The 144,179-nt window shown below is 43.8% G+C and overlaps 1 protein-coding gene and 2 long non-coding RNA genes across 5 annotated transcripts; 2 read left to right on the top strand and 1 right to left on the bottom strand.

Annotated features, from left to right (window-relative positions):
* The first annotated feature begins 45,131 nt into the window (after nucleotides 1-45,131).
* LOC144289640 (uncharacterized) lies at nucleotides 45,132-60,744 on the top strand. The gene is made up of 3 exons (XR_013357458.1): nucleotides 45,132-45,200; nucleotides 45,498-45,617; nucleotides 58,041-60,744. It is a non-coding gene; the product is annotated as an uncharacterized LOC144289640 (long non-coding RNA).
* LOC144289642 (uncharacterized) lies at nucleotides 57,266-58,993 on the bottom strand. Of its 2 annotated transcripts, none has more exons than XR_013357460.1 (2): nucleotides 58,808-58,993; nucleotides 57,266-57,674 (listed from the first exon to the last, which is right to left on the bottom strand). It is a non-coding gene; the product is annotated as an uncharacterized LOC144289642 (long non-coding RNA). The 2 variants fall into 2 exon arrangements; XR_013357459.1 differs by having other exon boundaries at nucleotides 57,266-57,624; nucleotides 58,808-58,868.
* An 8,281-nt stretch (nucleotides 60,745-69,025) lies between the features above and the next one.
* LMCD1 (LIM and cysteine rich domains 1) lies at nucleotides 69,026-127,528 on the top strand. 2 transcript variants are annotated; one of them, XM_077857980.1, is made up of 6 exons: nucleotides 69,026-69,176; nucleotides 98,267-98,355; nucleotides 104,052-104,307; nucleotides 111,308-111,637; nucleotides 124,300-124,515; nucleotides 126,849-127,528. In XM_077857980.1, the coding sequence occupies exons 1-6, from the start codon at nucleotides 69,135-69,137 to the stop codon at nucleotides 127,005-127,007; spliced, it is 1,092 nt and encodes a 363-aa protein (XP_077714106.1). In that variant the 5' UTR covers nucleotides 69,026-69,134; the 3' UTR covers nucleotides 127,008-127,528. The 2 variants fall into 2 exon arrangements, with proteins under 2 accessions (XP_077714106.1, XP_077714107.1); XM_077857981.1 differs by lacking the exon at nucleotides 104,052-104,307 and having other exon boundaries at nucleotides 69,028-69,176.
* The last annotated feature ends 16,651 nt before the right edge of the window (nucleotides 127,529-144,179 follow it).

The raw sequence follows: 144,179 nt of genomic DNA, 5'->3' as shown, positions 1-144,179 counted from the left end.
GATTTAAAGTTCACTGTCCCACAACCGGACAGAAAACTTTTATGTGGGGATCAGCACCACCAATCTCATAGGGTTGTTGTGATGGTCAAAAGAGATGATGTCCAGAATAAACTTTGCATTACAGCCCTTGGTACCTCAGAATTTCCCCATAAATGATAGCCATTATTATTATTAATAATTAATTTGTAATATAATTAATATTGTCATTATTCATATCAATTGCTCCCCCCGATCCCCTCCCTTTGTCATCTTACCCCCACCCCTTTTGTGAACATTGTTAACCTCATGTCCTAGTGTTCAGTACATATAGATGCATCTTAGGTACACAGAGGTCAAGCAAGATTGATCCACAGGCCCTTGTACCTCAGTTTCCTTATCTAGAAAATAGAGATGATAAATCATTGGAAAGATTAGTCATGGGAGTGCCTAGCACAGCACTTAGAATAAGTTCACCATCAGCATCTTGACGATCCCTTTTAATAATTTCAACTCCTCCACCAGGTAATGCATCCCATTTTCACTCAAAGGCGAGCCCTCCTCTGTGGGCCTGTGAATCCTTCTATGATTCCCTGTTGCCCTTTATTTTGCCCTTCCATTACAAAAACAAGTCATGCTTGGTTGCCAAATAAAACCCAACCATCACACATGACCTATTGCAACCCTGGCAGGATCCAGGCCAGCCATGAAACAGGACAGAAGGTGCTGAGATCCATGGGGCCAGCTCTGGAGACAGCAACTACGGACCCATTCCAGGTGTCCCCGAGAGGCATCCTGAGTCAGGCCAGGAGCCACCTGGGAAGGCACATACCCAAGAAAAAGAAAACAGATGTACTAAATTGGAAATAGTCATTTCTGGAAAAGTCTCAGGCTGATGTGACTTCTCTATTTTGCCTGAAGCATCTTTCTGGCCTGGGGCAGTTTTGCAAGCCCTTGAAGGCATGTCTAAGCTTTCCTTTGCTTACAGCTTCTAATAGCGTTTCATTAGATTCTCTCAAGATCACCGGTGTGACTTTTCCTTTAACTCCAACTCCGATTTTTGTCTTCCAGGCTTGAGTATGAGTTATGCTCCCTTCTACACCTGAACTAATCAGCTCCTTGACTCCCCTCCCCCAAGTAGCCAGCCCTCGTTCTGAAGGACCCACTGAAGGTATAAGCGTGTCAATGGCCCTCTGCTAAGGGGGGAGCAGCTTTTCACAAGAACTAAATTAAGGTATAACATCCTTTTCCAAAATGAGAAAATCCTTATTAACCAAATACACACCCTAGGTTTTAATTTTCACTCTTAATTGTGAATTTGTTCATGTTAATTGCTCAATAAAATAAAGTACAATGGGTCACAGGATGTAGAATTCCTCTCTTCCTAGGCCTGCAACATCTAATTATTCCATTTGATATTAAAATCACAGCCTCCGCACTCAAGATTCCAAAACCCACCAGACTAAGCGAACATAAGACACTGGCATCCCCTAGATTCAGTTCCTGAAATTGCATGTTTATTTATGAAGGATAATTAAACATTTAACAATTACATTGTGCTTTTCCATATGCTTTAAACGCTTTACAAGCCCTGTAATCCTTGTAATAACCCTATGAGATAGGTATTATTAGCCACATTTTGCAGATGAGGATAGGAAAGCACATAGAGATGGGGTCACTTGTCCAAAGCCACACCACTACTCAGTGGTAGAACAGGATTCAAATGCAGGTCGGCTGGCTGGCTGGCTACAGTGTCTATCAGCATAGCCATGACACTATATTGAAACTAGAACTTGGGTAGAACTTGGGAAAATGTGAATTCCACCAGGACACAGAGTGAAATCCACCATCTCAAAACATCGAGTTTCATTGACCCCTGCTGGCCACCCTGACAGCACAATCTGAGTTAGGTTTAGCCTTGAACCTTGGCCGGTAGGTCCCACCGGTTCTTAATCTTGGCTGAGTTTCTTCACCTCTCTAAATCTCAGCTTGCTGCAATGAAGATTGAAAGGGTAATACTTGCAAAGCCTTAAAAGTAGTGCTTGGCACACTCTAAGAGTTCGATAAATATTAGCCCCCTGGTATTATTATCACTTTGCCGATGAGAACACTGAGAGAAGCAAAGGACTCCCCAGAGCAAAGCCACACTGCCGGCTGCATCAAGCAGGTTCTACTAGAGCAGGTGTGACTATATCTTGCCATGTGCCCTTCCTGCCCTACCAGCTGGGACATGTATGCATTCTAGTAGCACACACGTCAGGGCTCCCGGCCCCCAAGGAGCCCCTGAAACCCATCAGAAAACAAGAGATTTGGAATTCCAGCCGTGCCCCCCAAGCCCATTGCCAGGCAGCATGTCATGAAAGCACACAGGTTTGCGGTCACCCACCGTGCCGTGTGCTGAATCGGTGTTTGTTTATTTCGAGGCAGCTCTGGTGCTGTGATGGTTGGAGAAAGCAAATGCCAACCAACAAGGGAGCAATGGCCACGAAGGCAAACGAACAGCCAGCAATCGATATAATTAATCTGTTGGAAAGCCAGGCACCAAACTCAAGTGGGTTTGCTGCCAGTTTGAAGCATTTATCTTAAAGGCTGAGACGCACTGAGTCTGCTGAGAGAACAAGTTTGCATTTCAAAGATGCCTTGAGGAGAAGTGGTACCCCGGCCTGCAAACAAGGTCTTTGAAGGTTTGTAATTCCTCAGCATCTGGCAAAACAATCGCTCCATAAAGGCAGCTTAACTGTGTCAGAGGTATCCCCAGTGTGAGACGGGGCATCTTTTCACATTTGCCACCAGAGACCCTGGGAGTCTCCACCCACACGTTTGAGGCAGGCAAGTGGATCATCCCAACAGGAGATCAGTGTAAGGACCAGACAAGGCAGTTCCCTTTCCCTCCTGCGTATATTTCTCCAGGGCTAACATCCTTAGACACAAGAGCCAGTGCCTAGGGCCCACAGCAATGCATTTAGAAGACCTTGAACATGTTTTAAATCTTTTTAAAAGAAAGGGACACCTGGGTGGCTCAGTCGGTTAAGCATCTGCGTTTGGCTCAGGTCGTTGTCCAGGGGTCCTGGGATCAAGCTGGTGTCTGGCTCCCTGCTCAGCGGGGAGCCTGCTTCTCCCTACACCCCCCACCATTCACCCTGCTTTTGTGGGTTCCCTCTCTCTCTCTCTCTCTCAAATAAATAAAATCTTGAGAAAATATATAAAAATGAACTTTTAGGTTGTTGAAAATACTTAACTACATGATGTTAGTATATGTATGTATGTTAATATATTTGTCTTTAGACCAACATAGTTGGAATGTGTGTGTGTGTGTGTTTTCTCAATGGAGGAAGGTGCCAGTGAAGGCAAAAGTGCTAAGGTCCCATGACCCAAGTTTCTCCAAAGGCCAAATGGACATATAAGAAAGGATGGCTATAATGGAGAAAGTCTTCAGTTTTAAACTGTTAAAATGAACAGAAAACAGTAAAGTGGTAGAGAAATGGCCCTTGGCTACTCAGGCTCAGGGCACCTGCACTGTGTGATGCCCACAGCCACCCCCAGAGACTCTGGCCCCTAAGGTGCATATTCCTAAATGAGGAGAATTCAGGAAACTCATAACGTTTTGACCCCCATTCTTTTTGGGGTCTCCTAAAGCAGACGCTGTCAGGATACCATCCACAACCTTACACCTTTCTATGGGCTCCTGCTGGTCTCTAACTGCTAGATGCTGAGTCTCTGTGCTAGAGGACTTTCTTTTTCTAGAACTATGGACGGTCTAGTTGCCAGTGTACCCAGCAGGTCAGAAATGCAGAGGAATTAGCACTCCTGCAGTAGCTCTCCTACAGGGACTCTCAGAAGTCAGTGTATAAATCCCCCAAATCCCTTACCCTTCAGGTAGGATCATTGTAAGGTATGTGTTTGGCAGTAGTTCCCAACTGAGCTTAAATCATGCATTGCCATTGCGGGTTTTAAGAGTGCACCTGAGGGGTTAATATTAAAAATATATGAACAACTCATACAACTCAATAGCAAAAAACCAAACAAATTAAAAAATGGGCAGAGGATCTAAATAGACATCCCCCCCCCCAAAAAAAAGCTAACAGTTGGCCAACAGGTATATGAAAAGATGCTCAATATCACTAATCAGCAAGGAAATGCAAATCAAAACCACCGTGAGATATCACCTCACACTTTTAGAATGGCTATTATCAAAAAGACAAGAAATAATAGTGTTGGCTAAGGATGTGAAGAAAAGAGAACCCTAATTCACTGTTGGTGGGAATGTAAATTAGTGCAGCCACTACAGAAAACAGTACGGAGGTTCCTCAAAATATAAAAAATAGAATCACCATATTATCCAGCATTTTCACTTCTGGCTATTTATCCAAAGAAAATGAAGAATGTAACTTAAAAGATATCTGTATCCCCACGTTCATTATACATTATTTAAAATAGTCAAGAGGTGGAAGCAACTGAAGTGTCTATAGATGGGTGAATGGATAAAGAAAATGTGGTACACACATGTAATATTATTCAGTCATAAAAAATATATATGAATTATTGACATCTGTGACATGAATGGATCCTGAGGGCATTATGCTAAGTAAAGTAAGTCAGATAAAGACAAATACCATATAATCTCACTTGTAGTGGATTCTTTTTTTTTTTTTTTTGAGATTACTTATTTATTTATTTATTCATAAGAGACATAGGCAGAGTGAAAAGCAAGCTCTGTGCGGGGAGCCTGACTCGGGACTCGATCCCAGGACATGGGATCATGACCTGAGCCAAAGGCAGATGCCCAACCACTAAGCCATACAGGTGCCCCTCACTTATAGTGGATTCTAAAACAAAACAAAACAAAAAACAACTAAGTTCATAGAAACAGAGAACAGACTGGTGGTTGCCAGAGGTGAGGAGTTGGGGGGAGGGGTGGTGGGAGGAATGGGTGAAGAGAGTCCAAAGGTACAAACTTCGAGTTATAAAATACAGAAGTCATAGGAACATAACGTACAGCGTGGCAACTATAGTTAATAATGCTGTGGTTGCTTATTTGAAAGTCGTTGAGAGAACAGATTTTAAGTTGTCAGACAAGAAAAAACTTTTTTCGACAATATATGGTGACAGAGGTGAGCTAACCTCTTTTGGAGATTATTTTCCAACACATGCAAATGTCAGATCATGATGTTGTACGCCTGCAACTAATATAATGTTATGTGTCAATTACATAGTATAAAAAAGAAAATGGCACAATTAATTGGTTCACCCCTTCCCTGCATCATATCTCCACTGCTGCTACACTTCCTTCCTACATCCCAGATAAAAACTTGAACTCGAGTCCCCAGTTCAGTGTCTGCTTCTGAGAGAATCCAAAAACATCCCCCCTTAGCAATCAGCCAGTTTATGCTCAAGGCAATGTGACCCACAGGGAAGCCCACAGGAAGAAGACAGAGCTCACCCACTCATTCGGTTGTGGTTCACAGCCAGACCTAAATGTCTCTTGAAACAGCCTGTGGGGGGTTACCGCACCACCCATCCTCAACACTCAACTCAGGAGGATAACAGAGTTTGAGGTCTCAGGGAACAGAATGGCATTGTCTGAGGCCTGGGATCTTAGAATCATCAGCATGTTAGTAGGTCTCATGTCACCCTCATCTCATGTCAAAGATGACTTAGCAGGACACCTGATTGGCTCAGTCGGAAGAGCATGCAACTCTAGATCTTGGTGTCATTAAGTTCAAGCCCCACATTGGGTGTAAAGATTACTGAAAAAAAATAGTAAAAAAATATTACTTAGCACTAGTAAGATAAGCAACCCATTCTTTGCAAACACAAGCTTTCCAAGTACTCAACATCTAAACAAGAGGGCATTCAAATATCTTCCTGAGAAAAGTCACTGTCTCACATACAAGAAAGCCCACTTTCCTTCCTCCCTTATGACCGTGGTGGTCAGCTGACTCCTTGTGTGGCAGACTTCTAAACTGATTATATTTTCTTATTTTCTGTATTCTTGATGCTCTGACATTTGAAACCTTTATCCTAGCATTTTCCAGGGTTAGCTAGTTGCTGGGGAGAGAAAAACAACTCTCCATAAGTGTAAGTGCCTTAGTTACGCACTGTCAACTAATCCCAAGCCTATTCCCAACCATCTCCTTTATCAAATTCTCACACATCATGTCAATATTACCCCTGCCCCAAATCACCCAGGGCCAGGTACTCCATAACTGGGGACCACCACCATACTATCTAGTCCTCAGCTTACTCAGAGTACCTATCCTGCACCTCCCTATTTCTCCCAGTGAAAACCTCAGTAAAAGCTCCGAACCTTTCCCTCTCTGCTGCCTCCTGGCAGACCTGAGCATCTTCCCATGTGATGCTGCATGGCTTGCTGAGCCTCCTGTTCCCAGACATCTGTGACTATAAACTTCCTTCTCGACAATCATGCCTACATCTGTACCACACCTGATGAAAGCAAATCTCTAGTACAATTTTTAGAACAACCCCGTTCGATGTCAACCTTTAAAACGGTGAATTGGCACAAGCAGCTGACAGTGCTGAGCCAAGTTAGGAAAACTCCCACACTCAAGTGGATTTTTTTTTAAAGCTTATTTTCCAAAAACTTTCCCTGATTTAATATGACAGGACAATTTATTGAGATGGTATGGGTTTTTTCCTTCTTTTGCTTTTTCTCCTATCTACCCAATTCTCATGTGTATTTCCTTGACTTGGAGAAATTTGAAAGAAAGCAGACTCTGCTTAAAGTCAACAGCTTTTCCCCTACTTTGTAAGAATTTAATCAATCGTCATTATTATGCTAGATGTCCCCAAGGGGGAAGGAAGGAGCCAGAATTCTGTCTTGAGAGTAGCAAGAAAGATGAAAGAGAAGCTCCCAGATGTTACGAGAGTTGCAACACCCCAGAGGTGACAGGGCATCAGTAGCACCCAACCTCTAGACCCAGCCCCAAGCTTGACAGCAGAGTCCTCAGACCATTAGACCAGTGAGCTGAGATGCAGAACCACTGTAGAGTAACCAGCATGGACTTGTGTTTTGGAACTGCCCAAGACCCTCCTGTCACTCAGGACCTTAGAAAGACCTCATGGTAGAAGCCACAATAATCATGAGATAAAACACACCTGTACCCCATGCAGTGGAAGTTTGGAGGGTAATTTAGATTAACTAAATAAAAAAAGAAATTTGATAGGAGATGCCAGAAGGACCGAAGAGCTGTGGCAAGCAAAATAAAGGCCCCCACAAAGATATCCAGGCTATAATCTCCAGAACCTGTGAGTATGTCACATTACTGGCAAAGGGACTTTGCAGGTGTGATGGAGTTAGATCTTGAGATAGGGGGTATGACAGATTTAATTGTGCCCCTCCTCAAAATTCATATGTTGAAGCCTTAACCCTCAATGTGTCTCTATTTGGAGAAAGAGCCTATAAGGAGGAATTAAGGTTAAATTAGGTAATTAAAGTTAAATTAGGCAGGGCTCTGATGTGATAGGATTAATGCCCATAGAAAAGATACCAGGAGGGAGTTCCCATTCTCTCTCTCTCTGCCATGGGAGGATACAGCAAGAAGGTAGCCACCCACAAGCCAAGAAAGCACTCTCATCAGGAACCAAATCACCTAGCACCTTGACCTAACTTCTAGCTTCCAGAAGTGTTAGAAAATAAATATTCATTGTTTCAGCCACCAGTCTGGTATTTTACGATGGCAGCTGGAATAGACTAAATCAGAGAGGCTATCCCGGATTATCCAGATGGGCCCAATGCAACCCAAGGCTCCTTATACATGAAAGAGGAAGCTCTTGCTTCCTAGGTCAGAGCCAGGGAAAGAAGCAGAGGTCCAAGAAATGGGATTGCTGGCTTTGAAGATGGAAGGAGACTGTGAGCCAAGGGATGTGGGCAGTCTCTAGACTCTGCAAAAGGCAAGGCTAGGGATTTCCCCCACAGCTTCCAGAAAGGACTATAGGCAGCCAACTTGGTACTAGCCCAATTAGGCCCCCTTTGGACTTTTGACCTCTAGAACTATAAGATAATAATAACCTGTGTCATTTTAAGCCATCAAGTCTGTGGTAATTTGTTACAAAAGCCATAGGAAATTAATACAAGAGTCAACCTGAAAGAGCTCTTAATGGCCAAACACGAAACAATTTGAACAAAAAAATAAATTGCATGGTAATGGATTACAATTCAAAGAATAAAATAAATATATGAATTACAAGAGTCCATACTTGTATAAATAACTGAATAAATCAAATAAACGGGAAGAAGGGGTAAATCTTCCTTTACAGACTAATTCTAAATAATAGAAGTAGATAATTCTCTCTCCAGGTGGTGGACTTTAACCAAGTCCCTCTGGTAAGTTAGGACTCCATTCACTACTGGCTTCCAAAGAACATTGTACGGAAAGGGAAAAAATAGAGACCTGGCAATATTACCCTCACAACATTCAAGGTGATCATTCTTGTGACTTAATCATGAGAAATGTCAAACAAGCCCACATGGAGGGAAATCCTACAAAATATCTGACCAGTAGTACTCTTTGAAACTGTCAAAGTCGTGAAAAACAGGAAAGGCTGAGAAATTCAGAGCACAGGAGACTAAGGAGGCACCCGGCTGAATGCAATGTGATCATCTGGATTGGATCCTAGGACTCAAGAAGGCATTTGTGTAAAAGTGGGCAACATCTAAATAAGGTCTGTAGCTTCATGAATAGAAAGGGAAGGGAAGGGAAGGGAAGGGAAGGGAAGGGAAGGGAAGGGAAGGGAAGGGAAGGGAAGGGAAGGGAAGGGAAGGGGGAGATGTGTTACTTTGTCAAAACTGAGTTTGTGGTTACAAAGCTCTACCAGCCACATAAACAAGAGTGAGAATGAGGTGGATGTTATAGTTTACTTTAAAGTACCACTTACAGGGGATCCCTGGGTGGCTCAGCAGTTTAGCGCCTGCCTTTGGCCTGGGGCGTGATCCTGGAGTCCCGGGATCATGTCCCCGGATGGAGTCCTAAGTCCCCCATTGGGCTCCCTGCATGTAGCCTGCTTCTCCCTCTGCCTGTGTCTCTGCCTCTCTCTCTCTCTCTCTCTCATTAATAAATAAAATATTTAAAAAAATAAAGTACTACTTACAAACTAACAGAGAGAAAGCTTTAGACATAAGTATGCAAGTTATATTTTGTCTACCCTAGGGACAGTCTATTAGCATTTAAAATGACCTAATCAGGAATCCACACCCCAGGGTGGGTGGGGTGGTTAGCATCTGATGGACTCTAATCAGAGATCCGAACTCTAGAAGCTGCCAGCTCAAGTGCTTCAAACATTTCTATTTACATCTGCTCTAGAGGATCATTAATTAGCAGATGAGATGTGAGAAAAACTTCTTCACTGATTAAATGAGTAAAGCAGAGAGTATGTGGGAGGCTGGAAACACCATGAGACCCTCCACCCTTGGTAAACACAGGAGAAGCATCTGTTGAACCAGGCAGCTGAATGGTGTCTTGTGTCTGGAATCCCACTGGTCCTGTCTGTCTGTGTCCCACCTTTGCCTTCTGGTCTTTCTTGTTTGTTGCTGGATCTGATTAGAAAGTCTAGCTCCCCAATGGTCCTTTCGCACAGGGGCTTGTCAAAGCACCTAAAAGCACAGCAGGCTGCAGGAAGCTCCCAGGACAGTGGAAGGCTGGTTTCATGGCCTCTTGCTTAGTAACAAGTGTGGCAGAGTTTAGAGGGGACATAATTAACCACGCAGAATTGAGGCAGTGAGAGGGAGACCTAGAGCCTCCACTTGCCTCTAATAATTGGACGCTCCAGATGGTCACCAAAAAGAGCAGGACAAGTGACTGATGAAATCAGCTGTTTGCCCAGTAGGGATAGGAGGGAGAAAGCAAGGGAAGAGGGAGAGAGAAGAGAAAGGGAATGAAGCTGGAAATGGAGAAAAAAGAGAGAAAGAAAAGGGGGCATGGAGAGGAGAAGAGGAGAGGAAAGATGGAGGGAAGGAAGGAGGAAGAGGGCATGTGGAGGATGAGCCTGGGAGAGAAGCACGTTGAGGAGGGATACTGACATGGCTACAGACTGGCCTCAATTCTTGCCCAGCAAGGGGGGATGCATCATGTTTGCTGAGCAGCTTCTGCATCCCTGCTTACTGCTGCTTGCTCCAGCTTTCTGTTTCCCAGGCACTGCTGGCTGCAGGAGGGAAAATTCAGGCCCATGATAAATCACCCTAGGCAGGAGTGCTAAGACTGACCAATGTTAACAGAGAAGAGCTTAATGGGGCAAAAATAGCACACTCCTGTCCCTACCAAGACCTAGAGTAGGGAGGGAGATGGAGGGCCCAGCTGTTGCACAAGGGAGTCTTCAATCTTAGGGCCTGAGATATCCAGGCACTTGCCTCCTTAGGAGCACAACCAACCAAGGCCCCTTCCTGCCTAGGTCACTGAGCACCGAGAATCTTAACAGCAGAGAAGAAGACTTCCACCTCCTTCTAGTTTTTCAGAAAACAGCAGCTGGATTCTCTCCTCCTCCAGGAAGACCTCCTGGAATGTCCCTCCTTAGTAAATTTCCTCCAGCGGCCTCACACAATTTGCCTTCTATGCTGCTTACATAAAACACTTTCGGGCACTGAGAAAAGCAGGGATTTGGAAATAATAGCAAAATACTACTACTACTAACAACAATAATAGGTGATATGCTGCATATTAAGCACTCACTCTGTGCCACACTCCATGACAAGCCCTGTCCACATACTGTCCCAGTCAATTTTCCCAACTTAGGAACCTAAGTATTATGAAAATCCCCATATTAGAGCTAAGGAAAACTAAAGGAACTGAGGTACCACACATCAAGGATGTTTCCCAAGGTCATGACTATGGGTAATGAAGCCATGATTCACACTCTAAGTCAGATCCTAGTTGACCCACCCCCTCCCAGGGTCACCTGGGACAAGGGACTTCAGCTCTCTACACCTGGGTTTCCTCACTGGTCAAGTATGAGTAATCTATCCACCCAAGCTGACTATAAAGAATGACAAATAATAATAATAATAATAACATGTACAATGGGCCTGGTTGACCACCTGGGATGTGACAGCTCCTTAATAAAAAGTTGTCAAATAATGGGGATCCCTGGGTGGCTCAGCGGTTTAGCGCCTGCCTTCAGCCCAGGGTGTGATCCTGGAGACCCAGGGTCGAGTCCCTCATCAGGCTCCCTGCATGGAGCCTGCTTCTCCCTCTGCGTGTGTCTCTGCCGCTGTGTGTGTGTATGTGTGTGTGTGTCTTATGAATAAATAAATAAAATCTTTACAAACAAACAAATAAATTTAAAAAAATAAATAAATAAAAAGTTGTCAAATAAGTAAATACACATATAGTGGCCACTAGTTACCAGAATTGCCTTGTGACATCTCCTGAAGTCTTCTCACCACATTAATTTTTCCAATCCTCATCACTGTGGGTGGCATTAGTTGGGCTGCTGCTCAAGACACATTTCCTCAGTGGCCATCACCATGCTATGTCTTTGAGGCAAGTGATTCTTAACCTCCATGTCCAGGTGTTTTGAGGTAGAGGGAAGGGTGGTTTCTACCTAGCTCCCCCAGACCAACCAGAGCCCTCTCTTGAGATTTTTTGGGCAAAATCTAGAAAGGATAAGCTTTCTGCTCTGACTAGGGAATTCTCATGATGAGAGCAGAGGCCTGCTGACAGCCATTTCCCCACTGTGCAGAAGGAGCCTGCACTCAAAAGCGAATATAAAGCCCTCTTGCAGAGAGAGGCTTGGAGAAACCTGCCAGCCTGTCACTAAAGTCGTCACTAAAGCCAGCCCCAACCCACCCTCATTGTAGTTTGAGCCAACACAGACCCCTCTTGGACTAAAGTAATTTAAGTTGTATCCTTGTTATTTCCAAACAAAAGAAAATCAACTAATACAATCACTGAGCTCACTATTCATTCATTTATTCATTCATCCAACAGGTGTTCACTGAATGCTAAAAATAAGCCACACACTGTGGATGCCATGCAGGCCTTGGAAGAGACACAGTGAAAGAAGTAAAGGACACAGGCTGTTTCAGCTAAATGCAAGAACACACGCTGAGCACATGCATATGTAATGCCTCATTTACGTGTGACAAGAACTCTGCCAAGGAGGTACTTTTGTCCCAGTTTTACAGATAATAAAACTAAAGTACAAAGAACGTATTCACTCTTGTGATAACAATAATTTTTATCATTAGTTGAGTGTTTACTACATGGCAGGTGTTGTGCTAAATGCTCATATTTATTGATCCACTATATTTCACTGATTCTAAGGTGCCATCACTTATAAGAGACATTAATTGAAAAAAAATTTTTAAATGTTAGACACTTGTTACAGATAAATTGTGTTTCCAAAATTCACAATTCACAATGTACTGAAGCCCTAACCTCAAAATATGACCTCATTTGGAAACAGGGTGACTTCAGATGTAATCTGTGAAGTTAACATGAGGTCACACTGGGGTGTGCTGGGCCTCTGATCCAATATAACTGGTGTCCAAAGAAGAATGCCCCGTGAAGAGACAGACATACACACAGGGAGAACCCAGTGTGAAGGTTGGAGGTAGTTTGCTACAAGCCAAAGAACTCTCAGAAGCTAAGAGAGATTGTTGGAACAGCCCTTCCCTGTAGCCTTCAGAGGGAGCATGGCCTTGCCAGTACGTTGGTCTCAGATCTCTTAGCCTCCAGAACCATGACAGAATGAATTTCTGTTGTTTCAGCCACTCAATTTTTTGGACTTTGTTACAGCAGCCCCAACAAACTAATACCACAGTGTTGCTTAGAAGATGCCCTTGAATTATAAGATGTTAAAATGTCAGTCATCCAATCAGGAAATAAGGTAGTTTTGGTCTTCTCAACAAACCTACAACCTATCCCTGTTTTACAGATGGAGAAAATGAGGTACTAGATATCTTACCCAAGGTTCACAATATGCATTGGGGGAGCCAGGACTGAATGCAATGCTAGGTTTTTAAACAGTGCCCTGTGCTACCTATCAGAGGTTCCCATAACCACACATATGTGTACTAACACGTACATGTGCGCGCACGCACACACACACACAGCACCCCTTCCTTATATCTAGGTACTCAACTCATAGACTATTTAGAACTACTGACAAAGTTACATCTCCAAAGAAGGATGACCATTTTCCCAAGAGGACCGTTCACTAACTATTCTTTTTCTAAATTCTGTGGCCAAAACCAATCCAGACTTTGCTCTTTGCTCAGACCGGATCTGTGTCTGCCAGTGTACACTCTTCCTTGAGTTCCAGGCCACATGATGTATCAGATCAGCACGGAGGACTCCTCAAGGGACCCAGCAGGAATGCTGATAGAGGCCACAGCTTGCCCCCTCTGTACAATGAGTGGGACACAAAGTCCCCAAAAGGTTTCTAAAGGCTCCCAGATGGCTTAGGGGCCATTTGTGTCATAGTCTGGCAACCCCGTTAAATTCTGGCATGCCTTCCATCCCCTTCATCACATTTCCTGTGTTCTTTTAGTTCTCAAAGGCATCTTGTGGAAAAGGCATTTGTAACCCTTTTCAGAGATACTCTGTTTGGTGAGGAATGGAGAAAATGTAAGGACAAATTATGCCAGAATTTTTGTTTAAGAGTTCATTATAGGGACATCTGGGTGGCTCAGTGGTTGAGCGTCTGCCTTCAGCTCAGGGTGTGATCCCAGGGTCCTGGCATCGAGTCCCACATCAGGCTACCTGCAGGGAGTCTGCTTCTCCCTCTGCCTCTGTGTCTCATGAATAAATAAATAAAATCTTTTTTTTTAAAGAGTTCATTATAAAGTGCCATGGCTCCATGCAGACAAGTCAGGTCAGAAATTCGGTCACAGCAGGAAGGTGAGGTTGGCTTCCTTTGTTCCCCACCATATCCCTGGTGCCTGGTGTAAAGCTTTGCACACAGCAAGCACTCAATAAACCTCACAGAATTAACAAAAAAAGAAGGATCAAGGATATAAGAAAATAGAAGTCTAACCCGAGAAGCAGGACCCAAAAAAAGTATTCATGAAGCACCTACTACACGATAGGGACTTTCCAAGGAGCTTCCCTACTTTTAAGGTAACCAACCATTCTGGCTTTCCCTGGCCTGATTGGGTTCCCAGGATGTAGGACTTTCAGGGCTAAAATCAGGGAAGCCCCAGGCGGACAGGGGCAAGTTGGTCATTCTACTTACATCATTTCCTTTAAACCTCACAGTAGTCCTATGACATAGATACTAAAAGCCCTAATTTACAGATCAGGAAACTGAGACTCAGGAAGGTAAACTATTGTCTAAAGCTATATGGAAGGTTGGCCATTTCGGCAAGATTTAAATCAAGATAGGTCTGATTTCAGAGACCAAGCTTACCCAATCAAACCATGACACAGGATTCAACCGACTTCATGACTTATTCAAATATCACCCTAGGCTCCAACTATGACAAAGGCAGTAAGTCTTACCTTGCCAACCTTTAAGAACTTGCTAGAATAGGATAGAGCTGGGTTCCACACCTCACACTGTGCTAGTCTTCAATAAATACCTGTTGAATGAATGAACAATCAGTTGGGAAATCTGGGTCCATCTCCTCCCTCCCTGCACTCTACCACTGTACTGTAATCTGCTCTCAGGCCTCAGTTTCCCCAAGGCTTTCTGAAATGGAAAGATCTGGAGCCAGACTTTCAAAGGTGGTTGACTTCAGGCCAGAAGGAAAGAAGGAAACAGAGCTCCAAAAGGTTAGAATGTCATGAACCAAGGCAGGAAGAACAGACAGATGGAACATATTCAGGAAGTGTGAATAAAAAAAGAGAATTTGTATAAGAGCAATGGGCCCAAATGGCAGAAGATTCCAGGTGTCAGGAGGATGTAGATGATTCCCTGAAGCATAAGAGGACAGTGTTAGACTTTTCTCATTATTAAAATTTGTTTCTTGGGGCACCTGGATGGCTCAGTGGTTGGGCATGTGCCTTTGGCTCAGGTTGTGATCCTGGGGTCCCGGGATCAAGTCCCACATTGGGCTCCCCGTGGGAAGCCTGCTTCTCCCTCTGCCTATGTCTCTGTCTCTCGGTGTCTGTCACAAATAAATAAATAAAATCTTTTTAAAAAAATTTTTGTCTACTTTTTAATGAAAACAACATATTACTGAAGCAGGACACATACAATTTGTAAGTAACATATAAATACTGAAAGTCCTCAGGGCTTTTGCAGTTGAAGCACAGTTAAAAAAACTGGGAATCACTGATTTGCCTAAGGGGAGTTTATTATTTTTTAAAAGCAGGGAAAATGAAATGGTCAAAGTTTCTACTATACTTCCTATTATGTTAAGCTTTACACCCCCAAAATTCCATTGCACTTTTTCTCCAACTATCTAGTTACTCACTTTGCTATAATGTCTTAAGTTGAACTAGCCATAGATTTATGTTCATTCTGATTATGTACACAGTACAGTCAGTTGGGGTTTAATTTGAAAGGTGCTAGGCCGGTGGGGCCTGGCCTAGTACTGATCCCAAAATATTACCCAGCACCAAGGGCACTGACATTTTCTGCATTTACGATTCTTTTATGTTTGACCCTGGAAAATGATATTAAAATAAGCTGTTATTTAGAACATGCTGTGTGCCAGTTGTGTGTTAGCACCTGGAATACAAATGAGAAAGAGAGAATGAAGAGAAAGAAGAGGGTGGATGAAGGTAAGGAGGTAGACTTCACTGTTTATGGGAGACACAGGCATGTGAATCTATTACTTACAATTCAATGTAATGAGTGCCTGATATGTAGTGGGTTTTTAGAAAACAGGATTGACTGAATGAGTAGATGAAAAATTAGTTGAAATAAAGAGAAATAAGAAATCTCTTAAAAGCCCAGAGGAGCAGGGCCTGGCTTGGCCTGGGCAGAGCAGGAGTGATTCATGGAGCTGGTGGCTGAGGGTGATCCATGAAGAATGACTCTGCCCTTGGGACACCTGGGTGGCTCAGTGGTTAAGCGTCTGCCTTCAGCTCAGGGCATGATCCTGGAGTCCCAGGATCGAGTCCCATGTCAGGTTCTCTGCGTGGAGCCTGCTTCTCCCTCTGCCTATGTCTCTGCCTCTCCATTTCTTTCCATCTCTCTGTGTCTCTCATGAATAAATAAATAAAATCTTAAAAAAAAAAAAAAAGAATGACTCTGCCATGTAGAGGTGATCAGGGGACTTCAGGCAGAGGGAACTGTCACTCATCATCTGGCACTAAAAACTTAATTCCAGTCATCCCGGCAGGAGAAGGCCTGGGACAGGACCCATTAGGGTTGACTGCTGGGGCATGTTGAAGAACTGATGTTGCCTGACTCCAGAGAGATGGAGGAACAGAGACACTAAGGTGGCAGACCTTGGGGAGGGGTGCAGCTTTGGGGGAACGCAGAGGGAGGGACGGGGAAAGTAGATCCAGAAAGGAAGAACAAATCTGAGGCTTTGTTTTTTTTTTAAAAAGATTTATTTATTTATTTATTTATTTATTTATTTATTTATTTATTTATTTATTTCTGATGGACAGAGAGAGAGAGAGAGGCAGAGACACAGGAGGAGGGAGAAGCAGGCTCCATGTTAGGAGTCCAACATGGGACTCGGTCTCCAGGATCGCGCCCTGGGCCAAAGGCAGGTGCTAAACCGCTGAGCCATCCAGGGATCCCCCCCTCCCTTTTTTTTAAAGATTTATTTATTTATTTATTTATGATGGACAGAGAGAGAGAGAGAGAAATCTGAGGCTTTGCATTCAGCTTTGACAACTACCATCGAACCACTAGATGTCACCAAATGCAAAACCCACTGGAGACTCAAGAAGAACAAAGCCAGGAATCTTAATCCTTAAGAATTCCTCAGCTCAGCCCTGGGAAAGTCATAAAGCTAAGGAATGCTACACCCAGATCACTGTAGGTCAAGGATGACTAATTTTCATAAATGTCACCAAAGGAGATGCCACAACCTGGTGTCCCAGCATCTCTATCTCAGGCACACAGTATCTCAGAGAACCCCCAGGACGGCCCAGAGGGGCAGTACCACTACTCACCCCCAATTTACAGGTGAGAACACAGAGAGCCTGACAGTCTCCTACCTACTGAAGTTCACATAGCTAGGAAGTGGCTGAACTGGGACTGAACCCAAGTCTCTTGCATCTGAGCTTGTTCACCTATACTATGACATACTTCCCAAGACATGACAGGCTGTCACTAGCACAGTGATTCAGGCATGAGGCTCAAAAAGGCACACTGGAGCAATTCTTCAATTCATTGACTCCATGATTCTAATATATCTCTTCCCTTGATTTTACAACAGCTAATTAGAACCAGTAGAATGGAATGATAGCCTGAATTACCCCAAACAGAACTTTTTGTTGTTTTTTTTAACTTTTGACATATATTGTAATGTTGCACTTCATTTGTAGGAGGAGGGAGATGTTTTGTGTTTTTGAGCAGCCTATTTAGCGTCTCAATGCTGTTTGGTGTGGGATACCACTCATGTGAGGGTATATGTTGTTTGACACAGGAAATGTGTGAAAATGTAGATTGATAGAGAGAAGTAGCATATTAGGAAGCCTACCACCCAACCGTCAAAAGTCGAAGGACAAGAAGAGTTTGGAATGAAGTGTGGCCCGGCTTGTACCAGAAGAGAAACTGGAGCATCCCGACACCAAAGAAGTTTTCAGTGTGCTCGTTTCCTCATTCAAACATTTCCTGGGAGCTGCAAAAGTGGTCAAGGCATGCCATTGCCTTTATGGCCAGTCCCCACAGGGGAGAAGAACTTCAAGTGAATAATAACAATACAACACATCCAGTACTGTATTTGAGACACAAAGTGCTAGTGGAGGAGAAAAAGGACAGAGGAGAGAAAAGGCATAAAGGACAATGACTTTACAAACCACTTCATCTACAAAAGATGAAGAGAAATTCAGGTACAGAAGGGAATGCCAATCAACAAGAAGGGCAGGTGCAAAGGCACAGGGGCACAAAGATATAAAAAGTTCACAGGATGGCAAAAGTTCTGGTGTGCCTGGTGGACTGGCAAACTTGGGGAGAGTGGGAAGCTGGAATGGAAGGAGACTACAGGGGTATGTATGCAAGGGCTACATTTGGTGCCACTAGCCACTAAGCCCTTGAAGTGGGACTGGTCCAAATGGAAATGTGCCACAAGCATAAAATACATGGCAGATTTTGAAGATTTGGTCAAAACAAATAAAGTAAAATACCTTAATATTTTTACATTGTTTTCTTGTTGAAATGATAATATTTGGGATATATTGAGCTGAAACTGTATTAATATTAATATGCTCATTTTTAATTTTTTAATGTGGCTACTAGAAATTTTAAGACAGTATATGTGGCTGGCATCGTAACTCCACCAGTCAGTGCAGGGCTCATTCAAGCATGAGAGCATCGAGTGGCACCATAAGGAACATGGACCTCATCGTGCAGCAGGAGAGAGTCATCAGAGGTTTGCAGCAGAGAAACAACTCAGTTCCATGAGGGTTTAGAAACACCCTGGGTGGGCATAGACGGGAGGGGTAAAGCCAAAGCCGGGAGGGCACTCGGTGCCATTATAATTTGCTAAATCAAAAATGTTTAGGTCTGAATGAGACGGAGAAAGGAAACTTGGGAGAGCTATTTAAGAGGAAGAAAAATACCTGGCAGGTTCAATTTAGATTACTGCCCTGCAAAAAGACAGTCCTTTTCGGGGGAAATTCCTACTCCTCACCAAATCACAAAACCAAACTCCCTAGGGCACAAAGCTGAAAAGATAGCTTTCAGGGCACAGGAAAATACAGTGGGAATGCTTAAGAGAAAGACTTACTCCTCTTTCCTTGTTAGGGATCCAAGAGAAAAATCCAGCCTCATTAGGCTCCAGACAGCAATACTCAACAGTGTGTTCTTTTATGCATCCCTTCAAGGCTGCTGACAGGAAAGACTGTTGCCATGGAAACAGGCCCAGCCGGGAAGCATAGCGGGGCAAACACAGACAGTCTCATAGCCTGCTGTGTCCACAGAGCTGACCAGTTGGTAAATATTACACCAGGCACATACCGGAGACACAAAGCAAACAGTAAGTCATCCCAATGCTCTGCTGGAATCATTCCACGAGGAAATGTTGAACTTGGAAACTGTGTGGCTTGGTTCCCATGTTACACAAAGGACCATCTCCCAATGCAACAGGGCTGACAACGGGGCGTCTCAACATTTTGCCATGGCTATAATGAGTATCTTGCAGCATGTAGCCTTCCCAGGCCATAGGCACCAGCGGCAAGAAAGATGTCGAGTTATTCTGGGGAGAAGTAGAAAATCAGTGGGCAAGTTACTTCCCCCTTTCTAGGAGTCTCAATTATATTTACCTTTAAAATGGGTATTATCTACATGTTACAAGGTCATTGTGAACACTCAACGAGATCAAACAGGTTAACAAGTAACTGCGTAGGGATGCCTGGGTGCCTCAGTGGTTGAGCGTCTGCCTTTGGCTCAGAGCGTGATCCCGTGGTCCTCAGATTGAGTCTCGCCTCAGGCTCCCCACAGGGAACCTGCTTCTCCCTCTGCCTATGTCTCTGCCTCTCTGTGTGTCTCTCATGAATAAATAAATTTTTAAAAATAATAAAAAAATAAGTAACAGTGTAGCTGGTATACAGTAGGTGCTTAATAATGTTAGTTTCACTTCCCACTGAAATGTATCCATGTGTGACATCTAGAACTAAAGATATTCTAACCATGGCCTGAACGCCAAATATAACCATATATACTATCCATATATGGAACCATATAACTATCACCTCCTCGTTTTAGGCACATCAAGATTTCTGTCAAGTAAGCCTAAGCTGCCTTGACTTTCTCCGTACCTACCACTGAATAAAACTACACTGACTTTTTTTTCCCTTGTTTTTACATTAACTGCAGCTGAACCACATCTCCTACATTATTTACCAAATGTAACTGATGAACTGGATTCATGTTCTGGACTTGTCGACCACCCCAGTTAATCTCATTTTATTAGACTGATGCCATAGCTCTAGTCTAGCAAGATGATTTGAAAGCTGTCCTCTGTCCTTAGAGATCTTACCGTCTGGAACAGTGTTTTCCAAAATGTAATCTCTTAACCGCCTGAATTAGAATTTAAAATTCAGGTTCTAAGTGGTAAATGAATTTTATCTATACTAATAAAATTGGGTATTATCTTTAAAAATAATAAAATAAAATGTAGGTTCCTAGGCCCCATCTTAGATTTATTCAGTGTGAACATCTGGAAGTTCCCATTTTAGCAAACTTCTTAGGTGATATTCATGACCAATACGGCTTGAAAATCAATTCTCCTTCCATTCTTTTTGCATTCCTTAATCAGTTCTTGGACCACCTGTCTTGGAATCTTCTGGATGTCTGTTAAAAATGTGGTTTATGAACATCACCCACATGTAGGAGTCAATCTCTGGACCCAGGAACCAGCAGATGTAACAAGATCTCCAGGTGATTCTTATCAACACCAAGGGTTGAAAACCATTGGCCTGATGAATGATAAAGCAGCGTGCATAAGAACTGTCTGGAGAGCTTATTAAGTCTTGAGCCCACTTTTAGAGAATCTCAATTCAATAGGTCTGGAGAGGGACCCAAGAATTTATATTTCTAACTATCTCCTAGTGGTACAGATGCTGCCGATATACAGATCACACTTTGAATAACATTGTGTAAAACAGATATTATTCTATGTATTTAAAAATATACTTATCCATAGGGGCACCTGGGTGGCTTAGTCAGTTAAATATCTGAATTCAGCTCAGACCATGACCTCAGGGTCCTGAGACTGAGCCCTGCATTAGGCTTCCCACTCATCAAGGAGTCTGCTTGTCCCTCTCCCAATACCCCTCCCCCTGCTATTGCTCTCTCTCACATACATAAATTAAATTAAAAATATATATATACCTATTAAAAAATCTATAAAAATTCTATTGAAACAAAAGTGGCCAAGCCTTTGTTTTAAGTTGTTAGTTAATGTCTTTTAAATCTCTTTTAATCTAGAAAAATGGCCACCAACATGGATGTTTTGGGGTTGTGTGTTAAATACACATAACTTGACCATTTTAATCATTTTCAAGTACATAGTTCAATGGGTGTTTAGTACATTGACAATATTGTGCATTAGTCACCACTATCTAGTTCCAGAATGGTTTTATTTCCACAAAAGGAAACCCCTTACTTATTGAAGAATCACTTCCCATTCCCACGTCCTTTGAGTCCCTGATGACCACTAATCTACTTTTTGTCTCTATGGATTTGTCTATTGTGGACATTTAATATAAATGGAATCACACAATATGAGACATTTTGTGTTTGGCTTCTTTCATTTAGCAGAATATTTTCAAGCTTCATCCCATTATAGCATGTATCAGTACTTTATTCCTTATTTTGGCTGAGTAATATTGCATGGTATGGATATACCACATTTTATTTATCCATTCATCAGTGAGTGGATATTTCTATTGTTTCTACTTTGGGTTGGTATGAATAGTGCTGCTATAAATGCATATGTACAAGTTTTTGTTTGAATGTTTGTTATCAATTCTTTTGAGTTTATATATATAAGTGAAATTGCTGGATCATATGATAATTCTATGTTTAACTTTCTGAGGAACTGCGAAATTGTCTTCCATAGGATACATCATTCTCCATTCCAACCAGCAAGTGTAAGAGTTTCGATTTCTCCACATCCCACCAATACTTGTTTTCCTCTTTCTGTTTTGTTTTCTTATGGCCAGCCTATTGGGCACGAACTGTTCTCTCATTGTGGTTTTGATTTGATATTTCCCAAACAACTAATGACATTGAGCATCTTCTCACGTGCTTACAACCATTTGTGTATATTCTTTGGAAAAATGTCTATCCGAGTCCCTTGCCCATGTTTCAATCGGTTGTCTTTTTTTGTTGAGTTGTAAGAGTTATGTATTCTTGATATTAGATCCTAACCAAATACATGATTTTTTTTTTTTTTTAGAGAGAGAGAGAGGTCGGGACGGGGAGAGGGAAAGAGAATCTTAAGCAGACTCCACACCCAGTGCAGAGCCCAGTGCTGAGCCCAGTGCAGGGCTTGATTCCACAACCCTGAGATCATGATCTGAGCAGAAATCAAGAGTCATATAGTTAACTGACTGAGCCACTCAGATGCTCCCAGATAGATCATTATTTAATATTGTATCCTATTGTGTTGGTTGACTTTTTAATCTCTTGATAGGCCATACCCTTTCAAAGATTAATCAAATTTCAAGGTGATAGCAGTACTATAGAAGTTAATAACAGACAAGGGTTTGGAATGTATCTAATCAAAAGCTTTCCAAAGAAACCAAAGTAAGAGAGCTACAGTGGCTGTTCTAAGGTCTTGTAGAAACTTACCAGTACTGGAAATTACTTAAGGAATATTCAGTCCACTCTCCCAAATTCAAAATACACATGCAAACACATGCACACACATATGATACCATTTTACATCTAAGATATTAACATCCAACATGCACATGCAAACACATAGACACAAAAATGATATCATTTTATGACTGGGATATAAGGGGCATTACAATATGCCCATAACATATTACCTTTTCTCAAAAGTGAATTTCCCATTAAAATGGACAATTTTCCATTAAAATTCTGGGGAGAGCTTGTAAAGAGAAGTAAAATAAGCACTTATTCAATGGGAATCTAGGATGACTTTATATTGAACGCTTCTTATAATTTAGGAACTATTTTTGTTTTTATAAATGTGTTACCTACTGGGGAAATGTGTTAATAACCATAAAGCAGGTGTATCAACTGCAAATAGCCACAAGCACCAAACATGTAGTATGAAATTTTGAACCCAAAGGAGTAAAAGGCGAAAGAGCTAAGCTGCTTATTGTACAACCAAATGTAACTCCTGCCTTTTTGTGATGCCTCTTAAAACACCAGGCATATTGGGCACCTGGGTGGTTCAGTGGTTGAGCATCTGCCTTTGGCTCAGGTCATGATCCTGGGGTCCTGAGATCGAGTTCCACATCAGGCTCCCGACAGGGAGCCTGCTTCTCCCTGTCTATGTCCCAGACATATGTCTATGTCCCTGCCTATGTCTCTGCTTCTCTGTGTGGGTCTCTCATGAATAAATAAACAAAATCTTAAAAAAAAAAAAAAAACACTAGCCATACCAAACAAAAGGGCTCCATTGACTGTGACAACCCTCACCCAAGCCACTGGCTTATGATTCCTATGTAAAATATTCCTTCCTTCATTTTGAAATAAACTAAATATCTTGGTACCTAATCCTCTCAAATCCAAGAACCAAAGATGAAGAAAACAAAGGAAAACAACCAAGCACTAAATGAGTGTCTATTAGTGTCCAGAGCTGGTCCATTTACTAACTTCAATGGTGCAAAAGTGGGGAAAGGGTAGAATTAGAAAGTACAATGCTAAGATGCTTAGCACAGTATCATCAACCCCAGAGGAGCAACAACTAGCTAAAATTATGTATTCATTCATTTCCCACTTCTTTCTCAAAAGGATTTTGGGGAAGCCTCCAACAAAGAGTTTAACAAAGTTAGTAAAATAAGTACTTAAATAAGTACTAATAAGTACCATGGCAAATCTATATAAAGGAAAGGGGGAAAGAAGCAATATGAAACACAGTAGTTCAGATAACAAAAATCTATGAGCAGCATCGAATTTGGCTGTGAACTTCCTGGCAGACAGGGGGGTGGGTGAAGGAAACACTACATAATTTTTAGCAATTGGGACTAGTAATTTTTCATGAATCCTTAAGAAAGAAAAGGTTTTTCTTAGTGGCAAATCCCCAACATTCTTAAATAGTTAAAATGTTTCCTAAAGGTTTAAACATAAGGATTTGATAAGCGCTTCTAAAAACTTCCAGTCTACCGTTAGTGCTTTCCCCTAATACTTTGCGGTAGTGAAGCTGATGCAAAACAGACAAACACACACAATAGAAAACTGCATTTTGTAAGAGAAGACCACATCCTGGGAGTCTTGTGGGAGGACTTGCAGGGCTTACATGTTTAGTCACACATACCCATCCCCAGTAGGGCCAGCCTCAAATATCAAGAACAGTCTACACTATACATCTCTGGGAGTTAAGTAATTCCAGAGTCTTAGATAGCTTCCCAGGAAAACAGAATGGATAGTCTCCAAGTCAAAAAAAGAAAGAAGGAAGGAAAGGAAGAAAGGGAGAAAGGAGGGGAAAGGCAACTCCTTTTTTGGAGAGGCAGAGCTGTGGCTGAAACACAGAAAACATAAACCCTTGGAAACAATCCAGTTATATATGTTTCCTAATAAGATGATGTCCCTTGAAGAAATAGGCTATTCTGTAGCCAATGCTTGGTGAACTAGCAAAGGAAGAGGGATTCTTCAGAGGGAATTGCTGATTATGTTAGCTAATAAATCCAAGAAACCCTGGAAGATTGTCACACAAATGTATGCGAAAGTGGGAAAGGTTTAGCAGCAAGAAATGACCATGGTCAAGTGGAGTTCTCCATTCTGTGTCTGCCTTCTAATTTTTGGCTTAGAGTTATCAAGTCATCAACTCTAAGGGATTAACCACAATAATCATTGAGGGTTCTTTACCAGAGGCAGAAGAAAAAATTCAAGTTAGCTTAGCAGACAAGGAATTTCCTGATGAATAGAAATCAAAGGAAAATGGGGAGAAACCAAAAGGCCCCAGGAAGACAGAAACCAAGGCATCTATGATCATTCAGTCAGGCCCAGTCCCTGTGTGCCTTTGCCTCATCATCGCTCAGCTAGAGTGAAATTCCTGGGTGACAGAGTCTGGGTCAAACATCCATCCACTGGCCAGGGAAACCAGATCACTTTGACCCGTGGTTCTCTCTGTGTGACCGTAGGGGGGGATTTTCCCCTCCGTAGACATTTGGCACTGTCTAGAGATATTTTGGGGCATCCAGAGATTATCACAACTAGGGATACTGCTAAATATTGAACAATGCACAGGAAAGCCCCTTCTGACAAAGAATCCTCCTGTCCCAAATGCTAATAGTATCAAAGTGGAAAAGCCTTGATCTTGACTGATGGGCCCGAAAGGAATGCAAAAGGGATATTTTCTTAACAGAAAGTTGAGGTGTGTAGAGGACATGACCACTGACTGCTCCACCCAGATTCCCCTGAATCCCTTTGGCCATCTCCCTTTTCCCCTTCCCAAGCTTTGCTTTTCTAGCTCCTACCTGCATATTCCTTCATAGGACAGTCCTTGGGCTGCTGGAGCCACTTGTGAGCCAGACAGCTGGAGTGCCTGGGAATTTATATCTCATTTACTGGGGCTGGTGAGTAGGAAAACTCAGCTCTCTTGCTTCAAGTGCCATCTACAGTCCAGAACTCCCCTGGGACCAGGCTGAGGCTGGGACTTTGCTGAGATTGTACATTTGCTTGGCATGTCCTCCTGCTCCAGACCTACTTCCCACTTCCTTAATGAGTTCTCCTGGGAACACTTTCTTAATAACTCATTTGTACCCAAATCCCCTCTCAGGGTCTGCCAAAAGGGGAACCTATCCTAAGATAAGGTGCTATTACCAAAAGAAATGGGCGTAGCGGAGATTGCTAGACAGTCAAAAGCAAAAGAGACCCACCATAATGATGCAAACTTCTGGGTTTCCAGCTTTCCCCTCACTACAGAACAGATTACTGGGTGGCCCAAGTGCATGGGCTTTGCAGTCAAGCCTGGGCTTGAAACCGGGTTCTGCTTCCATGTGCCTTTGGGTGAATCATTTCCACAGTTTTCTCTCTTTTCATCTGTAAAATGCGCATAATGTTAGGACCTACCTCACAGGGTGGTCTTAAAGATTAACAGGAAAGAAGAAGTATTTATTCTGGCATGGAGTCCTTTATGAATACTCATCAAAGACAAAATTTGTAAAGTAGTGAGCACCTTCACTGTTTTTATTTTAAAAGCACATGGTAACCTTTTGAAAATCAATAATAATGAGTGAGAGAGAGAGTGCGAGCCCCAACTTAGATGGAATTCCATCTAGGGTGCTTTGTAGGCCACCTGTGATTAGAATTACATCTTCACAAGCAGAAGCAGAGATTTAAGGCTCCCAGGTACCTTCTAATCATTAACAGGTTGACGTGTTGTAATCATTACTAGTATCTATAGCAAAATGATCACTGCAGCAGAGCATCAGGCATAGTACACATGGATGGCTGGAGAAGCAGCCAACCCACCCAGGTAGGAAGAGAATATTATGTAGAGAGAGAATTATTATGCTTCACCACAAAAATAAGATGGAGAAAGGTACAGGATAAACCAAAATGTAGAACTCTGGGGAGCTGAATTGCCAGTTCTTTGTGTAAATTAAAGCAGCTATAGTGTAAGGTTTAGATGAATGCCTTATGAATGAAATATAAGAGATTACTAGTCTGCAAATAACAAAATTACTGGAGGGTATTATGCTGAGTGAAGTAAGTCAATCGGAGAAGGACAAACATTGTATGTTCTCATTCATTAGGGAAATATAAATAATAGTGAAAAGGAATATAAGGGAAGGGAGAAGAAATGTGTGGGAAATATCAGAAAGGGAGACAGAACATAAAGACTCCTAACTCTGGGAAATGAACTAGGGGTGGTGGAAGGGGAGGAGGGCGGGGGATGGGGGTGAATGGGTGACGGGCACTGAGGGGGGCCCTTGACGGGATGAGCACTGTGTGTTATTCTGTATGTTGGTAAATTGAACACCAATAAAAAATAAATTTATTATTTAAAAAAATAATTAAAAAATAAAGGGTTAAAAAAATGAAAAAAACAAATAACAAAATTAGATGTTTGCAAGCAGCATAGAAGAGCAGAGAAGAGTAAGCAGTCTTCACAGATCTGCAAGCAAAGTCTTTCCAGTGCATTGAAACCAAACAAAAGATATTAACAGCATCCTGGAATGGGGTCAGAAAACTGGTCTCAGGGTGGGCAGGGAAGAGGAGCTCAAACAACTTGTTTCTCTGCCTTCTCTGTGGTTTGTCTGGAAGTGACATTAAGGGCTCACAATGAGGTTAAGGAGATGCATTCTTCTAAGGTTATGGAACTGCCTGGTGCATAGCCACTAGCCACATGTAACTATTTAAATTTAAATGACCCAAAATTAAACAAAACTTTAAAATCAGATCTTCTGTTCTATTGGCTTCCTTTTTTTTATTTTTAAGTAATCCCTATGTGCAACATGGGGCTTAAACTCACAATCCCATGATCAAGAGTCGTATGTTCTACAGACTGAGCCAACCAGGTGCCATCCTCCCCACCCACCCACTCCCCTGCCCCAAATCTCCCCACTCCAATCATTGGCTTCTAATCCCAGCTCAATGACCTGTTTAGATAAATCACAACCCTCCCCCCACCACCTCAGAATCTCGTTAGGTAAATAAGAGGAGCTGACAAGGTTTGTGAGATCTCTCGTAGCAACTGTATTGTCTGTTCTTGCAGTCTGTCTTGGAAGAACAACTCAGAAGGAACTATCTTTTAAGTGATGGATAGAGCTTATATGTCTGAACATTTGAAAGCCATATCTGCCTTCAGAGTAGGATTTGTTGCCTCTCTTGGCTCTTGGGGCCCTGCCTCAGCTGTCTCAGCCAGTCTTCTGGGAGCAGCCCATATCCAGTGACTGAGGGAGGTGGGATAGAAAAGCCTAGCCATTTCTATACTACACAGGACAGCTCCAATAGGCAGTACTCACTCCTCAGCTCCCCTGGGTTGAGGAAACTTTCTGGAGCCTACAGGGCAGTTCAGCTTCTTTCTCTGTCCAATCCCATTGCTCCCCATCCTTTGGTGTTGACTTCTAACAAACATCGTGTACACCAATAAACGTCTCAGGGTCTGCTACCAGAAAACTTGCTCTGTATCAACATGGTATATCAGAAGGGTTAGGCCGATGGTCAATGTGGACAAGTAGAATGAACAGATTGTGTGGAGATTTTATGATATAATAATAGCAATTAATATCAATTGTAATAGCTGTCCAGAAATCACCCCACCCAAACCCACTTAAGTTTCTGTGTCTCTTTTTCTAGCATCAAAGATGTAAAAACATATAAAGAGACAGGATGTGTTAAGGTCTGTCTGTCTCTCCCTTATACACACACACACACACACACACACACACACACACAATGTGAAGTGGGACTTTCTCTGATTTAGCACTTAAAATGTACTAAGAGCTTTATATCTGTTCAATTTTAACCTTCACAACAAATGTGGAAACCAAGGCTCAGATAGGTGAAGTCACTTTCTCAAGGTCACAAAGTTCTTAAGTATCAGAGTGAGGATTTACACACAGGTAAACCCCAACATCTGTGCTCTTGGTCTCTGATGGCTCAGGGGCATCAAGGATCCTCACCACTGGTGCTTATTCAAAGTATGCCAAACTGTGGAAGGAGCCTCGGTGTCCAACAAAAGATGAATGGATAAAGAAGATGTGGTTTATGTATACAATGGAATATTACTCAGCTATTAGAAATGACAAATACCCACCATTTGCTTCAACGTGGATGGAACTGGAGGGTATTATGCTGAGTGAAGTAAGTCAGTCGGAGAAGGACAAACATTATATGTTCTCATTCATTTGGGGAATATAAATAATAGTGAAAGGGAATATAAGGGAAGGGAGAAGAAATGTGTGGGAAATATCAGAAAGGGAGACAGAACGTAAAGACTGCTAACTCTGGGAAACGAACTAGGGGTGGTAGAAGGGGAGGAGGGCGGGGGGTGGGAGTGAATGGGTGACGGGCACTGGGTGTTATTCTGTATGTTAGTAAATTGAACACCAATAAAAAATAAATTAAAAAAAAAAAAAAACAAAGTAAACACGTTCTCTCCAGTCAGCACCCCCACTCCCAGCCACACTGTAAAGACGCAAGAGATTAAAGGTGTTGTTGGAGAAGGAGAGAGGGGGAGGGAGAAAGGGAAAAGGAAAAAGACAAGTAGGGACAGTGATGGCTGGAGTTGCCAGTCAGTGGTGCCTACAAGTAAGGGGAGTACAACCTCTGGATTTCCAGGTTGACACCTGCTCAGGAAATGGCTAAGTCACTCCTTCCTTTGGCAGGGAGAACAGAGAATGGAAGAGGGAGACTAGGCTGGAAGACAAATGTAAGTGAGTTTCCTGCTGGTTAGGAGCACACCAGTCTCTGCTAGAAGCACTTTTGACCTGAACTAACTCATTTATGCCCTCAACAGTCGTATGAGATAGGCACTTTCTAATTCCCATTTTGCAGGTGAGAAAAAAAGTAAGGTACAGAAGGGTTAAATGATTCACCCACAGTCACACAGCAAGTCAGTGTTCCTTGAAGTTTCCTCCTGAACCAGTTAATTACCTTAAGTTCCCGTGACTAGGAAATACCATCGTAGCACATAGTGCAGTCATGCTAGTGCATGGAGGAATGAAAGGAGCATTGTATTAGGAGTTAGGAGACCTGGTTTTTTATCTCACCTCTGGCCCTAGCAAATTCTGATCTTGGGCAGGTTGTTTTTATCTCTCAGCCTACATTTCCCATTTATAAAGTGAAATAATTGCTATAAATGATGAGCTCATACAGCAGTTGTAAGAGTAGAAGTAGTAGTAGTAGTAGTAGTAGTAGTAGCAGTAGTAGCAATATTAAAGTAGAAATTGTAGTTGTGGTAACAGAAAAAGTAATAACAGATGCAGTGGTATTAGAAGTAGTAATAGTAATTGAAGTAATGGTGGTGGGACATCTGGGGGGCTCAGGGCATGATCCCAGGGTCCTGAGATCGAGTCCTGCATCAGGCTCCCCATGGGGAGCTTGATTATGCCTCTGCCTATGTCTCTGCCTCTCTTTCTGTGTCTCTCATGAATAATTTTTTAAAAAAAAATAAGTAATGGTGGTAATAAAAGTAGTAATAGTAGTAACGGTAGTAAAATAGTAGAAGTCATAGTAGTAATGGAAAGAGGAGGAAAAAAGGAGGAGGAAGAGGGAAAGAAAGAAATAGTAGTAGTAGTAATAAAAGAACTAATACTACTAAATAGCTACAATACTAACAGTAGTCTAAGGTAGTAAAGTAATAGAGTAAAAGAAAAAGAGGGGTAACAGAAGTCATAGTAATAGAAGTAGCAGTAGTAATGAAAGGAGTAATAATAGTTATAGAAATATTAGGCAGTAGTAATGGAATAGTCACTGAGGAAGAAGAGGAAGGGTGGAGGAGGAGGGATAAACCCTCAATGATGACCTCCCATATGCAAGGCACTGTGCCAGGTATGCCGTGTGCACTCACCCCTCACATCTCTCTCATTATATGGCTAAGTGTTGTGAAGCCCACACACAGATGGGAAAACTGAGATTTGGAGACATCAACCTGTGCAAAGTGGAAGAAGAGTCTAGACCGTGCTAAGTGCCCCCCATCAACCAGGCTGCCTCCGTAGGGTCTCCCATGTACTTCTCCAGAGATTTTCAGCTTTTACAGCCCTCATTCCCAAAGTCTTGTTACGTCTAACGATCTGAACCTCCTGTCCTCTGAATTAGAAGGAAACGTAGTGCTAACTTCCTTTAGATAAGGTTCTTTATAAATATTTTCCATGGAATGCCCTTTTTGCTTTGTTTGAAAGATCAGCATGAGACTGGTTGTCACCCAATATTCTGTTGACATTTCTTTTTTAAAGAACATAACATACATTCTTGGGCTGGACTCAAACATTCTTACATTTTAGGGTTTTTTTAATACTATTTATGGAAAAACATAATCATTGGAAATGCTAGGTGGAAGCCCTGAGTTCTTTCTTCCTCTACAATGAAGGGCATAAAATGTCAGCCCTCTACAATGCTAGAATTACTCATGTCTCCATCCCCAGCCCTCAGGACTGGCATAAAGCTCCATAATAATCACAATTGAGAATGTGATTGAGCACCTACTATATTATGGGTGCTGAGTAAAGCATTTTATCTGCATTTGTTTCTATTAATTCTCACCATAACCTCATGATATAGGGTGCTGCCATCAGCCCCATGTTGCAGATGATAAAACTAAAGCTCCCAAGCATTCAGAAAATCTCCCAAGGTCACAAGTAAGTGAAAGAGGAGAGATCTTAAACACAGATCTGTTTGAATCCAAACCAGGACTCCTAGGCTGACTAGGAATAACTAGAAATAACCAGCTAATGGGGACTTAAGTAACTACAGAGAAACTGAACACTCATTCAGCAAGTGACCCACAAAAAAACCATTCTGAAAGGCCATTGGCAGTACTCATCTAAGTAAGATGGGGGAAGAGGGCTCCATGAATATCTTCATAGTCATTCATTGTTTATTCAATAAACATATACTGACCATCTGGAACATAGAGCAAAACCCTAGGAACTGAGGATACAATGGGAATCAATATGGGACCCTCCTGGGAGCTCACAGTTGAGAAGGAGGCAGTAAGTCAATAGCCAATTATAATGGGAGAAATGAAATGCTTAGGCTAACACAAGGAACCTTAGTAATCTGCAAGGGTACCCTGATACAGCCTCCTAGGAGGAGGGAAAGTATAGTCAAGGATGGTTTTCTGGAGGAGATGACACTAAATTGATATTAAAAAGACAAACATGGGGTGCCTGAGTGGTTCAGTTGGTTAAGTGTCTGACTCTTGGTTTCTACTCAGGTCCTGATCTCCCGCTCATGAGATCAAGCCCCATGTCAGGCTCCATGCTGAGCATGGAGCATGCTTTAGATTTTTATTGTCCCTCTGCCCCTCCCCTCCACCATGCCCCTTATTCCTGCATGCATATACACTCACTGTCTAACAAAGAAAAAGAAGAAGAAGAACAAAACAAGTCAGCCAGGGGACTGAGGTTGGCTATGGAAACAGCAGAGAGAATAAGCAGAGAGAATGCATCAGTATTTACTGAGCAACTGCATCTGTTAAAATCCTTTTGATTGTGAACAACAGAAAACCCAATCCAAAGTCTTAACTAATAAGGGAATTTATTATTTCACTCATGAGGAAGTTCAGAGGACCCATACTGAGTTAATTCAGTAGCTCAATGATGTCACCAAGTACCAGATTTTTTTCCCGTTTTTGTTCTGCCATTTTCTTGCTACAGTTCCCGGTGTCTCATACAGAAATAATATCCATTAGAAGAAAAGGGGCTTTTCTAGTCCTGTTTTTATTCCTAAAAATGCCTCCTCCTCCAGAAGATTTCCCTTCACACATCACTGAACAGAAATTGGCGACATGCCCCTTATAATTAGGCTAAAATGTGGTTAAAAAAAAGAAAAGGAAAAGAGAATTGCTTGGACTAGATCCACCATGGGGAATGGAAAAAGTGTCACCATGCCTGACCCACAGCTCTATGGGGAAGGGCAAATGTAAACAATTAGGAGTTCTGCCTGCCAGGAAAAGTGGGGGTAGTGAGAAATGGATATGGGTCATTGGTACCATGGTGATATGTCTGGCACACAGTAGGGGCTCAATAAATGTCTTCTGAATGAGGAAAAGGAAAAACCAAGTTGGGATGGTTACAAGAGTTGGAGCAATAGAGTGGCTATGAATACATATTCAACACAACTCTTTCAGTTGCAAGAAATAGATATCCAGTTCAACCTAGTTTTAGAGAAGAAAATTATATTTACTGGTCACAGAACTGAGAAATCTGAGATTATACTGGCTTCAGGACATGGATGGATCTAGATATTCAAGTAATATTTTCAGGAATCTGTCTCAATTCCTCTCTTGACTAGGTTTTTAGCAGATAGACAACAGGAGCTGCAAGCACAAATGCTCCCAGCTCAATAGCCCCATGAGAAAGAGGGTTCCTTCCCGCCCCCCATCTTTCAACACCAGCCCCTGATTTGATGCTCAGTGACCTGGCCCAGATCTCATGTCCATCCCTGACCCAATTTCTGTGGCTGTGAGGGGGCTGATTGGTCAGTTCCAGGTCACATGACCACCCTATGGGAAAGGAGGAGGAGTGTGGGTAGTCAGAAGTAAGGAGCAGAAGAGGACATGGAGGCAGAGCAGACACAGGACAAGGGAGGGGATAGAGGCTGGGAAAAGGATATGACTTGGCTCCCTTTCTATTGTTCCCTCACAGCTTCTACCTGCTTTTTCTTGGATAAATAAGAAGCAAATGGACAGTCTGTACATTTCAATACTCTCCTCTTCCTGCTAAACAACAAAAATTACTTCCAAGAAACATTCCAAACCAAGAATGAGGTAGGTAGATAGGAAAAGAAGTTCATGTTTAATTAATGGGAACAGTCTTCAAATGATCTCAGTGGTAAAACCTCATTTCATGTAGGTTTAGAAAGGGAACATTCTGGAGATTATTAATGGAGTTTTGTTTTTCATGGCTACAGTGAAAATAAAGGGGAAGCATAATTGGTGCCATTCGGTTAAAATTTGGCAATTTACTCACTGGCAGATTTGTTCAGATGTGAAAGGGTGGGGCCAGGGCCAGGGCAGAACACGACAAACACAGCTTATCCATTTGGGAAGGACTTGGGTTGAACACGTGAGTGGTTTCTATGTAATTTGGAACCCACAATACATGCACTAATTTTAGGAAGATTTCCAACATGGGGCCCTCCTGCATGAGCCTCTAGAAAGCAAACATCACAGCCACCGGGAGTGATCACATGACAAACATAAGCACACAATGCAATGTAGGTTTGGTTGTGATATATTCTTTGGCCCAATTTTCTCACCATAGGCCTTTGTCCTTGCTTATCTCCCTACCTGGAATGCCCTTCCCTATGGCTCAAGGTTGGTCTTCAGATATCAACTTAAAGGTCACCTCATCAGAAGGATCTGATCTATGATCTTGTGGTACTCTTTAAATTTTCAGCATCTCACTACCTAATACACATGTGGTTTGTTGAAATATTCGTAGACTCATTTATGTTCTGGCTCAAGGATAGCCTCATATAGCTGGGGTCCCTGTCCAATTTTGGCTGCCAGTATATAGCTAGTGACTCCACCAGAGACTGGCACAACATTAACACTCAAATATTTGTTAAAAACATGAAATGGTTATCCCTGGCCCCTCCCTCCAACACTTAACCTAGATAAGGGCCATAGCAGACTCCCTGCTACTTTATCCTTGTATGCCTCCAAACCTTTGCAGAGTTTCCTTCTAGTGGAGTCATGCCCTTCTCCATTGTCATACCCTTGGACAACCTAATGAACTCCATTCATTCTTCGGGGCTTCAACCAGTGTTACCTTCTTTCTGTAGCTTGCCTCAGCCCCAACCTCAGCCCGTGACTAGAGTAGACTTTGCTCCTATCCCACCTGCACCATCGGTGCTCCTGCTCCCCTCTGGTCTTACTGAAAAAGGTGAGGTTATAGAAAGAGCACAGACTCAGAATCAGACAGTTTGAATACTGGCTCCAATACTTACTGGCTATGGATGCTTAGGAAAATGTTTAGCTTTTCTGGGCCTCAGTTTCCTCATGTGAAAAATAGAGATCATAATAGCATCAATTAACACAATATCTGAGAAAACTAAATGAGGTCACATACATAGACAATGTCCAGTCCGAGTACTTCACATCGTTTTAGAGTTCTAGAAGTAATCACAGCTATTTGTGGATCTGTGCATATCATAGGTTGTGAATTCATCAGAGGAGGGATGACATGCTGCTGTTCTTTGTAATTTTTTTTGTCCTTCATGTTGCCTTGAACATAGTAGATGCTCACTCAATGTTTGTCCAATTAAATTAGATGCCATTCCAACAGGACCAGACCCAGGTATTTGAGTGACTTCTGTACCCCTTTTCCTTGATCTGCAGCTATCCAGAGAAAGCAAACCCATATGCCTTATGTGTTAGGCAAAACTTTAAGAAAAAAATATCACCAACCATGAGAAAATAGTTGTACCCCACATTCCCACACCAAACAGAATTGTTTTCAATCAACTATCTAGTCTGCACTCTGCCCTTCTAACCCATGTTTATTAGTATGAGCAATCAAGAAGTTACTAAGAGAAATTGCACGGAACAAGCAGGAAGTAACATTTGGTTGTTATGAGTGTCTCTAAAATGGATGCCTCTTCACACTCACTTCTTGAGTGGAGGTTGTTTCCCTCCAAAAGTTCAGAAAACACGAGATTTACCATCCTAACTTTTTGCTGCCTAAAATTGCCAACCCTTCCCTTGTTCAACTTCAGGGACTATGTCAACTTTAAGATCCTGCCCACAGGGCCACAGAGGAGCCAGACATGCCAACAAAATATTATTTGCTTCCCTGGTTTCTGGTGCATTCGACAGGAGCCTTTAGCTCCCAGAGTCCCAAGACTGCAAATTCCTGTCCCAACCCATAACTTCACTACTTACCCTGGCACCAATCATTTTCTCAGACACGTAAGGTGGCTCCAGGACCTCATTCCAAGTTCTGACTATGCTTTCTTTTTTCCAATATTGTGAATGTGCTTCTTTTTTTAAAACATATTTTTCTTGGAAATATCTGTATGTCCTATTACCGTCTTTCATACTTTGCTGGAGCATAATACACCCCTTGGAAAGTCAACCACAACTGATTAAATGGTTTTAATATATATATTTAACAGGAAGGCAATTAGCTATGCTATATAGTTCAAAGATGGTAGCAGTGTTGGGAGGGAAAGGCAGTGATGTGTGTGAGGTCACAGATGTGCCATCTGGGACCATTCTTCATTCAGCAAGTTGTCATTTACTTGGAACATTTCCTCCATTCCATAGATTTTAGGCATGCTTTCTGTTCAATGGGAAAATGGAAGGAATAGGTCATTGAGACCTTTCATTTTTCTCATTCTTGTCATATAAACATGAAGAAACTGCCCTCTCTAAAAATGCTGCTAAGTTAGGGCAGCCCAAGGATATTTCAAGCCTGCATTCTGGCCATTTCTCTGTTTTATGTGGCTTCCTGCTCTCACATCTGATGAAAATAGTTCTTTCCATGGCAACACCACATAGAGAGATATGGTAGTGTCTTTTTTTAAAGCAATATTGTTTATCTTGAAACTGAACAGAATTCTCCTTTTTCTCTCACTCCACAATCACACCAGTGTTGGCAGACTCTCTTGAGGGCATGTGAGGACAGCTTAGCCATCTTTACCAAGGATTGCAGTTCTTTCTCTAGTCCTCCATAGGACATTAATCCTGTATACCTGTAAATAGTTTCTAACTTTGAGTGCTAAAGTCCAAGTTCTTAGTTTGATGTTCAAGGCCATTTTCACAACTGGCTCTGCCTGCTTCTACATTTTCATATCCTAACACTGCCTACATTTTATTTCACATACTAACAATACTGAGTGCTAACCTGGAACCCAAATGCACCTGAACTTTCATGGTCAGCCTGCCATTATATCACAATCAAGTACAACAACATATCACCTCCTCCCAACATGCACAAACTTACACGCACATATACATAAATACATAGACACTCAAATCTCTTCCCTACAACATTCAAACAGTAAAGCTGAATTATACTTAAGGTCTGTACAGAAATATTGAAAAGGAGATTACCCTGTATCATTTGGCCCTTAAAATTCCTTTCAAAATATTTCCTCAAAAAAAAAAATGTCCTTAAAATTCCTTTCCCCATTGTAACTATCAACAGTATCTCTACTTTATGCAAAAACTGAATTTTGAGAACAAAAACCTTTCTCCAACTGAAGTTAATTCTTTCTCCTTATCCTATACTCAGCTCGTATACCTACTGAATAAAACAAAAACCAGGCAGCTAGGTGAGAGGTTTCAGTGATGTCAGATCATTAGGCAAATCCTGATAACCCAGCATCCTGGGTGAGTCTCAGAATGGAAACACTGGGTGTGGGATCCCTGGGTGGCGCAGCGGTTTGGCGCCTGCCTTTGGCCCAGGGCGCGATCCTGGAGACCCGGGATCGAATCCCACATCGGGCTCCCGGTGCATGGAGCCTGCTTCTCCGGTGCATGGAGCCTGCTTCTCCCTCTGCCTATGTCTCTGCCTCTCTCTCTTTCTCTCTCTGTGACTATCATAAATAAATACAAATTTAAAAAAAAAGAAATACTGGGTGCTTGCTGATGCCTAATTCATTCACTGTATAGAGTTCACAAATGAACTGTGCATCTCTGAATCCCGGATTGCATATGCTGCTCACCTTTCTTCGAATGCCCTTCCCACATTGCCTATCTGATGAACTCCCTAAGGCCTTAAGACTCAAGTCAAGAATCTTCACTTATGAGAAATCTTGGTGATTCCAGACATGTTTCCTCATACAAAGGAAAAAATGGAAGTCCCAAACTGACCAACCTGACTTAGCACTGTTATATGATCCCTGGGTTTTGTACTTGCTGGCATATCTCTTTGTCCTATTATACCATAAATTCCTTAAAGGGGAAGTCTTCCTGTCTGAATCTCAGTTCAGCACAGTGCCTAGCACATAATATAAAAAGTACCAGTAAATGTTTGCCAGATGGAATTTTATTTTTATCATACACCTGAGATTGATGTGGAGTGGGTATATATATTAATAGGTATTACAGGAGAAACTCCTTTTGTTTTCTGAACCACTAGGTGTGTTGGATGTGTGTTCTAACAACTTTCTATGCATTAATTTGATCATCATAAGAATCCTATGAAGTAAATTTACTGTCATCATCTGCATTTTTCAGATACTGAAGTTTAAATTTCCCTTCAGTAGATTGTATTGTTCAAAATAATTGTCTTCCATACTAGAGTGCCCTTCCTGTAGGTGAATTGTATGCTCAGGCATGGCTATGTTGCTTGCTTTGTCCTATGAAACATAAGAAGTGATGTGTGTCATTTCCAAAGCTTTAAGAACTAGTACATTGTTTGCCTCATCTCTTTTCCCTCTGCCCTATGAATAGCTTCTGTTCCATCACCCTGAGTCCTAGAGTAAACATGATATGGAACAGAAATGCAGCTAACCTGTATGCTTATAGAGCACAAGCAATAAATAAAACTTTGTTCCTATAAGAGGCTGAGATTTGAGGGTCATTTGATTACCTCAGAATAACCTAGCCTAAGCTGACTAATGAAATCCCCAAACCTGGTCTTTTTTTGATGTTCTCATGGTAGTGAATGAGATTAACTTCCATCTATCTGCACAACCATGAATCTGGAATTCATCTCTGGCACCTCCTGTCTTTTCCACCAAAAGAGTAAAATTAAAATTTTTAAAAATCCCAAGTCCTGCCAATTGGCCTTCCTAAATCTCCCTGGAATGGCGTTGCCTCCAGTTCTCTCTTCATCTGCAATATCATCATCTTAGGTCAAGCCACCATCATCTCTCCCCTGACAGTTTAAATGATATACCTGAACTCAGTCCCACGTGCAACCTGCCTTTTCCTCCCTCCATTCTTTCCTCCACAGATGCTCTGTTACAATGACAACATCGATCACATTACTATGGTGCTTAAAAATCTTCAGTGCTTTCCTACTGTTCTCAGGAAACTGAGCAATATCTTAATTTGGCATCAAGTCCCTCCATGATCTCTTTCTTTCTCAGCTCTCCAGTCCCATTCTATTCTACCCTCACTTAAACTTAATGATCCAGCTACTCTGATCTTCTTTCCACTCCTTTTTTTAAAAATATTTTATTTATTTATTCATAGAGACAGAGAGAGAGAGAGAGAGAGACAAGCAGAGGGAGAAACAGGCTTCACGCAGGGAGCCCAATGTGGGACTTGATCCCAGGTATCCGGGATCACGCCCTGGACTGAAGGCGGCGCTAAGCTGCTGAGCCACCCGGGCTGCCCTCTTTCCACTCTTAAGCCATGTTATCTTCAACCTTAAGGCCTTACATATGCTGTTCCTTCTACCTTGAGTTCTCTCTCTACTACCCACCATCACTCTCCATCTCACTACTCAAATGCCACTTTCCTGGGGAAGCCTGCCATGACTCCAATAGTTTGAGTCAAGCCCCTTAATTAAATGCTTTCATTGGTCCCTGTACTTCCATAATATTTTTCACAGTTGCAATTTTAAATAGGATTGTTTTATGAAGCTGCCTCTCCAACTAGACCATAGGCTTTGCATTAATAAGAATCATGCCCACTGGATGTTTTAACCTGGACACTCAACAATTCCTGAAACATGGCAGATGACCCAACAATATTTGATGAATGAAGTGATGAATGAAATAATGAATGAATAAGTGAATAAAGCCCTTTTTCATTTGGATATTCTAGGGCTCCCAGTAATGCTTGAGAAATACATTGGTTTGCTATGCCCTCTAGCAGGAATTAAAAACAATCCTCCCCATTCAATTGGTTGGATCAGAAAACTCAAGGTAACAGAATAGTAATATTTTTGTCAGTGTTTACAAAGGTAACATATAATCTCATCACTTGGGCTCCCTGATCATGCAGATAAAAAGCTAAATTCAGAATTTCTCTGGATTCAGGCCCTGGACCTAAAGCAAATAAGATGAACATGAGTACTGACAAATAGGGTTAGGACTCTGCAGTCTCAAAGTTAAGTTGGTCATCAGCTAAAATGGACTGTTTGTCTTTTGGAATGTGTACAGATGGTGACCAGAATGGAGCACTGGCTGATATTTTCCCTTTACAACTGGCCAGGGCTTTGGGCATCCCAGGGGCATGGTCTGAGCAGTTTCATATAAACAGTACCAGAGGCCCATAGGAAGGCCCCTGTGTTTTTCTAGGCCACTGATCATGACACTGGCTGTGCCACTGCCTTACTGATGGTGGTCAGAGGGAGAAGGGCTGGGCCAGCTGACAAGAGATGCTCTGTGACCGGCTAGGCTCTGTTTGTTATTTCACAGAGTTCCAACCTGCGTTCTAGAAAACAGCCTTATTGACATTCACAGGACAGGGGAGTCCAGGTATGAGCAGCATGGTACAATGGAAAGGAACCAAGTGTGGCTCATTCTCTTGGTTTCAAATCCCAGCGGAGCTACTTACTAATGATTTAAAATTGGGCGAGCCACCACATTGCTCTGAGTCTTAACATCTTCATCTGTCAAATGAGGAGCAGAGGAGGGATAATTCTTTTGCATATGAAGCACCTAGCATATAGTAAGTACTCAACAAACATCCACATCTTCTCTTGATCACTAATCTTTCCTTCAAGTACGTTCAGAGTCATATCCTCAACTTTTATCTTAATAAACTAAGAGTGATTCTCTGAACCTCATAGTCCCATCCTTGCTTTAATGAAAAGGACAAAATATTTTACCTCCTTTAGAAGTATGACAATTGGGGGTAAACTGTGTGAAAACCAATGTAACATTATAACATTATTATATAACATTATATGTAAATACTAGGAAATATCTTTCTATTGCAGAAGCATTAATATCAATCTCTGCCTCTTCTTGGGTACCTCTTAGGAGCCAGGCACTGAACTGAGTGATTTGTAACCCTGCTAGTCATGTGAGCTTGGGCAAATTATCTAGCCATGCCTCAACTGTATCTACTGTAGAATAAGAATAATATTAACACCTCCATCATAGAAGATTAAGTAAAATACTCTATTCCACTTTGGATAACTTGTGACTGTGCATATTAAATGGTAAATACTGCTTTCATTCATGAGCCTGCTGGAGCCAATCATACTGTCTCTCAAGAGCAGATTGTGTGCATTTTCTTCCCAACTCTGTGCTTAGTGACATCACATAAATAGTTTGAATCAGTTATAGTGGACATATTTAAAATAAGGTCACTGGAAAACACTACAAATAACGGCTTTTTATTTTCAGTTTCAGTTATTATCTATCTACCAGCATGCCACTCCTATCATTCTTTCTATTTTACTCATGTAGGACATGATGCTCCTGGAGAGGTTAAGTGACTTACCCAAGGCCATGAAGCCATTAAATAGCAGAGTTAGGAGTTAAATCATGTCCATCTGACACCAAATCCCATGGTCTTTTCCACAATAAATATGTTGTCATTTAAAGTAAAGGAAAACAATGCTGACTTTTAATGGGTTCCTTACATATCATGAGGTCCTTAAAATAAAATTTTCTGACCTATTGTTTTTAAGTTATCAAACATCTTTTTTTTTAAGATTTTATTTATTTATTCATGAGAGACACACAGAGAGAGAGGCAGAGACACAGGGAGAAGGAGAAGCAGGCTCCATGCAGGGAGCCTGACGTGGGACTCGATCCCAGGTCTCCAGGATCAGGCCCTGGGCCGAAGGTGGCGCTAAACCTCTGAGCCACCCAGACTGCCCCAGTTATCAAACATCTTTATGGCATTTACTTTTATTCTCTAATAGCACTACACAACTGTTAATTCATTAAATCCTAGTAACAGCCTATTAGGTTGCTTTTATTGCCATCCTACTTTACATCTGAGGTAATAACTGAGGCAGAGGGGAGTTAAGCAACTTGCTCAGGGTCATGCAGCAAAATAGATTCAAATGCAAATATGCTACCTGTAATCTATGTCCTTCTCTATGATGCTAGACTGTACCTCTCTGTTAACAAGAAGCATTTACTTCATGCTTTAGCACAAAATCTGCTTCACTCCTTTGCCCTGGGAACTTGGTAGCATTTTTTTTTCCTCCTTGAATCACAGAGAAAATATTTATGGATGCCCTACAATCACACTATGGGGGCAGAAGTCATTTTGCACGAGTGGCCTAGCATGTGGAATTCTTCAGCTAGCAAAATTCTAACTATTTCATGAAGCTCCACTTTGGAGCAATCCTTTATGCTGCTGAGAGTTGTTGGCTAAAGGCCCTGAGAGAGGAGCCTGAGGTGGTACAACAGAAATACCTATATTACCTTTTTAATGTTTTACTATAGAAATTTTCAAACATTTGCAAAGCAAAAGAAATGGATCCTTTGACCCAAGGACTGATTTCTTTCCCTAGTGAACAACTAGAGACGGTTCGACTCCCATGTTTAGGAGGTAAATGAAGTAAGTCCATTTATGTTCCAATTCCAGTCACTTCTCCCCAAGCCCACTGCTGTGACCTTAGCTCAAACTGATGGCGTCATAGCCTAGAAAACTGTGGCAGACTCCTGATGGGTCTCCTCATTTCCATCTGTGCTGCCTTAAACTCTGTTCTCCATAAAGCAACCACAGTGAGCCTCATAAAGTATAAATTACACTATGTAACGTCCCTACTGAAGCCCTCCCACCACCCAATAGCTGCCCATCGTATAAAAATCAAACCCAAACTCCTTGCCATGACCCTGAAAACCCTGCAAGATCAGCCCTCAGCCTATTTCTTAACCTCATCTCCTACTATCTCTAGCCAATGAGCTTTCCTACAGTTGCTCAAATAGGCCAAATTCTTTTTAACCTCAGGGCCTTTGCATGTGCTGTTCCCCTACTTTGAGGTTTTTTTTCTTCCCAGATGATAATATGGTTGCCTCCTTGCCATCACTCCAGGCTCAACTCAATACCACTTCCTCAGAAAGGCTTCTTCGATTGCCCTGTTTGTTTATTTATTTAGTTAGTTAGTTATTTAGTTATTTATTTATTTTATGATAGTCACAGAGAGAGAGAGAGAGAGAGAGAGAGGCAGAGACACAGGCAGAGGGAGAAGCAGGCTCCATGCACCGGGAGCCCGACGTGGGATTTGATCCCGGGTCTCCAGGATCGCGCTCTGGGCCAAAGGCAGGCGCCAAACCGCTGCACCACCCAGGGATCCCCTGATTGCCCTGTTTAAACCACTGTTCTATCACTCTCTGTCCACATCTTATTTCCTTCATAGAATCTACCGCTAGCCTATGCATTTCTTTATTTCATTATTATTGTCTCTCTTTCAGCTAAAATGTAAATTGCATGAGAGCAAGGACTCTGTCAAGTCCACTACTGTCTCTCCAGTGCCTAAAACAGTGCCCATGACCTAAGAGGTGTTTGTTCGGCCAATATTTGTTGAGTGAACTAATAATAAGTGATGAAAATGAATTATGCAATGATGATGACCATCACTCAGTGTCAGACAGTTTTGGAGTTCCTTTCCCAAATGGGAAGATTGTTGGAAAAATACCTTGTGGTGACAGAAACAAATAGAGGAAGAAGTTTCCAGAACTGAATGACATCCCACCGGAGGTCCTCAGAAAAGCAAAGTGATTTCAAAGACCAAGAGGTACCTATCATTCTGTCCATACTATATCTTCAGATTGGAAAGAGAGTGTGAAAGAGAGATGCTCCTGCTCGTACTTGTGGTGGGACATGGAACTTGCTTCTAACCAACTGAATATGGCAAGGGCAAGGGGGTCTTTGATCCTCTTTCTGATGTGTCATCAGAAAGTTAATAGCAGCCTAATGCTACATCACCTACGCCATTCACTTTATCATGTAAGCATTTTACCAGCTCATATCATCACAAGAAGAAGAATAAATATAATACAAGATAATGTGAGAGAAAAAGAGACCACAGTCACATAGCTCTTATCAGAGTAGGTTGTTATAACTGCTCTACTGTATTATGAGTTATTGTTGCAAATCTCTTTCTGGGCCTAATTTATTAATTAAACTTTATCACAAGTATATATGTATAGGAAAAAACATAGTATTGAACCCTACATCTACTCTCTGCAGTTTCAGGCACCCACTGGGGGGTTTGGAACACATGCCAGGCAGATAAGGAAGGACTACTGTCTATTTAAGAGGGATCAGTTTGGGAGAGAGAGAGCTCTCCACTTCTCTCAAGCCAACTGTGAGCAGGACTGCCCTACAGTACTACAAAGATCAGACAATGAGAGAGACACAGAGGACAGGATGTTCCAAAACAAGATAGAAAGGACAGACTAGAACAAGTTTGAACGGACAAGAGACATCAAATTAGAAGAGAAGGAAGAAACTGGCAATAAGCATCATGTTGTATCCTCACTATCTCCGACTCCTAAGGCCCCCAGAGGGTATCTGCAAGTCTTGGCTCCAGGCAAACTATCTTCACTCACTCCTGCTTCTGATCCTGCTGCCCTGTTGTGTGCTTCTCACTTACAAGCCTGAGTGGCAGCAGGTCCAGGATGAGAAGCAGCATCCTCTCGGTGGGAGGCAGCTGGGGACTGTTTGTATTGAGTGAATCATTCACTCTAGAAGCTGAGTACTTCCCCCCTCCCCCGCCAGACTCTCAAACTGCAATTAATTATCCCTGGAGTGCTCTTCTAGGTGGGGTCACGGCAGTGAAATGCCACCCAGGCTCTGCCCTCAGACACTGAGAGAGGCAGCTTGTGTAACATGCTAGCTGCCATGGTGCAGCCCGGGCCACGCAGGGAAAGCTGAGGTTACCCTGGCCATTGGCACACAGCTTCCCTTTGTGGAGGATGACACTTGCTACAGGCATGACAGAAGCATTTGTTCTACATGTCAAATCTTGTCAAAAGGGGAAATAATGTAATGAGTGCTTTCTGGGTACTCAACAGTGGGGATCTGGCAGTTTTCAGCACTGAATGAGTGTCTGTTGTGAAATACCCTCTCTTCTCAACCCCAGTGAATTCAGCTGGCTTGCACCATAACAGCATCGGGCACCCCGGATGTAGGCTGGCCCGAGCTTCCGAGACAGAAAGGGAGGGAGAAGCTAGTGCCCTGACTGGGCACTTGCTTTATGCCAGATGTTGTACCAAGTGGTTTATAAAAATCACCTTAATTCACCTACTAACTCTGCAAGGTGGTCTCCTCATCCTCATTTTGCAGATAAGAATAGTAAACCCAGGGAGTCCGGTTCACATAGTTGTTAAGTAGACAGTCAGGGTTGGAATCCAGACTCAGAAACCAAGATTTGCATTCTTGCTGTAAACATTATGGAGGCTTGTTCATTTTATTAATTGTCACTTTATTATTAACCCCCTGAGGATAAAGACTAGGTCTGTTCTCTCCCTGGGTGAAGTTTACTTGCGTTGTATCATCTAGTCCTCTCAATGTTGTTATCCTCATTTTACAGATGAAAAAGTAGAGCTCAGAGAGGTTAAGGAACTTGCCTAAGATCACACAGCTAATAAGCAGTAGAGCCAAGTTTGAACACAAGTCTGATTCTAGAGTCTGACTCCCTAACCAGGTGCCCATTCCTTAGGTTATGGATATCTATATATCCAACCATGCCAGCTGAGAGGTGGTTACCAGTCAGGAAAAGAGCTCTCTAAAGAACATAGATTTCTCAAAGTCACAGGAGACACCCTGGATCTCTTTGAGACATATGACTTTGCTAGCATCTGTATCCATGGCAACCCCGAAGCCTTAAAAACACTTTGGTCATGAACTCTAACCCCTCACAGAACTGTCCTGACCCAGCTTTTGGAGCTCACCTTTGGAAACATCACAAATGAAAACCATGACAACAGTGGATTCTGAATGAGCGCCTATAAAAGTAAGTCACTTCTTGGATGAGACACAATATTAAAAATGTATTCCAAAGGGTCACATTTCCCCAGCCTGAAAATATCCAAAAATGGAGATAAGAGAGATAAATCGGAAGAAACAGAAAGATCGTATTCTATGATAGTTCTCCCTTCATTAATCCTAATTCTTCATGAGCTTGGAGAGATAGAGAAGTTTCCATGTGGATATATCAGGGGCTCCCTACCTTAACTCATATCCCAATAAGCCATTTTTTTTATTTCTAAAAACCTGTTTTTTTCTTTTTGGTTTGGTTTTGTATGCCTAGCATCTATTCTCTCTTCTGAGAGCACCATTCCAATGTTCTTGGAGGGGAACTACCATCTCTCACGTGTGTTCCAGGGTGCAGGAGAGGAGAACTCCAGTCCCAGTCCCAGGGGCATCTGATGTACGTAACCCCAGTCTCACCAATGGGCATGTTTTGTTGCCCTGGCCACAGGGAATTGATTCAGGACCTGCTCACAGCTCAGTCTTGGCCACAAAGAGAGCCTGCGGTTTCTGGGGGAACTACTGGGAAGGGCAGCTCTCCCTTCCCCTGTGTGTCCACAGCTGCAGGACACAGGGGCAGGCTGTGACAAGGACCCTGCCTGAGAGGGAAGCTCTAAGGTAGGATGGTGGGTGTGTGTGAGGGGGGGGGACTCCTGACTCTTTGAACCTCTTTTACCAGAGGAACAGGTGTAACCTCAGCTTTCCCTGTGTGGCCAGACTGGTGCCGTAAAAAAAAAAAAAAAAAAAAAAAAAAAAAAAAAAAAAAAACAGTTTGGTTCTTTGAAAATGGCTACCAAAAAATCCTAATCCTAGCATTAATATTAATGAGTAGAATCCAGGAGAGAGGCACAAATGGCCACTCCCTATCCTAGGGCACTGGACAAGGAGTCTAATACTAACCATGTTCCTCCTATGTCCTACACTCTGGGCCAACACTTCTCTTATTCTGAGGGCAACTATACTTGCTTCTACCCAAGGAGTCCTTCTTCCTGGAATAAATCTCTCTGCTCATTTCTATTAAGTGCCCTCCTACTCATCCTGCAAAACCCTCCTTCTCCTCCTCCTCTAGAGTTAGGAGTTGCCTCCTCTGGGCTCTAAGAGCACCAGCCCACATTTCTGCAGTCACCTCTACCATATTTCCTTGTTTTGTATCTGCCCATATGGTGATTTTTTTCTTTATTATCAAATTAAGAGATGTCCAATGTTTAAAAAAAGAATCCTAACAACACATGAGGGAATGAGATAAAAAGTGAGATAAATTCCAGTGTCTCTCCCTTGAGGTAAACATCATGAACACTCATGAATCCATTCAGACAATTCCAATTGCACTACAATAAAATGTTGGTCCCAGGACATGTGAACTCTCTCTCCTAGGACAGGGATTCGGCTCCACTCCTTCTGCAGTGGTACTGTGGAACCATTCAGTCTGCGTTCTAGCCCTGGCTCAAACATTTACTAGCCTGTGACTTGGGACAAATTAATTACACTCTCTGCACCTCACTTTCCTCATCTGTAAAATGAGATTTATAGTTGTCACCTATCTCACCAGGTTCTTGTGAGCATTAAGTGAGTTAATATATTTAAAGCACTTAGAACAGGGCCTGGCACATGGTGAGTGCTATGTAAATGTGTACCACTTCTACTGTTGATCTCTATCTGCAGTGTCTAGCTCTAAACAAAATGTTCTGAGTACAGATGCATTTCTCTGCAGTAGGCATGTAGTTAGATGGACTCCATTGCTCCTCAGGGAGACTTCTGGCACTTTCTCACTGATATTTCCTCCCCATCATAGGATCCACCCTCATCACCACCCCTATTTATTGAGTTTGCATCATGAGTCAGGGTGTATCTTATCGTATTTTACCCTCCCGATATTCCTATAAAAAAAGTACTCATAAGTATTCATAATAGCATTATTCACCATGGCCAAAAACATGGAAGCAACCCAAAATGTGGAAAAACTTGGTTGAAGTTCCCACAACTAGTAAAAGGCATTGAACTCAAGCATGTTTGACACCTCAGCACACTATCTGCCCAGTGTGCCTGGTGCATTGTAAGTGTTTAATAAATACATGTTGGGTGGACAAAATAATAGAAAGCTATTGTAACGATATCCTTAATTTTCCCTCTGCTATGTTTAATCATGGCTTCCTGGGACAGAGATGGCAAACGATGATTAAGGAAGAGTGAGAAAGATGTTAGTACTATCCTTGTTCACTCCTGGCCCCCCAAGCCCCAAAGCAAGCAAAATCCTTGGAGCTGCCAGTCAGACACAATGTTCTGAGACCACGCACACCACACTGTGGACTGTACAAAGTGGAGTGCAGGCAAGTAGGGGACAGTCCCTCCCCAGCACATCAGCCACATGGGTTCTTAAAAGCAATGGGAATAAAAAAAAAGATGGAGGAGTGTCTGGGTGGCTCAGCTGGTTGAATATCTGACTCTTGGCTTCAGCTCAGATCAAAATCCTGAGCTGGTCATGAGATGAAGGTCATGAGATGAAGCCCAGTGTCAGGCTCCACATTCAGCCGTGAGTCTGCTTGAGATTCTCTCTCCCTCTGCCTCTCCCCTCCCCTCAAACAAGCAAATCTTTTTTTAAAAAAATGATGGAGATGGTCTGACGAAAAGCTGCAAGATAAGCTGTCACTGTACAGATGAAAAAAGTGAAGCCCAAGACACAGGGACTAATTCAATGCCCTCCAGCCCACTGGTGGTATAGCAGGGACTAGAACCAGACCTTACATTTCAGGTCCACATACTCAGCAGCAGGAAGACAGTGTAGCCCTGGAACCCTCAATATATACAAGGTTAAATCAGTCCTCCATGAATAGCTGCGTGGTCTTGAGCAAGTCACTTACTCTCTAGGGCACTCAGTTTCTCCACTGATAAAATGCAGATATTAAGTCTTTTATTTGGATTAGTAACAAGAACATTAAAAAAATTTAGTAAGCAAAATACAGCTAATGCAATAGAAGAAGTAGGCAAAAGAAACAGTTCACAAAAGAGGAAACACAGAGCTAAAAAAGATACATGAATTGATATTCAGTATCATTGGTGATCAAGGAAATGCAAATCAGAGCCACAATGGGAGATAAGTTTTTATGTCTATTAGCTCAGAAAAAATTTTAAATCTGACAATTCCAAACATTGCATTGGACAGAATCTGAAGGTTCTCTTATACATTGCCAGGAAGTGTGCAAATTGGTGCAACCATTCAGAAAAACTGAGACACATAAGATTGTTCAAAGATGACACTGTTAACAAGAGTAGAAGTCTAGCAACCACCCAAAAACTCATGAGTAGAAAAGTGAATGAATAAACTATGGGATATTCCCACAGTGTGATCTTCCAGAGCCATCACTATGGATAAACTACACAGAAGTATTCAGTTTGATGGATCTCAGCAAGGTATCACATTGAAATTGTGTCTAGCCTGCTAAGTGGCCTTTTATATAAAGCTAAAACAATTAAAATGAAATGTATGCATGTATCTTTATAACACACATGGATAGAATTATATGGAGAAAAGCCAGAGGGTGATAGAAATGGGGTTCAGGAAAATGGTGGCCTCTGGGATGAAATGAGAGAGGAAGCTGTACACACACATGTGAGTCCGTGTTAATGTCTGAGCTTTCGTTCTAAGCCCAGGGTCATGGGTGTTCATGGCATTATTAAAATATGTGATTCTGAGCATGTGTCATGAATCCAGAGTCACTGTCCTTTTAATTCTGGGAAGCTAAAGAGCAATGGTGACAAGGATTCCTTCTTGGTGGAGCTGCTGTGAGGATTCAGAATGGATGGCCCGGCTTCTGGGCACCTGCACAGTAACATCCAGCTCCTAGGTGGTGGTGGTGGTTCTATGTACTTGTGGCTCAAAGCAGCTTCAAGTGAGCTAAAGAAAACAAAATTCCTTTCACTCCGACTCCCTCTGCCTCATGGCTCCCCTGATTTTGTGTATCAGTGCAATCTTTCCACCCTCTTGGGTGTCTTGCTTTTACAGATCACACAGCTCTTGTCTGGTAAATAATAACCACTTAACTTCCAAAATCTTCAGCCAATGTTCTTTGAAGAGTAACCTCTTCAGAGCGCTGGGACATGCTTGCACTACCTTCCCTTCAGAAGGAACTCTCATAGTTGGGTCTCTGACACTGGCGTCTTGAAGGATTTCACATGGCCTGGACTTAGGTTTAAAAGAAAAACTGGCTTTCAGTAGAGGTGGGGGGAGGTGGGTACCTTGTTGACACTGCTCCCTCACCCGGCTGTAGGTAAGAGTTTTCTTTTTCCTCCCACACAACACAAGGAACAGAGAAGTCATTTAAGCCTTATAAATACTGGCAGGCTCAAAAAGCAAGTCGCCAGTCTTAAAAACAAGTCTCTGTTTCCTTTGGCTAATCTGCAAATCCAGTCATATTTTCAGATAAGAAGGTAAACAGAGGGTGGAGGAGATTAAGGAGGCCTGTCTTAGGCTAGTATCTTTATAGAGAGACTGCGAGAAGAAATGTTACTGGAGTCTTTCCCTTTCAGGGAAAAGGTTAGTAGCCAAGCCCAGAATAACCCCCAAACCTAGGAGGGTGGTAGAAATAGGCACTTCTCTCTCTACCTTCAAGACAAAACCAGAACACCAATGAATAAGGTGCCAGACACACTGGTGCCAGAGCCCAGTCTCAGGGTTTAGAGGCAGGGAACAGGGTGGAAAAGAAAATTGGTGGAGTCTGTAGTCTGTAGAACTGCCTCTACCCACTATTTAGATGGAATGGCTGCCTGGAGGGGTAACAAGTCCCCCATCTCTTAAAAAAAAAAAAAGAAAAAGAAAATCCATGCCTTGTGGTAAGCCTCTCTTAGCAAGGATGCTGAGGAATGTTCTCCAGATGGTAGAACCAGATCAGAAGGTTGAAGCTGGAGAGGTAAGGAGGACAGGATGGAAACCCTCTGAAACTAAAGGCAGAAGCCAGCAGAACTCAGGAGGTGATAAGTTCATGGCTTTATGGCTTCTATAATATTCTCAAAGAAATATGTGACCCTAAGAAAAATAACGAACCAATAGATGAGGTGATCTTTAAGGTTTCTCCCCTAAACCCCAGGATCTAGGATCCCTTAGATCTCAGAATTCAGAGTAGGGTACAAAGATATTCTGTAAGATTTAAAGACGGATCCCTATGTGGCATGTGAGGTCCAGGATGGCAAGGATTTCTATGAGTTTCCTTCACTGTTTTGTACCACCAGCATGTACAGCAGTGGCTGCCATGTAGTTGGGAAATATTTGTTGATTAATGTGCATGAATGAACCCTAGTCAAAGCCTCTACTTCTTTTCCTTAGGGACCCCTGGACAAATGAGGTCTCATCTGGCTGGCAGTGGTGATCCCTGGGCCTCAGCAAATGCTCATCTTTGGACCTTATCTGTACAAATTCAAAGAGTCTCCCTCATAATTCTAGTGATAATCTCATCGGAAATCTAATGTCAGCTCCTGATTACTCAGTCTGATGGGGCCACCCTGAAAACCCCCACCCCCAGCTCCCGCTCCTAGACTAGAGATAGAGAGAAAGGTGTTCGCTGTGGCCCTGGATGCCAGCTTCATAAAAGGCTCTGCTGCCCTTGACTTCAAGCCTCCCCATGTTGCTGATACTGCAACCTCATTGTGTTGATATTGGTCTCTAAGGTAAAGAAAGCTTTACAGGGGAAATGTTTGGACCTGGAGATTCCTGTTTGCTCCAGGTGTGGGCTAATAGCCAGAATAATGAGCATTTTCATTCATTTCCTTTTAAAGTGCCACCGATAATGTAGCTAAGTGGACAGCTCCAAACCATTCCTACTGCTCAATTACCAAAACAAGTTTCTGAAATACAACTGATACTTCCTACCTCTGTGGAATTTCACCTAGAGGAAATGCCAAGAACTATATCCTTTTGAAGGCCCCAAGGTCTTGAGGGGAAGAGCAAGGAGAGAAGGAGAAGAGTAGGGTAGGAGAGAAGGGAAGAGAGTGACAAACAGCAGAGGCTAATCTGAATTGCTAATGTCCACTTTTATAATGGCCTGCCACAAAGTTAAGCCTGTTAGGTACATTAGTCCATTAAGCCCTTTTGACAGCCCTGTGCGAAAGATTTTATTTATCCCATTTTAATTTTTTCTAAAGATATTTTATGTATTTGAGAAAGAGTGAGAGAGAATGTGTGTGCAAGCACTGGGTGGGGTAGTGGGGAGGGGCAGAGTGACAGAGAATCTCAAGCAGACCCAGCACTGAGCACTAGCCCACTGCAGAACTCAATCCCACAACCCTGAGATCATGACCTGAGCCAAAATCAAGACTCAGATGCTTAAATGACTAAATCACCCAGGCACCCCTATTTACACCATTTTAAAGAGGAGAAAACTGAGGCCCAGAGACTTGTCCAAGGTCACCCAGCTGAGCTGTGACCGAGCTGGATTTATACTAAAGCCTGTGCTCTCTACCACCATTTTGCACTGCCTCTCTTTATGTCACAATTCTGCTCCTCCTTCTCTTTACCATATGTGTATCCTTCATCATTATGTGAGGATGGTTTGAGTTAAACTGTGACTCAGACCTGGAGAGAAGAGAAAGCAAGCCTAGGACACAAGGAACTCATGGTGGTTCTATATCAGTGGATTGTAGATTGTAAAAGTTAGAGATGGAGGTGGAACTTTGGGTAGGCCAGTGTGCTTGACCAGGGCCAGGGCAGGGTTTGAAGTGGGGGAAGACCATGCCATGACTATGTGTTGGAAACAGCATGCCAGTTGTGGCATGCCAACCCCCAAACAAGACGGACTCTGCTGTGTTAAGGAAGCCGTCTGGCCCATGGCATTCCCGGAAGGGGCAAGCCTGGCAAATCTCAACCTTGTAACCCAGTCTGGGAAGCTGGCCCCCGCTGGGTTTGGCAAGGAGGCATTTATGAGCTCAGCAGGAGAGAATGAAGAGTGTCACTGGTTTAGAGAGGAAGAATCTGTTGCACCAAGATGACAGCTGGGCCATCGCACAGAAGGGCTTGGCAGTGTGTCTGGGCTACCTTTGTTTCTGACACATGTGGTATAACCAAACTGGAGTCAGGCTCATCCATGGCATATTGGGGCTTAAAGCTCTGAAAATGATCCCTATAAATCTTATTACTCTAAGTGTGGTCCACAGACCTAGAAGCTCGTCATCCACCCGGATGGAATCTCAGATTCCACTTGAACCTGCTGAATTAGAATCTTTAAAGTCTGAGAAGCACTGTCTTAGAGTCTGCCCTGACCTAGGATCAGAATCTCTGGAGCCACATTTCTCAAATCTAACTGACATAGAAACTCCCCAGGTCAATCAGATTCAGGCTGAAGTCTGAGAACAAATACAGAAAACCTTTGAAATGTCATAAGGACATCAATGGGGCATTTTAAAAAATATTTTATTTACTTGAGAAAGAGAGAGAGCATGCACAGAGGGAGAAGCAGACTCCCTCCCCACTCAGCAGGGAGCCCGATGCAGGCTTGATCCCAGAACCCCAAGATCATGACGTGATCCGAAGGTAGATGTTTAACCAACTGAGCCACCCAGATGCCCCTCAAATGGAGTATTTAAACCACAGCTTTCAGGTGCTTCTCCAACCCAGTAAATTCCCTTTGAGACAGCATGGAAATTATCATCTGCTGATTTGTGGTCCACCTACTTCTAAAAAAGGATTCATGACTGATTATGAACGGAGCAGGTGGTCAGCAAAGCAGCGTAACAAAATGGATTGCAGGGAAACTCCATAAGCCGACAACCCACTAAACCCTTTTCTCCACATCTGGGGTATTATAGAGCCTAAAATCCCACTGCTGGGTTATCCTTGTGCTTCTTTTTAAAATTACAAGTTTCTCTTGGCGGAAAAGGCATATTTACATTAAATTGTTGATGACTTTTCAAAGCCTGCTTTCCTGATGGCAATCCGTCAGTAAGTCCTGGCATTCTATCTCCAAAGAAAATCTCAAGTGTGCTATTTCTTTCTACCTCTGCTGAGCCATTGTGTCTCATTTGCATGCCTGCCAAGAACTTCCCAGCTGGTCTCTCTATTCCTACTTCTGTCCCCTCTGATCTCTGTTCCACACAGCTCTCAAAGCGGTCACTGAAGGATGGAAATCTCATCATGTCATATCCCAGCCAAAAGCCAAAAACTGCCTGTATCAGTTTCCTTTGGCTTCTGTAACAAATTGCCACAAAAGTGGTGGCTTAAAATAACAAAATTTTTATCTCACAGTTCTGGACTGGAAGTCCAAAATCTGTATCACTGGGTTAAAATCAGCACATCAGCAGGACCATGCTCTCTCTGGAGGCTTTAGAGAACAATGTGTTCTTTGCCTCCTCCAGCTTGGGGAGGCTGCCAACCTTCTTCAGCTTGTGGCCACATCACTCCAGTCTCTGCCTCCATGGTCACAGTGCCTTGTCCTCTTCTGTCTGTCCACTATCCCGCCACCTCCTTTTTCATAGGGATACATGGGATGGCACCTCCCTATCTCAAGATCCTGAATTTAATCATATCTGTACAGTCTTTTTTGGTCATATTAGAAAACATGGATAGTTCCCACACTAGGATGGGCTATCTCTGGGGATCATCAATCCACTGCACCTAATAAAATCCAAAATCTGTACTGTGGCCACTAAAGTCCCATGTGACCTGGTCCTTGCCCAACTTTTAGAGCCTATTCTACTCCTCTTTCCTCATTTTTCTGGCCCACCCCTCCAGTCTGCTTTTAGATCTTCAAGTCTGTGCCTACCACGGAGACTTTGCTCTTGTTATTTCTTTTGCCTGCAGTGCTACCACTCTTGGCCTCATTTGCTGAATGAATGAATAGATGAATGAATGAATTGATGGATGAATGGATGGATGGATGGATGAATAAATGAGTAAGTGTCTTTTTCCTAAAAACTCAGGAAACAAGATGGTGGGGAAAGTAGAGACAGCAGCATGGGTAGAAATTAACTTCATCTACATCTCAATTTTGCCTAGAAAGTTGTTTGGCTAAAGATGCTTCCACCTACTCTTTTTTCAATTGCCAAATACCTCAAAATATCCACAGCTCTTAGGCACTTGGAAGCTTCCTAGAAAGGAGTAGCTTTAAATGGTTGTAGCCAAGTTAGAAAGTTGGAACTGGGTATTGATAGGAATAATGTCACATGGAAACATCCCCTCTCTCCTCGTTCTGAAGAAACAAGACAGTCCAAGGTATACAAAGCTATTTTGACTTCCAGCAATGATTTTGATGGTGTTTCTTCTTCTAGTGGTCAATGAATATTCATTGTTGATTTTAGTAGCAATTTTACAAAGGCCACCGCTAATGGCTGCATCCTGCCCTGGAGACAGTATGCCTGCCAGTGGTTAAATGACCTTTAATTATCTCCTGCCTCTGAGAGAAAGTCTATCATTAAATGGAATTTCTTGCACACTATTATGATGAAAATGTAAATAGAAGTTCTTTCTGCCTCAGAAAGAAGGAGTCTGAGTTCTGTATAGTTATATAAATTAACAACAGTCACTACATTATATGTAGTAGGTGGTCTAGAGTGATCAACACACTTTCTTCCAGTTTTCCTGGGTCTTTCTCCACTAGTACAGTAAATCTTGAATCACAGGAAACCCCTTAGTCTCAGATACACTAGGACTACTGGTTGCCCAAGTGGTAGCTAAAAAGCCTATCCCTAACACTTGAAGGAGCCAGGGTAAAAAGATACTAGAAGAGGCCCATGAGGTATGTATCTAAATATACAGAAGTTATAAATCAAACTAAAACACTGCCCAATAAAAATGTTCTATCCTCCTATCATGACAAATGTCCGCAAAACAACCCGGAAGGCTGGGTTTGAGTTCCAAGCTCTTAGACTCCCCTCTGGCTTCTGGTCTGTCTCCACCTTCCCTTCCTACTCCTAGCTCTCTACCCCACACCCCAAGAGGTCTTGCTCCATCCTATAAGCAACTACATCTTGGTTTCCCCCTGGGGCCTAGAAGTAAACTGTGACAAGGCCATTCTTGGAGGAGAATGGCCTTAGGGCAGAGGAACACCCAGTTCTAGAAATGGGATTGGAGCCATTTAAGAAGAGAATTCTGAGGTCATGGAACCTAAACCTAGCCTGGAAGGGATAGGTGGCCAGAAGAAGGAAAAGAGTGGAATCTACAGGACAGGAGTCACTCTTTCCGGAGTCTAAAAACCATACTGGAAGTCACCACTCTCTAGAGTGTCCATGAAATTAAAATATGTTAGATAATTTCCAATTTCCAATTACACCACCAGGTCCTTGTGGGCAGAAGGCTAGAGTTGTTCAACCCAGAGAAATAATGTCTGAACAAAATGTTATGGATGCCCTGAGACTGTTCCTAGAAAGAACTGAGGACCTCACTAGAGAAAACAAAATTACAGTACAGTACAGCAGAGAAAAGAAGTCACGTAGCAAAGAGAAAGAACTACTTAAATAACGGCTCTCTTACCTGGAGATTGATAAGAAAAGTGTCTGCCAGAGAGAAGAGACTGGGAGCTTGAATGTCATCCTTCTGAGACCACGCTAAGGCAAGATTTCTGTTTTCCTTCAGGGGATTTACTTTGATTGATGATGCAGATTGTGGTCCAAGTATCAGTAGGTAACAAGTATTGCAAGCTAAAAATGCCTCGTGTGCTCTTGTAGTTTTGTTCATATGAGCATAGTGAATAGCAGGCAGCCAATATTACATAATTAACAGCACAGAGGTGATATGAGGATATGAGATGGCAAAAAAGATCATGAAAGTAGAAAATACTGATGTCCTGTTTAAAAGTATCATGTCAGATAAGTTAGGTTTAGATAATCTCTCTGCAATTTACTAACAGTGAGACCATAGGTGAGTTACTTCACATATTTGAGCCTTGGTTTTAATTCCTAAGCAAAATTGGGATCAAATACTACATGCAGGAAGTCTGGGGGGCTCAGTCGGTTAAGCATCTGTTTTTGGCTCAGGTCATGATCCTAGGATCCTGGGGTCAAGCCCTGCATCAGGCTCCCTGCTCAGCAGGGAGTCTGCTTCTCCCTCTTTCTCTGCCCTTCCCCTTACTTGTGCTCTCTTTCTCTCTCAAATAAATAAATGAAATCTTTAAAAATAATAAATACTACATGTGACTAGTATGAGGAATAATTGAGATAAAGCAAATAAGGAACCCAACCAGTGTTTGTAACATTTTAAGCATTCCAAAATACTACTTCCTAAGGGGAAGAAAAAAGATGGTAGTGGTGGTGCTGATGGTAGTTGCAGTATTACACTAGTAGAGCACTACTACTTGATGTCAAGAAGAAGTAATACCATTGTATACCAATATGGGATATAGGCAGATTAGCTGGATTCTGAAGCTCCTGGTCCTTAAGTCTAAAAAGGAGATTCTTTGATGATAATTAAGACATCGGGCAAAAGAATCCCTTTGAATAAGGAGGTGATACATGGACTAGACCTGTGGTAATTGCAGAACACCAAAAGAACTGACAGGGAGACACATGGAAACATGACTCACTCGTGGCTTCATTGAGAATACATGGCAAAACTCAGCAAGTGCCAATGAGCACAGAATCATCTCCAACCACGTGGGAGACACCAAGAGAAGCTGCTGAGGGAGCTAACCATCGTACTCACAGTTGCACAGACTCAAGCTGAGTCATCACAGCAATTCAGTAATATCTCAAGTGATAGAAGACGGATCACTCACGGGCAAGCCTGAATCACCACCACTACAAGCAACTATTCTCATCCCCAGCCAAACTTAGGTACTACTCAATGCGTATATGAATCATTTCTAAATTAAGCATGAAGATTTCCAAATTATCTCAACATGATCTAACATCTGGACAGGAGATATTTATTATTGAGTTGGAGGAGGGGACATGAGGAGAGAGAAAAAATAGAGAGAAGGCTATGTTCTCTAAGAAAACTATTTTCTTTTGAAATATGGAACTATTTTTGCAAAAAAGACTGACTCACTTTATTTTTTTAATCACCAAAAAGGAAATAGAGTGTGTGTAATAGACTGCTTTACACTAAATAAAGACATCATGTGGACATGAGGCTTTCTAATTTGGTTTTATATTATTCTAACTGCATTAAAAATGTACACACGAATATAAGATTGATTCATTTCTGGGTTGGATTGCCTAAGGTCTTTCTGCTGTTACAAATAACTTCCCACAAAGCTTTCTCATGCCTTCTGGGATGTAGGAACGTAGTTCACCCCATGATGCTCTCTGACCTGGTCACCCCAAGTTCTTGTTCTTTTTCCCATGGGCTGTGAGGCTCACTGAAGAGCTCTTGATTCTTCGGGAGGACAGCAGGAAGATCCAAAGGCTCTCCTCACCCCAACTTCTCAATGTCTTTTGTTACAAGTTTTCTACTTCCTGGGCTCAAGAATGTTCTTGGTTATTACCGTGAGCTGTAGAATCAGACAGACCAGGATTCAACTCTTTGCTCTGCCACTTCACCCTATGTGACCACAGACAAGCTGTTTATCCTTTTTGAGCCTCAACTTCCTTGTCTGTGAAATGGGGATACTAAGTCCTTAACTCAGGAAAGATTAAGTGTGACCATCTTTGTAAAGGACTTGGCTCAGTGGCTGGCTACATGGCAAGAGCTCCCACAAATGTTAGTTCTTATTCTTTCTAACAGATGAGTGCTAGGAATTATGTATTTAGACATCCAGGACCTGGAATCTGATGCTTTAGGCAATAGAAAACTGTAATCTCCAGCCAAACTGAACTTCTTTTGCTTTGGGGCCCATGCTTTTCCTATCATAATTCCCCATTCATCACCTTTTGTTATAATTGCTTGTTTAAAATCTGTTTTTTCCAGGAGAGTAGATTCTGTGAATCTTTTTTCACTGCTACACGTATGATACCCAGCCCAGCTCTTGGTATAGAAAAAGATGTCCAAAAGATATTCATTGCATGACTGAAAGACTGAACAGCCAATGGACCAATGAAGTGACAGACCAAATAATTGCTAGAACCACAGACCAAACGATGAATGACCAACTGAGTGATTCAATGAATGAAGGAATGAACATATGAACGAATGATGGAGACTGGTCATGTAAATTCAACTGGATATGAAAATATTGTCCTAGCATGACAACAGATGAGACTATTAAATATAGGATTTTAACTTGGAAAATGTAAGGTCTTTAGGGGGATATATAATACTTGTTTTTTGAATATCTTAGAATTCAGTTCTTCCTCCACCCCCATCAATGATAGGATGGGTGATAATACACTACTGGAAAACATTACTCATTCCACACTCACATGGCCCTCAAATTGCACATCCCTCCCACTCTCCATCATGAACCAGAATCTGCTTGACAGTTTCTGGCCTCAGCGTGTCTATCTATGTCAGATGACATCATGGCCCAACCATGTGTCTTGGGCTGTGAGAACAACTTGGGGAAATCAACAAGAAGTCCCAGATCTTTTGATGCCTAATTTCTGATAACTAAGAATCTTTCCTGAAATCTCCCATCCACCCCTTTCTTCTTGGTGAGCTCATCTTGTCTTTCCAGAAAGGCTGATCAGTGGCAAGGCATTGCTGGACTTCGTCAGGGGGATTTGGTGTCTTCATACCTTGTTCATCAGCCACAGGACACACTCATCTTTCAAGAGTTCTGGAATTCTGCCCATGAATGTCTGAACATTCTGCTGCAATCCCAAAGGACCTCTTAGAATGTACATGTTTAGTCACAGAAGATCCAAGCTGTTTTTAAATTAAAACCTGCCTCGAATGAACATAAAATGACCAGTGAGCTGTATTTTGACTATCCTCCTAAGAATCTTGTGACTGTAACAACACAAATAGAACACTCGTTAATGCCATTTTCCTGGTGTAAGGGAAGGGGAGAGACTACCAAATGCAGGCTGATGAAAACCATAAAGGTCACTAGGAAGATTTTCTAAAAGAACCAAGTGTGATGGCTACTTGCCTGGAAATTAGTAAATAATAATTATGCAGTTATGACATCTTTTCTATGTCAGGCAAGAGACTGCATACTTTCTATACATCAGCACATTTAATCTGCCTGGAAGTACTATGATATTGGTATTAGTGCTTCTATTGTACAGGTAGGTAAGTTGAGTTTCCAAATAGGTGCCCATGCAGGGATGAGAACCAAATGTGCCTGACTTCAAACCTGATGTTCCTACCCCTCCAATAGGCTGCAACACAGCACCTGAGATAAGGGAAAGCATGACTGCTGACAAAGTGGAATGGAACTGTAGAATATAACTTAGGCAGGACAAAACAGTACCTGAAGTCTAGAGGGGAAAAGACCTTGTGAACACATGACCAACAGTTTTCCAATAGATCAACTGTCATCTTATAAGAAAGGGAGAGCCCTTCCAATAGATCACAAAGGCTGGAAAGAACAGGTAGGGTCTAGGAAGACAGATGGAAGCCAAGGTGACACAGAACTCTGTAACAGTGAGAGATGTTCACAACTGAGAGAATGAGTTCTTGAACACGGGAAGTGTCCAAGCAGAGGGTAGGTGCTAAAACAGTGGATGGTATACCTTTGAGGTCCTGGCCCTCTGTCTGAATTGGGTAGATGTCCACTAACCATCTGAGAAGCTTACCCCTATTTGTGCCCAATCACCATCTGCCACAAGCATGCAAGTAAAACCATGTCTGCAGAAACAGTCTAACACAAGTTTTATCTCCCTGAGGCTACAGGAGGGAATCGTGGGAACTGTTACTCTGAATCTCTTTGTGATAAACAAGGAAGAACTGGGGGACATTGGAAGGGAGAGAAATCTTGGGAGAGGAAGGAAACCATGGGTATTACTTTGTGCCAAGCCATGGGTTGGGTGCTTCACACATGCTTCCTCATAAAGCAGGGTGCTGCTGTTTGAAAGTAGGGCTGATCATTTCCATCCTACAGCTAAAATAGTCTAAGAGGAAAAAGTTAATTTGCCCATAGCCACATGGCTAATAAATAGGATATAACCAAGGCTCAAACTCAGATATGCCTGACTTCAAAACCCTCATTCTTTTCTCAATGGTTTGCTGCCAAACCCAGTGAGGGAGTTTGGGCAGGATATTGAGAGAAGGTGCTTAGGACAGGTGGATTTGGATGAGCAGAAGAAGAATAAGAAGGCTGCAGAATGCAGTAAAACACAAGAGAGTAGGTCAGAATTTGATGCTCAGACAGGCAATTTAATCACTGAGCAAAGGCAGGCAACAGAGAGGAAATGGATCAAGCCAGACATCATCTCTTTCACATAGCATTCTACTTTTGACCTTGAACCCAAGCCATAGAACTGGTTCCAAATTACGAGTGATACAAGTTCTTAAATAGAACCTCAGACATTTTAATCTGAACAAAACCCATATATGTCAACTTTGCCCCAAGGGTAATATACAGAAAAATATACATTTTTTTTCTCCAGAGTATCCCATGATTTCAATATCCCATAAAGAGATGTTACCAGGTAACATAGGTTCATAAGGCTTTGGAAAATTAAGATGCCAAGATGGTAAACAGAATGGAAAATGTGATAATGAGAAAAGATGATAATAATGGCTTTAACTGTATTGATTTTTATCTCCTGTCTCCTGGGAAACAGGGGTGCTACAATGCTCCCTTCAATCCCTGGCTGTTGGGGTTGAATAGACCTAATTTTCTTCCATTATCTAGCAAATACAAAGTTATTCCAAAATAGAATTTTATTCTAAATGGTCCCCGTTATTAGATTGTTGAGGGACACCTACAATTAGACCACAGGTGTTAAGTGTGTATGTGTGTATAGTCGAGGGGCATGGAGGGGAGGTTTATTTCTATCATAGGGATCCAGACCCTATCCTGTGGGAATTAAGTGTCCTTAGCATATCCTGGCATGTGGTGAAATGAGCCATTCCTAGGGCTCGGTCTGCTGTTCTATAAAATGGGAATAAGACCACTTGCCTCAGGAAGATGCCCAGAGGATGCAATAAAATTGCCCTCAGGCAGTCATGTTGGTGTTAGCTCAGAAATGGCACTTGGTACCACTCATCCTGAGCATGTCCCTTGAAGCTGGGGAATTCCTCCTTTGATAGGCCAGCATCAACCCACCACCTGACCTATCTAAGCTAGCCCACCTGTCCCCCAATCCTCCTCCCCGAAAGATCAAAATCATTCTTACACTGGGAATTTAGAGCTGCAATAATGCCCCTTTATCCTGTCCAAGAGATTTTCTCTTTAGTAAGTCATACCAACACCTCACTCCCAGTGGGCCACGTAGAACACAACAAGTATTCTGATATACCTTGGCTGCAAAGTACATGCAGGTCAGCAAATTATAATGATTCAAGAAGGCCCACATCAGCAAATTGCTCCAAATTCTCCAGTGTCTCACATTCAAGCCTCATACCCAAAGATGCAAAACTAGATCAATGTTAGCTGGAACCCTGGCATGGGAACAGAACATTTGGAAGGGCCGTCAGGCTTAAAACAAACTTTTGCATATGACCCCACATTCATTCCTCACAATGAGCCCTATTTTGACACAGGAGAATACCAAGGCACAAGGGAGTTATATACCTAAAGTCACTGTCAGTGGTCAAAGAATTCTATGGTCAGCTTTCTCCTCATGATACAAGAGCAGCCAGCAGACTTGCCCTAGTAAAGGTCCCCAAATTTCTGTCTTGTTTCTCCTAGCACCTCTAACTGATTTTCCTATTCTAATTAATTGCCAAAATCAAATCATTTTAACAACTTCACATGCAAGAAGCAGAAGAGACTACACGAGAACCCCACAGGGTGCTCTATATCTCAACAACCCAGCAAACACCACACTGAGATCATCTCTAAAACCCACCTTGCTTCTGTATGGGTCAGGGTGCTGGCTAGAAATACTTGAAGGGGTAACCACAGGAAGTTTAATCAAGGCACTATCAATGAAGAAGAAAACAGGGCCATGTGAGAAGATGCACCCTGAGGCCAGTGACAGCAAGAGGCGAGACCACCCCAAGGCCTAAAGAGGCCATGGGAGAGAGCTGTCCCCAGGTTCACAGAAGCTGTGACTAGAGGTAGAAGAACATGACCACCACCTCCAAAACCCAGGCCAATAGGGAGGAAGAGGAAAGATTAAATATGCTCCCCCCTGATCTCCTACCAGTCTCCTGCTCCCAGGAAGACAGCACAGATGCTTAAGCAGGAAGTCCGTGCATCAGCCTACCAGGAACAGAGCTGGAGGAAGAAAGTAAAGAGCAAATCTAGAGAGAAACATGGAAAACATCCAGAGAAATCCTGAAAGGTGAGGAGCCCTGTCTCCCCACCTTTGTCCAAGCTAAGCCCTATTGTAAAGCCAGGCATCTCATGAGTGATCCCAGTGATCCCTAACTAAGGAGCAGCTTAAATAACCCAGCAGAGGGGATGCCTGGGTGGCTCAGCAGTTTGGCGCCTGCCTTCAGCCCAGGGCATGATCCTGGAGTCCCGGGATTGAGTCCAATGTTGGGCTCCTTGTGCGGAGCCTACTTCTCCCTCTGCCTGTGTCTCTGCCTCTCTCTCTGTATCTCTCATTAGTAAATGATTTTTTAAAAATCTAAAAAAAAAAAAATAATAACCCAGTAGAGCTTCATTCTCTTATCTGCAAATATGCAAATAGGAATAATAATATCTACCACCTGGGGTTGTGCCAAGGCTTAAATACATAAAGTTACTGTCTGCAAATAGAAAATACCAGGTATTTTGTTCACTGCCTTCCTGGTACCCAGAACGAACACACACACACACACACACACACACACAATGGATAGGCTGAATATAGCATTTAATATTACACGTATGGAAATGAAATGTGTAATATGGCTCCTTGGTAAGAGTAGGTGCTGCTTTAAAAATGATACATGCAACACAGGTGACTTACTGCCCCAGGAAGGTTTAAGAATTGAAGGGAGCAAAAGTATTTCTTTTCAAAAAGGGAATCTTGATAGAATTCATTTCCTCACCAGTGTGAAACTTGGTAAGCTTCCTTCTTTAAAGCTAGTAGGACAGAGGCAGAGGCAGAGATTTCTTCTCTCTGATTTCTAGTCACTGTTGTAAAGAGCTCGCCAGACTGGGTCAGGCCCACTCAGGAATAGTCTATCTTTGGATTAACCTGTTAGAGACCTTAATGACATCAGCAAAATCCCTTCACTTTAAACATAAGACACAACATACTCATGGGAGCGAAGCCCCACCACCTTTGCGACGTCCTGTTGGCTAGAAGCAAGTTACAGGGACCTCTCATTCTCCTAGGGATTGTTACACGAGGGCCTGGGTCATTGAGGGGACATCTTAGAATTCTGTCCACCACAGATGAGCATGTGGATGTACTTTGAAAGGGAGAAGGAATAAAGATTATTATCCTGATTTTTCAGAAACTCAGGGACTCTTAAAGACAATGCCCAAATCCCTGAGCTCATCCCTGCGACAGAGCTGAAACACATGCAGAGATTTTTCTGGGTCTAAATCTTGTGCTCTTTACATTCTCTTGTTGACCTCGGAAAGAAGGGAATGGCTCCATTGCATCGTCAACTAGGATATATATCTGATACTCAGAGAAAATGTATCACTTGCTCCTACTAAATAATAATACATTTGAGTTGCAAGTGGCCTTAGAGATGATGGCCAGACACATCATTTTAGCAGAGCTAGGATCAAAATGTAGGGCTCTGGACTCCTGAATGGATAGATTCTCATTGTGTCCTTCATAGTCTCTGTCAAACCTGGGCTATAACGCAAGAGAATGCTTGAATTCAACAATCATGTTTTGTTTTTATCCAGATGTTTTGGTCTTATAAGCAAAGCCTTTCTTGATCTAGGAAGCCCACCCAAAAATCTGAAGAAAATTAGATAGTTATTCTAAAATTAAAGTCACTGTAAGAATGACAGGAAAGACAAAAATTTCAGTTGTGAACAGTTCACATATACATGGTATAAATGTTGGGTCAAATTGATACAAATCAAAACATATAAGCTTATCCGGGCATATTTAGGTCAATTAATATACATTAAAATATACTATATGGTCAAAGTAGACCAGACACGCAGTTAGTGGTTCTCAGACTCTCAGTCTTTCCACTTGATCATGAGAGGTTGTTAGTTATGAGCTAGGTCTCTGTTAATACCCCCTGGGTGTCCTTGCTGTGAATTAAACAGTAAATCAGATACTGTCATCCCCCGGTAGAACCCTACAACTGCTCTGTCCAATACTGTAGCCACTGGCCACAAGTGACTACTAAGCGTTTGCAATGTGGTTGATCTCAATGGAAGTGTACTGCAAGTGTAACTTGTACACCAGGTTTCAAAGATACAGCACCAAAAAAAGGATGTAAAACATATCAGAATGGGAATCAATCACAGACAGAAATGACATTTGGGATACATTGGGTTAGGTAAGATGTATTATAAATAGTTTACCTGTTTCCTTCTACTTTTTTAAAATGTGGCTATTAGAAATTTTTAAATTATATACTTGGCACACATTATGCCTCACTGGAAAGTACTGATCTATAATTCCCCACTGTTCTCAGAAAAGAATTTAGCCTCTGTAGCAGGGTGTGATCCAGTCACTGCCTACTTCTCTGGTCCCCTTATGCTTTCTCCCTGTCCCTCATTACCCTCCAGCCACAGAAACTTTATGATCTCTCATAAGGGGATCATAGAAAGGGACACAGAAAGCCTGTACCCACCTTAGGGTCTTTGCACTCAGGATTCCATTCTTGTGAAATGTTCTTTCCATGGCAACTCTACTCATAGCTGACTCATTCTCCCTCTTCAGGTCCTCAGCTCATATGACCTCTTTAGTCAGGCTTTCTGGACTACCTGATGTGAATGGACCACATATCCAGTGAATCTCTGCTCCCTTTACTTCCTCTAAGGCACTCACTTCCATCCTCCATATCCTGATCTAATTATCTGTTCACCTATTTAATGCCTGTCTCCCTCCACTAGAATCGAAGCTGTGTGAAGACAGGAAGCTTTCCAGTCTTATTCATGGTCTATCAGAGCCTCAGCTCAGGGTCTCCTAACCCACTGTAGTTCTCAGTTCAATGTTTGTTGAATGAGTGAATGAATGAATGAACAGTGAAAAGGGCATGAAAAGGAGTCAAAAGTCCCAGTTAGGACAAACCCATTGATAATGACAATGACAACAATACCATCTTCCTTCAAGTGCTTACTTTTCTCCCTATAGTCAATCCTTAAGATTCATTTGGGAGGTAGTATGGTATAATTGAAAGGGCCACTTACTGGCTGTGTGACCTTGGATAGAGCCCTAGACTGTTCTCAAATCTCCACCTTCTCCCAGAAAAATAATTAGAATTATTATGGAATAATTAGAATCATCCTTTGATGTCTTGACATTCAATTAAAAAAGAATAAGAAGAAGAAGAAGAAGAAGAAGAAGAAGAAGAAGAAGAAGAAGAAGAAGAAGAAGAAGAAGAAGAAGAAGAAGAGGAGGAGGAGGAGGAAGAGGAGGAGGAGGAGGAGGCGGCGGCGGTGGTGGCGGCGGCGGCCCAGAGGGCCCCAGTGACATTTATTAGACCAAGACATTCCTTAAGGGAAATGATTCCTTTATTTACCTGAGGGGGCCCCCAGCACCCAAGACTCTGACTACAGGTCCCCTGGAACATCTGGCTCAAGAGTAGGGTTCAAAGAGTCAGCATCTTTAGCCAGGAAAAGAATAAGTACTAGCAGGGACTGGGGGGTGCCTTTCTGCCCACAACAGGTTATTCTCCAGAAAAAAAGAGACTGGGCCACCCCAAGCAGTAGCTCCTGATTCTCACGTTCTGAAAAGAGTCACTATATCTGCCTCCTTAATTGACACTGGGGCCAAGGGTAACAACAAGGAGGGGAAGGAGGTCATGAGTTTCAAGCTATACGATGTTAAAGTTAATAAAATTAGAATTATTCCATGGAACCATAATTTCTCAAGATGGGGCAAGAAGGGTGGCTGGAAAAGGAGTGAGAAATGACTTCACTGGGAAGGCTTCTGCGCAGTTTGCAAGGGATAAAGCATGTCTTTGTTATTCTCCTGGCTTCTGTTCCTATACCTCTGAAATATGAAGGCTTCTGGCATGACATCCCAGTTCATCACCATTGTTCCAAGGGTTTGCTACTGAATGGGCTATTCACATGGAAACCTCTTCGAGGCCAGGCTTCTGTTGGCCACAGTTTATTTACACCCTGGTTTAATGTGCAGCACACCTTGGAAGTTTGGACAAACTAGACCACGGTACAGCATTGCACCATCTCTTCCTAGTCCTGCCTGCCTGCTCACTGCTGATTAAAAGCCAGAACCCCACCCTCATTCATTCAGCCCACACGTTCTAAGCGTCTATCACATGCGAGGTGTTGGGGCTACAGCTGGGAGCAAGCAAAACAAACGCCAATGACAGCAGATCCATGAAAGAAGAAAAGGGGAATCACAACTGGAAAGCCCTTTCCAGGAATGTGAAAAAAAGGAATCAAAATCTGGGTTCATTGATCAAGAGTTGGGATTGCTGGGGATGATGGTGTGTCAAGAACTGGGGATCTCTGGGTGACTCAGCAGTTGAGCGCCTGCCTTCAGCCTGGGGCGTGATCCTGGAGTCCCAGGATCGAGTCTCATGTTGGGCTCCCTACATGGAGCCTGCTTCTCCCTCTGCGTGTCTCTGCCTCTCTCTCTGTATGTGTCTCTCATGAATAAATAAACATAATTTTTTTAAAAATGGCGGAGGGTTTAAGAAGGAAAGTACCTCTGATAAGAGACGGAGTTCTAGAGGGACACCTGGGTGGTTCAGTGGTGGAGAGTCTGCCTTCACCTCAGGGAGTGATCCTGGAGTTCTGGGATTGAGTCCCACATCGGGCTCCCTGCAGGGAGCCTGCTTCTCCCTCTGCGTGTGTCTCTGTCTCCCTCTCTCTCTGTCTGTCTGTCTCTGTGTCTCTCATGAATAAGTAAATAAAATCTTTTAAAAAGAGAAAGGAAGGAAGCCCTAGAATGTGGCCAGCAGTTCCTCCATCCCCCCAAATCAGTCACATGAAGTAGTCTGGGACCCCTCCCCTCCTTCAGTCTCCCTGCAACCTAGTTTTATGGTAGGCCCCCTGAGCCCTGCTTTTCTGGCAGGGGGTGCTGCCAACATGAGTTTTAGGACCGAAAACCTCAGGAGAGAGCAATATTCCCCCAGGATAAAAAGTGGGGTTTGGTTCTCCGCCCAGGCAGGGAAAAGCACCCCCGGGGACCCCACGTCTGGCTCAATAGAGATGTGTCTGTGTAGGCACACAACACTGTGAAGGAAGATCTTGCTGAGACTGTCTTAGGGGACTTGTTATGTGAGATGTTGTCAGACCCTTCACCCCAAGGAGGTGAAAAATCCACAGATGGAATCCCGCTTGTCCAGATCTCGGCAGCCTCATCTATCGAGTTTAACCAGAATTTCCTGGCTTATGGCTTCTTGTAATGCTGTGCCTCTTCTCCCTGGGGAAGTTCTCACTCTCATCCACGAACTAAGATTGATTGATTAATTGATTGAAAGATTTTATTTATTTATTCATGAGAGACACACACACACACACAGAGGCAAAGACACAGGCAGAGAGAGAAGCAGGCTCCATGCAGAGAGCCTGACGTGGGACTTGATCCCGGGACCCCAGGATCATGCCCTGGGACAAAGGCAGATGCTCAACCGCTGAGCCACCCAGGCTGCCCCGAACGAAGATTCAAAGCCTTGCTGAAGAGCTCAACTTTGGACCAGTTACCCTCTCTTGAGCCTAAATCCTCATGTGCCAAATGCAATGGAGCATCATCATCATCATCATCAAAGGTCCTGGTAACACGGGAGGTCATTATGCAACTGGAGAGAAGATGCATATTTCACGCTTAAAAAACCAGGACTGGGGGATCCCTGGGTGGCGCAGCGGTTTGGCGCCTGCCTTTGGCCCAGGGCGCGATCCTGGAGACCCGGGATCGAATCCCACGTCGGGCTCCCGGTGCATGGAGCCTGCTTCTCCCTCTGCCTGTGTCTCTGCCTCTCTCTCTCTCTCTGTGACTATCATAAATAAATAAAAATTAAAAAAAAAAAAAAAAAAAAACCAGGACTGTGTTCTCCTCGCTGAATTGGGAGAATTCACACGAAAGCAAGGTATGCGAGGCAGATCAATAATCCACAAGTATTAATTAATTAAAAAAAAAAAAAAAGATCCTAAGTCAGTGGACTCTGCCCTCCCGGCTGGTGACCGGAGGACCTGGCCGGTGCGGGCTGCACAGCACCTGCCTCCCCCCGGCCCCCCCCCCTCCCCCGGACACGGCAGAAAGAGTGGGAAGGGGGACGCGGCTCAGCATTTATTTTTGGAGCCAGCTCACTAAAAATACCCCCGCCTTCGCGTCTGATCACTCTCCCTTTTGACCTGAATGGATGGCGGGAGCCGGCGGGCCTCCCCACCCTCTGCCCGATGTCCTTTAAAGGAGAAGGGCGGGGGCGCGGATTCCTGCGGCTCCCTCGACGGGCGCAGGCGAGCCGCCGCCGCGCGGGCCGCACCGGGCAGGGCAGGGCAGGGCAGGGCAGGGAGGGCAGGAGGGGCAGGAGGGGCAGGGAGGAGCTGGGAGGGCAGGAGGGGCAGGGAGGGCAGGGAGGGCAGGGAGGGCAGGGCGGGCAGGGCAGGGGCCGCTCTGACGTCAGGGCAGCGCTCGCGCCGCCGCGGCCGCCCGGCCCGGACCACGCCCCCGGGGCGGAGAGCCGCGCGCTGCCATTGGCCGGCCGAGCGCGAGCGCCCGCGACGATTGGCTGGCGCCGTTTGCGAGGGAGTCCCGCTCTCCAATTAAAGGGCCCCGCGGCGCCGGGCTGCGCGCAGAGCTCCCCTGGGCGCGCGAACTCGGCCCGAGCCCGCGCTGTGCCCGCGCTGTGCCCGCCGCGCCCCTGCCCGAGAAGCCGGCGCTCGCCGCTGCTGCCCCACGGGAGATGGCGAAGGTGGCCAAGGACCTCAACCCGGGAGTTCAGAAGGTGAGCTGCGCCCTGCCTGTGCTGCCCACGTCCTTGCTTTTCCCCGCGTCCCTCCCGCAGGCTCGGCCGCGACTTACCCAGACGTGAGGAGCAGCAAACGCGCTACATTCCAAGACTTCCCGAGAAAACGGAACAGTTGGGAGTACAGAGTTGAGCTGACAGGCGCACCCACCCCGAAACTTACTCTTAAAAGCCCTTGTGTGGAATTTGCAAAGAATCTTTAGTGCTGCCGTGATGCTGATCGCAATGTTATTTGAATTTTCTTTTTGCGCTCGTTTTTCTTGGAGTCCAGTCTGCCAGCAGATAGTATAACACCCCGTGCTCACCCCATCAAGTGCCCTCCTTCCTCGGTGCCAGTCACCCAGCTGCCCCTTTCCCCCTTCCCCACACCTCCCCTTTCCCAACCCTTTGTTTGTTTCCCAGAGTTAGGAGTCGCTCATGGTTTGTCTCCCTCTCTAATTACAATTTACATAAAGTAAAACTATTAAAGAAAATAGTAATCCTGTTGTCTGTAGGGAGAGAAAAAAAAAAAAAAAACAACTCCCTTCTCCTCTTCCTTCCCCCTCCCAGGATTGAGGTGGAGAGTAAATATTTACTCACAAGGAATCTCCCCTCTTGCTGTCATCCTGTTTTCTATTTTGCACTCATACACACACACTCTCTCTCTCTCACACACACACACACACACACGCACACACACGTGCACACACACCAGTTTCTTTAGTTGGTGATGTTGGCCATGGCAGCAGTTCCAGCACGAGGGAACTAATTTCTGTCTCCAGGGTCTGCACGTTTCCCTTTCAGGAAGGGCTGGCCAGGAGCCCAGAAGGTCATGGGTGAATTACCGCAGGAGGGGCCTGTGGCTTCAACACCCACCCGCTACTTACCTTGGTGCAGTCGGGAGAGGGCACAGGCCAGAGGCATAGAGGACAAGTGAGCTGGAAGGGAGCAGAGACACAGACAGTCTAAGCCAATGGAGAAACTGAAGCCCAGGGTTAGAAACTGAAGCCCAGGGTTAGAGAGCCCAGAAGACCGCAGAGATTATTAAGGGAAGCCTTGGGCACGGAAACCCTGGCCCTGCCACTTTTTAGCTGCACTGTTTTGACCAATTCACTTTTCTGTGCCTCAGTTTCCTTGTCTCCAGTTCTAGGGATGATAGATCTCTCTTTTCTCCAGCAGCACTAGCAACGATAGTAAGCTGGATTGGATTAATCTCCCAAAGCAGTCATTTTTAAACTCTTGCAGGGCAAAGTCCTCCTGAGACCTCTGCCATTACCTGTGGAGTAGAATGAGAGGAAAACAAACAAACAAAAAAGGAATAAAGAAAGAAAACAACAAAACCCAAACATATGTCAGAATCAAAATAAAAGTGCAAGCCATGTAACTTTGAGGCACGAGTTCATGCATCTGATTTATAGCTGCACGTTACACAGCTGACTTGCCCCAGACTCCCACACAGGGTCCAGTGTACCCTTCTGAATGTGTACACCAAGTCAGACTTAATCAGGGCATCTCTCTGGAATGTACCATGTCCCATCACATTTGCCAGACTATTTGGAGAGTCAAGTTCTCTCTCCTTCTATGGAATTCGTACACTTCAGACCTTGGTATGATACCTGTTAATTTCCACCTAGTGGCAAGTCATGCATGCACTGCTTTTGTTTCTCTACACATCTTTCTGAACCCCTTGTAGACAAACCTTTCTGGTTCATCTCTGTTCCAACACAGCAGGACTCAATAAACTACCAGTGAACCACTGAATATCCGTCCAGCTAAGACCTTAGTGTTCGCGGACAGTACATTTTGTACATGAATGTTTTTTAACTTGTCATAGCACGAGGATATTTGTGCGTCTGAACTGCCTCCCCAAATTAAACTGAGGTAAAAGAGTTTGGAGCTAAAGGGGCAAAGCCCCACTGTCCTCTAGAAAGTCAGATGATTTGGGGGTGGTTTTACTACAAATTGATTGATAGATAATGTGTGAAGTAAGACCCAGTACATGGAAACCCTCCTTCTTACTGAAAGCCAAAGCCACCACTTGGAGGAAGCCTTGTTTTTATTTTCCTTTGCATCGGAGACTGTGATTATCGGGATTAGAGGTGGAACATGTTCTCCTTCTTGTCACCCTCCAGTGCCAACTTCCTTGGCCTGCAAAAGGTTTATTTTCCATTTAGATCCAATTACAGGCTTAAAGAAAGAATGTAGTGGGTAGAGATGAAAGGGTGTAATTCTTTTTTTTTTTTTTTTTTTACTTCTTGGGACTGTGGCAGTGAGGAGGGCAGTCATCACTATGTAGATTAACCAATGTCTTCAACTCAAAAAGTCAAGGCAAAGGATGAGTGGGGGAGAAGCTCTCCTTGCTTAACATTATAATAGTGATTGAACACCGTGTCATACCCAACAACATTCTAAAAAGCTTTTATTCCATATTTACTATTTAAATCTACAGCAGGGGGGGGATTTTATAACATTTGGCTTCAGGATACATAATCACACTTAGGCATTTTGAAACAATTTCATAGACTCTTGGAGCGACAAGGGACCTATTTACAAAATGAGAAATGGTTTAAAATGGCATACAGACTGTCTCTACTGCCCTACCCCCAAGGGGAAGTGTGGTAGGGGGAATCCCTAGCAGCTGGAAGTTATAAAAGGTCTTCAAGAGAACATAAAATCCAAAACCTGGAGTAGCCTTAGAAATTGTCTAACCAATCCCAGACAGACTGAGATCACATACCTAGTTAGTGGCAGAGCTTAAAAACATTACCAGGCTCCTCTCATCTGTGCTAAGTTAAATGCTCCCAATGGCTGCTCTTAAGCCATCATTTGTTTTTCTATTGGGAAAGGCTTCCTAGCACAGAGAGTTCCCTGAGAATAGTCAACATTCCTTGGTAATAAAGGGCCTGAAAGGCCACATGCCATTTCTTTTGGTGGAATCAACTACTACTGCGTTGTGTTCTTCTGTAGTGTTTATTAAGCATATTTAAGAGTACTGGTACTACTATCAAAATAGTGTTTGAACCAGATAGAGGTTCATACCCTATCCTAGTAACTCTACCACCTACTACCTGTGTGCTCTTGTGTATTAGCTAATTAACTTTTGAGTCTCTCCTTATCTGAAAATTGGAGAGACAGTAGCAGCATCTACCTCCCAAGGTGTCTGTGATCATTAAATGAGATAGTACATATAAAGAGCTCAGCCCAGAAGCTCTCAAATAGTTAGTTGTTATTGTTGTTGCTGTTATTATTATTATTGGTGGCAATGGCAGTGGTATATATTATGATGGGTGTGTGAACGCTGAAAGGAGTCTTTTGGTAAATGAAGGACACACTTTTCTTTATGACTATCCTATCTGAAGAGCAACTAATTTCCATTCAGCTGAACCAAAGCCAGTTGCCCCGTCTTGATGAGCTGAACATTGGTCTTATCTTCATTCTACCCAAACAGATACAAAATCTGCTCACATGGAACAGAGATTACCAGTCATTTCACTCTGGAGTCAATTTTAGGCCTGGAGGGGGCATGGAGCTCTTGTCACTTTTTAAGCAAGGATACTGAGGCCCAGAGGGGTCAAGCTCCTCATCTGAGATTGCCAAGATGTGCTGAAGCCCATTAGGCTCTGCGACAATACAGCCCTGTTGGCTGCCAAAGAGCCACTTGCAGGAATTTAGAAAGGACTAGAACCAAGAGATCTAAGAGCATGTTCACTGTTGACTGCATGTGTGCCGGTGGCCTGGCTCCAAAAGGTCTGTTTTTCACCCCTCAACTCAGTGTCAAAGGAGCATTACATGATGGTTCTAAGTGCGTTGCCAGATTCAGCTGGGTGTCTCCCCACACCCTTCTCTGCCTACCCTCCCTCTTGGCTTTCCTGTCCTCAGCCCTTCCTGCCTTCACCTCCAGTTCCTGCAGCGTGCAAAACTGCTGGCACATTGCCTGAGAGAGCCGATCCAATGTAAACACGGCTCCTCGAGAACGTGGTTGGCTCCCTCAATCTTAAAAATATATTAAGCTGTCATTTAAAGGCCTTCATAGCCAATGCATTGGAGACATGCCCATAGGTGTAGAAGCACGTTGGCCCGAGAGAGCCTTATCGTAAAAGAAAGAAAGAAATTATCCAAGTTCTTAAAGGATCTCTGAAAACAGATGCTGAAGCCATTACTTTGTAAATTACAGATGCTTGTCGTGTTGTGCAGACGTGTGTGAATATGCGGGGTTAGGGGCTGATGAGTGGCTTTCACCAGTGCATCCACCTCCTGGGACGATAGGAGGCAGGGAAAGCCCTAATCACAGACCATCTCTAGGCTTTACTCTCGGCCATCTAGGCTCCGAGACCTTCTCCTAGCCAGGGTTTACACACCACTCTATAAGCCGGACAGTGGGAAAAGGACTTTGGTATTTTCCTCTGAAGATCCTATAGTTTGATCTTCTCAGTATATTAACTGGCCAAAGGTAACAAGGAAGAAAAAGAATAGGCTGAGTCCAGCAAAAGCTGGGGACCAGGAAGGAGGGACAGTGTCACAGGCTCACATGTGCATCTTACTTTCCTACCTCCATGTCCGCCACTCCTGGTGAGGAAAAGGTAAGGACCAGAGACGTAAGGGAATAATTCCTCCTTCAACCCACTGGAGTCAGCAGGGCTCCAGAAGAGGTATTTGATTTGACCTTGGAAAGGAGAATCATTTTTTCATTCCAGCTTGTACATTCAAAATAGTGTGTGAATAATAATGTGGAAATCTATCATGATGAGTATAGACCTTGGGAATTCTTATCTCCCCAGTGTTCATCCAACACCATTTAAACATTTATTATGAGAAAAGTTTTCTGGCAGTGGTTGAGTCATTATAATAACTGTTGGCATTTCTTTACCAGGTGGCTTTGAATAGGTCACTTTTCCTAGGAAGTAGCAGACCTTGACTGAGAACCTGTCTTCCTTTTCCCTCCAGTCCACTAACCTTTCCTATACAGCAGGCTATCTCCCAAATAACAAATGATTATGGATAAACAGGCCTAAAACTCTGTTCCACTGAAAGTAGAATTGTGGAACAGCTTTTCAGGACAACCAGAAGGGAGCCACAGCTGTTGTTCGTTAAGTGCCTTCCTTTGGAGGTACCCACCCCTCCAACACACACACATACCCTTTTCATTTGCTTATCGGGAAGAGGATTTGGCTGGCAGCTGCCATGACCTTAGCAGGTGCAAGGCCACCAACAACTTCTACAGGAGTCCTTCAAGATTATGATAGTTCCTTAACTTCACATGTAATCTTCAAGATGTCCTAAACCCATTCTTGGAGCTTTGTACATAACAATGGCATGGATCTGCAAAGGCTCTAGAAATGCTTTCTATGAAGCTTTTATAGAAAAGCATTGAACAAGAAGTTGGGTCTCATATGTGCACTGAGACTCTGTCAGTAGCCAAAACTTAAACTTTGTATCTAGGCTTAAATATTTGATGTGGAAATTTGGTGGTAGCTTCACAAAAACAGAAACAATCATACAATTACAAATCTTTGTCAGACTCCCAGATCAACTCTTCACTCACTGTCTGCTCTTTTATATGAGGAGCAAACCCTTTTAGGTTTTTTTCTCAGAAGGGACCTGTTTGGTCTTCCTTTTACGATTTGTTTGGACTCTTGTCACTGAAGGGCTTTGCAGGAAGAGTCGTCTGTTCTCTGCTAGCATAGACAAATTCAAGGAAAGACCAAAGAAAGGAAGGAAGGACTCTCTTGAGTACGTGCACAGTGCTTGGCCTTTCTCATATCCCATTTGGCCTTAAGGACTACCATACAAAAATATGAATATCCTTTCTACACATGAGTAAATGAAGACTAAGTTAAGTGATCATATGATGGCAGGTTAAGAACTCAAATCAGGTCTTCACTCCGATCCCAAAACTTAAGCTCTTTCCACTCTAAGGAAAAATAAGAAGGCTTTTCTCAGAAGTAGCAGTCTGGTAGAGAGAAGCTATGATTATCACTGTGAGCTATCTACACATTAGTAGTCTGATTCGGGAATTGCCCAGCATTTGCCAAATGTTACCAGGCATTTGTACCTCTCTGGTATCTATCGGTCACTACGAGGTATATACTGTCACTCACAATAAGTCCAAGCCATTTCCAGATACAGAACAAGGGCTTTCTAGATTTCTCCTAGTTCTGGCTTTCTTAGAAGTCTAATAGAACTCAAGGGAGGAGGCTGGTAGAGAGACAGTCTAAGGAAGCATACAAAAGTATCCTAAAATTACTGAAGAAGCAGTGACCCTTGACCAAAAAAATAAAAATAAAAATAAAAAAATCCTAGAGATCCTAGTCTGAGAGCTTCCAGGAAATTCTAGCCTGGGGATAAGCTTGGCCTTTGGAATGTATCTCTACATGCCTGGTCAGCCTGACTCATGGCCTACCCAATAACACGTGAATCAGGACCAAGCAAAACACAGCCAAGCCCCCACCAGGACACGCTTTAAAAGGAAATAAGATTGCTGAGGGGGAAAAAAGCAAAGGCTCCATTTGGCAAGTCACTCTTTGGAAGGACAAAGGAGTACTGGGGTCCAGCCCATGGCGGCTGTTTCAAATCCACATGATCTGTTTATGGATTTTTTTTTTTCTCCTTGCGTTTTAAAACATTAGATTCTTTATAAAATTAATCTTTGGAGAAAAATGCAAATGACTCGTTATTTAAAAGAACTGAGCAGAATCTAGGGATCTGCTTGGTCAGTCCCTTTGTGTTACTGTTGGGATATGGGGAGAAATGCCATATCCAAAATTTATATGAGACATAAATGAAAGATACACTGATTCACAGCATCTTTTATGAATGCAGGAGAAAAGGATATGTTCTATATTCTGTTGCTTCCATGCCCAGAGTACTCTAATTTCAGTCAACTTCATACCCTCAAACTTCAGAAGGTCAAGTGAACATTTTGGTGATGAACTTTACTTTGGCCACCAGATTTAGAGGCTAATTGAGAAGTGGTTAAACACATAGCCTTTGCAAGCATGGAGATCTAAATGTGACTCATGGTTCTGCCATTTGCTAGATCTGCAGCCTCTGCCAAGTTGCTTTTCCTCTCTGGACCTCTGGTTCCCCGTTTGAGAAAGAGAGTTAACAATAGTTCTACATCTAAACAATAGTTAGTGAGATAAAGCCTGTAATGTGCCTGGATGCCTAGTAAGTGCTCAGAAAATATTTCCTCTTGCTCTTACTGGCATCCCCTCTCCTCAGTACAGCACAGAAATCCCATAGGTAGTTAAGCACTGGGGTGTGGGAAACCAAGTTCAGCTTACCTACGTCACATCACATGTGGCTTCTAAGATATCAGATTGCAGGACCTTCTCTTTGTAGCTAAACTTAGACTTAGCCATAAATATACTCAGGCTGCATCATATGCAAAATTGTGACAATAGCAACAATTTGCTTTGGGTGGCTGGTTGCCACACTTCTAAAAAGCAGCCCTCCCTCTGCCTGAGACCAGTCCTTGGCCCCAACCGTTTGATCGTGGACAGGCTTACCCTCACCAAGCCTCAGACATCCTGCTTATTAATCAGGATAATGGTCACTCATTTCTTCATTTAGCAAATATTTATTTAGCATATATCATGTGCCAAGCATTGTGCTGAGTGCTAAATACAAGACAATGAATAAGAAAGTTTTGGTCCCTGCCTTGTAAACTTGAGTCAGGTGAAATTAATTTCTCATAAAAGTAGGATAAAGGCCAAATAATGTCAGTGTTCTATGAGTCTGTGTATTCCTTGACCATCTGCAGCACATGTGCACACACCCTCACATCTACACACCTACTAATTCTCCTTTGCTACCCACCTCATATTCCCCAGGACTGCATACATCTGAGCCATACCCAACCCCAGTAATTTGTACAGTGTAACAGAGGAATGAGTTCACACTGTTCTCCCAGTTTTTACATTTTTTTAAAGATTTATTTTTTTGAGAGAAAGAGCACATGAGCGAGAGAAAGGGTGGAGGGAGAAGGAGAAGCAGACTTTCTGCTGAGCAGGGAGCCCTGATGTGGGGCTAGATGTGGGGCTCCATCCCAGGACCCTGGGATCATGATCTGAGCCAAAGGCAGACGCTTAACCAACTGACCACCCAGGCGCCCCCTAGTTACTGCATTTTAAACAGGATATTTAGTGACAGAGTCTGAGGCTGGAGGGACTATTGGCAGCTCTCAGGTACTATGGTAACCAGCAGCCCCTTCAGCTGCCTTGCAGATACGGTGGTAGACAAACTGTGCTCAGCCTGTGTCCTCAGCGGCAGCCTAATGCCCCAGGCTCTGTCCTTAGTGGTGTTGATGGCAGGGGCACCAAAGGACAGGGACACAGGGAAAGGGTTCTTGGATGGCTAACACCCCTATAACCTGCCCTCAAGAAGATAGCATCTATTTGGGCCGTATGACTAAGTGGCATGTCCAGGTACTGATTCATGAGGCTGACTACCAAGGTGACTGGCCTGGCTGATCCACTGGCTGCAAAAAGTGGAGGGAAAGTGGATCCCAGCCCTGCCCTCATCCTGGAGGAGAGCCACCCACCTGCCAAGGCATTCCTTTGCTCCCCACCCCGCCCTGGCACTGTGACCAGCCAGTCTCCTTGCTGAGTGGATCTGGTCTGAACTGGGCTGGGGGGGGGTGGGGGTGGGAATCAGCATTTGGGGGCTTAGCTCAGAGGAAGTCGAGGGAATTTTTTACATATTCTTAGCAGATAGAAGAGAAGTTTTTAACTAGGAATCTGTGGATAGAATTGAAGGTATCAAGGACTGTAAATAAAGAAAAATTACACCCTCACACTCCCAGCCTCTAATGGATTCAGCATTTCTTTCAATTGTGAATGAAGGCAAAGCCCTGACAACTTAGCAACCCCTTGACTCGTTTTCTTTTTTAACTAAATAAAGCTATTGTGCAAGACATTTACGTTAGAAAAAGATAGCTGAGTATGAGCCCTCTGCCCTTGATACCAATGGAATTCTGATACTTTCTTGTCCTATTCCCGCTGAGATAGATGTCAAATGTACCATTTATATTTGTCCATATTCTGAAATCACAGTAAATGCACTGCTAAGTCCTGTTAATTAACTTAATAAAGGCATGTATGTTACTAAATTATAGATCTGTTTTTACATAGTGGTACTATTTCAGTAATAGTGGTTTCCTCTGTAATCCTACCTATTTTATGCACTTAAAACACTGTTCTGAGAAGGGAGGCTTTCATGTCAGACAAGAAAAAGAGCCCAAATATATAAAGACGTCTGTCAAAGCCTCAGCAGTACTCTATACACATATACACAAATATGTACATATATAAACACACATACAGCTGTAGTGGGTTGAGATCTGAGGCTCTTGGAGCAATCTGGGTTTAAATCCCAATTTGGCTACTCATTTCCTGTTATCTTGGACAAGTCACATTACCTCTCAGCCTCAGTTTCTTCATCAGTAACATAGGCCTAAAAGTTGTCCTCAACAATAACCTGTTAAATTCTTAGCACAGTACTTGACAAATAATGTTGTATTTTATTTTTTTAAGATTTTATTTATTTATTCATGAGAGACAGAAAGAGGCAGAGACACGGGCAGAGGGAGAAGCAGGCTCCATGCAGGGAGCCCGACGTGGGACTTGATCCCAGGTCCCCAGGATCAGGCCCTGGGCCGAAGGCAGTGCTAAACTGCTGAGCCATCCGGGCTGCCCTAATACTGTGTTCTAAACACGAGTTACCATCACTATGAATAGAGCTAACAAGAACGAAATGGTAAAGAGAATAAAAACATTACTTAGACGAAAATTCTTCACCTCGAATTTGGCACACACAAGAATTTAGCTCATGCAAACATTTATTATGTGCAATTTTTATATGCCAGGGACTAAGGGACTAAGCTGATAAGTGGAAAAAGGAAAAGAGTCTCAGAAGCTGATGGTTTCAGAGAAAGAACAGCCAGTGTGGCCATCAGAAAATGAACAGTTCCTAAAGACCTTGATCAGAGGTCCCAGTATAGAACTGAAAGAGGTTAGAAGAGGCAGTACTTAACCCTACCTGGGAGGTCAGAGGAGGCTTGCCCAGGAGGCGACATCTGAGCTGAGTGTTGAGAGACAAGGATAAATGAGCTGTTCGGATCAGGTCATGGTCCAGTTTTATGCTTTCCAAGTCTGGCACGTATATTCTCCATCCTACCTGACTTCTAACTTGGGGAATATCATCCATCTTAGACTGTGGAGAAATACATTTCCATGTATACATCTATCCCCACATATGTATCTTTTATTTTCTGATCTGAGGACTGGCTCCTCTTGCTTTTCAACCAAAACACTTTAGAGTGATGAGGATAGCAGGCCCTGCAAAACTGGCACACAGAAAGCTTCATGGCAGTGTCTTGAGACTCTTCTAGTTCCAGCAAAGGAAATCCAACAAATTCACTCCCATTGAGCTTGAATTTTTGCAGGAAGATTTAGACTCAGGTAACTGAGAATACGCAATATAAATGGTAAGAAAGGAACACACACACACACACACACACACACACCCTGTGAAATTCAGCACACCACATGTGTGAGCAGAACATGAAAACAAACAAAAAAAAAAGAACATGAAAACAATCCAGAACAAGACAGGGTATGTATTTATGTGCCCCCAAGTTTTATTCACCTTTAAACTCTGAAGCCATAAATGATATTAAGAGCAAAAGAAATCTCAAGTAGGAATCTTTAATGAAATAAGAGAAAAAAATCAACTTTTGAAATATGGAACTTGTTTAACAAGATCCAGAATCTTACATTGAAACAATTCCTTTTGAACAGCGCTTCAGATTTCTCACTTGGTCAGACAGTGTGAGTTCCTTGTTGCCATGTGTTAAAGCAGGTGAGGCTTCAAAATGAAAAACACATGGTTTGGGTGTCAAAATGCCACTGGGATGATTGTTTTTGATTGTTCAGTTATAGATGGTGTATTAAAAAAAAAAAAGAAAGAAAGAAAAAGAAAAAAATCCCAGATAATTCCCTGTCAGTTATCTGGAAAATAAAGTTGTAAGAATCATGCCTGTGTTTGCAAGGACCTGAGAAGAGGCAAAGTTTGATAGAAAAGCTGTGTTTCCTTGAGTCTGTCCTCCTACACAGCCAACATGCCTAAACAGCTCATGGGGAGAGACACCCTGTAATAAGATTCACAGTAACTTGAATGACTGTCGTCACCTGCCTCTACTTTTCTTGGATCCAGCCCAGGGTTGGGGCCACCACAAGAGAAATCATCATATACGTATTTGAATAATGCTTGTACTGTATATTTCAGCAACTACAATTAATTTTTAAGAGGTAGGAAGGGCTTTAGTTCCCTGGATCCACCTCCTTATTTAACAAAGAAGGAAACAGATCTATCTTGACCTTGTGACTTGCTCAAGAGCTGGGGTAAGAATTTGAGGTATCATAGTATTTCAGGTTCAAAAAGGCTTTTCAAACTCTATTTTGTTCAGCTATCCCATCCATAAACATGAGATGAACTAGACAGGACAGCCAGATCCTCTGAGAATGCCACTGACCAGCACTCGCAGCTCCCGAAGAGATCTATTTTTTGAAGTCCTCTAAATATTAGTTCTTTGTTATTGTGAGCTAAAATCTCTCTCTCTCTCTCCAACTCTTCCCATTGCTTCTATTTCCCTAGCTCCTCAGTTCAAGGATACAGTGACCACTTTTTTCTAATGTTCCAGTTCTGGTAACTGACCAAGTCCTCTGTATTGTTCAGGATTAAGGTCAAAGCACCTGTTTCCTGGGTTAGTTCCTGCCTTCTGGGAGACCTAGTGTCAGCTTTTAGCTGAGTGAGATAGCCAACAGACAGCCCCTAGTTTTTGTTTTGACATAAGTTCGGTGACTCATGCCACCTTCTCCATCAGAGCATATTTACCTCTCCTAATCTCACCCAGTTGGGAAGGCCACTTCTTTGCCACCGAACTATCCTATTTCTTGGAGAAGAGCTTTTAAAGTACAAAAACCTGGCCAAAGAGAAGGGGATAGGCATCTCAAAAGCACTAAGAACTCCAAACCCATGTCATAAATACTCATGAAAAATCAGCACTGATCCACAAGCGAAATACTTGATTTATAAAGAATTGGAGGCAGGGGGAGATGATAAGAAATCAGAGAAGGCTAAGAAGGTAAAGAAGAAAACTTTGATAAACAGAGGTAATATACTTTTTAAAAGCTTTTTAAATTATTTACAAACTTGTCATAGTTTATTGCTATATGGAATGCTAGAGCAGTAAGAGAGCAATGTAAATCGTATATCCTGCTGATTTTTCCATCTGGAAGGGATGTTCCGAAAATAAATATGAAGGCTGGTCACCAAAAACAACTTGCTTTCATTAAATGATGCCACTAAAGAAAAGACAATCCACAAAGAAAATATTCACAGTACATATATCAGACAAAAGATTATATCGAGAATATATAAATAACTCCTTTAAATCAATTTTTAAAAAGCAGTCCAATTTTTTAAAAAATAGGTGGGGATTTGAACAGGCATGTCACGGAAGAAGATGTCTAGATGGCTACTAAGTGTAAGGAAAGGTATTCAATGTTATTACTCATCAGAAAAACACAAAAGCACCGGGAGACAGCATTACACAACCAGAGGACTAATAAAATTAAATACTGACAATAGCAAGTATTAACAAGGACATGGTGCAGCTAGAATTCATATGCTGCCAGGAAAAATGTAAAATGATACAACCACTTTGCTGGGGCACCTGGGTGGCTCAGTTGGTTAAGCATCTGAGTCTTGATTTTGGCTCAGGTCATGATTTCCCACATCGTGAGCTTGAGCCCCCTGTGGAGCTCTGCACTCAGTGGGGAGTCTGCTTAAGGATTCTCTCCCTCTGCTCTTCCTCCATGTATGCATTCTCTCTCTGGCTCTCGCTCTCTGTCTCTCAAATAAATATTTAAAAAACAAAAAGATACAACCACTTTGGGAAACTGGTAGAGACAAAGAATCCCGAGGAGGTGGAAGTAGAGAGAACATGAGGGCAAAGAACACAAGACAGACATGGAATAGAGTACATGAGACCAGCACCCCTCAGTGGGATCCCTACCCATGCAGCTTAATCTAAAACCTTCTCACCCATGGACCAAGAGCAAAACCAGCATGGTAGGAGTGGGGCCAGAGACATGGGAGGGAGACTCTTTGGCAAATTTAGGAAGAATCTGGAGATGAAAAGGAAATGAAAGTGAGAGAGTTGGGGGAAGGCACCATTCCAAACCAGACTCTGAATTTTTAATGCCTGGTCCCAAGTTTAATTATCTTCCTGCAGACTCGCCTACGAAAGGATTGGCTTTAGGATGGTGGCTGAGCCAAGCCTTGATTTGTTTCCTTCCTTCAAACAATTGACTTAAACCTTCATCTGACCCCAGAGGCCCCCCTCTTTCTGGCTGGAAGTTTCTTGAGAACAAACTGCAGTGATTTCCATGGTCTAGGGCGGCAGTTGGCTCAGGTCTCTGACAACAGCAGCCACATCTCAGGAGAGTTGGCCCTCCTGAGAGACGACAGCCAGCGGGACAACTGAGAATTGGCTGAAGTTTAGTCCAAACCACTCATAGCTCAGACCGATATCGACTTTAAGTTTCTAGTCTCTGATGAATATTTATACCAAAATAGGGCCAGTGGAGAAGTTCCATCTGTGTGGATTTTAAGAGTTTTGCCTTCCCTCAGCCACGTTGACCAAACTCAGGAAAGTAGCAGAATCATTGCCAAGTACATACTCTTTGAAGTACAAGAAATTCTGAGAAGGCCCTGGACCCATCATATTTCTTCTCATCCTGAAGACTTAGATTTGGCACTCCTTTTTTAAAAAGTGCTTAATATCACCACCTCTCAGTGCTTTATAATTTTAGACTAGCCCTGAACACTATGAACACTCTTTTGAAAGAGTGGATAGTCTCTTCAAAGTTTTGCTGAGTGAAATTGCTTTGCTGGTTGATATTTTCCCCATCTTTCTAAAGTCTGGATCGTCCAGTTAATCACTTTAAGTCACCTCTTTACTTTGCTAGTTGACAAATAGCCCCGAATTTTCTCTTCAGTTTTATTAGTCACTCTATACTCCTTGGAAGCAAAAACACCAAAAATTTTATTAAGTTCTGCCCTTGATATGAGGGATTAAAATAGAAGCTCTGCTCTTGTACTGGGTATATTAACTCCACTTATCAAGCACAGGCCATGTGCCAGGCACTGTGCTACATAGTTTTTTCCTAATGTTTACAGAAATTTCATTTTACAGATGAGTAAGACTCAGATTAAATAAATTGCCTTGGTGACATAGCTAAATGATGAACATGAAATAAATGTGGGAAATTCAATCCACAGCTCTCCCTCTTCCCTCTATGCCATTTCTTATCTATATGTAACATGTTTGCAGGGTTCCAGAAAGATGGGCCATGATAGAGAGTAGCCCTCAGGCTCAGACCTTTTAAAAGACAATAGTATTAGCTGGAATGTAATGATGTTTCATATTTGTCGTATTTTTTATGGTTACCTTCTGTTTTAATACATTTATGGTAAAGGGTTTTTTTTTTTTTTTCAAGAAATAAGTTGTTTTTCTTTTTTTTTTTTAATTTACTCTAAGGGAAATAAACAATCACACAGATGGTGTATTGAGGACAGAATTCATGAAGGAGCAACATAGGTTTTCCTGAACATCTATTACTTGTTTATCCCTAATCTGTATAGCACTTTTCAGTTTTCTCAACATCTCATATGCAGTGTCATATTTGATTCTCACAGCAGCCCCGTGAAGCTGGTAGGAATTATGATCCATTTTAAAGGTGAAAAGAAATCGAAGTTCAGAGAGCAGAAACTACTCACCAGGGTCACATGGGTAGTGATAAAGTAGCCAGGGCATGGGTTCAACTCCTCAAGCTCCAACATGAACGGTGCTCCTCCAGTGCTCTGCCAGCAAATCATTTCAAGGGCAGGAGTGGATAAAGGGATATTCCAAAGCAATGAGCCAAGACCAGAAATGCCATGGAAAGTCCACAGAGCTTAACGACTCTCACAGGCTGGCCTAAGTTTTCACAATTTCCCAGTGCTTGTATATATTCTGTTTCATGGAGAAGCCTGTGGTTGCTACATTCTGAGTTGCTCTAGAGAAGTCTGATTTTCTCTATCTGGTGAGTCACCTTCCAGAAGGTTCAGAAAATGGCTCTCCCATCAGAGGAGCATCTCCTACCTTCTGGGATACACCCCAGAAGGGATGGTACAAACTAGAAATGGGCCCCTCAAAGAGGAACTGCTGGATCCTGCCCAAGAAAAAGAGCATTTCTTTCCATGTCTACTTGCCTTGAACAACTGACCAGAATGCAGACCACAGGTCTTGGTGACTGGATGGGCAGGAATACCATAAACAGAAGAGAACCAGTGGGTTTGGTGGCAAAGAAGGTAAGATAGCACTTCTGTCATACGAAAAGATTCCAGGAACTGAAAGAATTCCTGGAGATAACAATGAGAGTCAGAGGGAATAGCTGAAGCTATTTGCATACATTGATGCATAAAGGAGAAGCATCTTGAGAATCAAGAGGAGGTAAGAACCAGTTCTAGAACCTTACAGGGGAGGAGAGAGCCATTGAGGAGGGCCGAGAAGGGTTGGGCAACCAGGGAAGACTTGAATTCCAGAAACTGCAGGAAATCAGGGTGATCCTTATTTTTCCAATTCTTCCTGTCGGCATCAGCCTCAGATGAAGGACATCTATTATACTTTAGCTTTTAATGTAGCACTGAAGAGGCATTGGTTGAAGGCAAAAATGAAAGTTACAAAAGAAGCTAGTCAAACACATGTTCACTGAGGAGCTACTACTATGTGCAAGGCAATATGTGAGGCACTGCTGATAGAGTAAACTAGATACATAGGGACCCTGCCCCCATTGAGCTTACAGTCTAGCAGGAAAGAATGTCACTAAGGAGTTATATTCAGGATTAAATAATAATTAAATAATTACAATCATGATGGGTACTACAAAGCAGTACAAAATACAGGGTTTCATAAGACAATGTGATGGGGTACCTGAATGACAAATAAGAGTCGAGTATAGGGAGAGAGAAATGTTCAAAGCAAAAAGAACTGCATATGGGCAGACTCAGAGGTATACAGGAAAGTGGCATCTTTTCTGGGGCATATGGTTAAAAGAATAATCCTAAAATTATTCAAGAGATAATTTTCTGGAAAGTGACTTGGCTTCTATAGTTCTGATTTTAATTGTGTCAGGTGAGCTGCAAAGGTGAGACCTTGAAAACAAATTATTTGCAAAGTGACCATCTGCTAATTGCAGTTTCATAAAACTAGGCTTAGAAAAATTTGACCTAAATACTCTGTAAGGTGTTTTCGTTTAAGAATCTGTGATTTCCTTGTGTCAGATTTTCTTAAACATAGAATTCCACTGTATAAAGTATGTGCAACTAGTTCATTATGGAGAAAGCTCATTGGGGGGAAAATCAAGGAAAGGATGAAATATTTGAAAATATATTTAATGTTAGTTTGAAAAACATATGATAGTGAAGAAGACGAAGAGGAAAAATAAGAAGGGTACTTTTGTTTTAAACTAAGAAACCATCTTGCTAAAGACATTCAAAACACAGTAGTTTCTTAACATCAAGGCACCAAAGTTGGCTGAAGGAAATGTATGTGTGTCTCAAAGCTTCTACTCCCATAAATTCACCTAAGAATTTATGTGTGAGATTCCCAGCAGGAATCATTTGCATAAGCAAAGCCTGCATGCTTTCAGTAATAGTGCCGTACTTTTACATGGCACACTTCCTATTACCATATCAAGATTCAGATAAGCAAGATTAAAAAAACTTCCAACTTGGTTTGCTATGTCTCTCCATTTCCAAAACTAACTCCAGTAAAAGTGTGTTATCCTTAGATCAGTAATGCTGCAAGAATTCAGACACATGCATACACACACACACACACACACCAAATTAATATCCTTATAGGAAGACATTCTTAAGACATTCAGCCGCTAAAATCAGGAGTCATATAAAACCGGGGAGGTATAATAAGTTAAGTATTGCCAGCCTCAGGCCCGCAGTCTTCTAACTTGAGGAGGAGTCTACTAAGGGCTGAAACCTAAGAACCGTGAAGCCAATTAGATTTTAATTTCCAAGTATGGCCTGAAGGTATTAGGCCTGGGGACACCGACAGCCTGTTCTCATTTAGGAAATGGGGGAGGGGAGAATAAAGAAACCCTAGAAGGACTTTATTTTCTTTTATCTTAACTTCCCTCAAACCACTTGGTAAATCTCCGATAAAATTCCCAAGAGGGCTGGATAACTTCTGGCTCTGAGTGAGCCTAGTGGCTTTACTTACATCTTCCCAAGAACTGGCAGGGCTGATCCATGAAAGAAAAAAGACAAGTTTAAAAAAGATAGCATTGGAGCCTCTGGAAACATTTTGGCAAGAAATGCCAGGTCCATTCTTGCTCTATGGAAATCCCTTTCAGTGAAAACAATGCCCATACTTTGGGAACCTGGTGGTCTCAAAAGAGATCCATAAAAAGTCTGGATGTGGGGGGAGGTAGAAGGACCCTCTCCCCAGTGACTTTTTTTAAAGAAGCAATGCACCCCTCAAATAATGGGCTGACTTGTCTAAAAACAGGCAATTCTCAAAAACAGGAAAGAATGGTTTTGTCAGTCTGTTTGTGCAATTCGCTATTCATGTTAGCCTGGGCAGCATCTGTAGCTAGTTCAAAGGGAGCTGGTGTCAAAGAAAAATATCAGTTCAATCCTAAAAATCCTACCACTTCAGCCAGCAGGGTCCCTTATACAAAAAATGTGTGGACCTGCTTTGTACTCAGCCATGGGTACCCATCAGCTGTCAGCAAGAAGCTGGCGGCATAGAGGCTGATTTCCTCTCTTTCTCAGTCACCATCATTTTTGCTCTACCAAAGGAAAGTTAAAGGAGTCAGAGTCCGAGCAGGGCCTGAAAACCTCCTGCATTTTCCATGCACTGCCATTACACAGATGCAGTCATCCAGCCATTAATCGCTCAATTTTGGATTTGGAACTTTCTGCCTCGTTCCATATTTCTCCCATTTCAAAGTGACCCCAGCCTTATCACCTTGCGAAGATAAGAGATATTCTACGAATATTTCAAGGCTGCCCACCTTCAAGGGCTCTGGCCAGTGCTGAGCAGGGAAGGAGCCCAGCCCTGTGAATTGTCACATGGAATCTCTATAGCTCCTCCATCCAAGTGTCCCTCACGTCAGGCCTTTCCAAGAGCCACAAACCCTTGGAAAATGTACTGATTTGAGTCGTATTGCTTCTTTGCCTATTTTTGATGAAGTGCTAAAAATACAAGAGTAAAATTACCAAAACACAGACAGAAGGGAAGAAAAGTGGGCAGTAATCCCCTATCTTGGCTAGCGAGCACTCACTGCGTCTGCTCCATTATGCCAAGTAATGATGTGGTAGGAGGTAGACATTACTAGCAGACTTAGCCAACCAGGCCTGACAACAGGGAGGAGTATGATTGCAATATCTCGCTCTAATCGGGAGGAGATAATACAGGATGTGGCCAGTAAGCATGGGTCAGCTGTTGCCCACAGGCAGGCTTCCATGTGCCTGCTCTGTTCATGGCTCTGGGTCTGGGCATTCCTGCTTTTTTGGAACCAGCCTGAAATCAGTGAAGGTTGGATGAAAGAGACAGGAGGGGGGATAGAGAGAAGGAGGCAAGAGCACGGTCTTAAACAGAGAAACCTTTCATTTCATATTTCCCTTTCCACATATGGATTTGCTTTTCTACTCAGTTTTCATAGCTGGATTAACCCTTTTCATTCACACATGATGTGAATCTCAGGAATCTCCAATAATTTCCTTACCTGGAGGGGAAGACAGAACCAAACAAATGATTGCAAGTATAGAATCGTTCCAAAGAAGGCTGCATGTGCATGCATATGTGTGGATGTGTGCACATGTGTGTGTGCATACAGGTGGATGGGTGTGTAACAGGTCATACATGGTGGTTAGGAACTTAAAGGGGAAAGCTTCCTGAAGAAGTGGTAGGAGGAACTGGCTAGTGGTTTCTAGAACTTCCCCAGGGGCATTATTCATCAAGAAACCTGAAGAGAAGGATTAGGATCTATTTCAGAGACAGTGGGTTGGGGAGACACAGGAGCAATAGGCCTCTTTCACCACGCTTAAGGGGCCGGGCCGACCAAGCATTCTGCTAACTTTCCACACACTCTAGAGAAGCATGTACTGGGATTCTGTGAATTTGTTTCTCCTTGCTGGCAGCTCTGATTTCAACTTAATTCTATGTATTAAACATGATGTTTAGAGGAAGAATAGTAAGAGGAAGAATAGTAAGAAGAACATGGTGTTTTTTGCCCCAAACACGAATTCTCCTACAGTCATGCCTGGACAGACTATCTTGACATAAGAGAGAGAGAGAAAAAAACACACATTTCTTATAGAGAGTAAGAAGTACTCTTTTGTTGGGCATTTGTTCAAAACTTTGTTTGGGACACCAGACACTCCTAACTAACATCATGGGCTAAATCCATCAGACTAATTCTTCCAACCACAGCTGGTCCGTGGAATCAATTTAATACACACAAACCATTTAATAAGAAAGATCATTGAATCTTTACCCCGAAATACTGACAACTCAAGCATTTCTGCCATCAGCTCATCACCCACCAAATGTTTTCCTTTTCCGTTGCTTTAAATAGGATTGGTCTTTAAAAACAAAAAGGAAAAATAACAAGTTTTCCATCCATAGAATTCTGAATACGAGATCAGTTGAGCTAATTTCAATTTGTTTAGTCTGTGCATTTTTATCCTTATTACACAATTCAGGAAAAGGGTATCTAAGTTGAAGTGATTTCCTTATATCTATGCTTGTCCAGACAGAAGACTAGAAATGCCCAAGAAGCAACCTTGGGGGTAAAAACAGTAGATTTGGACACATACCCACATACGTGTATGCATGTACATCTGCACACACATCCATGTACACACACAGTCCCCTGAAGAATACTTGTGCCCCCAGATATGACCTCTGATGTTGACATGGTTTTTGTTGCTGGCTTTGTGAGACTTGCTATGGTTTTACGAGGCGCTTTATCCTAATTTGTTTCCCTGGCTAATTTGCATGGCATTATAGAAAACATAGATTAGCCAGTGCAGAATAGAAATTTGAACAAGAACGCCAACAGCCAGTTCTGCTCACTCCTCTGACTGGTGTACTGTATTCCAAGCCAGCCATCTTAAGGCCGGGTGGGAAAAAGAACCCCCCAGGATTGAAGCTACAAGCCCCACTTTTCAACTCCTATTTGGGGAAACGGTTTTCTTGGCCACAGACTGAAGCCCTGGCTTGAGGCTTCCCCACCCAGAGTACAAGCATCAATAGGCGGGGAGAGTGAGCCAGAAGCCAGAAGATAAACACAGAGCAGTAGTTGTACCTAAGATTGGAGGGAGCAAGATTGGGAACACCCATTTTACATGAAAAGAACATAAATATACATTATGGAATAGGATGCCAAAAGTCCCCCTAATGTAAGAGCAAACAGATTAGAAAGAGTCCGTGTTGTTCACCCAGCATCCCTGGGTTTCTGGGCCCCCGTCCCTACCTCTGGTAGCATACAGGACCTGTCACAGGGGGGGCTTATGTTCAGGAAGGGCAGCAAATATCACTTTGACGTTAAGGATGGACAGTTATTGTACTGGTTAATGTACTGATTTCATTACTCTATTAAGATTTTTTTCTTTTAAGATTTTATTTATTCATGAGAGACACAGAGAGAAAAAGAGAGAGAGAGGCAGAGACATAGACAGAGGGAGAAGCAGACCCCATGCAGGGAGCCTGATGTGGGACTCGATCCCAGGACTCTAGGATTACGCTCTGGGCTGAAGGCAGGCGCTAAACCGCCGAGCCACCCAGGTGTCCCTGTTAAGATTTTGTAAAGCTGTTTGGCAGCTCATTCTTTCAGTCATTGAAGATCTTCAAAAAATGGAAGAAGTAGTCCAGACTTTGTCAAGACCATAGGGTTTTTGAGTGGGAAAGTGAATGTAAGGCCTTTCATTATACTTCCCAGCAAGGTCATTCTCCAAAAGGATCACACTTCTTAAAGTGGCGGGGAAGAGGAGAGACAACTTTCCATGATGCAGCTTGTGACCTTCTGGTCCTTCGGTGTCCAAGTTGGGCTCTTCTGTCTGGCAGGACTTCTCAGTCCATACCTGGGCCCCAGGGTTGGGGAGGACCACCCTTGACCTCAGGCCTGGCAAAGGATCTCAGCATCAGTGTTGAGTCCCTCAGGGAGTCAGCCGGCCAGTGAAATTTAGAAGCAGAGGGAGGGCTGTTGTCTCCCTTCTGTCTGACTATTAAGAGAGTTTCTCCTGCCTTTGGCATGAAAGCCTGTGATGTGGTTTTGTGCCAGCGAAGAAGGGACCAAAATGAAATAACAAAAGTCAGTCGTGTTGTAGAAACTCACCTTGTAGGGAACAGTGGCCTGGAGGCAGAATGCGGGAGGAGACATCAAACCGATGCACTGAGACCCTGAGTCCAGGTTGTGGTGACTGAAAGTACAATGGGGAAACCCAGTTGTTCCCAAATTCGTCCATACACTAGAATCCTTCAGAGAACTTCCAGAATGACCGCAGCCCTGCGGCTCCTCCCCAGAGATTGTGGCTAAATTGCTCCAGTGCAGCCAGGACTTTGATAGTGTTGAATCTCCCCAGGTAATTCTAATGTGCAGACCAGTTTGGGAACCGCTAATGTGGCCCCTTGCTCCTTAAAGTGTGGTTTGTGGACCAGCGGCAGCAGCTTTCACTGGGAGGTCTGTAGAACTATGGCCTATCAGGCTCATCCCAGGCTTGAGACCAGAACCTTCATATTAGTTAGATCCAGGCTGATCTTTATGCTAATTAGAGTGTCTGATTCATTTGAGCAACGCTGCCTCCAAACACACACAGACCAGGCCAAATCCCTCTACTAAACTACAAACTCAAGGCAAGTCTTATTCTAATTCCTGGCACTGACTGCATTTGTAATTCTACAGTGGTAGGAGCTCTTTGAAAAATAAGTGTCAGGACCCCAAACTATCAGGGAAAGGGTTCTCAGCATCACTGATTGTGCAGTGGTTTAATTAAAATGGAGATTGTGGGTCCAAATCTAAGCACCAGCACTTTAATTTGACCTCTTTGACTAGTTCTTAATTAGGGAGACCAACTCATCATGGTTGGTCATCATGGTTTGTCCAGAGCTTTCCCGGTTTCAGCACTAAATCAGCCTGACATTTGGGCTCTGATTCAGTCTCAGGCAAACCAAGACAGTCCGTTTCCCTTCACTTACTTCACACACAGCCTGGGGATTCCAACAAAGATCAGGGGGGTTCTCAGACTTCACTTGTGCATCCACATCACCTGAAGGACTAGAACAGCAAATGGCAGGGCCCCACACTGAGTATCTATCTGTGTTAGTGAGTCTGGGGTGAGAACTAAGGATTTGCACTACTCACCAGTTCGGAGGTACTTCTCAGGGACTACACTTTGAGAACCACCACAAGACCCCCTACCTGAGGAGGTATAGTATTTGGCTGAGCTCAGGCATAGCCCAGTGACTAGAGAACCGTAACTCCTAGTACTGGTTGCAGCTGTGACTAATTGTTTTTATTATGGAAAAAAGATGGGACTTCCTGAGCTGGTCCCTAAAGAGTGGGTGGAGTTGAAGCTCTCTGAGGTTTACATGAATGTGAGCAAAAACCCCAGTGTATATTTAGGAGAAGTGCAGGAGGCTCAGGTGATTGGAAAGAGAATCTGCATAGAAGTAGTAGAGGATATGGAAATAGAAACAGATAAATTTGGACCACATCATGGGAGCCCTGTGACATCTAACACTCAAAAACGTTTATCCCTTTGAAAGTAGCTCAATACAACTTCAAAATGAGATGGGTGCTAGTATCCTTGATATAAACAAACTATTAAGAGTTGGGAATAAACCCAGATATGACTCGCTTCTTGGTTATGATGGTTTTGTTCTTTTTTAAAGTGTTAAGAGTTTCTAGAAGACAGTTCTCAACATCTTGTCCCCAAGCCACTGTGTATCCAGTCATCTGGAGGCCTGGGGTTGGAGTGGGAGCTCCAGCTCCCTGGTCTGGTACTAAGTGTACGTGACCACTTGCCCTTCACTTGGGCTTCCAGTGAGAGAAGCCAATGTCCTGGTGCTTTTCTCCCACAAGCATTGCTTGTGGTTCTGATTCACTTTCTCCTCTGGCTACTGCCTCTCCAGCTGCCCCTGAGGCTTGTCCATTGCCTTGAACATCCGTACTTTAGTTTATTCAGCAGAACAGAGTTGGATGGTAGAAATATTAGGACCAAGGTGATCACGGCCTTGTACTGCTGCCCCCAACCCTAACCTGAACCTCCCACTCCTATAGACACACTGTCCCGTCTGTTTGAGCCCAACTGGCCTAATGCCCAGAGTCAAGGCTAGACTTGTAGGAGGCAGTCTGAGGTCTGGAGACTCCCAGTGTGGTAGGAAATCATAGGATCTGGATTCCAAAGACATGAGTGTGAATTATGTCCTGAGCATTAGCAAATCCCATCAGTTCTATGAGCTTGTTTTTTTTTTTCATGAGCCAAATGCAGAGTGTCTACATCCTAAAGTTGTTGTGAAAACCAAGTGAGATAAGGAATGTAAATACACTTTGTAAACTGTCAAGTGCTATACCCTCCATGGAAAGCACCATAGCAGATGAGATGAGAGCACAACTCTGAAGTAAGACACACCTGGTTTCACTTCCTGGCTCCATCACTTACTAGCTATTGGATCCTGAAAAAGAGGCTTAACCTCTCTGGGCCTCCCTCCTCATCTGAAAATGAAGTCACTAAAAGTACCTCTCTCCCACAGGGTCATCAACCATAAATCTTATGAAATGCTTGGCATATGCACGGCACATAAAGTGTACTCAATAAATGTTAGCTACAGTCAGAATCATTAAGAAAGCTATAACATTTTTGCTTAAAGGCCAGTATAGATGAGGGTAGAGTTAGGAGACACCCCCCCCCACACACACACACCTTCCCCATAGGAGCTCCAGTCTAGACCATTCAGAATAGACAAGTTGCTTCTCCTCTGTCTGTCATGCATCCTTTGTTGATTGGAAATAATGATGATACTTCACAGGTTGTCATAAGTGTTCTGAAAGAGAATGCTTAAGTAAGTAAAATCACTCCACAGATTGTCAAACTGTTAACATTTTGGAGTTGTTGCTAGCAGTAGAGTAGTTTCTGGCAGCATTGTTTTCTGTTTATGATGGCAGTTCTTTTCCAAACCTTCTCATAAATTTCACCTCATTCCACCCTTAACTACTTCCACTCCACCTTCTCTCCTTGGTGAGGAGGAAAGGGTTTGTTTTCAAGTAATAAAGCATGTTGGCTAATAACCTTTAATAACACATATGCTTATAGAGCTTACCTGTAGAGGACAAGACAGAGTGATTGGCTTGGAATAGAATTTAGTGGCAATATTCAGAACACCCTAGCTCAGAAAGCAAACCCATGGATGATCAGGAGGGCATGTGATGGCGTGAAGATATAATTTTCAAAAATGTAAGATCATGACTCTTATGCAAATATAAAATAAAACTTAGCAAAAGGTTTATCTAATTCATTAGTTAATGAAGTAAGATACTTAGACCAGTTCAAAAATTATTTTAGGGGCTGGGTATTTATAGGCAATTTAATGTTAGGACAAGATTTATGGGCTAGGTACATAACTAGCTAATGTCCAACAGGACAAGAAACCATAACCTTTATCTGTTTCAAAAAGACAAAAACTCCTTATATTTGTATGTTTACCAGACAAAAATCTGGTAACATGTAGCCTCACCAAGTCTTGGAGTAAAGCAAAGTAAATTTGCCTAGATAGTCCTTGCAGGGGGTGCAGAGCAGGGGCCAATGTCATTGCCACCATATGATACTGAGAGGACATGCCACCCACTTTTCTGCCTTACACTCGAGTTTTGGATAATTTTTTTAACAATGGTAAATATTTTACACTAAGAACAACCTTTTAATCTGACTTGCTGCTTACAACAGCCTGTGGAGGCAAAAAAGGGGCAGGGAAAACCCATTTTGCAGAAGAGGAAACCAAGTTACATATGGGAGAACTCTCACGGTCTAATCCCAAGTCTCACATTCATTCCTAAACTCCATATTGCATCTCTTTTCCCTTCATCTCTGTCCTACCTTGTTCTTGGTGACATTTCCCCCCATTAGACTTCCCCTGGGGGTTCACCTAGAAGAAATGCTCAAAGTGGGAAGGAGGCCTGTTGCCCCTGGCCCATGTGTCCCCAGGGTTCCTGGCCTGAGCTGAGTCCTTTTAAGTCCCTGACACAATTCAGTTCCACAATATCCCACTCTCCCGAGCCAAAGAAAATTGTCAAAACATGTTATCTCCCCTCAGGAAAAATGATAGAATAGATGTTACATTCCAGGAACCCATTTTTTAAAGTGATGACTCCTTTTAAGCTCTTCTGTTTTCAGCTACTGTGAGCCACTGTGAGCAGCCACTGCACCATCTTTCTTTTGAGACGGTGTCAACATCAGAGAAACCTACTGTTTATAAACCAGAATATCTTGTTTGAAGCACTGTTTCTGGTTGATGTTTTCCTCTCCTTAATAAACAGGATCATCATTTTCTGTGTCCAACATAGCTGGGTCTGTCTGGCTCCTGGATGAATGACATGCAGGGGACAAATGGCTATTTATTGTGTTAAGCAGTCAGCCAGGAAACTGGCTGCAAGTGTGGCCTGATGGCCCAAATCTGCTTCTTCCTTGCAAGGCCATTTATTTTTCTCTCCCACGGACTTCTATCGCCATGGAAACTGTCCCACTAGCAGGATGGAGACTAAGGCCAACTCTCTGCTTCCTGCACTTAGTCAGAGAGGCAACACGTAAACACATGAAGCAAAGGAGACAGTAAGAAAGTATATGAGGTGTGGAGTTAGAAAGTAGTTCCTCTAAAATTCCCCAGAATTCTCAAGCTGGAGAATGAATTTTTTTTTTTTTTTTGAATGTCTGAGTCAGGGCCTCCCAGACCACTTACACAAGGTGTGCTGACAAGAAGAGTAGACACTCAGTGCATAATACATGCATGCTAAGCCCTATCACTGCGGCAACCCATTTAAGCCTCACGGTAGCTCCACGAGACAGGTTGGTTCTTATTATCCCCACAACCCAGAGGGAGAAATGGAGACTCTGCAAGTCTGTCACTTGCCCAAGTCCAGCAGAAGAAAGGAACAAATTTAGGACTAATATCCAGGCCTTCTGACCCCAAAGCCTGGACCTCCTCACTTGAAATAGCTGCCTGTTCTCTACCTCTTTTCTTCTTCTTCTTTTTTTTTTTTTTAAGAGTTTATTTATTTATTCACGAGAGATACAGAGAGAGAAGCAGGCTCCCCTCAGGGGCCTGATACGGAACTTGATCCCTGGGCCAGGATCATGCCCTGAGCCAAAGGCAGATGCTCAACCATTGAGCCACCCCGGCGTCCCTCCACCTCTCTTCTTGCTCTTCACATAGGCTGGCCCCTGAGAGGCTCTGAAAGCCACTTCACATCCCGTGTCCACCATTTTTATTTGATCATGTAATCCTTCCCACTCCCAGCCATCAACAACCACTTTGCGACATCTCACAGAACAAGGATTCTGTGGAACAGGATTACAGCAACCTCAGTCCAGGCCAGTTTTCTCATCTTACAGAGGAGCAACTTAGGCCAGGGGAGGAAATGAGTTGCCTCTAGCTGCACAGCTAATAAATGTCAGAGCTGGCACCATGGAGCCAGCCCCCTGCCCCACAGGCCTGTGCTCTGCTGTGCTGTGCCGCCTTACATCACTATTTCTAGCCAGACCCTGAGCCAGCAGTTCAGCTCTCCGGCCAAGCATCAGAACTAATCCCCTTATAGGATGACTGTTAAATCAGCCACTCGTTAGAAGAACAGCGATGCTCGCATGCAGGGTGCTTTGGCCTTTATGAAACGCTTCCACACAGCTCTTCTGTTTCCAGGCTTTGCTCCCTCTAGGTCCTTCTGAAATGATCCAACAATGAAGCCTTATTCATAAGTTGTATACCTTCCCAAATAACTGTTGAATCGCTCAAACATTAAGTGTGAAAGGATCACTGTGTTTCAACTAGTAGAATCCAAGGTGACAAGAGGCAGAAGCAGAACAAGAGGTGGAAGCTTGCGAGGTTTCATATGCCAGGGTTCTAGAGAACAGAGTTCTACCTGTGAATGAAAGCTCCTCAGCTTAGGGTGATGAGTTTTGACGGGGAGCATCCTCTCGTTTTTCATTTTTAACAAGAACCTAGCACTGACCAGGCACAAATGTGAACATGCTCTCTTTCAAATATGTGCAGCATGGTGCTTACTCTCCAGAGTTGCGAATGTGTGTTTGAACAGTGAAGCCCGGGAGGACATGGCATAGACAGCAGCTGTCAAGTGGGAGATGGGAGCTAGAGTCATTGTGGGAAGATCTGAGGTACAGAAGAGAAACATTGTGAGGAATAAGTGTGTCTTTTCATGTACTTCTTTGGATTCTAACAGTAGCGATGAGGATGGTCTCACAAGTTCCACTGCTGGCTTTTTCCCCATTTAAAAGCAAAGGGAGTAAAGGAGTAATGCTCAGATTGCAACATCCCACCCATCATGCCCTTCTGCATCTTTTTCCTGTGCACATTTTCTCCCTTCTAGAAATCCCTTCTCTGTTTCTGTCTGCTCTTTTTGTATAACCCCCATCCAGAGTCACCTCCTCTAGGAAGCCTCCCTGGACTTCCCATACGGGTTTCTTCACCCCTTCCTCTGTGCACCTACAGTCTTTGTGCAAAATTACACCAGCTCCCATTTTTTCAGTACCCAGTGTGAATAAGCACTTTACATATATCATCTTCATACCCATTTGACAAGGAGACTGAAGCCCGGTTAGTCCAAGGCCAGTATGGCTATTAAGTCATGAAGCTGGGCTTGGAATCCTGGTCTCCCAGGCTCCAAAGTCCATGCCTTTCTGCTACAACGGGCAGTTTCCTTTGCCTCAAACTTACCCTTTCAGGAGCAAGTGATAAGTACGTGTTTCTCGCTCGGTCTCCCCCTTGTCTGTGAGTACATCTAGGGTACACCCAAGTCCTATGATGTATCCCTATGCCTGACACATGCTAAATAAATAGTTAAATGAATCAATAGTCTGTTCAGTGAGGAGCTTATGCCTTGTTCTTGATAAAACCATAATACATGTACGTAACTGGAGCAAGTCATCCCCACCCCCAGTGGAGAGATAGGTAAGTTTCTTAGCCAGCAGATCCACTGGCTCTCCAATTTTAATGTAATACGAATCTCCTGGAATTTTGTTGAACTGCAGATTCTGAATCAGAAGGGCTGGGGTGGGACCTGAGGGGCTGTGTTTCTGGCAAGCTTCCTGTGATGCTGCTGATTTGAGAGCCATTCGGGCATTTGGGTCTCAACACAGCAGCGGCAGCAGCTGGTGACAAAGAGTAAAACCTGTCCCATGTGTTGTTCTCCTTTCAGAAGACAACCAGTCTTGAAATGCTCCTGATTTTCCATGTTTTAGCAAAATATTTGTTATGCTTTGAGCTATAAACATTTGGCAGCATGAACATTTGTGTCTGCCTATAGCTTTGGTTTAATCCCACCCTATCAATAAATCACAAATAAATGAGGGAGAGGAGTCACTCACTGGAAGATTCCATTCCAGTGACAAGTGGATCAGGGGAGCTGGTGAATTGGAGGAAGGAGCAGATGATCCCTCGCAGCAGGGGGTTTCCAAGGGAACCCTATGGGCCGGCTGGCAACAGCTCTGAAAGACCCCGCCTCGGTCCATTTTTATTGGGAAGGGCCCCACCCTTCCACATTTGCCTGCTCTATGGCTACTTTCCCAGCTGGTCTTCTCCATTCTTGGTAAACAGTAACTGATGGCTTATTCATCTTGAGCCCTTTGAACCCCACACAATCCCTTTGCTGGCATGCCAAGTCTTTTAGAGGTCAAGCATCCCCGGTCCAAGACATTTGGAAGGAAAACACCCTCTTTTCTGTCTTCTTTTCCAGATGTCCCTGGGCCAGCAGCAGTCAGCAAGAGGTGTGCCTTGTTTGAAATGCAAGGGGACGTGTTCAGGCTTCGAGCCACATCCATGGAGGTAACAGAGTTTGTCAGGAGAGGCTATGCCTGCCTTCATTTCTTGGCTGTCCTTTCTGGGAACCCCTAGTCATTCTTCTCTGCTGCGACTGCTTACAATGCATGCGTTTCAGGGAGGACTGGCTCCAGAGGGAATGTACTCCTGCATGGCCCAATTCAGAAATGACTGAGAAGTCCTTGGGAGCCAAGATGAGAAAGGAGTGCTTCACTCACCATTTCAAAGTGGAGGCCTCCAAGCTCAGCCCACCAAGGACCACACTGGGAAGATGTGGGTACCTCTTAATTGGTGCCTGGTCCTCTCCAGATTGCTCTATCCTGGGGTTTGGTGCATGTGCTTGATCCCCCTGTACTATGTTGTTGCCCCTGTTGTGACCTCAGAGGGCCCCAGGGCCAGAAATAAAAGTCACTGTGTCCCTAGTACTTTAAAACCAGGCTGCAGTATACTCATACCCACAAAGGAGGGCCATAAGATACAGCTAGACTTGGATCTGCAGTTTTTTTCTTGTTCTTCATTGAGGACTCTGAAAGCCAGAAGTAGGGTTGCCATACTGCGAAGCTCCCAGGCACTGTTCCCATCAGCATCTGTGTGGGTATCGCCCGCTGGATTTGTGCAGGGCACAGCCTGTGTGACTATCCCAGCAGCCCTGGGAGAGACAGCCTAACCTCTGTAGGGCAAGAGAGCAAAGAGGGAGTTTTATCTCCCCTGCCAGAGGGTTTCCTTGGACATTCAGTGGGGGAGCACAATTTGGGAGGTAATTGTCTCAGAGTTGTTGACTTCCATAGTGAGATGGCAATTGCAAAAACATTTGTTGAGCTGAACCAAGTCTTTTACATTTAAACGTTGAAGTAACCTTGAGCAGTAGGGAAAAGTTTCTCCATTTTTCAAGTCAGGAAACCAAGAGTGGGTAGCAGGGAAACATCCAATACGTGGCAGGATTCAAACTTGGGTCTTCTTGAACCCCACACCATGTTCTCAAACACTCACCAGTCCTATGTTTGTTCAAAGCACGAGATTATTCCTTGACTCCGTTCCCTGACAGTCCTCAACCTCACAGGAGCTCATGTGGTCTTCTGGATGCAAGGGACCTTCAAGGTCATCCAAACCCCACTCCATCCCCCACACAAATTCCTCCCACAGCGAACACACTCCCCTTTGGGGGAATGCCCCACACATCTATTCTGGCCACTGGAGCCCTTTCTGGTCTTGAGGAGAGACAGCTTCCCTATCATTTCACCCCCTGGTCCTGAATCTGCCATCAGGGTGTCACAGAACAATGCTGACTCCTCATCAGCTCTCCAAAGACAGCTGGGATACCTCCTTTTAGACTCTTTAAGGCAGGGGATAATGTTCCCCAAATACACCCACTGACTCAGTTCAATGTTTCCCCCTCTAAAGGATCAGTCCTTTGCTGCCTGTTGTCTGACATCTGAAAAGGGTCATTTAACATATTTTGTCTGGTTTTCTAGCTGTTTATGGCAGGAGGGCAATTCTGAGCCTGTAACCAGGAGTTGGTTACCAATTGGGGCTGTAACCAGGAGTCTCAGCATTGTTTTAATCTCTACATTCCCCTACCATTCTGCAAAGGACTTGAACATCAAGTGAATTGATCCTTGAGAAGTGCAGATTGTAGCCTCGGGTCCCACATACCAAGTGTTGTCTTAGTTTGAATAACTTTAATGGAGACCTGAATTCAAGCCACATTGGAACAGTGAGGTCCCAGAATGGGAAACCACGTGAAACCATTTTTATGCTCCAGTTCTCATACTTTTAGTAGTCTGAAAGATATTTGAATAACCAAAGTGACAGCCAGCCTGGTTTAATGAGCAAGTCCCTCGACTGATAATCACAGGACAAGTTAACCTCCTGACTCTGCTTGAAACAAACACTTCCCTTCTATAAGCCTCGCCTTTCCCTTCTGAAAAATGGGGATGCTGGAGCCAATATGCTCTAGGCTCCACTCTGGCTTCGCAATCCATACTTTGAAGCAAGCTGTCTGTCATCAAATTAGTGATTGACACAGCAGAATTAGAATGATATTAGTATTAGTGGCACAGATGGTAGAATTACTTCGAAGTGTACAGAGTGAAGGCAAGAGCAGACGTTCATGAAACAGCAAATCATGAAAACAGAAGGGGAGGCTCCCCTAGCAGCCTGCAGCCTCCTGCTTCCCAGATGGACATGCCAGGTTCCCTGGCCTTCTGAGCCAACCTCAAGGTGCTGAACTGCTCCTCAGGGCAGAGGGAAACACATGTCCAGGACTCCAGGCTTTTCAGAGAGAGCCCAAAAGAAAGTCTCTTCCTTGCATGCAGAGATTCTTTATATATATATATATATATTATCATAATCCTAATAGCTTTATTTTTTTTTAAATGCTCACTGGCTTCAGTAAATAGAGAAAAACCCTGCTTTGAGGGAAGGAGGGGACATAGTATGAAAAAACTGAGATGATAGTATGAAAAATGGCTCTTGAGATTACAAAATTTTACATTCTTCAGGGGTCATTCTTTGGATTACCCCAGTGTCCTCATTATGGCACCCCTTCTGATGAGGTCCTGTCTCCATGCCAGCTTAGGCTGCTGCCCCAGGAATTACATGTTAACTCTGAATCTTCTCCCAGGGGCAGTGGATCTTCACTGATAACTCTGCCCTCAGAGCTAGGCTTCCTCTGCTTTCTGAGAGACGATCTAGAGAAAGTCAACCAGAGCTGCTTAAATTTCTGAAAGGAACCAACTAGGGACTCTGGCACTTTGATGCGCATCCAAATCACCTCTGAACAGGATTGCAAGTATCCCTGTCCAGATCCCACTCCAGACCCATGGAATCTGACTTGCTGGGGCCAAGGTAGGGCATCTCCAAGTTTACCAAGCTCCCCAGGTGATTTAGGTGTGCAGCAAAGTTTGAAACTCGTCAAATAGACCAAGGGTCAGCTAACGTCCTGTAAACAGTCTCTTCATAAACATTTTAGGTTTCACAGGCCATTTGGTCCTTAACACAACTAGTTAACATGGTGACCCTTGTAGCATGAAAGCATCCATAGGCAATATGTAAATGAATTAATGTGTGTATGTTCCCATAAATCTCTATTTCAGGAGTGAAATTCAAATTTCATATCATTTTCTTGTGTCATAAGATAGTAATAACCTTTTGAATTTTTTTCAACCCTATAATATAGAAACTATTCTTGCTTCACAGGTTGTGCAGAAATAGGTGATGGGCCACATTCTGCTAATGGAATGTAGTTTGCCAACTCCTGATACCCACCAGCCCTCTCGCTGTCAGATGACAAACTTGACCATGGGCCTGTGTTGGGCTAGTGTTCAGGATGGGATAAGAGTCCAAGGCTTTGCCTTTTCCTCCATTGCTGGTAGCCTAGGAAGAATAAATAGCTGTTTTAATACTATTGAGGATCTTTCAGGGTTGTGTCTGTGTCCCCTTCAGTCTGAGTGCCCGGAAAGAGTAGAGTAGGGCTAGGGAGGTGTCTTCCTCATCCATGGAATCCCAGCAACAGTGCCTTGCAACATGACAATATGAATAAAAGGAGAAATAACACTGACACAATTTCAAAGAATATCTCGTATCCGTTAACATTTTCCATTTTGAAGTGTTTTGCATTTGCCACATCTCTAATAGCATCCTGAGAGTCTTATTTAATAAAAAAAAGCAAATGGCAGCTCCTCCACCCAGCTCCATGCATGGTAGGCAGTGGGGCTCAGAGGATCTGATGGGACACCAGGCTTTCCCTCACTTCCTTCCTCTTCCTCCTACCACTTGTCTACTGTCTACTCCTCTACTGTTGTCACTCCCCACATGTAAACCAGTGGTGTCTCCCCTATGTTGGAGAAACCGTCTCCTTCATGCCTGGCTCATAAAAAGGAGAGGAAAGGGAATGTTTATTATTAATAAAATGCCCCAATTCTATAAAATGAGCAACCCCTTCTTATGAGGACCAGAAGAAAAGACTGCTTATTTTTGCCCCACATCATCTTTAGGGTCATATTGTTTTGGAGTACCGGCATTATCCTTGAGATCATCGATTTTACCATTTCTCAAATTGTAACCCGCTGAATGTGAAACTGGACTACAAGCTTCTTGCATTAAAAACAAGAATCAGCCTTGCACTGCAGAAATGTAACCTGCTGTGTCCCACACTTACCACACTGAGCCTCTTTCCATGTGCCACATACATACATGCTGGGGGAACTGGTCCACATCAACAGAGCCACCCCAGAGCATATGAAACCCTCCTATGGCCCAGCCTTACAGTTACAGTTCTGTCTGATTTTCTCTCCCTCCCCGATCCCAACTGTGCACTCCTGGAAGGTTGCAGTGGGGCCTCCCTCCCTTTATATTAGACAGGGGTTTCTCAACCTCAGCACTGTTGACATTTTGGACAGGCTAATTCTTTGGTGTGGAGGGGGGGCTATCCTATATATTATGGGATATTTAGCAGCACCCCTGGCCTCTACCCCACAGAAGCCAGTAGCTACCCCATTGTGACAACCAAAAATGTCTTCAGACATTGCCACATGCCTCCTCGGGGTCAGAACTGACCTGCGTTTAGAACTACTGGTGAAGAAAAGGAGGATTCCTTCAGGCATCCCTGGCTGTGACGCACTCGTGCTACTGCCCTGACCTCTCTCTTGCTCGGGCCTGCCTCATCCGTGTCGCAGGGCTTGACGTTGCTCACTTCACTTATTAACAAGTTCTTAAATCTCATGCGTGAGAGCAGCCACGATACAGCACGCCTCAGGTGTCAGGCCAGAAAGGGAGGGAAGTGGTTTTCCTCTATACCTTGAACCCTCTGGATTTCAAAACCTCAACAGCATGGGCACGAAGCAGCCAGATGCTGTAGTCTGTAATTGTCAGAGAGAAGCATCAGGCTTTCGAGTGAATTTGACGCTTCCCCCAGGATGCTTTTCCTTCTCTCAGCCTCGCAGCAGAGCCTTGCCAGCAAACATCAATCTCTCCAGCCTAAGGGGTTTCCTGAGCTCATTCCCTTCCCCCTGGGTCCTATCCACCCATTTTCCGAAGAAAATTTCCAGCTGTGTTCTAACTTCAGTTTGAGTGCTAAAGAGTGAAAGTTGTTGAAGCTCCAAGGCTCATGAATCTTGGGAGACCATTTCAAGATTTCCTTAAAGCGGGGGTCAGCAAACTTTTTTTTTTTACAAAGGACCAGATCATGGATACTTTAGGCTCTGTGGGCTACATGGTCTCTGTTGCAATTATTCGAGTCTGCCTGTTTAGCCCAAATGCATCCACAGACAATATGTAAATGAATTGAACATGGCTATGTTCCAATAAAACTTTATTTACAAAACCAGGTTGTGGGCCAGGTTCAGCCCACAGATCATATAGACTCCTGCTTTCAAGCATCTCTAATGAATGAACCAAACTTTGCTGTCATAATCACTGTGAGTAAAAATGTGTTGTTCTTTTTACCAGCAAAAGTCATATCCCTCATTCCCCATAGACCGACTGATGGACAGTCTCCTAAACTCAGTTCCCAACTCCTAAACTCAGTTCCCAATCCCAAGGCCTTTTGGTCTCATGTTACCATTCATCTGCTGCAAACCTTTCCAAGTTACTAAAGTTAAACCTTGAACTTGCTTTCAAAAAGGCAGATGCTACCAGCAGGAGACTCTGCTCCTCTTCTCTGGAGGTTGATCTCATTTGTCCCAATTAACCTCCCACCCCAGGAAAATATGCAAGTCATGCAAATGCAGCCATGAGGATCACTGCTTGAGCTCTGAGCTGGAAGATGATCGGAAAATTGGCCGCTTGCTGATGGACTCCAAGTATTCCACCCTCACAGCCCGGGTGAAAGGTGGGGACGGCATCCGGATTTACAAGAGGAATCGGATGATCATGACCAATCCCATTGCCACTGGGAAAGATCCCACCTTTGACACCATCACCTATGAATGGGCCCCCCCTGGAGTCACCCAGAAACTGGTAAGACAGCATCCTCCAACCAAAGGGTTGTTCTCCTATCCATGTAAATGTTAGCTATGCCTGAATTTCAAAGACAAGGTAGGAAGAGGGCGAGATGATAGAAATGATAGGAATAGATATGATTCTAAGCTCATTCCTGCCTCACTATGTGATCTTGAAGTGAAAACTGTCTGGCCCTTGGTTTTCCTCATCCAGGAAATGGATAGAAGTGTTTCTGAGAATTATAAAGGGCCCTTCCAGCTCTGGTACAGGGTCATTCATGGTTCCCTTTGGGCTCCCCATTTCTGAACAAAGGATGGTTTGTGATTCTAGACTCTCAGAGTGCTTGTCTTCATGTGTGAGATGTTCATTTTTCCTCAGAGTGGCCTGGGATATGCCCATTGCAGGCCTGCCGTGGAGCACAGAAACAGTCCCCTCTTTTCTCTAACCACTGAGACTTCTTGGGCTTGAAGGGAGAACTGAACTAGCTTTACACAACCCTGGGGAAGAAGCACCCAGAGAAGGACAAGGTCCAGAAAGAGAAATGACTTGCATAAAGTCACATCCTGGCTGCCCACTACAAAAACCCATAACAAGTCCCCATGCACAGGCCTCACCCCAGACCATTAAATCAGAAGCTCTAGATTACAGGATCAGAATCAACAGATATGGGTATTTGACTCCTCAGGTAATGCCGAACGCAGCCACCTTCAAGACCCAGGGGACCAGACCAGTGCCCCTCAAATTTCAACAGCCTTATACATTATCTGGACAGCTTGCAGAAATACATCTAATGAGCTTGGGGCTGGTCTGAGACTCCACACTCCCAACATGCTCCCAGGTGATGCTGATTCTGCTGGCTCCCAGACCATACCTGCAATAGCAAAGGCCAAGGTGATTTCCACAAGTTAATGAGAGTAAAAAATGCCAGGATGCAAGCCTGGCATTTAATTAAATGTCTTCTGGGAAAAAAAGGAGAGGCTTCAGAGTCCTGCATGGTCATATCCCCACCACAGGCTCCCCAACAGCTGTGACCCCTTACTCATGACCTTACGGTGCCCTGACCTTCCTCTTCCCTGCTCTTGAATGCTCTAGGCTTTTGCCCTCCTCAGGGACTTTGCACTTGCTGTTCCCTCCCCTTGAAATGTCCTTTTCCTGCTCTTTGCATGGCTAGGTCTTTCTGACAGGTCCAAGGCAGGCCTTCCCTAACCACCCAGTCTACAGCAGATGCCACCTATCCTCTAGCTACATTTTTTTTTTAAGATTTTATTTATTTACTCAGAGACACAGAGAGAGAGAGGCAGAGACACAGGCAGAGAGAGAAGCAGACTCCACGCAGGAAGCCCGACATGGGACTCGATCCCGAGTCTCCAGGATCATGCCCTGGACTGAAGGCAGTGCTAAATCGCTGAGCCACCCAGGCTGCCCTCATTTTTTTTTTCTCTCAGTTCTCTAGTGTTTCTTTAGAAGCTTTGATTGCAAGCTATGGTTGTCTTATGTATGTCTTTGCTTAGTTATCATCTCTCTCACTGGAGTGAAGCAAGGCCCCAAAAGGGCAGATGCCATGCCTATCCTGTGCCCCATCCTATCCAACAACTTGCACCACGCAGGGCACATAGTAGGCTTGATGAGTATTTGTGCTACGTCATCCTCCTGGCCAGTGACATTCCACATGTGGTCTATGGACCAACACTGTGCCATAAAAATCCTGTGACTGGCCCACAACGAGAGGTACAGAAATTGAGCATAAATGTTGGGGAGATTTAGTAGCAATTGACATCCATGCCTGTGATCAGAGAACTCCTCTCACTGAACAGAATTCCACTATGCTCAGACTCATGTGGGAATCTCATGTGGCATGAGCTACATTCTCATCTCATGCAGCGAGCCCACAAATCATTCTGCAATAGATGGAAAAATCAAACAAAAAAACCCTGATCCTTCACCATAGAGAGTCTGAGCAGCACAGCTCTAAGCTATAGCTTAAGTGAGGGAAAGATGGGGAAATCCCTTCTAGATCAAGTGGAGACTGGCAAAGTTACTTTTTTAAAAGCTGTACTTTTTAAAAAAACATTTTAAAAGAATAGGTCAGCATTTGTGAGCTCAGCCACCATGTGAAGTAGGAATTATTTTACGTGTAGGGAAACACAGCGTGGTCAGTTGGCCTTTACCAGTTGCAGGGGCTAGACAGGGGCAGATCCGGGCCAGAGGGTGGCATCCAACAACAGCAGTACCAGGACATGGTGGGTGGCTCCAAACGCAGGTCTGCCTCCAGCGCCCAGGTCTGGGTAAGCCATCACCCAGGTCTACAACATGTCAGTGGAAAGTAAAGCAGGCGGCTTGTTAAAGAGCTGGCTGTGGACGTCAGGAACTGGCTGGTGAAAACCCCAAATGCTTTGGCCCCAGACTAATCAGAGGAAGGCATCGTCAGGCTATGATTAATGCTGGCTCGTAAAACCACATGGTATAAAGGCCCCTCTGTCTGCCCTGCATCTGGCCTGCCTGAGCAAGTTGCCTTTCTGAGATTGGACAGTTGTCCCTTCCCATTCACCCTCCTGATGTTTGTTTAATTACCAAGTGATCAGGACTGATTATATTTTGGAAATGGGACTGAATCTTCCTGTCATCCTTCCCAACCAGAATGAAAAACGGAGAAATTCTTAAGCCTTTAAGGCTAGTAACAATAAACCTAATGCCTAATATTTACTGAGCATTTACATGTACTGGGCCCTATGCTAAGAGCTGTACTTGCATGGTCTCATCTAAAAAATTCTAACTGTTAAGGATATATACTATTACTATACTTATTCACAGAGAGGGCAACTGAGGTTGAGAGAAGTGACACAGCTAGCTAAATGTCCCATCACTGGTTTAAATGGCAGAGCCATTCTTGGACTCAGGCCTCCCTGACTCCAAAGCTTAGGCTCTTGGCTACCAAGCCAGGCCAGGAGAACCAGACATATAGGAAGAGAGGCAGGAAAAAAGCAGGTACCTTGGATTAGCACTTTTAAGGAAGGCTCCTAAGAATAGGGAGGAACTTGGGCAGATCTTTGAAGGCTATCCAGGATCTGGGGGGAGGCAAGGAGGAAAAGATGAAGGGAACCAGCACCCATTGAACATTCTGTAGATGACAGATAAATAGATCATCAACACCTTACCACTCCCTATATGCATCGTAACCCCATTTTAATTTTCTTTTTTTAATTTATCTATGATAGTCACAGAGAGAGAGAGAGGCAGAGACATAGGCAGAGGGAGAAGCAGGCTCCATGCACCGGGAGCCCGACGTGGGATTCGATCCCGGGTCTCCAGGATCGCACCCTGGGCCAAAGGCAGGCGCTAAACCACTGCGCCACCCAGGGATCCCCGTAACCCCATTTTACAGGGGAAAGTCTTTGAGGAGCCTACGCAAGTGTGGCACTCATACCTCATCCTCTACTCTCATGCCTAAGGCAAACATGGCTGGTCAATCAGGGCACTGTCTCTCGTAGTGCCTTCATTGGCCTCAGAATCCTCGACACAACACTCCAAGTGGCCACTGTTGACTAGGATTGACATGTAACACGAAGCCCATTTACCATCCTTGCCTGACAGCTGGAGAAGCAGAAAGAACAGGCGGGATCGGGTCTTCCGATTCCAGAAATCCTTGTGTGTCCTACTGCCCAACCCTTAGAATAAAGCACCTTTTCCACTTTTCTCTCTGCCCTTTGATTCCTCTCCTGATGAAGCCCGATTCTGGGAACCACTTCACCCAAGATGTCCCAGCCAGACAGCAAAACACCAAATGACTCAGAAAGGTCCTCATGAAAACCTTGAAACCTAAACCAACCTTTCCTAACTGCTCCAAGAAAAGGTCTCTTGCTAAAGGTTTTGGAAACATGACCTTAATCAGCTTCCTGGAGAGATTCCTGAGAGATTCTGTTACAAGCTCTGAGAGGCGCAGGCAGCTGACTCTGACCCAAACCTCTGTCCCCATCATCTCCTTCCCAAGCCCATGCCAAACCAACAGTAGTTGTCTGAATGGTGTATCGAGATGGACTCTGATACCCTCTCCTGGGTCAATGAACAGCATCTGCCACAGGTGTGTGTGACTAGGATTCTCGGGCCAGCCAGGCAAGGCATGCCATCACAGAACACATGCCAGTGGCAGCAGGATGCTATGGTACCCAGCTGGGTCTTTGAGCTGCCACAGGAACACTAGGTTCCTGGGAAGGAACACTCACTGTCTCCAGGGCCCTGGCCAGGAATCCTTGAGCTCTGTGGGCTATAGACACCTGTAGCCCAGACAGAGCCATGAGAGGACATTGAATGTAGGGAATCAACAAGCAGGTGGCTGACACTTGCAGAAGGCCACTGCTGCGGGACTTGTACCGCAGTGTTTATTTGTAAAGCTAAGCAGGAAGGGATACCTCCTGTTACAGACCAGAGTCATAGCCATATCCAGGGACTGGAGAATCATGGCACAAGGCAGTGTTTACACAGCCTCTTCACTGTGACAAAGACCAAAGGAAACCTCCCTAGAGATTGAAGGAAATTTTTTTCTCTTTGCAAATCATTCATCTCCTAAAGAAGTAGTACACACATGGATGAGACCCAAGCTCTGCTGAGTACAAAGCTGTCTCTATCACAGATGCATTGTGGGAGCTTCAGGAGGTTCCTTTTCCATGCCTCAGTTTCTTGAGGGGTAATATTAGTTCCTTACTCCTAGAGGTTCTGTGAGAATTAAATGGGTTAGCTTGTGTCAGGTACCTAGAAGGGTGCCCAGATCATAGGAAGCACCATGTAAGTGTGAGCTACTCCTCCCATGCCTTCGACCACTCGTCCTGCAGGAGTCGGTAGCCTTCCTAGGAGAAGAAATTGTGTTCCCATGAACTCAATCAGCCATGCAACTAGATCTGCTTCAGCACTTGGAATGAGTGAGATGTTGGCCATCTGAGTGCCCATTCTGGCACAGTGAGCATCGCTCTTGTTTCTACTTCTCCAAAATCCTTCCATAGATCCTGGGAGCAGGGCAGTCCCCACACACGAAATAAGAATGACTGGGGTAGTTATTTGTCCCCCACACTGTCCCTAACCACATCCCCAGGGCCCTGTGCCCTGCCCCGGCCTGTAGGCTGCTGGTCCACTGCTTTCCCTGTCCTCTGATGGTCACATCCTGTCCCACCACCACCCTCTATCTCCAGATAGGCCCCAATCCTCAGATGTCCTGCTTCACACACACCCAGGAGGACCTACTAAAGTGCTCACTTCTAGGCCTTTTACAGACTCCTAAATCACAGTCCAGGATGGGCCCAGGAAGGTTTTTCACAAGGCCATCAAGTGATTCTTATGCACCCCAAAGTTTGAGACTAGATTCTTAAGACCTACTTGCTTGGCATGTTTGTGCTAGCAGCTACCTGCAGTTTTATACTGAGCCAGGGAAAAACAGCACCCCGTTTTCCCAAGACAGAGTCAGGACTCAGCCCTTCCCAAACATGTAGTCAGCTGTGTGGCTCCCTGGCACTTTCATCTGTTGGGGTTCAGCATCTTGGCCTCTTTGGCCAACCCGAATCCATGTGCTCCTTGAGCCACTTTCCTGAGCTGTAGACTCGGGTCAGTGCTACTGCTTCTCTCTCATAATAATGGTAAGGACTGAGTAAGGACACCACAGACTTCTCACGGTGGTCAGGACCCTGAAGATCATGCAGTCTACCTCGAACTTTGTAGATGATGAAACAGTCCACGGGCACTGGGTACTTTTTCAGTCTTACACAGAGAGCAGCAGCAGGACAAGAGCTAGAAACACAAATTTCCTGGTACCCCAGAATTCTGTCCATGTCCCACCCCAGGCTATCTCCTGTGTCTGGCGAAAGCACCTAGAAAAGTATTGGGGACTATGTGGATGAAGGGATAGTAAGAGGGTGTACCGTGAGCCCACAGAGCCAGGAGGCGGCTCAGCCAGGTGATCCAGGATCCAGGACAGAGCCTCCTAGGGACCATCCACAGCCACCTCTCACTTCATGAGTCCCACAGGAACCCGGGTCACCTGTGTCTCCCTTCTCTAAAATTGGTCTTATCCAGAATTCATTTATTATGAAACTCAGCAAACCAGGCTCTGGACTCATATACTCCTCCCTTACCCCTGCTCCTTATAACATCAGGCAACCAATATGGTTGTTCATTATGAATTATTGTATGACTTTCCATGTTGAGTAACACAATTCAATTCCAAAATAAGTCCAGCCCCAAGCAATGTGATATGGGGCAGGCAAGTTCCAGGAGGTAAATATGGCAACGGCCACCTGGGCAGTAGGAATCACGCAACCTGGTGGGGGTGTCAGGGTCATAGGCAGGGACAGGCATGGAAGTGGAGAATAGTTGTCAAGGATAAACAGTTCTCCTTTCACACTTTCTCGTGCTCTGTGGCTTTGACCTTTATCTTCCCCAATTGTCCTCATCCCTGGTACCCACCCAAGTATAAGGTTACTGTTCATTTAAAAAAAAAAGCCAAAATTGGACAGTTATCTATAGACATATTACTATTCATGTGATTACCAGTTACAATTGATGTGGAAATGTTATGACCTTGATACCTTATCAATTCATTCTATTAGAAGGTGCCTTGGCCTGTTTTTAAATTAATAAATGATGAAATACCTTATGCCTATCATTATTTAATTATACTTTTCTAAGAAAAGCAATTTTAAACTAGATTGACTCTTTTGTTTTTAATTAGGAACATTGCCATTAGGTGAATGAAGTAAAAATGTTTGGTGTTGAAGGAAACCAAACCTGTATTGCAAAGCCAACAAATCTAAAATGAACACTGACTTCAGGTACACCATTCTCTTCCAGAATGTGAATCTGTGACAATGTAGAGGAGAGTGAAACTTATTTAGGCCTCTCTTGGGTGTTGCCAAATTCACCGCATTCCTGCCTTGACTGTCCTCGGTTCTGCAGAAAACCTGAAGAGGCTGGAAGCTGTTCACCAATTCCACATGTCTACCTGAGAATCACAGTAGCTTTATCTCCTCCCCACCAGGGTCTGCAGTACATGGAGCTCATCCCAAAAGAGAAGCAGCCAGTGACAGGCACCGAGGGTGCCTATTACCGCCGACGCCAGCTCATGCACCAGCTCCCCATCTACGACCAGGACCCTTCTCGCTGCCGTGGACTTCTGGAGAATGAGTTGAAAGTGATGGAAGAATTTGTCAAGCAATACAAGAGCGAAGCACTGGGCGTGGGAGAGGTGGCCCTCCCAGGGCAGGGTGGTTTGCCCAAGGAGGAGGGGAAGCAGCAGGAGAAGCCAGAGGTCACAGAGACCACCGCCCCAACCACCAACGGCAGCATCGGTGACCCATCCAAAGAATACGTAAGTCTCTCCCATGCCTCCTGGTGTGGCTGAAACCACCAGGCCCAGGGCTTGCAGGGTCAGGGTGCCAGCTCCAGGCTTTTTCCTGTTGGTCATGCATTCTTTCATACATTCAGACCGCCAGCAGCTATTTGGTGCTTCTTTACTCTGTGCCTGGCACTATCCTGCAGAAAATAACATAAGATCACTGTGCTTGAGAGGCTGATCATCCAGGGCAGGTCCAGACTACCAAACTGTCACAGCTTAGAGAAAGGGCATCTAACCTTGGTTGGGGTGAGTGTAGGCTTGGAGGAGGACCTGAGGCCCATCCTGGCCTGGGAAGAATAACCAGGACACATCCAGATCTTCAGGCTTTGCAGGGAAGACCTGTACCACCTTAAAGAGGTAAGCAGGTAAAAAAACAAAAACAAAAACAAAAACAAAAACAAAAAAAACACCTGAGTTCCAGAGAGTGCTGCGGAGCCAGAGGCCTGAACTGAGTCCCATGTGATTGAAAGCACGGTATGCTGGTGGTGTGGGGACACGAGGCTGGCAAGGTCAGGAGGGGCACGCTTCCTGAAGAGGCAGGCCATCCATTCATCACTCAAGTATTGACGAGGCTGTACTGCCCACCAGGCCTCAGGAAATCAAACAAGCAGAGGACACCGTCCCCACATTGGAGAATACTGTGGATGTAGGACTTCCCTCTGAGGGCCATGGGAGGCTATGGCAGGCTTTCAGTGGGAGATGTCATGGGGTCTGAGCTGGGCTTGGGAAAGTGTCCTCAAGCAGCGTGTGGGAGATGTGCTGTAAGAGAGTGAACTACTGGGGGCTGTTTGAGAAAAAATGAAGAATCCAGAGTGTCTGGTGAAAGCCTCATGAACTGTTTTGTCTTAATCTGTCCCACAGGAGGTAAAAGGACTAGCTTGAGACAGTGCCACAGATGGCTGATGTTTGCTGTTTCCTGGCCTCTGGCCCCCTTTTGTCCTCTGCCTCTATCAGCCAACTGGCGTCGACTGCCTGTATTTGATATTTAGACATAAATGTCCCAATATGTGAAGCCCTCGAGCAAATTACCTGCCTTTCAAATTACGTGACAGGCTGGCAGTCACCTGTGTGAGCCAGACATCCCAGAGAAATGGCAGCCCCAATGGTCCTATCACTACATTCGGAGAGGACCAGTCTTGTCATCCAAAACCTGCATCCTGCAACTCTAACCCCCATTTGTTGGCACATTCATTTGGGATTGCCATCCAGTAAACTATGGCCTCATACTGTTAATCTGAGAACTTTTTTTTTCTGAAAGATTTTATTTATTTGAGAGACAGCACAGATGGGGGGAGGGTGAGAGGGAGAGGCAAAAGCAGACTCCCCACTGAGCAGAGAGCCCAACACGGGACTCGATCCCAGGACCCCAAGATCACTACCTCAATCAGACACTTAACTGACTGAGCCACCCCGGGCCTCTAAGCTGAAAACTTGAAGACAAAAGAACAAAACTTATTTTCCCTACCACAAATTTGGCAATGATGTTGAAAAGACCCATTTCTCAAGAAGAATGCATGTATCAGCAACTTAAAAATTTAGATTCAGTTACCATGTTTCATAAACGAGTCTCCTCCCCATCCAGCCCTCTATCCAAATAGTCATTTGTCCTTAAAGCATAAATACGACATAATTCCAAATTGGACGGCAATCTCTTTAAGTCGTTGTGACATTTCCCAATTGCCATTCCCAGGAGAGAGAGGCTGATCTGAGATCGTATTTTATCCTTGACTCAGCCCCACATATTTGTACAACATGGAAGTGGGGCAAAGGTGGCCTGAGACCCAGGTCTCTGCCTACCGTCAAGTTTAAGAAGTAGTTATGACAGTTTGGAAGTACATAAACAACAAGATCAGACAATAAACAGAATCAAAGGAAACCCGTATTGGTTGGGCTGGGCTGGCTGGGGAAGACAGCCTTCTCCTTCCTTACCCTAACCCCAGTCTTGTTTAGATAACACGTTATGTAATTAGTGGCTTCATGTCTGTATGCCGTGTATTTATGTCACCTCTAGGTGCTGCGGGCTTGTCTTTTTCCTCTCTGTATCTTCAGCAGGTGCCATTGATAGAAGTAGTGGGTGCTCAATAAATGTGTGAACCATGAATGAGTGAACAAATGGATGAATAAGTGAGTGTTCTAACTAAATAGAGCCTCGAATGATGGGGACAATTTAGATGGTTAGGATGATGATGGGATCCAAGTTCACATTTATTCATTAAGCACCTGCTCTGAGCCAGAAACACTGCCCACTCTTTCAGGGTCTTTGTTTATTAATTCACACAATTGCCAAGAGGGTGAATTTCACCAACCCCATCTTATGGGTGTGGAATCAGAGATTCAGAGAGGGTAGGTAACTTTTTCCAAGGTTCCCACAGTTTCTAAGGAGGAGAACCTGGATCTGATACTTTTCGTACTACGTGATGCAGAGTTATAAAACCCTGCTTATGATCTGTTCCAGGAAGAAAGAAGCCTGGGTGCTCTCATTTAATGCCCTATTTATCTCCTTGAAGCCAGGGAGTAAATCCTATGAAAGTAGCTAGATAGACATAGACCATAGGCAATGTGTCCCCAGCAAACCCAAACTTAGTTGTGGATGTGTGTTCCCTGGACTGCTTTGCCTTACCCCAGTGAGTGGCCAAGTTAAGTAGACATGGGTGCTGGCCATTCTGTGTGCCGTGCCTTCTGTTTCTCATAAAAGGGCAGTGTAGGACAGTTTACCAGAGCTAAGCATCAAGCAGGAAGCCTGATTTCTGCTCCCCTGATGTGGACAATAAACTTCGCCAGAAGTGGCCGAGGCATTCAATTTGAGAACCCAGATATGGGGAGGAAATTGTACAGCGCAGACTGACACCCCAGATCCAAGCAGTGATTTAGGGGGGAAAATGGAGGCAAAAGGAAGGACATGGGAGACCTATTTTCCTAGAACTACACTGGTGACATAGCCGCCCTAAGAATGATCATTATTGCTATCATTAGCAGCTACCACTTGGCAGGCTTTCTCTGACCTAAGGGTAGCGCCAAGTATTAGAGTATCTGATTTAAAGCTCCCAAACCCACCCCCCAATGACTGGAAGAAAAGCTGTAGGATTTGAACCACCATCCGTCAGACCCCAAGTCCATCTTTCCTGTTGCCCAAAGCTGGTTCCTTGAAAAGCTAATGGATATTAGGTCATAAAGGGGTTACATGGCCATGTAAGTTCGGGAGACAGAGTGACCAAAACTAAATGGGTTTCTTTGTGGTAGGACCTCCGAGAGCCTCCAGTGAGCTGTGGCAGTGGTTCTCAAACTAAAATCACCTGAAAGGCTAGTTAAAATCCAGAGGGCAAAAAATAAATAAATAAATAAATAAATAAATAAATAAATAAATAAATAAAATCCAGAGGGCTGGGCCCCACCCCAGCTTAGTAGGTGCAGGTAGGGCCAGAGAATCAGCTTTTCTACTGAGCACCCAGGCTGATGCTGGCACGGGTCTGGGGGCCACACTTCTGAGAACCACTGCTAAAGAAGTCAAAAATAATCTTACATATAGGCTCAGGAAAAATGACCTCACCAAATTCGTATATGGTGAGGATCGAAGAGATGACAACACAGGCATTTTCTAGATGTATTTGGCCTCCTGGCTTAGGGAGTCCAGCTTTGAGGGCATTGCGCGGCGCTCTCCCATTCCTTGAAAGGTCCACGAGGAGTTCTGGAAACACAGAACTGATTTATACACTGCCTTACACCCCACCCAATCACACTGCTCAGCAACCTACGGCCACAGGCTGCCTCTCCTCTCTGCTACACTGCAGGATGGCTCTCCAGCCTCTGTCAGCCTGTTACAGTGATGTCCTTCCTCAGAGACCTTGGGAGGGGCCCGAAGCCGGCAATGGCCAAGTCAGGCTGTCCAGTCCTCCTCACCAGGCTGCTCCACCAAAATGTGCTCAGAGGAAAGGGTTATCCAGACCAGAGGAGCACTATTGCCAGAAGCCTTTTCCAAATCGCCCATGTGGAAATGCCCCCACGGACTGAGTTAGGGGTGAGGCCAGGTAACAGTGGGTGGGCCAGCCCGCTTGTGGGAACTGCACCCTCTGAGCCCAACTTACCGGCACCTGGGCTGTGCAGCTACTCATATCTGAGTACAGATATGCACCCAGCTTTCCAACTCCAGGTCTGTATACAGGCCTCCCCACCCCCAACAGGATGGTTTGTTCGATGAGTTAGTTGGATGAGCAGTAGTGTTTGGAGACACCCACAGCCTCGGCCAATGAAAAATCTGGGGACCGCAGGTCTGCATGCCAAGAACAATGAGTGGAAGGACTTGCCCATCACACCCCGATCCCACCCACCATGAGTTCTTATGGGTTTGGAGGGCTTCATAGGGCTCCATGGCCAGAGAACTGCCAGCTCCAGCAACCTGGAACGTTCATTCCAGAATGGCAAAGCCCCACGTGGCTTTCCAGCCCTCTGCTCCCCACCACTCCCACCTGGATGGAACCTATGAGCGCCTGGGCCGCAAGGGCAATGACCTCAATGCTCTGATTGTTAACAGCCCCACCAAACCATTTCCCCCTTTAGAATGCTTACTTGGTATTTTCTCAGAAATGAAATAGACGGATTTCCTGGGCATGGAATTTCCGCCTCTCCCGACACCCCAAACTTGTAACTGAAGAAAGGGGAAAGAAAGCCAAAACCTAACACTCAGTGTAATCTCCACCCTTAGGATTTATCATCCTTGCAGGGTGCCCCCCACCCAGCCCCTTCCCCGCAGCACCCCTCCCACCGAGGTCCGCCTTTCAGATGGAAACTTACAGCAGCTGGCTTGCGCAGCCTGCCTCCTGCCCCAACAAGGGACATATTTGTGGGCAAGGCACTTCCAAATCTTTGTGCAGCAGATGTTTGGCTTGTGGGCTAGGCAGGCTGGCTCTCCTGCCAGCCCCTCTCTGGGAATTTGAAACCGGGGCCCCACCCCCACATCCTGAGACCTGCCTGAGCTAGGGGACCCAGGCCAAAAGACCCAGAAAATCACCATAGTTACCAAGCTTCTCAACATCTGCCTCCCTCCTTTACAGCGGAGATATTTTAACGACATTAAAGGAATTTCTTTCCACAGAAAATTCCCTTTATCCCACTTTTTTATGCTATAAATACTTTTCCATGTTGCCACGGAGGCTTCACAAGCATCTTTTTTTTTTTTTTTTCTGGAGTGGACTGCATAATATTCCATTGACTAAAACAGGAGTTGGCAAATTTTTTTCTGTAAAAGGCAGATGGTGAATATTTTAGGCTTTGCAAGCCATACGGTCTCTGTCACAACTACTTGCTCTGGCCTTGTAGCCCTAATGCAGCCATAGATGGGATCTAAATAGGTGACTATGGCCATATACCAATAAAACTTTATTTGCAAAAACAGGTGGTGGCCTGGATTTGGCCCATAGATGTAGTTCGCTCACCCCAGAACCAGAATACTATAGAAAATGGTTATTCGCTTTTTATGAATTACTTTGGTTTTATACAACGTCATTTGCTAGTATAGGTTAATAGGGTGATGATGATGTCATCTGCCATTCCTTGACTGTCGAGATTGTACCCAGAGCTATGCCAAAGGCTTCACATAGTCTTGTTTTACTGAATCCTAAGAATTCTCTTAAAAAACATAATTTCCCCTTTTTCTAGTCATCTAACTTGTGAGTAGTTAAGCCAGAACTGGAAGTAAGCCCTGTCTTACCCTAAACCCTACAAAGACTCCAGCAAATGGAAGCTCCTATTTCCATAACTCATGTGTAGCTGCAAGCACTGCACATGGCCATTGCAACATGGATGACCGCACGTATGGCTTTTTCCTTTAGTGGGAAGACAGTCCTTGCCAACACACTTGTCAAATCTGGATTTGAGAACACCCTAGGCTGACAGCCTCTCTTCCAAGGGTAGCATTTATTAAGGCTCCCTGGCTCTGTGTTCTCCCTTTATCAGATAACCAATGAGGGAGATTCGGTTAGAAATGCCTAACATGCTACCTTGCTTGGCAGAGAGCCACATTCAATTATCTGCCCCAAGAAGAAGCATGAGGTGAAACAGTTGGCCAAGAACAGTGACCACCATATGTAGAGCATCTCCTATGAGCCACGGCCTGCCATATGTTCCTAATGAGGAAACTGTGGCACAGAGAGGTGGGTGACTTGTCTAAGGGCTCACAGTGATGAAGCAATGGTACAGATCTCCTTCCAAAGCTCACCACCCTAACCACTGCCCGCAGCCTGCCCAATCTGTACTGTGAAGAGTCTCAGGGAGATAACAGTGTGAGGGAAGAGAACACACGAGTCTTAAGATGCCAAAAATGACACTGAGCCAAAAAAGGAAAGAAGAAAAGAAAAAAAAAGAAAAAAAAGAAAAAAACAAGAAACCTTTGGGATACATGAGGCTGCAAAGCAAAGATGGTGAATAATCACCATAAGAGGAAATGGGGAGATGCTGTTTATAAATAAATTGTTGAGTATTTGTGTTGGAAAGAACCCAGTGCCTGCATTCAAGGCCCTTGTGTTAATATTTACTGTATTGTAATAGTGAGATTTTCACAAGGCACTCTGGGTTTAGACTGAGTAGGCCTTTGGATAAGAGCCTTCCAGAAAAGAACAGAATGATTGGGATAGAACTTCTGGCAACCCCAACAGAGAGATTATCACTGGTCCAGAGAGGGTTCGGCCTATCTGTTGATCCTTCACTCAAAGCCAATACAGCTCCGTCCTTAGAGACAGTTCTCTGGCCACGTAACTCTTGGCTACTGTCCCTAATCTACTGTTGCCTAAAACACTCTGTTTCTCGGTTACTGTCATTTCTGAAGTCTTAATAATTCTGTGTGCCCACATTGGATGTTCTTGTCACCTACTCCTGCATGTCAAGCCTCCCCAAGGCTTAAAAAAGTAATATTAATATCTATCTTACCGACAAATCAGCAATTTGGGCAGGGTTGAGTGCCACACTGCCCATGTGGCATCATTGGGAGCAGTTTGCAGGCTGGGAGCTGGAGTCTTTTGAAGCTTGTTGTCTTACTGGTTTGTGGCTTTGATGCTAGGAAGACACTAACAGCTGGACTGGACCAGCCAGGGAGGGGCTCCAAGGGCCTCTTCCCCTATGTCTGTGTGGTTTCTCCACATGGTTGCCCTGGCAAAGAGACCTCAGGATTCCTTTCCTGCCTGCCCAGGGCTCCCAAGGTGTGTATACAGAGAGGGATCCCAGTGGAGGAAACTGTTGTCTTTTATGACCTACCTCAGGAATCTGTAACATCCCTCCCACTACATTCTGTTCAATAGAAGCAAGTCATTAAGGAGGGACCACAATCAAAGGAAGCGACTTTGACACCTCATTGGTTGGAGAAGTGTCCAAGAATTTGCCAATGTCATTTCCACACACCATGACCTAGGGAACCCCAACCCTTCAAAGTCTTAGCTTCTGAGACAGCTAAATCTAAAATAGTGCTCAGCTCTCTCAAAGCAGGTGTTTTTACAGATTACAAAGGCCCAAAGTACAGAATTTTGAAACCCTTTCATTTAGACCCTTTTTATTAAGAATCTCTGACCATTTGAACAGGGACAGGGCAAAACTTCAGTGGCACAAGGACAAACTACACGTTTGTTCCACCAGTGAAAGTTTTGTACCACACCTCCTCCCCACAGAGGGGAATCAGTGTGCAAACTAAGCTCTATGGCAAATGTTAGGAAGATTCTCAGGAGCAAGCTCCGAATTTAGACGGTTGAGAGTATGAATAAGAACCAACTAATAGGCTAATGATAAGCATTCTCTCTGCCTCTTAACATAGTCCCAAGGGACTTTTACTTGGCCACACTATCTCCTTCATAGGGAAAGTAGCCTGAGAATGACCACACTGGGCTTTCTTAAAAATCGTCTAGAATTAAGGCATCCCAGGAATTCAGATTGGCTTTTGCTGTAACTGAACTGAATTGGTGGTGTCATTTTTGCTGAGTTTATTTTTAAGGTCATTTTAAACAGTCTGTAACCATGGTTTTCAAAATGGTGCCCTGACCACACCAGCATCCCCAGGAGCCTGCAGATTCCTGCACTTCATCCCAGACCTATCTGGATCAGACACTCCAGGTGCGGGGCACAAATCTGTTTTAACAAGCCCTCTGGGGGTGCCCAGCAGACTCAGGTCTGAGAATCACTGTCTTACAGGGGGTGGTTTGGGAGAAGGGATTGACTGTCCATGAGCCTGGGGGAGCGAGTGACAGTGCAATTCACACAACTCTATCTTCTGGCCATGCACAGATGGAAAAAATGGAGATGGGAAAAAACAAAGCTCATTGACGGGAGGAATAATGTCCTGTCAATCTATGTGAACATGGTGTTATGGAAAGAAACCCCAAAGTCCAAACCAAAAGCACATCCTGCCCTCAACATGTCTTTCTCATCTTGGGATAGTGATTTAACCCTTTGAGCTACAGGTCTTTCATCTATAAAGAGAACTTGAGTATGGATAATTTTAGGTAATTATTATTGAGCCCTAAGAAAGTCCATTAACTCTATTATCTCATTTAATCTATACAACTATATGATATTAATATTATTAGTATCCTCTTGATGAGTGAAAAAACTAAGGCACAGAGAGGTTGAGTAACTTGCTTAAGGTCACACACCTAGCCCGACTCTCAATCATCCACTGCAATTTAGAAATTGTTAACTTCAGTACCAAAGATGTAGCAGAATAAGTTTGTGTAGAGAAAGGCAGGCCCAGGATCTTTGGAGCCAAGCAGGCTAGGCATTCTGACTCTTGGGTGCCAGCCTGCCCCTGGGGCCTGAGGAGCCACTAGGCTGACAAGCCAGGACACTGTTAGATCTACTATCCTTTGAGATGACAAGGAAAGCACAGAAAATAACTCAGAGGCCAGAGGAGGAAATTGGTTCCTGACACATGTTGACAGGGCTCATTACTTGGACATCTTGTTTTCATAAAATGGCAGTGACACTGTTTGCTTTTAAAAGGGCTGGCTACTGGTAGTAATGAGGCCATGAGCCAGGGATGCTGGGGGAACAGTGAGGGAAGGGACACTCCTCATTGAGGGAGACACTTGAGACAGCGCTTTCAGATGCAGTGAGGACCAAGCTCCGCGGGCACAGATCTCTTTCCCTTCCCCTCTCTGGGCTGCGGCTGTCACTGGAATTATCTCCCTGCAGTGAGAACCAAACACAGTGTTCCCAGCCTCGAGAAGCAGTAATGGCTCCCCATTACCTCCAGAAGTCAAAACCATAACCCAGGCTCATGGTCCCCCAAACCACCTCTCTCACCTTCCGTCCCCCTGTTTCCTTTTGTGGGTTGTGGGTGCCTTCCAAGGGTCCCCAGACACATCCAGATGCATTTATACCCCCTTTCCCTGCTTCCACATTAAGCAACATCTGGAAATCTGGAGTTGGAAGCCCCGCTGGTATATCACAGTGATGCCCAACTAGGTGGTGGATTGACATTAAGTCCCATCTGCGTGGGAATAAAGGGGCTGGAAATTTCGTCCTGTGAAACTTAGAAAGCCAGTCAGACAGAAAACTCACTTGGTACTCATACAGTGCTTGCCAAAGAGTTTACACTTCCCAGCTGTGCTGAAAGGATAGTGAAAATAAGTCAATGATGATTCATCACTTGTTTTTGGTTTAGACCCTCTGATGAGCTCCATGGGAGCTGGGACTCAGTCATGTGCAGGGGAACAGGGTTTTCATTGTAGTGAAGGACTCACACCATTCATTCTTGGGGGCATAACTGAAACAAGTCCAGCACAGTCTAAGGAACACTGTCAGGCAGTCCAGATTAGTTATCCAAATACATGTTTTATCTAGCCATTCATTCCACAACAACTATGCTTAGGGACCCCTGTCAGTACGTGGGCGTTCTTTGTCGTTTGGTTCTCTTTTCCTACTTTTCATCATCACAGTTCTTATTTCATCCTCTTCGTATATAAGAATATATATTAAGTATGTCATTCAAGTCTGTAACTTAAGAATACCAAGTGTTTAAGCTCTTAGCACATGCCTACTCATCTTGGCGCGACAAAATAATGTTTCTGTTTGGGCTGATATATAATTGGTGCTTAGATCAATTTCTCATCTAAAGCCAGGGTCTGCAAACATTTTCTGTGGCGGGCCAGGTGGTAAATATCTCAGGTGTTATAGACCAAGAGCCAAAACTGATATCATATAGGTACCTCATGTATCAAGAGAGAAAACAAATTTCCACCAAGTTTTCTATTTCTGAAATTCAGAATCTAATAATATCATTAAGCCTAGATTTCTGTAATACAGGTTATATTAGTCAGCTCAGGCTGTCATAACAGAATACCATAGACTGGGTGGCTTTAATAACAAATTTATTTTCTCATAGTTCTGGAGTCTAAAAGTCCTAGGTCAAAGTGCCGGTACAGTAGGTTTCTGATGAAGCCTCTCCTCCTAGCTTGTACATAGGTGCCTTCCTTCCGTGTCTTCACACAGTCTTTCCTGTGTGAAGGAGAGCAGCGAAGGAGAGCAGGTGATTGGTCTCTCATAAGGACACCAGTCCTGTTGGACTAGGGGCCCACCCTTATGACCTCATTTAACCTTAATTACCTGCTAAAAGTCCTATGGCCAAATGCAGTCACATTGGGAGTTAGGACTTAAACATAGGAATTTAGAGGGGCACAATTCACTCCATAATTCAAGTTCATTAATGAGAAAAATGGAATTCTTTCTAGGAAGAAAACATTTCACCGAATTGGAGTTCAGATGTAAAATCCATTCTTAGCTGGTGGGTCTTAACAGGCAGCAGCCAGGTTTGGCGGTGGCTGCAGTTTGCTGATGCCTATGCACAGGGTCGTAGTAAGAAACTCGGCTTCCGAGTCAGGCTTGGCCCATGTTCAAATCCCAGCTTTGCCTCCCAGCTGTGCATTACAGCAACCACTGAACGTCTCTGAGAGGGAATGTCTGGAGGGAAATAATGATTTCCTTAAAAGGGAGCTGAATTAGAAGGGGGCGTAACTCTCCAGGGTTTCTGTAAGGGGTATTAGTAAGGAGCATGGAATCCTGAGCATAGTGTTGGACACAGACCTCTCTTAAGGAAATGATAGAGCCACCATCAGCATCAGCATCACCAGAATTTTGAGGAGCAGGAAATAACTCCAAAATGACTCAAAAGATTTGATATATTTAATATGTACTCTGGATAGTATGTCATGAGAGAATGGCAGTTAATTTCTGTGGTTTTCCTCCCGATGTAATCATGGCAATGACATCAGATCCCAGCCGAGGGACACTCTACAAAACACCTAACCAGTACTCCTCCAAACTCTCAAGATCATCAAAAACAAGGGAAGTCTAGGGCACCTGGGTGGCTCAGTTGGTTGAGTGTCTGACTCTTGGTTTTGACTCAGGTCATGAGATCAAGCCCCACATCCAGCTCCACAATGAATGTAGAACCTGTTTGGGATTCTTTCTCTCCCACTCCCTCGGCCTCCACCCCTGAGCTCAGGCTTCTCTCTAACTCCCTCAAAAACAAAACAAAACAAAACAAAAAACAAGGGAGGTCTGATAAATCACAGCCAAGAGGAACCTAAGGAGATAGGAAGACTAAATGTAATATATCCTGGAATAGAAAAAGAATATTAGGTAAAATCTAAAGGACATCTAAATAAAGTTGAGACTTTAGTTAATATTAACATCAGTATTGCTTAATTAATTGTGACCAGTATATCATATTACTTTAAGACGTTCAAAACAGAGGAAATTAGGTGTGGGGTATATGAGAACTCTCTGTATTATCCTCACAATTTTTCTGTAAATCTAGAACTCCTCTAAAACTTAAAGCTCACTAAAAGATAATTATATGTGGGTAAAAGATCCAAAGTGCAGGTGATCCAGTGGGTTTTAATGTAACTAGGATGGAAGGTTGATATGGTTCAGACTCCACACTGACTTTGGGGAAACTACCACTTGTCCAGTTTTGATACAATATCCATAGTTATATGGAAAGGCTCTTAAAATATTCCTCCCTTCCTTTTCCAACTTCATACCAGTGTAAGGTCAGATTTTCTTCATATATTTCAAAGAAAACAACATATTGCAAAAGATACAGAGCTACAGCAGCCGTGAGAATCCCATAGTCCTCTATTGAGCTAGTCATTAAAGAGATCTGCAAAAATACAAAGCAGCGCCTCTCTCCTCACTAAATTTTTCTGTTTGGGAAAATAGAGGTATTTTTAATTGCGACTATCTATGTTAACACGTTGGTTTATGATTTCTAAGTGAATTATTAAGTAATTGCTTAGTCTTATATTCAGTTTTAATTTTTCTTATGGTAAATCTCAGCAGCTATTACCTATATGAGGTATATATATGTTTGGGGTTCTCAATAATTTGTAAGAACCTAAAGAGTCCTGGAGGATAAAAAGTTTGGGATTCAGTGAGCTAAACTACTAGTGTTACTCAGTCCTCACAGTAACTTACGAGGTAGGCCTTGTTATTATCCCACTTTGAAGATGAGAACACTGAGGAACAGAGAGGTACAGTAACTCACTGGAGGACCCTCAGGAAGTAAAGTAAACTCCCTCAGGAAGTTGAGTGGAAACTCAAACCCATATCACAGTGTCCTCTGACCCCCTTGCATCCCTGGTGTGCTCCTCCCCTTCTAGGTCTGTGAGTTCTGCAAGGGAGTGGCCCCCGCCGACAGCCCTGTGGTCTACTCAGACAGGGCAGGCTACAGCAAGCAGTGGCACCCCACCTGCTTTGTGTGTGTCAAGTGCTCCGAGCCGCTGGTGGACCTCATCTACTTCTGGAAGGACGGTGCGCCCTGGTGTGGCCGTCATTACTGCGAGAGCCTGCGGCCCCGGTGCTCTGGCTGCGATGAGGTAAGAGTCGGGGGGCTGGACAGTGTGGAGGGTACCCCCGCTACTGTGGGAGGGGACCCGGAGGCCAAGGGGAGAGTGGCTTCATGGGTGATAGTGATCCACAGATAGGAAAACTGAAGCTCAGAGCTCTCTTCCTGCGCTCAGCCTCGGTTTCCTCATTTGCAAAGTGGGGCAGAAATTAGTTTGCACTCATGGGGTTGTTTGGGATGGGTCAGACGTGTCATTCTTGTCAGGTTTTTTTAGATTTTATTTATTTATTCATGAGAGACAGAGAGAGAGGCAGAGGGAGAAGCAGGTTCCGTGCAGGGAGCCCGATGTGTGATTTGATCCTGGGACTCCAGGATCACGCCCTGGGCCAAAGGCGGATGCTCAACCGCTGAGCCACCCAGGCGTCCCTTCTTGTCAGGTCCTATCCTTGGCATGATGCCTGGCACTTAGTAAGTGCTTGGAAGAACATTCTGGGATGAGGGGTGGGTCCCAGAAAGCAGGCTGCCCCCATTCAAACCTGGCTGTGCACAATTAGTGGTGTAGTTACCTAACTCTTGTGCCTCAGTTTATCACTTATGAAATGGGAGGAAAATAGGCCCATCCCAAGGGGTTGCTATGAGGATAAAATGAGATCATTCATGAAAATGCATGGCACAAAACTTGACCAAGTTCATAAATAGGAGCTACTAGTAGTCTTATAAGGTAATATAATGTGATGTGATACTGAAACATTAACTTAATACAATAGAGATGCTATGAAAAGGGTTTGACTCTCCAATATGAGTTCAGGCTAGAGGAGCTCTAAGACACATTAGCAGTGACAGAGTCTGCACGCCTGTGACAACGGGAAACTCACTACCTTAATCACTAGCACAAATGAGGGTTAGAAACTTCTTCATTTTGAGCCAATATCTGCCTCCTCCCCCTGACCTTCCACATGTTGCTCTTCATATGAAGTTAAAGCCCTACAGCTGTCTTACCTAATAACTGTGTTGTCAAGTGAGGTTAAGAGGGGAAAGGACTGTTAGCAGGCCTGTCCCACAACCTCATTTTTTTTTTAAGATTTTTAAATTTTATTTATTTGAAAGAGAGAGAGAGTGCATGAGCAGGGAGAGGGGCAGAGGGAGAGAGAGCAGCAGGCTCCCCGCTGAGCAGGGAGCCCGACACAGGGCTCGATCCCAGGACCCTGAGATCATGACCTGAGCTGAAGGCAGATGCTTAACCCAGTGAGCCACCCAAGCGCCCCAACCCCCCACAACCTCATTTTTATGAGGACAACAGTATAGTTAGAATCACAACATTCCATCCATTATTAAGGACTTACACTGGGTCAGCCATTTGCTCCACACGTTATCTGTGATGTCCCATTTTCATCTCACAATAGTGAGAGATAGTCATTATCTCCATTTTACATTTGAAAAGAGAGCAGCTCAGAGAGGCCAGTGACAATCACATGGCATTGGCTCTGTCTCAGTCACTATGCCAAGTACTTCCTATGTAGTAACACGTGTAGCATTCATAAAACCCTATGGGATGAGTAGTATTTAATCCCCATTCCACAGATTGGGAAACTGAGGCATAGAGAGATTAAGTAATTTGCCCAAAGTCATGCAGCTGGTTCCCTGGTTCCTGTTGGGCCCCCAAATCAGAAAGCACATTTAATAAGTATGCTGTTCTGCAATTTTTGAGCCTCAGGGATTCCTCAGCATATGTATACATATTCCAAAGTGTTACTTTATTCCAAGCCCAAGTGACCCCGTGTGACCTCACTGTTGAAGACTGGCCATTGGCCCTTAGCTGTCATTGGGCTGTCTTCACTGGGGTATATAATCCCATCTTAGAACACAACTGGGTTTTGAATTTAGGCAAAAGAGTATTAAGAGCTAGATAAGTAAAACCCGCCTGTGGCAGAGATTTTTTTTTTTTCCCCATCTAAGAAGCTAAAATGCAATCATGACCTGTGCCAAATATTATACTTGCTGCCTGAGATTTAGATCAGTATCCTCCACTGATGCATTTGAGGTCAAGACGAGATTGGAGGGGATCCCTGGGTGGCTCAGCGGTTTAGCGCCTGCCTTCAGCCCAGGGCATGATCCTGGAGTCCTGGGATCAAGTCCCACGTCGGGCTCCCTGCATGGAGCCTGCTTCTCCTTCTGCCTGGGTCTCTGCCTCTCTCTCTCTCTGTGTGTCTCTCATGAATAAATAAATAAAATCTTAAAAAAAAAAAAAAAAAAAAAAGACGAGATTGGAGGAGGAGGAACCGCCATTCTACAGCTAGTCCTCCATACACTGTCTCTATGGGGGACAGAACCTGAGTCGTGCATCTTCTCTGCTCCCCTCCCCAGATTATATTCTCAGAGGACTACCAGCGCGTGGAAGACCTGGCCTGGCACCGAAAGCACTTTGTCTGCGAGGGCTGTGAGCAGCAGCTGAGTGGCCGGGCATATATCATCACCAAGGGGCAGCTTCTGTGCCCAACTTGTAGCAAGTCCAAACGCTCCTGAGGGGCCTGCCCATCCACAAGCCGGAATCCACAGGATCCCACCAAGAAGGAAGGCCAGGTGTGCTGAAGCCATCCTAAGGGTCTGATGTGACAGCAGCAAGCAACAAAAACAGTGATGTTTCAGCGGGAATATGTATATACATATATACACACACACATACATACATATATTCTAGGTTGGGTGCTGGTAGGTCCCTGAGGATCAGTAGTTGCAAAACCAGAAATGTTCTGAGAAGTCTTAGAATGGAGTTATTTTGTTGTTGTTGTTGTTTCCCAGCTACCGACTAAAGACACAACTGGCATCCTGCAAGGAATCTCTAGGAGTTTCCCAGAATACAGTTCTGGGTGATCAAATCACATAGCTGTAGAATGTGCGTGCTTTCTTGTGAACGTGGGGGCTCCTCCAAGGAGCAGGCTGGGATCCCAACAATCGTTTGCAGCCTCCTTTTCAAATGGAATTTGAATTTTAAATAAAAACTTTTTTGGCATGATAACGTATCAATAAAAGTTTTATGTAGTTCACATATGACCTGATGCAGTTATTTACACCGTAGATAACTACCGTGATTTCGTGGCATCCTGCAAACCCTGTGACCCTGAGTGCGGGTGGTGGCGGGAGGTGCCATAAGTGCCGTTGTGCCTCTATGTCAACTGTGTCTCATCAGATTTGAGAGTGTAGGTCCTCAGGGCAGAACCCGTGTCCCCCTGATCAGTGGCAGAACGTGTCCGATTTCACGGTACACCAAAAAGCAGCCAGCCCCCCAGGAGCTGGTCAGCTGCCCTCACAGGTAATGAGTGAACTCCTCTGGAAGTAAGACCAGGTGGACCTTTGGGAAAGAGCCACATGGGACCACCTGAGCTCAGCCAACGGGTGCCCTGTGGGACATGGTGACCAGTGTGGGCAGTACTGAAAAAATATGGGGTGTTTATGAGAAATCTCTCTGCTTTTCAATGTTGCCAAGTGAACACTGAATGAGCCAAACAGAATAGGTCTTGGGCCAGATTTCTTCTCTTTTTATGGCCTCTCTGAGCATTTGCAGCTCCCAGATTAGTTTCCTTTCCACGACTTCTAAGAAAAGGAATCTCTTTTTCTACTGGGGATACAAAGACAAAAAAGACATGAGTCTTATGAGCTCACAGCCCAGTCACCCATGGCTTTCGTTCATTTTTAAAACTCCCATCGGTTGCCAAGTTTCTTTCATTTCCCCACCCAAATTTCACCCTGCTCATCTCTTACCTAAATACCTCGACTTCGCACGTTTGACCAAAGCTACTGCAATTGCCTGGTGATCTTCTGTTTCCAGCTCCTCTCTCCACCCACCTGCTTCCCTGTCCTCTCCATCACGGCAGAGAGAAGCTTTGGGTGTGTCCTCTTCCTTACCTACCTCCATGGCTCCCCAGTGTCTCAAGTTAAGAACCAAGACCTCCCCTTGACATTTGAATCTTTCCAAAGTCTGGCTTAATTGTCTTTCTGGCCTTGGAACTCTGTTTCTCTTTATTTCCATTTCCCTGTTTCTCCTAGAGATTCACCAACTGCCTTTGATCAAGCCCTCTTCTGTGCTTCGGCTAGTTCCGTGCTGGTTTCTTAAAGACCAACATTACCTGCTGAAACTCCATCCTATAAGGTGCTTCTCAAGCATAACCTGCTTCTCAATCCCTTTCTGAAAGCACCAATGGAGTATTCACTCATTCGTTCACTCACTAATTCGTTCTGCAAAATATCCACTGGGCATCACAGAGTTCCATTACCCATGCTGAGTCCAGGAGATAGAGTGTTCACAGGAAGAACACTGCCCCCCGCCCCATGGATTTTACAGTCCGTCGGGGAGATGGGCCTTAGGCAAATATTCCTACAAGTTGATGTAAAATTACAGAAAGGGGAGACAGAAATTACATGTCTTTAGAAAGCATATAAAAGAGATTGGACCTAGTCAGGGATGTCAAGAGAGGTGCTCCTGGAAAAGCAACACTTGAACTGAGATCTAGAGGGTAAGTAAACTCTGAGCAGGCAAAGAGGGAAAGGAAGATGGTTAAGGATGGATGCACAGATGGCATGTGCAAAGACCCTGTGGCTGAAGTGACATCAGTTTATTCAATCCCTATTTACTAGTGTTGGAAATACAGTGGTGCCGTGGCTCATGGATGGGACTAAGACTAGTGTGTCCTACAGGGAGGGAAGATGAGAGTGGGGCACAAGAGGTGCACCAGTTTTGTGGGCAACAGAAAAGACCAGTCTCTGGGGCACCTGGGTGGCTCAGCAGCTGAGCACCCGCCTTTGACTCAGGGCATGATCCCGGGTCTGGGGATCGAGTCCTACATTGGGCTTCCTGCATGGAAGGAACTACCGTGCTTCCTGCTGGAAAAGGCCTGCTTTTCCCTCTGCCCGTGTCTCTGCCTCTCACTGTGTGTCTCTCATGAGTAAATAAATAAAATCTAAAAAGAAAAAAGACCAGTCTCTTCTGTCCAAGGAGAAATGGGGAGCCTTCAAAGAGTTTTAAGCAGCGGTGGTAATGACTAAACAGATTATTAGATGCATGCATCTAATCATGCATCTAACAGAGGAGAGATCCTCTGTTAAAACCCCAGCATGATGCCTAACTGATTTTGTCCTGGTTTTTTTGTCCACACCCCCAGATACCACCCAGAGTGGGCTCCTACCATCCCCGTGTCTACTAATGACACCCCATGCTTCCACCTGGAACACCTAAATCCTCTCTGACACTCCCTTCCTGTCAGATGGGTCACTCAACACAACCTTTTCACTCCCATCATGGCTTTACCCCCCTCCCCAAAGCCATATTTCACCTTGAACATTTTCTGACGATAGTCTCCTAGTGAGTCTGCTGACCATGAACTCATCCTCTTCACGCACCGCCCAGATGAACTGCTCAGAAACAGGCCTCTCCTAAAACAGTCAGGGGCTCCCTGTTGCACACTTCTTAGCCTTTACAATCAAGCTTCTTAATTTTCCTGGCCCCAAACCACCTTGCTTCCTGCTCCCCGCTCAGAAGCCAGGTGAACATCTTGTGGCCCCTTTACGTGCTCTGTGCTTTCCCTACCTCTGCACCATTGCTCAGGTTGTTCCCTTTCCCTGGACTTCCCTGCATTCTGTCCAACTGCTGCCCCTCCTGTGGGACCACGAAGGCTGAGCAGCATTCTGTAGCAGAACTGGAAGGTGGCATGCTTTCAAAGGCTACAGTGTTAAACTTGTGCATGATTTTATCCCTCATTCAGCAAAAAGAGCCGCCATTCCCATTCCTCCCATTATCTAGGAAGATTTCCCCGGCCTCACCCTCCCCTCTGGGGTGTTTTAGGTTCATCTGTGCCTTGGAGTATCCCAGGCTCTCTGAGATCATTGACGGATGCTACTGTGCTATAATTATTACTTCCTGAAAGGCTCCACCTATGAATTTCTTGAGAAGGATAGCCTCACTCTTTGGTTCCCCAATCCTTACTGGAGCACCTTGCACCTAAATGCAAGGACAAGCAGCCTAGGGCTCTTGAAGGACCCATTGTTGCCAGTGGCCCTGAGCCCCCAAATAAAAGGGCATGTGATTCAGTCTTGACCAGTGGGGCTTCTCCACTGAGGAGCTGCTTAGAAACGTTTTCTTCCTTAGTGGAAAGAGACGCTCTGGAAGAAATAGCCCTGCCTTTCCCCACCCCCCCTTTTTTAAAAAAAGATTTTATTTATTTATTCATGAGAGACAGAGAGAGGCAGAGACACAGGCAGAGGGAGAAGCAGGCTCCATGCAGGGAACCCGACGTGGGACTCGATCCTGGGACTCCAGGATCCCAGCCTGAGCCGAAGGCAGGTGCTAAACCGCTGAGCCACCCAGGGATCCCCTTTTTTCCCCCTTTTAATATAATTTTAAACTCACAAAAAATGTTTCAAGAAGAGAACAAAGAACTTTTCTTCTTGAACCACATGAAGATGTGGCTGACACAATGCCCCACCACTCCTGAGTATTTGAATGTACAATTCCTATGAACAAAAACATTCTTCTACATGACCACAAAACAACCATCAAAATCAGAAATTAACACTCTACATTGAATCCTCAGCCTCGCCAGTGTACCAGTAGTATCTTCTACTACAAAAAGAGCCAGTCCGGGATTACACATTGCATTTAGTTATCTTGTCTCTTTAGTGTTCTGTAATTTGGAAGTGTTTCTCGTTCTTTCCTTGACATTTATGACCTCGACATCTAAGAGCCACTTATTAAGTAAAATGTCCATCAAATTGGGTTTGTCTGATATTCCCTCATAATTAGATTCAGGTTATGCATTTTTAGTGGAAATGTCATGAAAGTGAGGTTGTGTTCTTTTCATTATGCCCTAACAGATGATAACAAGATTTGTATTTGTGCTATAAAGAGTTGATATTAATTTTCAACACGATTAAGCTAGGCTTTTCCTTTGTAAAGTTACTCTTTTCCCCTTTGTATTAAATAAGCATTTTGTGGGAAGGTGCAGGCCTATGCTTGGAGATACTGCAGGTTCAGTTCCACACCACTGATGTATCACAAAGTATCACAAAGTGAGGCAAATGAATGTTTTGGTTTCCCATTGCACATTAAAATTGGGTTTACACTATGCCATAGTCTATTAAGCAAGCAATAGCATTATGTCTAAAAAGCAATGTACAGGGCAGCCTGGTGGCCCAGCGGTTTAGCGCCGCCTTCAGCCCAGGGTGTGATCCTGGAGACCCGGGATCGAGTCCCACGTCGGGCTCCCTGCATGGAGCCTGCTTCTCCCTCTGCCTGTGTCTCTGCCTCTCTCTCTCCTGTGTATTCTCATGAATAAATAAATAAAATCTTTAAAAAAATAAATGAAAAACAATGTACATACCTTAATTTAAAAATACTTTATTGCTAAAAAGTTAGAACCATCATCTGAGCTTCTAGCAAGTCATAATCATTGATCACAGATCATCATAATAAATATAATAATGAAAACACCTGAAATATTAAAGAAATTACCAAAAGATGACACAGAGACATGAAGTGGACAAATGCTGTCAGAGAAAAAATAGCACCGATGGATTTGCTCACTAGAGGGTTGCCAGAAACCTTCAATTTGTAAAAAAAAATAAAACAAAAACACAAAATAATATCTGTGAAATGCAATAACCAAAGTGCAGTAAAATGAGATGTGCTTATATTTGATATTATGTTGACATCCTGTACCTCATCAACATGCCACCCTTTGCTTCTAAGTATCCATTGATGTTTCTTGATGGAATTAATTAATTAATATGATAGCTGCCAAATGTTGATTTTTCTAATCAAGTCATCCCTTCTATATTTATTAGTTAGCATTCTACTATAAGGAAAACCTCTCTCTTCTATTTATTCCCTTATTTATATTAATTTGAAGATACAGATTTCTATTTTATTAAATCACTTATAAGCTAACAGTATCATTATTTATTTTGATGCTCAATCGCTTATAATCTAATACTATCGTTATTTATTTGGATGTTCAAACTGTCCCAAATTTGGCCGAAGAAAGCTCTTTCAAACTGGCTATGTCCTTTTGACATGTCACTACCATTCTTTAAACAATTTTAACATTCTGGCACAATCAGGGGTTCACGGCTCATCTTGTGTTTTCTTTACCCCAGCTTTAGAATCAGCAATTTCTCAAGGAAACCCCTCTTCCTAAGTGAGGTGCAGTTGGGTTGAACTCCTGGTGCCATCTTAGAACCTTGAGGAGACAAGTTACCCAGCCAGTAAACTGAGGATGATAGATGTGAGAGTCAAACATAGCCTAGGTACTCGGTTAAGTCATCCAGCCAGTGGACACGCCCCTGGGCCTCTTGTTACATAAGATGATACATTTCATTATTCTTTATGTGGGGTGAGACATTTCCTCTTTGTGGGACATATTTCCTCATCATATAGTTTCTCATTAATGAGGTCTTGTTGATTCTAGCCAAAAACCACATGAATGATACCAAAAACTTTTGGGTGCATTACATACTTCTGAAGCCATTACACTTCTTAGTTCATTTGGATTTTTAATCAAGTCTGTCCCATGGGGACACAAGTGATAGTGACATGAGTGCTTGACTCACTGGGTTATCAGAGTTTGGCTTCAAATGTTTGCAATCAAATACAAGAAATTTACATAAAAGACAAGGCTATGCAAATGCTAACATTGGAGGTGATGCTGTTAAAGGAAACAGTGTGTTGGCTCTTTTCTCAACTGCTATTTATATTTGGTCAGATTGTACTAATTTAAAGCCAAACCATCTCTTGGTCTGATTCTCTCTGTTCAGTAACAGAAATGAGAGGCATCAGCATAAATGGTTTGAGTTTGGGACAATGTTGGTTCTTGAACCACAGAAAGGATTTGGACAGAATAAATATTTTTGGGACACTATTGTTGCAAGTGAAGGAACTCCAATTTAAACCAATTTAAACAAACACAAAAACTAGAGGGAATCTACATTTCTAGTCAGAGAGTTCAAGAGGAGCACCAATGTCAGGAACAAATGAATGTAGGAATTCTAATTACATAGTGAAGAATTTGATTCCTTTCTCCATGTTTCACCTCTGGTTCCCTCCATGTTGGCACCATCCACAGGTAGGCTCACTTAGATGCTCGCAGTCTTGGCCACTAGCAGCAGGTAGGGTCGCTTTTGCCCTTGGAGCTAGTAAGCCCAAAGAAAAGGGACCATATCTTTCTGGGGATTTCTGGGAATGACTCTTATCAGCCCGATGTGAGTCATGTACCTATGCCTCCACCAATCACTGTGCCAGAGGACCAGGGTATTGTGATTGGCAGTATCTCCATCCCCTGCCAACCAGCCAACTGCAGATGGAAGAGAAGGGATTCACAAAGGTAGCCACAAGTAAATCACCTAAAACGACCTCTTGTGAAGGAAAAAAAAAAAAAAAAAGTGAGAGAGAGGCCCTGTTAGAGCTGGAGGTAGGGGAGAAAAAAGACCTGCTGGGCAAAGTCAAGCTGTTCTCTCCAGAGAGGAAGGGTGGATAAAACAACAGGAGCAAAGCACAGAAAAGGAACAGTCTAAGAAGTTGGAAGAGAACCAACCCAAGGAACCTAAGGGGCTAAGATTATCCCAGGATTGGGGAATGCAGGTTCCTGCGAGGCCTGGGAGGAGCTGCCCCAAGAGCAAGGATAGAAGCCAAGTCACAAAGCTCATCTTGAACTAATTAGCAAGCCACTAAAACTCTCATTTGTCTTGATCTTTATTTAATTACTGGCAAAAAAAAAAAAAAGACAAATGTTTTTAAAGGCCTAAATAAAATGGTATTCCCTAAAGGAAATGTCTAAAGGGTTTTATTGTGGCCTTTTTTCTTAATTCTGTGAGAGATGATGGAGACTTACTAAACTGTTTTTATGGGAAAAGTTTAATAAATGTGAAGGATGTACTTCCATGAGTTCAAATATGGAAAGTTTTAAAATAGAAGAGTGACACAAACAGCTAATGATCCCAATATGTTAGATTATGCAGGCTGCTGGCATAGGTTCTGGTTTTTAATCAAATATATAAATTATGAAATATTGTTGCAAAGAATCACAAGCCTTTGCCCTACAAGGGAATGGTTTGTGCTTCAGATGACAGGAGAGCTCTACGAGTTCATCTTCAGCTGATAAGCAGGGGAGGGAGAAGGAACAGACAGGCAGGCATCCTTAGCTGATGCCAGGGGACCCTGTGGTGCCAAAGCTGGACAGAAGAGCATGCTCCAGCCAAAACCCCAAGCCACGCAGGAAGGTATCCATTCAACACATTGCCTGTGTGGTCCCCTCTGCAGGACGTGTTTGTGACATCTTGGGCCAGAGTTTGCAAACACTGTGCTTTCAATATTTATTCCCACCTGAGTGGTCAGCATTCCACCACTCTGCTTCCAGGCTCGGCACAAGCACTCCCTCTTCCAGGAAGCCCTCAGGGATTCTTTCCATGTTCAGAGTCTCAATCATGTGAGGGATTCAGCCCTTGACCACTTGTGTCAGACTCTGTGCTTTGTCTTCCAAGCAACAGGCCACTCACTCATTAATTCATTCTTCATTCATTCATTTACTCAGCTCTTGTTATAGCCCAAGCACTGTGCTAAGGCATTAGAAATACAACAACAGACAAAGGAGACATGGCTCCTGCTGTGAAGGAGTTAAATCTATCAGAGGAGAGGAATAAATAATAGACAATTACCTACTCAGACAAGAGGGCATCCAAGCCCAATCGAGCCTATATCTCTTCCCAAGATATTCCCCAGGGCATATTGCAATAGGCCCCTGGCAGCCTGGTCCTTCCCGGTTACCCACCAAATAGATTCAACATGTCTGGCAGCAGAACATCGTTACTGACAGCTTGGAGCTAGAGGCCTCCATTCTAATCCCACTCTAGTGTGTCGCCTTAGACAAATTGTTTCACTTTGTTCCCAAGTTTCTCCATTATCCTCAAACGGGGATAGTAATAGTATTTCTTATGGAGCTGCTCTGAGAATTAAAAGGGTTTTATGCATGTTAAAAGATTGAGAACAGCTCTTGGCACATAGTAAGTGCTCAGTAAGTATCGGTTATTACCATTATTGTTGTTTGTGTTACCAGACAGTGGACCCGGGAAGAAGATGACTCAAACATAATCTCCTCTACTCTTGGAAACAGCAATTTTTAAAAATTTTGTTCTATTTCTTAAAACAACAGACCATCGGCAAACATGGTCATCAGTTTTCTCATTTCTAATTTCTGAGACCTTCTAGCAAATGCCCAAATAGGACCTCCTCGTTGAGAAAGACATTTCAACATTTTGCTCCCCACACACGCACACACAGAGTTGTGAATATAGATACTCCCTCTTTACTGGTAAAGTCAACCCGCCATTTCAAAGCCAGGTGGTACCTGTCCTGCATTGGTGCCATGTGTGTTTTAAGAATGGTGAGCAGTTCTGCTGACCCTCAGACTCACAGTGGGTCCCACAAAGTCTTAAGCAAGTGCCCAGGGAAATGATACATTAATCATATTAGACCACACATTTTATGTCTCTCCTAACTCACCCTAGGACTAAAAACAACTCCGAAATTGAAATCCCCAGCTGCCTCTAATTCACTTCACTGCTAATATCATCACATTAGGAAGGTGATACTCTGGAGAAGTGCTTCTCACATCTACGGTTTATGAGAATCCCGGGGTGGAGAGGTTGTTAAAATGTGGATTCTGGTTCGGCAGGTCTAGGCTTGAGGCCTGAGACTGTGCATTTCTAGCAAGCAGTGGGGGATGTCACTGCTGCTGGCCTGAGGACCACACTTGGAACAGTGAGGCTGGAGCGTGTTACAGTTGAAAGGTCTGGTTAGAAGCCAAGTGAGACATGGGGAAACTGAGGCCAGAGAACAGAAGCAGCTTTATTAGGGTCACATGGTAAGCTGAAGGTGGAGCAAGATTGCCAGACGAGTCTCCAGACTTCCAAGTCAAGCCCCTTTCTGAGTCTGCTAATCAGGACTGGGGATCTAAGGCCTACAGGTGCCCAGCAGTGAGGGTAATGCATGAAGGAGGTCCAGTGGCAACAGCAGGAGCCAGGCTGCTTGTAGCCTGCTTATTGCTTCATTCTTTAAAACACCATCAAAACATACCTGTAGGCTATGTAGTCTGTGGGGGGCCAGTTTGCATAACCTTACACCAAGGTCAGCTAGCTTTTTCTGTAAGAAGCTAGGTAGTAAATAGTTTAGGCTTTGCAACCCATATGGCCTCTGTTGCAACTCAGTTCTGCTCTTGTAGTGGGAAAGGAGCCACAGACAGTATGTAAACAAATTAGCATGGCTGGGTTCCAATAAAACTTTATTTACAAAATCAGCATCTGGCCAGTGGGCTCCTGCCTAAGCCAATTAGACAACTGGGGGTGGGGGTGCTAGTGTCTGTATTCATACAAACTATGACTTATAAAACAATTTAAAATGCAGTTTCTTGTGTCTTTCAAAATCAGTGAAGTGCTCCTGTGAGTTTTCAGAAATGGAGGACAGAAGTGGAGGGTCTTGTATCCTCACTTCCAAAGTACACATTAAATGGAAACACCACACTCCTACAACAAGGATTCATTGTAGAGTTACAGTGTACATTTAATCTGCGAGAATTTCTTCCAACCCCTGCCCCAGCCCCTTACAAGATTATTACCTAAGTGGGTGGTATGCACAGTGACCTAAAAAATCCACACATGAGGAAGCATCACATCAACTGGAAACAACTCATACAAAGAAATCCACCTGAGACGGGGAGAAGACACAGAGTTCTTGGCTTCTTGTTTTACAACATGAGAGGGTATGCAAGTTGAATTTCTAAACCAGAGCAACCCCTGCTTTTCCACCTAGGACAAACTTCATGGCTTGCTTCCATTAATAGTATGGATATTTTTGAAACCAGAGGTTGAAAATTGTCATTTCCTTTCAGAGGTTGAATGCTCACCCCCACCCCTAACCCCCTCCCCTACAGGTGGTTTTCACACCACATCCAACTAGTGTAACTTCCCTAAAGACAATCAATTCAGTAAACTATCACAGATTCTAAATTAGCATGTGGTCTGAGAGAACGAACCACAACTGCACCTAAACATTCACATTTTTTAAATAAAGCTTTTTTATTTTTTAAATGAAAGGGTTTTCAAAATAGGGGCCAGGAAAAAAAATGCCAAGTAGTCTAAATGAAACGCCCACAATTTCAAATGAAAACACCTTATTTTGGAACAACTAAACAGCAATTTACATTGCTCCAGAGATACTTCATACGAACTAATGAGAAGCCAGGTCCCCAAGTTATAAAATATCTGGCAGCCCACTGCACGCCTCCTGACTTTCCTTTTTTCTTCTGTATTCAGAGTCAACAGTGCCTTCTGATGGGTACACATATTTGTTTTGGTCAGGCTGTTGTCAGGTTGTCAGCCTGCCAGGTAGAAAGGGATCCTCCAGATTTTGCTGAAACCATGATTGCTTTCTACTGTCTTGCAAAAGAGTCCCGGGCTTGGGGGTGCACACATGGCTCTGTTTATCAGCCATCAGTTTCCTATCAACAGTGGCCTGGGGACCAATTTCACTTTGGAGTCAGGACATCATTCACTCTATGAAACTTCTTTCCATCCCAAAGTTTAAAGGCAATCCCAGTTCCAGGCAAAGGTTTCATGACAAAAGTGGCATCCTCCACACTAGGAAACTCTCCAAAAAAAAAGAATAATGAGAAACAGAGCTAATCTGGATCTTGTCTGTTCCATTTATAATGTATAATAAGAGCTATTTTCTCTAATTCTTTAGAATTTGATGGCTTTTTTCCAAAAGGCTAAGTCATCAGCAGGCAACTGGGCAGTGAGCAGTCCAGATGGCTATTCTAACAAATATGTTAGAGACACGTGCCAAAGTGGGCCTCCTTTCTATGGAGGATGAAAGGGGGTTACCATGTCAGTCTTAACTCAAGGCCAGACACCTGGGTTCTCCCCTTCCATGAACTCTAACTGCAGGGCAGCAGGGAAAGGTTAAGGAAGAAGAAAAATGGTAGGGATTATAACTCAACACCAAAGGAGTCAGCCCCAGTCGTTACTTAGAGATAGGATCTTCCAGAGGAGGCTGAAGACTAGGACACCATGCTGATGCTCTGCTCTCTGTACCCGTGCCGCTGCTGTCCTGACCCCTGGGCACTGCTGGCAGACCAATATAGGGGAGGAAAAAACTTCCTTCTCCCTCCATATATCCTAGGTTCATTGACTGAAACCAATGAATCAAACTGAAAAAAGGTGGACTAAAACGAGGAGCGAAAAGAAAAAATGAGTTTCAATCACATACCTATGCACTGAAGTTCGCCAAGAAATATGTGGCTCAAGGAGGTAGCCAGATGAATGAGGCTTATAGATCATCTTAGTCCAAACAAAGGAAAAGGGGTTTGGGGTTTCTAGAAGGGAGAGGCAAGTTATGGAAAGATGACCAGAAACGTACAGTAAATAAGGGTGTTCAGTAAGGTTTGTTGTGTAGAATTAAATCCATGCTTTCTCCACTGATAAGAGTTATTAAGACCTTCTCTTCCTGTTACAGGAAAGGAAGACACCTTTACAAATACAAATTTACTTTATAAACATGGATTTCCTTTTGTGCCCTGTTTTAACAGCTTTTTAGGAATCCACTTGTTCTCTTTGGCCTTTAGCTCACTTGGAGTGGCACCTGTTCTGCTACACCTCACCAGCCGAGGGCTTTTTCTCGCCAGGGTCCTTTCAGCAGGCTGACTCCCAGTTCCTCTGGGGGGTTCTAGATATAAAACAGAGGAAGCACTGGCCTATAAGGCAGAAAGCCTGAGCTCAGATCTGAACTTTCCTGCTCCCTGGCAAGTCACAAGTTCCCTATAAACCCCAACTTATATATAACCTATAGAAACCTATAGAATGGAGGCGATAGCATCCATCCTGTCCACCTCTCAGGATTGCCACGGATCGGTTGGGACAGCAGACAGGAAGGACTTGCAAAAATGATAAAGAGTCCTATTCATGTATGACCTACTTCTTTGATATTCCCGGAAGAAATATCAGCTTTCTCCTAAAGCAGTTTGAGATGAACATTCTTTCAGTAGCATCCAGTGGGCTAGCTCAGACACGTTCAAACATTTTTGAACTATTAATATTGATGAATTTTTTTGTATATTTTGTATTGGAGTTCAATTTGCCAACATATAGCATAACACCCAGTGCTCATCCCGTCAAGTGCCCCCCTCAGTGCCCATCACCCAGTCACCTCAACCCCCCGCCCACCTCCCTTTCCACTACCCCTTGTTTGTTTCCCAGAGTTAGGAGTCTCTCATTTTCTGAATATCTATGAAATTTTATACAGCCTCCTTGTATATGAAAGCAATGAAAGTAGGAATGCAAGGAGACCCCCTCTCCCCCATTCAGCTTGTGCCTCAAACTGATGGCATCATCTACGGTCTCCCCACAGACCCCAGGGTTCCCAGGAACTAGGCAGAAAGCTCCAGACTAGACCTTGCCACTAGACTCCTCCCTGGCTAGTGACTACTTCAGAGACAGGAGCTAATGTCCTCTGTGTCCTGTGCTGCCACCATGCTGCCAGGATGGCTCCTTCTGGAAGCTCCTTGAGGAAGGACATAGAAAAGGGTGGGAAGGTACAGCAGACAATTTGGCCAAACAATACACAGGGTGATGAATAGCAGAACTAAGGGAAATTTCCCCGCATTTGTTTTTCTTAACCAACCAACCAGTTGGAGCAGCATTTTGGTCCTGGAGATACTGGCTGCCAGACCAGCTTTGGGGTCTTTGGGGTAGCGGACTTGGGCCGCTATCCCACCCAGGATGGCAATGTCAGGAAGGAAATCAGCTTTGAAAATGGGCCAGAGCTAACCCGAGAGTGACGAACCTTCACCCTGGAACAGTAGACAACAGATCCAACAACACATGAAACACGATCCCAGCTCCTGGCCTCGTGTAACTGGTGAGGACTTGCTCGATCCTGTTCTTTCCCCAAAACTGACAGACCCTCCGGCACCTGGAAAAACAAGCTCAAAACAATTGTGTTCGTTTTTCCATGACTGTGTCATTGTAGATCATAGGATATTAAGTGTGGAGCGAAGGAAAATTTTAATGGGGAAAATGTCAGGACTGTTCAGTAGGATGACATTACCGCCAAGAATACAGCCTCAGAATCATGTGTCCAGGGGGCCTACCATGGGCCTCGGAAGTTAGCTACACCAGAGCAGGTGTTCTAACTCCTCTGTGCCGATGGGCAACTCTGGCTCAGGAAGGTGAGGTAGCAAGCCCAGGGTCACCTGGCAGCTAGTTGGCAAAGCAGGATAGGTGTCACTGAGTTTCATAGATGATAAAATGTGTCAGGGATTTTATGCACAAGGAAACTGAGACCCTGAGAGAAATGGAATTTGCTCAAAACCGAATGGCTAGGAGGTAGCAGAATTAGGACTAGAACCTGCTTCCTGGTTCCTGGCCGTGAGACCTTTCTACTCCTCTTTAAGAACAGTGATAGCAACTCATGCAACAAGAAGCAATTATTACAGATAATTTTGTCAGTATTTTTGCTATTGTTTCACTTGTCATTTTTTTAAGTAGGCTCCATGCCCAGCCTGAAGCCCAGTGTGAGTCTTGAACTCACTTGAATGACTTAGCCCCCCAGGCACCTCTCTCATCATTTTTTGACCAAAGTTCAGATATTTTAATTGAGGTAGGTGGGCAAAGGAAGAATTAATCCCTAAGGGAAAAAAAAACCCACTCATGTTTCTAGTTTTATTGTCACTCTTTGCTAGACTCTCCCTGTGATGCAGTTTGGTCTTCCCCTCCGTTTAAAAACAAACAAAAATCAAGCCACCCTAAATAGTTTAATCCACACTGAGCCTAGTCTCTGGCAGTGGATAGAGTCCCTGAGTTAGCCAGAGTTCGAATGTAGTTCAGTGAACCAGGACAGGCAAACATGACCTTCATTCTCACAGAATCCACACTAAAATACTGACTGGTCCAGGGAAATATTTCTAAGTTGTATACTTCAACAAGAACATGTAACAAAAGGCAGAGAAAATAGTCAGTGACCCCTACAGAGCCACCACATTCAAGGCACATGCTGGAGCTCTGTTCACAGTTCACCCAGACCACAGTGAGGAGGAAAGTTAGGAGCCTAGGATATACTACTAAGGCTGTTCCAGGGAGCAGCTACTTTATGAGAGGTTCTACTGGTTTCTTCCAGCAGGAAAGCAATATAGGAGAGAAATTAGGACACTTTGAGAACCCTATGGCCCAGTTAGGAAGACAAGACTCATGAAACTGGCATTCTGGGGAGAGGAGCTGCTTGTCTCTGTCCCAGGTATGTAAGGATTTATTCCCTAATGGTCTGCTCTCCACACTGTCAGTGAGGACGGTGGCCCCTTCAATGCCCAGCATTGTGACTGGTGCTCTGTCAGCACTCACTTGGTCAACTTCAATTCTATCCCAATTCATGTCCACTCCCACCCCCACTATGATGCATTCCCTCTGAGCTGATGTCTGACATGCATTGGCTCAAGTCACTCCCTAAGTACAGCTTTACAACATTTCCCTGTAGAATAAAACCCAGTCTGTAAAATCTGATACATGTCAACCTCTCTGACTTCCTCTCTTCCCACTCCCTCCCTTGCTCACCACACTCCACTCCAGTCATTCAGACCTTTCTACATTTGCCTGAGATGTAACACACAAAACCTATCCCGGCCTCAGGAACTCTGCACTTGCTATGCCAAGGAATGCTCCTTCCTGCCCCAGATTGTCACATGGTTGGCTCCAGCATTAACTCAGATATCACCTCTTCATAGAGGCCACCTCTGGCCACCTTATCTGAAAGGCCCATCCCCAGTCATTCTGCATTTATACCCCTATAAAGGAAAAACTCCTCTACACCAACTAAAGGAAAACTATATTTCTCCAACTCAGTATGCTCACTACCCACAAAATACTTCTGGAACCAGATGGATGGCTTTTTTCCCACACCAACCAACTCTATGACACCAGGTAGGTGTCCTAAATTTCACTTAATTCTGACATTAAAATGGAGTTGTTAGTGCAGACCTCATATCATCATACGTCCCAGGCTGTCAGCTGTACTTCCAACCAACTGGATATAGATCAGGGTTCCCACAATCCCCAAACTGGGTGTGATTATGTCCTAAAATGACTCACAGAACTCAAGGAAACACTTATGTTTACAGGTTTATTATGAAAGATATGATGAAGAGATATATAGGTCTGGGAGGGTCCCAAGTATGGGAGTTTCTGTCCTCGTGGAGTGGGGGTGGGCTAACTTCCCACCATGTGGAAGTGTGCACCCACCTGGATGCTCTCTGAACCCTGCACATTAGGAGTTTTTGTGGAGGCTTCATCATGTAAACATGATCCATTATAAACTCAATTTCCAGCCCCTCTCCCCTCTACAGGTTTGGCAGGTTTGGCCTAAAGGTACCAAATACATATACATGATAACAACCTCACAGAGTTGCTGTTAACGTTACGTGTCTTCCATTGAAAAAGCCTTGGATATCTTTGGTTAAGTGAATTCCTAAATAGTTGATGATATTGTAATGTCTAAAAATGTCATTTTCCAATTTGTTACTGCTAATACATAAAAACACATATAATTTTGTTTAACCTTAGCTGCAATCTATTTACATCTGTCCTGCAAATGTGCTTTCTATATTCAGCCAGAGGCATTTTGAAGAATAAGGAGAACATGTGAGGGGTGGTCCCCTTCTCCAGCTCTCTCCTGTCCGGGACTATACTATTGCTCTCCAGTGGTCACAACAGCCCCACAGAACTGAAATCTAGTTCCCAGGCCAGAAATATGGCAGGATTTCCACCAGAGTTTTCACTACTGTTCATTTCACCATGATTACACCCCACCTTCCAGCTAAAGTCCCCAAAATTAAAAACTATTTAATGTTCTCTTCTTTCAAGTTTTGACCCTCTTCAAGATCTGCTCACTTTAGTGCACTTTCCAGAGGCTTCAGTACTGATTTTTGTATTTTATCCAGAGCTCACAGTTGTTCTCTGTGGGAGGAAAGCCTATTAGGAGCCTACTCTGTCATCCTGGAAGTGTAACTCTTTGTTGTTGATTTTGATGCCTCTGGGTGAACAAATTTTAAAAAACAAACATATCCCCCCAAAAAGTAAAATAACAAGTATTGGCAATGGCAGTTGCCATTTGGCAATTGGCAGAGAAATTAGAACCCTTGTGCTTTGCTGGTAGGAATTAAATGGTACAGCCACTTTGGAAAACATTTTGGCAATTCCTCAAAACGTTAAACAGAATTACCATATGATCCAACAATTCTCCTTCTGGGCATATACCCAAGAGAATTGAAAGTAGACACTCAAGCAAATACTTGTATACCACAATTCAAAGCAGCATTATTCACAACAGCCAATAGATGGAAATAACCCAAATGTCCATTGACAGATGCATGCATTAAGAAAAATGCAGTCTATACATCCAGTGGAATGTTTTTCAGCCATGAAAAGGAAGGAATTTCTGGTACATGCTGTTTTCTAGAGCTATCATAACAAAGTACCACAAACTGGGTGGCTTAAACAACAGAAATTCATTTTCTTCAGTTTTAGAGGCTAGAAGTCCAAGATCAAGATGTTTGTAGGGTTGGTTCTTTCTGAGAGCCGGGAGAGAAGGATCCATTCCAGCCCTCTCTCCTT

Source organism: Canis aureus, chromosome 19, assembly GCF_053574225.1.
Source record: "Canis aureus isolate CA01 chromosome 19, VMU_Caureus_v.1.0, whole genome shotgun sequence".
Lineage (NCBI taxonomy): Eukaryota > Metazoa > Chordata > Mammalia > Carnivora > Canidae > Canis > Canis aureus.
This window is presented reverse-complemented; position numbering and strand designations above follow the sequence as displayed.

What these genes read in the sequence shown, in the direction of transcription:
- LMCD1 (XM_077857980.1), top strand. Translation starts at nt 69,135, where the DNA reads ATGGCGAAGGTGGCCAAGGACCTCAACCCGGGAGTTCAGAAG. An exon ending in TCAACCCGGGAGTTCAGAAG is followed by an intron (nt 69,177 to 98,266) that starts GTGAGCTGCGCC and finishes CTTCTTTTCCAG; the next exon opens with ATGTCCCTGGGCCAGCAGCA. An exon ending in TTCGAGCCACATCCATGGAG is followed by an intron (nt 98,356 to 104,051) that starts GTAACAGAGTTT and finishes CTCCCACCCCAG; the next exon opens with GAAAATATGCAAGTCATGCA.